Source organism: Prionailurus viverrinus, chromosome C1 (genome assembly GCF_022837055.1).
Source record: "Prionailurus viverrinus isolate Anna chromosome C1, UM_Priviv_1.0, whole genome shotgun sequence".
Taxonomy (NCBI): Eukaryota; Metazoa; Chordata; class Mammalia; order Carnivora; family Felidae; genus Prionailurus; species Prionailurus viverrinus.
The window spans coordinates 120,654,730-120,776,625 of record NC_062568.1 but is presented as its reverse complement, the minus strand read 5'-3'; the positions used below and the strand labels follow the sequence as shown (position 1 = coordinate 120,776,625).

Below are 121,896 nucleotides of genomic sequence, written 5' to 3'. Positions count from 1 at the left end.
TTTGTGAGGAAACTGAAGTTCACAAGAGTCACAGAGTTAGCAATTCCCAGACCTGAAACTGGAAACCAGATCCTGTGTCCCTTCTACTCCCCAACAGCTCCTGCCATTTGGAGAGTCAAGAAATCGGGAAATTTACATAAGCAACTTTAAAACTGGGGCACCATCCTGGAGCTCAGCGGGACCCCGGGAGAGGGAGAAAGAGGATTTAGAATCTCTGGATAACAATCCCTGAGAGGGGAGAAGGGTATGGAGAACAGAGGAAAGGAAAAGAAACAAGGAGCCCGAGACCACTCAGAAGGTGGAGTGTTGAGTGAGTGAGGCTCCAGCATCTCTCACATCTCCTGCTTCTTCGATGTCACCAAGGTGGACCAGAGCCACCACCTTCCAGAAAGGAGAGATGAGCTTCTGAGCCCTCCGTTCCCTATGCACAGTCTGACCTGGGAGGCTGGCGGTAAGAGCCTGTCCAGGAGGCTCCAGCAGGAGGCGCCCTCCCCTCCCATCCCCACACACCAAATTGGGAAGCCTGGGCCTGGGCTGGCCATCCCAGGGTCACTGGACTAGGATGGGGGATGGGCCTGTGACGGGAGGTGCCCTGGGTGTCCTCTTCCGGCCCCATGGAGTCCTCTCCCATCCCCCAGTCATCAGGGAACTCTTCTACTCTGGGGAGGGTCCCTCAAACGCCAGGTCCCTCTACTGCCAGTGGGGTCCCAGAGGTGGGGCTGCGGGACGTGGCCTCAGAATCTGTGGCCCTCTTCTTCATGCTCCTGCTGGACTTGATCGCTGTGGCTGGCAACGCCGCTGTGATGGCTGTTATCGCCAAGACACCTGCCCTCCGAAAATTCGTCTTCGTCTTCCACCTGTGCCTGGTGGACCTGTTGGCCGCCCTGACCCTCATGCCCCTGGCCATGCTCTCCAGCTCTGCCCTCTTTGACCATGACCTCTTTGGAGAGGTCGCCTGCCGCCTCTACTTGTTCCTGAGCATATGCTTCGTAAGCCTGGCCATTCTCTCGGTGTCGGCCATCAACGTGGAGCGCTACTATTACGTTGTCCACCCCATGCGCTACGAGGTGCGCATGACGCTGGGGCTGGTGGCCTCTGTGCTGGTGGGTGTGTGGGTGAAAGCCTTGGCCATGGCTTCTGTGCCAGTGTTGGGAAGGGTCTCCCGGGAGGAGGGAGCGCCCAGCACCCCCCCAGGCTGCTCACTCCAATGGAGCCACAGTGCCTACTGCCAGCTTTTCGTGGTGGTGTTTGCTGCCCTTTACTTTTTGTTGCCTCTGCTCCTTATCCTTGTGGTTTACTGCAGCATGTTCCGAGTAGCTCGAGTGGCTGCCATGCAGCACGGACCACTGCCCACGTGGATGGAGACGCCCCGGCAACGCTCCGAGTCTCTCAGCAGCCGCTCCACCATGGTCACCAGCTCGGGGGCTCCCCAGACCACTCCGCACCGGACGTTCGGGGGAGGGAAGGCTGCGGTGGTCCTCCTAGCTGTGGGGGGACAGTTCCTGCTCTGTTGGTTGCCCTACTTTTCTTTCCACCTCTACGTGGCCCTGAGTGCTCAGCCCATTTCGACTGGTCAGGTGGAGAACGTGGTGACCTGGATCGGCTACTTCTGCTTCACTTCCAACCCTTTCTTCTATGGATGTCTCAACCGGCAGATCCGGGGCGAGCTCAGCAAGCAGTTTGTCTGCTTCTTCAAGCCGGCTCCGGAGGAGGAGCTGAGGCTACCTAGCCGGGAGGGCTCCATTGAGGAGAACTTCCTGCAGTTCCTTCAGGGTACTGGCTGCCCCTCCGAGTCCTGGGTTTCCCGACCCGTGCCCAGCCCCAAGCAGGAGCCACCTGCCGTTGACTTTCGAATTCCAGGCCAGATAGCTGAGGAGACCTCGGAGTTCCTGGAGCAACAACTCACCAGCGACATCATCATGTCGGACAGCTACCTCCGGCCCGCCCCCTCACCTCGACTGGAATCCTGATGGGCTTCTGGACACTTGGAGGGAGATGGGGCTGGGGCCATTGACGACTGAAGGAACATCTTGTGGGATCACCTTTTCCCAGCTAGCAGGGGCTGGGGCTGGGGTCTTTGCACACAGCTTTTGCTTAGCTTTTTCTGGGTCAGGAACAATGCCAACAGGATGAACGTGTGGCAAAAGCCTTGGACATGGCTCTGATCCTTGACTACTGGGGGAGGGAACCTGGTGAGATGGTAATGAGAATAAACGGTCACCAAGGTGAGATAATGCCTTTCAACCAGTGAACTTTCCATGCCTCAGGAAGCAGGGAAACTCTCTAAGGGTAGGAGTTGGAGGGTATAGAGCAGCAGGCCAGGTTTGGAGTTAAACTGGGGGTCCTTTAGGATATTTCATCTTTCAGTGCAATTGTCCAGGGCAGTAACTGCACTCAGGCAAGGTAAGAAAATGATCTTTGTCTTCTCCTTTCCTTGCTAGGTTTAAGAAGAACGAAATAAAGTACAGCCAAATGTTTCCATTTGAGTTAATGGCTCTTTTTCTAGTTTTAGACCTGAGGGCCAGCTGGATTTATTCCTTTCCTGAGTTTGGCCAGAAGCAAGGGGGAAATAGCAGCCAGGGTACAGAGAGTAGAAGGCAGGAAAGCTGACTGCAGCTCTCTCCCACCCTCGAGGAAGAGCCCTTCTGTTCTATTCTTCTGTCGCTCTACTTCACATGGGAGATCAAGCTTGGGGCTTGATCTCAGCAAAGGCAAGGATATGACAGGATGGCTCTTTCTCCTCATTTTTTCAGAATGAAGAAGTGGAAAGATTGGGAGTTGGATGGCTGAAGGTGGGGGTTAGCATTTGAATGGCTAAGATGGTTGGATACAGAGAGGCCAGATAATCACCTTGACCAATAAAACTGTAAATCTTTTTTTTTTTTTTTTTCCCTTTCTAGGATTGGCCTCCCTGATCTCTCTCCTCATGGCAGTGACCCACCTCCAGCCCCCTGGACAATCGGGTACAAGAGACTAAGGTTGGGAATGGGAAGGGTGGGGTTTCCATGGTCCATTAAATGCCTCCCTTCTCCCATTCATCGCTCTCAAAATTAGCTTTAGTGACAAAAGACTTAAATCTCTCTTCTACCTGAAGCCCTGGGTTGGAGAGAGGGCACAAGAGTTGGGTTCAGCTGTTTACTGATTGAGACTATAGGAACTTGTTGGTTGGTATTGGTGGTGGTATTTTCAAGCAGGGGGAATAGTTGAAAATTGGACAGGACACTCATCTGGGACTACCTGTCCATCCACTTCCCTCTGTTGAATCAAATAACACTAAAGGATTGAGGCAGGACCAGAGGGTGGTTTGATCTGTATTTGAACAAATTCCTGACTCATTGAACATTAAGGGGTAAGATGGGCTGGTGGGAGTGGGCCCTTTGAATGGCCAATAAATAATTTTTATTATAAAAAGTTATACTGATATCAACATTTCCTATTTTAGTCCAATTCAGTACATAATAGTTGAATACCCAGTATTCTCTGGGACCCACACAGAGTCACTGCCTCTGAGGAGTTCATAGTCTAATTTGATCAGGCACCTTGTATTTTTACAGAGCGTTTATATCTGGTAAAACACTAAAGAATGTTGGAGAAATATATTAAAGAACACATTGCAGTTCAGTCCACTGCAGCAAGATACTTACATGGAAACTTCCTGTGGGCTGTGGAAAGTGTGAGGGTTGTAAATGAAACCCCAGTTGAGGAAAATAATTTACTTACTGAGACTGAGCAAATCTCCCTTTAGATCTAGGAAAATTTACAGGGTTCTGTCTTCCTACCACCAGACTTACTCTAGTCTAGGACCCATTACACTGAGGAAATCCCTTAGATAGTATATATACCAAGGAGAATCTTTTGTGACTGAAAAACAAGTTCTCCTCGCTTTCCTCCCTTTTAAGATAAACCCGTTAAGGGAGGAACCTCATTCCTAGATAACAGGAAAAAACCTCTTCAAACATCATTGATCAGCTAGTAGGCCCTAAGCATTGCCAGCAGGTGGCAGTGTGAGTCCAATGGAAACAGGAAAGGTGTGCGTTGGGGAGGGGGGCTGTGGGGAGAGGGAATGGGGAGAGGGGAGGACATTAAACATTGCCTGGCAGCCATTTTGTTAATTTATTTTTCCTTTTCCTTTGACTTTGCCCTCCAACCCTTCCTTCAAATATATCAAAAAAGAATTTTAAGTGCAAGGATATCTCTAATTCAGGCTGAAATCTCCTGACACTGTGATCTCACTGGCATTTATTACAGAATTTGACACATGCTGGTTCATTTGCCATTTATTTTTCCCTGCTGGAGTGGACCATGAAGGAAACAAATATTTCTCTTCTATTATGCTGAGAATTCTCCCAACAATTTCTGCCATGACCACCTTCCAGTTGTTTTCTAGTCACCAGGATCGCTTGGTAAAGTTGGCTATGTAATCCTTGACTGTGCAAGCTGTTCCTGGACCAAATTTGACTTCTCTAGTCAGCTCAAGAATCAACAGGTTGAGACAACTTTCCTGTCAGTTACTTTTCCTGCACCCCAGTGGTGTTGGGGTAACCCTCAAGCCTAGATGAAAACCTTGTGTCATCAGGTCTCCCCAAGTAACATCTTATAGTGGCATGGTAGAAAAGGGGTGAGTTTGGAGGCAGACATCTACTTACTCACTGTGTGACCTTGGGAAAGATGCTTAATTTCTCTGAGCCTATTTCTTCATCTGTAAAATGGGGGTAACATTACCTACCTCACAGGGTTGTTGTGAGGATTAAAAGAGATGACCATGTGGAAGCACCTAGCCATACCTGGCAAATAGGTACTCAATAAATATTGGTTTTTCTTCCCTTTCCTCTTGCCCTATTCCCCCATAAGTATTGATTATGAGAAAGCCATCCCTTTTATTCTAACAGTCATTTGGGAATGAGTAGGAGGCTTTTTAAACTTTGAAGAACCTGCATTACTAAATTATAGTGGATGAAGTTGTTTATTGTGGCTCTCAAGAAATCCCTCCAGTTAATGAATCATCACCACAGAGGGCTTTCTGTTGGGGCCTTATCTTCTAAGGTTTAAATTCTATTAAGGAAATAGTTTTTAATCCCAGGGGAAAGTTTGGGGGACTACGAGAGTTTTCCTCTCTAGAATATATGATGAGAGTATTTGTGCAGCTATTTGGTAGTAAGGGTGAGTTAGGACCACTTTCACGGTAGTACCCAGAATTAGGAGTGAAAGGGCTGAGTCTTCAGCTTTTGCAGTGGATTTATTTTCAGGTGATGAGAGAGCTGAGAAACAAATCTACTAGAACTTCCCTTTTTGTGTGATACTACAACGGGAAATTTTAGTAGGAGTTTCGCAGGATGCACTGGTTTGTTTCGGGGTGTGGGACTGAGGCTAACTGATTTTGGTAGAAGTCCGAAGCCCCTTAACGCAGGATCATTTATCGGCACTAAAACTGGCTTTTATTGGAGAAAGGCGGCATGGAAATTTTTTGGAGGAACTACACGCTTACCTTTCAGGTAACAGAGTATCTTGGCGATTTCAAGTGGCCTTTTGCCAACACAGTCGCTTGGCAACTCGTAGCTAACGGCACAAGGACCAAGGTACATTTTGAGAGCTGGAAGCGGTGGGCCAAAGGAGGGCAGAAAGGGATCGCTAAGGTCCCAGGCACGGTCAGTCTTACAGACGTCAGATTTGAAGCGTGGCCGGGCCCCAGGCTCTGCAGTTTGTTCTCATCCCGTAGATCGGGCTGAGACAACCCTGGCAGAGAAAGTTTCCTACACTTGGGAAGGGGCTCCGGGTCTCCATAGCCAGAGATCAAAGGGGCTTTCCGACCAGTGAGAAATCCCCAGCAGAAATTCCGGCGCGGGCTGTGGCCTCTTAATTTGGGACCCTCCCCCACCTCCAATGCAAAGCCTGCTGTGTGACCTCAGGAGGGTGCCACGAACGGGAGAAGCCAGTCCCTGGTTTTCCTCCATTTATTCAAATAAGGCAGCCGAAAAGGAGAAGAGGCACTAAGGTCGGGCGGCGTAACAGAAGCTCGATCAGACCTGGCTACTCCGCGGAAACGCCGCTCTGCCTCACCGGCCCTCTCCCCGTACTTCCGCTTTTCGTTGCTCCTCCTCTACCCCAGCTGGACAGGTTTGAGCAGTAACCGTCGCGGGGCGTTTCCGGAAGTGTCGTAAACGCCGGATATCCGGTTCCTTCGGGCGCTCAGGGAGCTGACGGAGAGGGCCGCCGCCCAGCAGTAGACGCTGTCTCAGCGAGCCGAGTCGCAGTTTCCGCGGTGTGAGTGAGCCCGGGCTCTGTCCCCTCTCCCGCCGCCGCCATGGGCTGCACGTTGAGCGCCGAGGACAAGGCGGCGGTGGAGCGGAGCAAGATGATCGACCGCAACTTGCGGGAGGACGGGGAGAAAGCGGCCAAAGAAGTGAAGCTGCTGCTACTCGGTGAGGGGCTGAGGGCGGAGCTGGCAGGGTGAACGGGAGGGCCTAGGCACTCGGGAGCCCTGAGGAGGGTCGGGCCCAGTCGGCGGAAAGGACCCCGAAGGGATCTGGAGGCGTGACGGCCGTGGGGCGGGGTGTTCGTTGGTGGCTGAAGCTCTGGAGGGCGTGATGAGGGGAGGGGGTGGGGTTTGGAGTTGTAGGAATTAGGCTGGAGGGAGGGTGTGACTCCGTGCTGGAATTGCGTTTACTGAAGAGAGCTTGGGAGTGTGGGGCAGTAGGACATTGAGACCCATGTTAGGAATATGGGAAAGGCTCATAAAGGAAGAGAGCTGGTATTAGGGAAGGTTTTGCAGAGGGTTAGGGTGTGTTCATAGCAAAGAAGACGGGATAGAGTTTGTTGGGGTTGTAGAATGGCTTATGAGTTTGGAGCGTGGTGATAACTTATTTTGACAGGATGTAGTTGGGATGCTTGAATGATTAATGTAAATAAAGGGGCAGGGACAGAGTGGTCACATAAGGGCCCTGTCATTTATTAGCGAGTGGACATTTTGAACTGTTGGTAGGGTGAAGGAACCCTGGATTATCCTGGAACCTGAAGATGTGTGGTTGAGATAAAATTGTAAGTTCTCAGATATAAAAGAAAAGAGCTTGGGTACAGAGGCTGTCTATACTTTTCCACCTTTTTCTATCATTTTTACTCCCTTAAGTTATTATAAAGGGGGGAGGTGGTGTGAGCTGAGGAAATTTAAGGACTGGCTTGTTTGAGGTTTGTGGCAAAAGATACAGCGGACAAAAGATTACATACTTGGGAGCTGCTGAATAGTTGCTAGGAGTGACTGCAGTGGGAATGGAGTTATTTTAGGGTAAATTATGGAATTGGACACAGTATAAAAGCTGTGACAAACTTCTGGTGAACTTCTTAATCTTTTTTGGTTTCTTTAAACTAAAAATACTGGCTTCAGAAAATTACTGTTTATTTTACCCGACATTCATTTTGAGCAGTTTTTAGGTACAGTCAGATGCATTTTGCTCCACACGATTAGTTTAAACATTTTGGAGACTGGCTTTTAGAGACTCAGTAAGTCATAGACCCTGGTATTAGCTTACTGATGAGTTAAGCCACGATTCCTTTACTATTAGTATTTTCTACAATTCTTTTAGAGAAGAGTAAGTAGGAGTATTGGTTTCTGTAAGCAAAAGAACTTTTTAAAACGATTGGTTTTTGAGGAAAATGAGTCGCTTTAGGAGAATTGCCAGATTTTCAGGGTGTAAAGCTCCAGAGGGCAGAATGCACCACCATAACCCAAGGCATATTTTGTATTCCAGGATGTGCTGGGTGCCCATGCTAGTCTCTTGATGTTAATGTATCTAGTGGTTTGTAGATTGCAGACGACTGGGAACAGCTCTTTGGATCTAGGGGGAAAGTTATGGATTGGAGCTTGAGCTTTTGGTTTCAATATCTGACCTTTCATAACATGTGAATTCGAATTGTAGTTCTAGACTGCCACTCTCTATAGAACAGGTATCTTTTGTGGATGAGCATTGTCCATGGCATATAGTAGGTGCTCCTTAAATATTTGCTATTAACTAGCATGAACCAGCTAATGTTGGACGTGGCTCTTTGGGCTTTTTTAGACACTTAATATAAACCATTATACCCAAGGCATTAATGTTGTCTGTATTGATTGATTGGTTATGAAATTAAAGGTGTCTTTATAAGTTTTGATTTACATTGGCCATCAGAGATCCCCTTAGGACATTAGCCTAGTGTAATACAGTTGTAAACTGTGAGGCTTTCTTCCAAATGGCAGGATTTGGCAGGCAGAATTTAGGCAAGCAAATGTCTGGAAAAATCTTTGTTCAGAACTTTATAAATAGTGCATTTAATTAAAAACAACATTAAATACATGATGACTTAGGGACTTCAAAAGCAGGAAGTAAAAAAATCAAAGTACTAAAACATTTGCTTTTAATTTTTATCAATTTCATTGTTTTAAGTAAGATTTTTTTTTATATTCTTGAGCAAGTTAAATCAACAAATTCAAATAGGTTGCAGACACAGATGCTCTTGCTTGAACCATATCATTATGAGCAGAAGTTAAAGTTTTCCCTTCTTTTCTGTAAGCAGAATGCACATCACAGTATGCAGATACCTTTTTGTTTTCTTGTTCTGTAGAATACCTCTTTTGATGTAGTCATTTTTACTTCATCACTGTGAAACTGTCAAACTTAATCTAAGTTGAGATATATTTACTTACTTTTGTCTCTCCTGACACGTAATATGTGTTCATTAAATATTACTGTATTTTCTATCTGGAGGAATGTAGTTTAGTGTAGTGATTAACAACCAGGGCTATTAAGTCAAACTGTTTCAAATTCTAGTTCCCATTTACTAATTGTAAGGAAGTTACTTACTCAGTTTCTCTGCCTCTGTTTCCTCATCTGTAAGATGGAGAAAATAGAGCTACTTCATACTGCTATGAGCATTAAATATGATAATAATATGAAGTGAAACACAGCCTGGCACATAGGATTAGCTCAATGAATATTAGCTATTATTTATTTAAAATTTTTTTTTTAGAGGAGTGTGAGTGCGGAAGAGGGGCAGTGGGAGAGAGAGAAAGTCTCAAGAGAGCTCCATGCTCAGCCTGGAGCCCAACGTGGGGCTGGATCCCTTAAACTGAGATCATGACCTGAGCTGAAATCAAGAGTTAGACACTTAACCAACTGAGCCACCCAGGCACCCCTAGCTATTATTGTTATTATTAAATCAAAAAGAATGTTACAGATTATAGGTACTATAGAAATTCAAATTAAGAACCTGGTGTGGGCCAAATTAGTAATACTTCAATGGAAGAATTATACTTCAATGGAAGGAATACTTGAACGTTAAAATTTTTTTATTACCTTTGATTTGAATTTCCTTTAGGTGTGTTATTGGGAAGATCTTGATAATGCCAAATTAATCATAATATTCTGTGGAAAGACAAATTATATTATGCAAAGCTTCCCAACCAGAGTGCAGTGCATAGGATGGCATATAAGTGTGCTGTTTGTAAATTTTTTTATAGTTTTGAAACTTTAAGTCATTTTCATAACTTAAAAATTTCACAACAGTTGAAATGATATTTGAACATTTTTAGTATGATTCCTTCTGTAAACTTTGGAAACACGGCACATGAAAATATTTTATTATGCCAATTAGTGTTTAATATCATCTGTAATACTTGGCATTTTATTTTTCATGTCATAAGTGTTTGATCTAAGGAAAATCTATATTATTTTCACCAAGCTCCACCAGTTTACCTTAGTAAGCCTTACAAATACAATTTTTAGTGTGTGCCATCATGTGACAAAAGTTGGGAAGCATTAGTGTAAGAATGGGTAGGAGCACTGCTTACAGAGTCACAGAGAACTGAATTCAATTCCCACTTTCATTTCCTAGTTGTGAGACCCAGAACATATAAGTTAACTATATGAATCTTATTTTTCACATGTATAAAGTGGGGATGATGATGCCTGTTTCATAATATGCACTAAGGTAATGTATGTAAAATCCTTAGCAAGCAAGTATTCGATATTGGTAACTTCTGTTTTTTATGGTAATGTCTGTGAAAGCTTATCATTTTAAAATGCTACTTTTTTCAGGGGTGTTTCAGACAGTTAATTTGATTTTTTCAAATACTATGTTTTCGGAGGTCTTCAAGGAATTTTAATAAATAACACTCTTGTGGTAAAAGAAATTAAATATTATCATTTAGCTTTGTAAGTTATTGTTTAGTTTTGTGTTATCTTTAGATTTATATTTCTTGATATAAAGAAAGATTTACATTTACATCAAGATCCCTTAGCGGATCTTGAGAAAATAGTTTTATACAAAACGAGATTAATGCTTTGTTCTTTAGGATTTTGCTGGGGGTGGTATGGCAAAAATTAAGTTGCATGCAGAGGGTTGGAATCATCTGATTCACTTAAATCTTATACAATTTATTCACATTTAAATACCTGCATTTACTGGCTGAATATGCTTATTATTGAAAGTAGTGTTTTTTGATGATTAGAGAGTTATAATACTGAACTTTTCCTTTAATTTAGCTTACACTAGCTTCTTAATTTGAGTTTCCATAGTACCTATAATCTGTAGCCTTCATTTTGCTTTAATAATAACAGTAATACTTTCATAGTTTCATTAGATTCTTATAGGATGATATTCTTTATAATGTTTGCCATTTTTTTGGCATAAGATTCATAGACCGTTATTTCATTTCTTGTGAGGATGCATCTTGTGTCAGTACAAAAAAAAAAAAAGAAGAAGAAGAAGAAACTGGCATAAAAAATAAAAAGTCCCATTTCGAAAATAAGTCAGTTTTTTATAAGCACTTTTTTGTGTCTCTTGTGTCTTTTATTTAAATGCATTTATCACTTCTTCAGCCTGAAATTATGGTCCTTTTCAGGAGTTACAATATTGTAATCTTCCCTATATATGCTAATTATGAAGTAAGTACAGAGATAACCTTAGAGTAGGGTCTTAGTACTTAATAGATTTGACAAGGCATGTAACCTTTGAATCATTGCTGCAACTGTCCATGCTGTCTTCTTATGTTTAGTTTAGTTTTATTTTATTGGAGAATGGGGCTTGTCAGGGAAAGTAGAGAGGAAAAGATATTTTAAGTACTCAGGAACTAGAAGATTAGCAGTAAAGTCCAAAAAATAGAAATATGGGTCTCATAAGAAGTGTATAGAGCAGGGGACACTAAATTGGTTCAGATAACTGAAGTTTGTTTCAAAACTTGTTTTCTAGTCAGCAGAATGTAATAGACTAGCACTAATAAAAGACAGTTCTTTGAACTGGTAACTGAGTTCATAAATAGATGATCCCATGTAGTGTAGGGTTAAAGAACAAAGATACTGAAAATTGGGGATTCATCCTAATCTTTGAGCTTCATTTTACTTTTTCTGTACAATGAGGTCCAATCTTAGGGGTTTCTTGTCTGTGATATTAATATTATCGGCCAGTGGGGCGCCTGGGTGGCGCAGTCGGTTAAGCGTCCGACTTCAGCCAGGTCACGATCTCGCGGTCCGAGAATTCGAGCCCCGCGTCGGGCTCTGGGCTGATGGCTCAGAGCCTGGAGCCTGTTTCCGATTCTGTGTCTCCCTCTCTCTCTGCCCCTCCCCCGTTCATGCTCTCTCTCTGTCCCCCCAAAAATAAATAAACGTTGAAAAAAAAAATTAAAAAAAAAATTATCGGCCAGATAAAATATTTTAGTAAGTTATAAAGAGGGCTGTTTTTGTTGTTATTTCTCTTATTCTTGAGTTTGACTGAAATTAGTTTAATGTAATAAAGCTGTTTAGGAAGACATAAATTCATAAAGTGCCCATAATGTAAATTTTCAAGAGAATATTAGGAAAAGCGTTGTAGTGATTGATTTCCCCTCCAGTTTTAATTGTCTTCATTTTGGTAAAAGTCTTTTTCAGTGTTTAGCAAGTTAGAGTTATCTTTAAGCCTTTATCTACCTGGGCTATCCTGTTACCTGCTTAGCAGTCGTCTGTATCATATCTGTAATTCAAGCTGCTTGAACTGTATAACATTGTGTTAGGATCACTGTTTAATTGTCCCAGTTTTTATACAGTGCTCTATGTAAGGGAACTATCCTATTTTTCATGTCTTACTACTATTAAGTTGTAACAGAAATGAATATATCTGATATGAACCAAACAAGAAGGACCAAAAAGACCAAATTTGTTTTGACTTGTTGTACATGACTAATGGCCTGGTTGATCTTAGAAACAAGCTTCAGAAGGATATAGTCTTTACACATGGATTTCTTTTGATTTTCAAGTTAGACTTGGAAGATACTTAAAAGTTTAATAGATTTGTTCAGGGCTAGTAGAGACGTTAGTGTGTTCATTGTTCCGTTACTAGTTTGCTGTTTTTGGGCCTCTTTTTGTCACCAAGTCTAATTCACAAATGGGTAAATATTTTTAATATTAATACAAAAAGACTGAGTTTTTTGGATGATGTTAGTGTTTTATATCTTGAAAAATTTTTGTTGCTTAACTTTGAAGTAGATATTATTCAAAAATTTTTTTAGTTGCTCATATAAATCTACAGCTATACAGTCAGGTGTCTCACCATGATTAAAATATACACTCTTACATTTAAATTGTGCTTGTAGCTCCTACTTTTATTTATGTGGCCTGCTGTTAACACTTATTACTCTTGTGATATAGGTACCATTTAAATCAGACTTTTTTTTTTTTTAATGTTTATTTTTGAGAGAGAGAGTGCAAGAGAGTGAGCAGGGGAGGGTCAGAGAGACAGAGAGGGAGACAGAGGATCTGAAGCAGGCTTTACGCTGATAGGGGGCTTGAAGTCATGAATGTGGGGCTCAAAGTCACAGACCTGGAGAATGTGATATGAACTGAAGACAGCCGCTTAAGTGACTGAGCCACCCAGGTACCCCTAAATCAGACTTCTTTAAAATTAATTAGCAAGGTAGTTTGATTCTTGTTATCTTATAATTTCCTGTATTGGTTGGATATAAAAAAATTTTTTTAATGTTTATTTATTTTTGAGAGAGAGAGAGAGAGAGAGAGAGAGAGAGAGAGAGAGCGAGTGAGCATGAGTGGGGTAGGGGCAGAGAGAGACAGAGACACAGAATCCGAAGCAGGTTCCAGGCTCTGAGCTATCAGCACAGAGCCCAACATGGGGCTCAAACCCACAAGCCATGAGATCATGACCTGAGCCAAAGTCAGATGCCTAACTAACTGAACCACCCAGGCGCCCCAGTGGTTGAATTTTAAAATTAAATAGTATTCCATTGAATTCTAAGAACTTACTATGTTACACTATGTTTGGTTTTCTGTTGTAGTCATATATTGATATCTCTAGTTTTTATATTTTTTTTATTAAATAGTGTCATATGGAAATGAATTTTGCCCAGGCTCTTGGAAATTATGTTTTACAGATTACTGTAAATTACAGAAGGATTGTTTTATTTTTTTTTCAATGTTTTTTTAATTTTATTTTTGGGACAGAGAGAGACAGAGCATGAACGGGGGAGGGGCAGAGAGAGAGGGAGACAGAATCGGAAACAGGCTCCAGGCTCTGAGCCATCAGCCCAGAGCCCGACGCGGGGCTCGAACTCACGGACCGCGAGATCGTGACCTGGCTGAAGTCGGATGCTTAACCGACTGCGCCACCCAGGCGCCCCCAGAAGGATTGTTTTAAAGTGACACACTTTTGATAGAACATTTCCCCCTCTATTTCCTGAAGTTAGAACATCAGAATCATTAACTTCAAAACAAGGTTCTGTTTGATGTAATGATATAATCACTATCATGATTTTCATAGATAATGTAGTTCTGATGTATGTGTTAGGATAGTGCAGTCTTAAACTTTCCATGGAAGTTATTTCAATGTTGAGTTATGTACTTTTGAAATTAAACACTGAATTACTTCAGTTTAAAAATTCCCATCTCTTAGACCATTTTTCATCATTACTAAATCATCACGTATTTTGGTTCATATCAGGTTGTTAAAAACTAATGTCCTTCCTCCCTCTGCTTCTGAGAAGTATATTTCTCATCCTTTTATTTTTTTTTATTGTGGTTATAACTAAAATCCACATTCACATTCTCATTAATATTTGTACTTTTTTGGATTTTTCTAGACTACTTAAAAGTTTAATAAACTTTTTATTTTGGAATAATGTCACATTTTATTTAAAAATTTTTTTTTGTTTATTTTTGAGAGAGAGAGAGGGAGAGGGAGGGACAGAGAGAGAACGAGATACAGAATCTGAAGCAGGCTCCAGGCTCTGAGCTGTCAGCACAGAGCCTGATGCAGGGCTTGAACTCACAGACTGCGAGATCATGACCTGAACTGAAGAAAAGTGCTTAACTGATTGAGCCACCCAGATGCCCCGGAATAATGTCGCATTTATAGGAAAGTTGCAGAGAAAATACCTAGAGTTCTTGTATACTCTTTACCTGGTTCCTGTTAATATTGACATCTTAGATAGCTGTGGTATGTTGGTCAACAATGTATAATATTGGTGCACAATAGTGCATAGGATTGGTGCATTAATGTTAACTAAACTACATAATTATTTAGATTACATCAGTTTTTCCACTCATGTTCTTTTTCTGCTCCAGGATCTAATCTAGGACACTGCATTGCATTTAGTCAAGGCTGCTTTTTATTGAACTTTTTGGTTTTTAGTGTTGCACTATCCAGAGGAGGCTCATTTATGAGCTTATTTATGATTAGGTATCTGAGATCATCTTTTTTTTTTTTTTATTTTTTTTTTCAACGTTTATTTATTTTTGGGACAGAGAGAGACAGAGCATGAACGGGGGAGGGGCAGAGAGAGAGGGAGACACAGAATCGGAAACTGGCTCCAGGCTCTGAGCCATCAGCCCAGAGCCTGACGCAGGGCTCGAACTCCCGGACCGCGAGATCGTGACCTGGCTGAAGTCGGACGCTTAACCGACTGCGCCACCCAGGCGCCCCCTGAGATCATCTTTTATGTGCACAGGTACTTTTTTAGCCTGGAGATAAATGAGAAATAGAACTCTTGAGCAGCTAAAGTTGTAGAGATATACAAGTAAACCACGGTAATATACGTGGAATGTGGTTACAGAGGGAGTAACCAATTTTGGGAGGAGGAGAAAGAAACATGCCAGGGAAGTCTTCCTAGAGGAGGCGACATTTGAGGTGGACCTTGAAGGATAAATAGGAACTCTTAAGACAAAGACTAGAGGGAAGTGCATCCACACAGAGGGAGTAGTATATACAAAGGCTCAGAAACATGAGTGAGCAACTAGTTAGATTTGCCTGGGATAAAGGGTTTGTATAGGAGGAATGTGGGAGAAAAAGCTGGAAAGGTGTGCAAGGGCTTTGGAGAGGTTGATTCTAAATTTTAGTAGCTGTCTTTTAAGCCATATTTTTATTTTATAGAGGTGAATATAGATATAATTTGGAGGTAAATCATCTAGGGACTTTGCATTCTCCTCCCTCTTAGCTGCCTTTTTTGCCATTCCACTGCTATTCATGCTGTAGCAAAAGGTTAGTAAAAGTAAATATGTATATGAACTCCACACTTTTGAGTTTTGGTTTTTTTTTAATTTTTTTTTTCAACATTTATTTATTTTTGGGACAGAGAGAGACAGAGCATGAACGGGAGAGGGGCAGAGAGAGAGGGAGACACAGAATCGGAAACAGGCTCCAGGCTCTGAGCCATCAGCCCAGAGCCCGACGCGGGGCTCGAACTCACGGACCGCGAGATCGTGACCTGGCTGAAGTCGGACGCTTAACCGACTGTGCCACCCAGGCGCCCCACACACTTTTGAGTTTTGACTTTCAGTATTGGTGAACGTATATGTGGTAGAGGAAATTGGAATTGTAGGCATCTTTGTGACCTGACAACTCAGTTTATAGTATCTTACTGTTTGTGAATTAAAAAAATTTTTTTAAAACATTTATTTTTGAGAGAGACAGAGCGTGAGCAGGGGAGGGGCAGAGAGAGAAGGAGACACAGAATCTGAAGCAGGCTTCAGGCTCTGAGCTGTCAGCACAGAGCCGATTGGGGCTCAAACCCATGAACCATGAGATCATGACCTGAGCTGAAGTCAGACACTTAACCAACTGAGCTACCCAGGCACCCCTCTATTTGTGAATTTTTTAGATGTGGCATTTATATTTGATTAAATAGACGTGTAGAAAAGTGCTGTATGTGCCATCAATGTTTAGGAGACTTAAGTAGGGATCTGATTCTAACGTTTTTAAATGTAAAATTTTTAAATGTAAAATGTGGGTTTTGATGAATGGATGTGATATTCCAGTTAACTTTGGAGGACATCACTATATATAAAAAATTTTTTGTATGGGTTAAAAATGAGTATTTTACATTTCTATCTCACAAGAAAAGTTTTGAGGCAGAGCTAGAAAGAAATACACCTTTGCAAAAATAGTTTTCAATCATGTCAGATATACATACCATATAATTTAGCATCAGCACTAAAATGACAATTTTTGCTCTGCTTTAAAATTTTTTTTTAATGTTTTTATTTATTTTTTTGAAGGAGAGAGAGAGACAGAGCGTGAGTGGGGGAGGAGCAGAGAGAGAGGGAGACATAGAATTTGAAGCAGGCTCCAGGCTCTAAATCGTCAGCTCAGAGCCCGATGCGGGGCTTGAACTCACGAACTGTGAGATCATGACCTGAGCTGAAGTCAGACGCCCAACCAACTGAGACACCCAGGCACCCCTGTTGCTCTGCTTTTAAAGAAATAAAAGGAAATTTACTCACCAGGTCCAAAATCAGAACATTGAGGCAGTCATGATAATCCTCCCCTCCTTGCTTACAAATAACTGCTCCCTTAAGCATTCTTTTTATATTCCACAAAAGTGTAGAAGAAACCCCACTTCTCCCTCTTGATTGGCCAGCTGCCCAAAGGGGACACATGATCTTTAGCAACACTCAAGTTACCATTTTCATATTCTAAAGTGACTGAGCTGCCTCTTTTTTTTTCCCCCCCTCATTAATCTAGGATTTTACACATTATGATCTTATAGTTTAGGATGACTTTTTCTGTATCCTCTAGTGCAGATTCCTCAGATAATCTCATTGGTCCTACTCATCTTTTGGAGCTAGGTCACACAGGGTGTAGGCCGTTTGTCAGCCTGTGACTGGGTGATTCCTGTGTCAGGTATTTACTCCTGATCCAATCACAGATTGGGAAGTGGCTTAGGTCTTGTAGGCAATTGCCCACTGAGGAAGCTAGGTGGGGATATCTCTAGGGGATATGGGCAGGTATATATTCTGAAATTATGTCTACTATGTCAGTTTAGTTTTATCAGAAACTTCTTAAATGTGCTTTAAGCCTTTTTGGTTGTGGGTACGTGATTGCTTCCTAGAAAAATCTTTTTCACAGACAAGACCCATTGTCTCTGTCCCAGTCACAACTTACTGTCATCTCTTACCTTTAAGATATTCGTTCATCCATTCACTGAACAAATATTTGAGTACTCACTATGTTTCATGCGCTCTTTTAGATGTTGGGACACAGGATGTTCAGGACATATTCATAGCAGTTTATTTCACTGAAGCGGATGGTGGGTGCAAGGGTGCTGGGGTAGAATTTGAGAGTAAGGCTTAGAGGGGAATAAAAAGAATAGAAGCCTTGTGGATGAGTCCAGATTTATTGCCAGGTATACTTGTGGGGTGAGAGTTGAAGGCCTAGCCAGGCATGGGTGTAGGGCTGAGTAAAGATAGCAAAGGAATGGAAATCTTCTGTTAACTGCCCACATTGAAAATTCCATCCATTGCAGCTGGCATTTACAAAATGTGATTAGGCAACTACTGAATCTCACAGAAACTCAAGCCATTCATCCCACAGCTATTATGTGCCTACTCTGTCCTAGATGGGGTGGGGGAGTAGAAACACAAAAAGAAGGAAGGCACTGTTTTGTGCTTTCTAGGAGTGTGCTTTTGAGTTTAGGACTAATGGAGTCCTAAACAGGTTCAAACCCAAGTCATTACAGTAGTTTGACCAAATATTAGTGTTATGGTGTTTGACACTAAGCTGTAGGGCCAGGTTGAGCGTCGTTGCGTGCCCTTAAGGGAGAAGTACACAGATGTGGAAGGGTTTTCAGATCCTACTAGAAAGAGTTTCATTACCATTTTAATCAAAACCAAGAAAACCAATTAGCAGTTTATGAAAAGCAAGGAGATTAGGAGTTGGAAAGACAAGCAAATAATTTTTTTTAGAGTAGACAGACTTGGCTAGAGATAATGAGGTGAAGTGGCTTAGAATGATAGTTTGGGACTTAGTTTTGGAAATTAACCTCTGGGACTCATGCCGAAAGGGTAGAATCTGTATCAGCCATCAGAGTGGGAGTAGTAACTCCGTGGAGGGGGAATGGAGACGGCTTCAGCAGAGAGCTGTAGTTTGAATTGAGTAGGTTTTCAAGGGTGTTCATATGTAGAGGCATGGCTTGCTTGGAGGGACAGGGGGCTGGGTGAAGTGATTATTCTAATATTTTAGACTATGGAAACTTGCTAATTTCATAAGAAAAATAGATCTAACTTTTCCATGAGACCACACATTCCTTTTTTGTATTTGAAGTCTGTGTCCACCAGTTCCAGGCACATTTGAGAGAATGTTTGTTTAAAAAAAAAAAAAAAAAAGAATGAATAACAATCTTTATTTGCTACATAATGTTTTTCCCGTCTGTAATTCTGCTAACCTTTTCTTTTACTGATTTGGGAGCAACTGGTTTTTGTATTAAGTATGGTACTTTGAAAAGCATTTTGAACGAATGTCATTTTTAACTTTAATCTGAATTTTCATTTTGTTAGTTACTTATGCCTGTTAGTAAGAAGAAATCAATGGGAGCAGTAGATAAGTTTATTATTAGAAACAGCATGGACTGCTGCTGTGATCTTTAGTTAGAGGTACTCATATTTTTTTGTTTTTGTTTTTTGTTTGTTTTTTTTTTTTTTTAAGAAAAGCAATGTAACTTGAATTGCTAACTTGAATGTTCTGTTAGTTTGAGCCTATGTAATTATAAAATACCCTGAAACACAAATATAGAAGGTTGGCTGCCAGATAACTCTTACTTCTTTACATTGCTGCACTCTTTAATTCTTTGTACTTTTTGTCCAGTCTTGAGCAGGAGTGGGTGATTGGAGAGCATGCTGATCACTGTATTATGGCAGCTATTTTGAATGGTTGGGTTAAATAGGAAGATGTGGATCTGTGGTTTGATCTGAAGCCTCTGTGTGTCAGAAGTAGAGTTTTAATCTACTTTTAGCATTATAATAATTGTAGTCATAGAATGTTAGAGTGCAGTCTAGGCCAAAGCCCTTCACATTTTATGTATAAGGAGACAGACAGGCATTGTGAAGTTAGGTGACTTGCCCAAGGTCACACAGCTAGTCGTTGTAGAGCTAGCACTAAAATCTGCTTTTCCACTGAATTTATTACGACATGGTATCATTGACTAAAAAAATCTTTTTAAGTGAAGTTAGAAAAATCAAATATATTTGCTGATCAGGCTTTCAGCCTATTGTGGGTGGGAGGCTGTCTATGCATGATCTAGTCGTATGCTCCCATGTGTCTGGAAGGGGTGGAAGGGAGGGCATGGGTGGGCTGTAGAAAGACCAAGAAGAGTATCTTGGTTTAACACTGGCTAGAAGATTGTCTAAAAATAGTGCCATATTGGGACTTAGCTATGCAGACCTCTAGAAAGGGGGCTATGCCCTACTTAAAATGCTGAACTTTTAGGAGTTCAAGATTTCTCCACAAAGGAAAAAGGAAAAGGAGATGTTTGGGTTGCTATTGGAATAACTGCTAGTACCCATGATAGTGGTACAAAAACCTTTGAGGAACGTTCAAGGAAAAGCTGTAAGAAGTGCAGATGGGTGAGAAGTGTGGGAGGAGAGGTAGTTAGGAGTATCTAAGGGCTGAAAATATATTTAAAGAAGAGAGTGTTTTTGTTCCTCATGGTAGGGTGGAGAAAATGATTAATGCTTTGACACAGTTTGCTGTGGCATTTAGGCTCTAAGTTTCGGTTGTAGTGTGAGAATCCAGCCTCCATCTAGGGTTTTATTATTGTGAAATAGCTGCTAAGTAGTTATACCATTTCTGCTGGATTTTGAACCAACACACACTATCTAGGGAGTTTTTATTAAATTAAACTTTTGGGGACTTAATATTACTTGGTAGTATTCAAAACAGTGAAAACAGCATTCACGAATAATAGCTGGTTAACATTTATTGAATGCCTACTATGTACCAGGTACTGTTCTGAACATCTCCTGTTGACCCTTGTTTTACAGATAAGGAAATTCATTGTGTCTGAAGGCACAGGAGTATAAAAAAGCATAATATACTCATGTACCTTGCTTGGACTGGCTGTAAGGTTTCTTTTAGTCAAAATGAAAGAAGAAAGAGAAGATATCGGGTGACTGTGTTTTTGAATATCAACCATCTTTTAGGGTTAATTTCTTTAAAAAATTTTTTAAGTTTATTTTGAGAGAGATTGAGAGTGGGGGAAGGACAGAGGGAGAGGGAGAGGGAGAGGGAGAGAGAGAGAGAGAGAGAGAGAGAAAGAATCCCAAGCAGGTCCTGTGCTGCCAGCGCAGAGCCTGATGTGGGGCCTGAACCCACAAACTTTGAGATCATGACCTGAGCCAAAGTCAGATACCCAACTGACTGAGCCACCCAGGTGCCCTAGGGTTAATTAATTTTTTAAAATCAGTGCGTATGTAAGTTGAATGTATTTGCTCATGATAATTATTTACTTATATTAGCACTTCACTGGCCTTTAAAAGTTTTGCAAAGACATTGTCACTGTCTCTCATTTTTCATGCCCATAATTTATGTTATGGGAAGAAATAGGGGGAACATGTGATGGTGTCTCCTCACCAGGAGCTCCTTAAGAATGAAATGTGGGATGTATTTAGGTAAATATAATGATTTTATGGTAGAGTATATACTGGTGAATTGTTTTTCATCTGACCTTGTTCTATTTGATTGTTTATAAGATTTTCTAAATTAATTCTACCCCTTTATCCTCTGCAGATTGTCTTTTATTGTAAGACCATCTAATTTGGCTCCTTTTCTCCTTTTTCTCTCAAAAATCTCCATACTTCCCTCCCCTCCCCAATCCTTTCTTCCTCTTTATAGGAGATGTTCTTTAGATACATACTGTTTTAAGGATGAGTCTTCTAAGTCGAAATGATTCCATTCCCTCCTGACTTTTCTCCCCTCTGTATCCTGTACCCTGACCATTTCCATCCCTCCTGCCTACAGAGTCTTCTTTACTTCCTCCCTCTCCAAGCTATAGGTTGTATCTTTGCAGTTCCTTTGTATCTATTCCATTCTTTGTTTCCTTAATATTTTTACTGTGGTAGATTGAAGATGGGAAAATGAATATCTGCTTAAATTTGTGAATTCTTTTTAAGTTTATTTATTTTGAGGGACAGAGAGAGAGAGAACGAGAAGGGGACAGAGGATCCAAAGTGGGCTCTGTTCTGACAGTAGAGAGCCTGATGTGGGGCTTGAACTCATGAACCATGAGATTGTGACCGAGCCGAAGTGAACTTCTTAACCGTCTGAGCCACCCAGGCGCTCCAAATTTGTGATGAGTTTTAAAGGAAGATAGATTAAAAAAAAAAAAAAAAAAAAGTGAATAAAATTAGGAAAGTTCCAAACATCATGTAATATGTATTGGGGGAGGGAGATGAGACATGGGAAGCAGTTTTGGGAAGGCCTAAGAGCAAGATGTTATTAGAGAGGAAACTTAACTACCAAAGCAATGGAACACAACAGGATTGAGGTAAAAATTAAGAGTTCAGACCTAATAAGAAAGGGTTATAGAAAATGTTAGAAGAATTTAGAGAGTTATTAGTGCCATTTGGAAATGATAAGAAAGAGGGGCTTTGAGCTAGAAGTTTGAGAAATTTCAGCAGTAACATAATAGTAACACTATCAGGCTCAGCCCTGTGAGGAGTAGAAAGGATTCATTTGAGAAATGCATAAGAAGAGAGATTCTGTTACAGCTTGATGTAAGGAGAGAAGAGTGAGTGGGTTCCAGATGATTCTTAGATTTCGTACTTGGAAGACAGGTAAGATGGTGGCACTTTTCTTGCTGATCTAGAAGCTGAATGGTCAAAGACTTTTGGTATAAAGCAATTCATTCTTTGCACAAAATGCCCTGGAACACCCAATAAAATACATCCTCTGTTTAGTTCTGTGGTCAGTAAGAGGTGCCTTTAAGAGGTGGAACTGGATGCCTAGTAAAAGCTTGGGTGAATATATGTAGTGTGATAGTAAAGAGAAGGACAAACTGACATTTTATCAGGGAACCTTGGAAACATGAGAAGCAGGGCAACATACTTTTTTAAAATCGTCACCTTCAGGGGTGCGTGGATTCAGTCGGTTAAGCGTCTCTTTGTTTCGGCTCAGGTCATGGTCTCACGGTTTGTGAGTTCAAGCCCCCCATTGGGCTCTGTGCTAGCAGTGCAGAGTTGGCTTGGGATTCTCTCTCTCCTCTCTCTCTGCCTCTCCCCTACTTGTGCTGTCTCTGTCTCTCTCAAAAATAAAATAAAGCTTTAAAAAATAAATAAAATCACCACCTTCATAGGGTGGAACTTAATGAAATGGGTAGAAATTGGTTCTGAGAATAATAGACTCATTGATTATTTCATTCAGTCCAACATAAATGATAGAAATCCTGCTTTCAGTATATTAAAAAATGTGCACGTTACTTCATTTATTTCTATTTTTCCTAGTTAATTTAGTAGCTGTTGCTAACATGGGGTCATCTAGGAATTCTGTGTTTTAAACTAGTATTTAAAATATACCTGGTATGCTTTTGTATTCTCTTCTCCAGAATTGAATCATTTAAAAAATTTTTAAAATTTTCTTAAGTTCATTTATTTATTTTGAGAGAGACAGAGTTCAGGCAGGGGAGGGGCAGGGAGAGGGACAATCCCAGGCTCTTACACAAGAGTTCGAAGTCCTGAAGCCATGAGATCATGACCTGAGCAGAAGTCAAGAGTTGGATGCTTAATTGACTGAGCCACCCAGGTGCCTCAGGTTTTTTTTAGATATCTATGGGAGAAAGCACTTTTTTTCTAACAGTGTCATTAAAGATACAGAACAGGGGCGCCTGGGTGGCACAGTCGGTTAAGCGTCTGACTTCAGCCAGGTCACAATCTCGAGGTCCGTGAGTTGGAGCCCCGCGTCAGGCTCTGGGCTGATGGCTCAGAGCCTGGAGCCTGTTTCCGATTCTGTGTCTCCCTCTCTCTGCCCCTCCCCCGTTCATGCTCTGTCTCTCTCTGTCCCAAAAAATAAATAAACGTTGAAAAAAAATTAAAAAATAAAGATACAGAACAGATGAACACAAGGGAAGGGAAGCAAAAATAATATAAAAACAAGGAGGGGGACAAAACATGAGAGACTCTTAAATATTGGAGAACAGAGGGTTACTGGAGAGGTTGTGGGAGGGGAGATGGGCTAAATGGGTAAGGGGCACTAAGGAATCTACTCCTGAAATCATTGTTGGACTGTATGCTAACTAATTTGGATGTAAATTAAAAAAATAAAATAAAAAATTCTTTGTGTTGTATGAATATTTAGTGCTACCCCTAATTATTGGTTAGATGATAAGAGCAGAGATAAAGTCGGACAGAAATGTCCTTTTTGAGTATGTAAAAATGTAGATTCCTGGAATTTTCAAATTATTTGAATTTTGTTTTAACTAACAGTTTTGGTTGGTAGAGTTGAGAAATATTTAGTAAAGGATTGTGCTTATTAAGCATTAGTAATTTATCTGTTCCAGAATATTTATTTGCTAGCCAATTTATGTCATGGCCAGTTCTAGGCCCTGGGAATACAGAGATGACTAAACCTTCATGGGGTTTATAGTCTAGTGAGATAGGAAATGAACAAATCTGCGATGTGAAGAACTGATCAGTGCTTTGAAAAAATATAACCTAGAGTAAGAGAGAGAGTGATGGGGTGGGGACTGTTTAGATGGATTAATCAGGGAAGGCTGTTCTGAAGGAAGAAGAAACTCTTGCAAAGACTTCCCAGTCAGAGGGAATAATAAATGCCAGGGAGCATGAGTCAGGATCTAGCTCACTGAGGACCAGTTTGGTATGTTGGAAGAAGAGCAAGAAAGCTGGTCTGACAAGAGCAGAGAGAACAAAGTGGAGAATGATAGGAATTGAGGGTAAAGTGGTAGGCAGGGACCAGAGCTTGTTTCACCTTCTTGCCCATGGATTTTTTTAAAATTAAAGTTATTTATTTATTTATTTATTTATTTAGACAGAGACAGTACAAATTGGGGAGGGGCAGAGAGAGAGAGAAAGAGAGAGAGAGAGAGAGAGAGAGAGAGAGAGAGAGAGAATCCCAAGCAGGCTCTGTGATGCCACAGCGTGGAGCCTGATGTGGGGCTTGAACTCACGAAACCCTGAGATCATGACCTGAGCTGAAACCAAGAGTCACATGCTCAACCGATTGAGCCACCCAGGTGCCCCTGCCCATGGATTTTAATTTGAGTGTACAGTTGACCCTTGAATGACATGGCATAGGGGTACTAATACCCCCACCCCACCCTGCATACTGAAAAACCTGTGTATAACTTTTTGACTCCCCCAAAACTTAACTACTAAAAGCCTACTATTTTTTTAAATTTATTTACTTATTTATCTTGAGAGAGAGCAAGAGCAGGGAAGGGATATGGAGAGAGGGATACAGAGAATCCCAAGCAGGCTCTGCACTGTCAGCACATAGCCTGATGTGGGACTTGAACTCCCAAACTGTGAGATCATGACCTGAGCTGAAACCAAGAGTCCCATACTCAATTGACCAAGCCACCCAGGCACTCCCTAGTAGCCTATGATTGACTGGAAGTCTTACCAGTAACAAATAATAAACACATTTTTTGTGTTATGTGTATTATTTTCTGTATTCTTACAATAAAGTAAACTAGAGAAAATGTTATTAAAATCTTACAGTACTGGGGCGCCTGGGTGGCTCAGTCGGTTAAGCGGCCGACTTCGGTTCAGGTCATGATCTCGCGGTCCATGAGTTTGAGCCCTACGTCGGGCTCTGTGCTGACAGCTCAGAGCCTGGAGCCTGTTTCAGATTCTGTGTCTCCCTCTCTCTGACCCTCTCCCATACATGCTCTCTCTCTGTCTCAAAAATAAATAAACGTTAAAATTTTTTTTAAAATATTACAGTACTGTATTGCATTTATTGAAAAAAAAATGTGTATAAATGGACCTATGTAGTCCAAACCTGTGTTATTCAAGGGTCAGCTGTAATTGGAGACCATAGGAGTTTTGGGACAGATTTGCGACATGATTTGATTTACCTTTTGAAAGTTCATTGCAGCTACTGAGTGGAAAACTGACCATAGAAAAGGCAAGGTCTCAGGCATTGGACCATTTAGGAAGCTTTTATAGTTATCCAGGCTTGTGGTTTCCAATGTGCTTATGATAATCTATGTGGTATAAGAAGAAACTGTTACAACTATATATTTATTTTTCAAAAATTAAGCTTTACTAATATTTGATATACATGTTGGTACTGGTACCTACATTCCATCTGTGTATTAGTTCCATGTGACCTACCATTTTTGGCCTGAGAAACTGGGCGAGTGCTAGTATTTACTAAGATGAGAACAGGGTGGAGCAGGGTTTGTTTGGGGGTAAGGGTAAGAAAGCAGGAACTCACTTTTGGGCATCTTAAGTTTGAGGTGCCTATTCAAAATTTAATGAGATTTATCAGGTAGGTGGTTTAGATGTATGACTCTGGAACCAAGGTTAGAGATATAAATTTGGAAATCATTAGCATAGAAGCAGTATCCAACAACTGGAGCCTAATTGTGTGAATACAGATTTCAGCTTTGCCACTTACTGGCTTTAATTGTGGACAAGTTAACTTGGCATCTCTCTGCTTCATTTACCTCATCTATGAAATGGAGAAAATAAGTGTCTGCCTCACTGGGTTATTGTGAGGATTAAACGAGTTAATAAAAGCAAAGGGCTTAGAACAGCGTCTGGCACGCAGTGTACCCCAGATATTAACTATTGCTATCAATTTATAAATGGTGTTTAAGACCAGGAGATTTGATGAAATGACCTAAAGAATGAATGTAGGTAGAGAAAAGGGCCCAAGGAAGAAGTGCTGAAACACTATAACCTTTCGGATTCAGAGACCAGAGGGAGGAGACTGAGGAGTGGGGTAGGGGTCAAACGAGGAGAATATGGGGTCTGGAAGCCTGCCTAGTGAAGAAAATATTTCAAGGGGAGAAGTCATCATTGGACAAATTCTGTGCAAGAGGTTGGGTAAGATGAGGACCTAGAATTGACCATTGGGTTTGTTAAAATGGAAGCTGTTAGACACCATGAGAAGTGGTTTCAGTAGAGTGGTAGATATGAACATCTGGTTGGGGTGGCTTAAGGAGAGAATTGGAAGTACAGAACCGGAGAACATGGGTATAGACAACTCAGGAAAAGAGAATATGGAGTAGTAGTTAGAGGAATATGTGCAGAGTCCAGGAAAGGCTGGAATGGGGGTGTGTGTTGATTTAAAATGGAAGATACTACAGCAAGTTTGTATACTGATGAGAGTGTCCCAGTGGGAAGAGAGAACTTCACATATGAGTGACGTGGGATAATTGCAGTAGCCAAGACTGTCAATAGGTAAAATCAGGTGGTTTAGGGTACAATTGGAGGGATTAGTCTTAGACATTAGCAGAGACCGTTCATCCATTGATGAAGATAGAGAATATTAGTAGGGGTACAGGTAGATTGGTGGATTTGGTTATGGGATTTGGTATGAACTAGTTTCTTGAGTGCTTTAATTTTTCCAAGAAGGGAAAGGAAAGATCATCACCAGAGAGTCAGAAGTGGGAAAGAGTTTGTAAGGTTTGAGAGAGAGAAGAGGTGGTATGATATAGGCATCTTGGAAGGTGGGAGAATTAATTAATTAATTAATTAATTAAAAATGTGGGAAATGCAGGTGAAATAACAAGTTCGGAGGACTCATCTGACATTGGTGATCATTAAAGTGATTCCAGCTTGCAGACGGGGGAAATGTGGTTTTGAGAGCATATATAGAGAAAAAAAGCAGTGGAGGCGATGGCTCCTGTGTTTCTATTTTGAACTGCAGTCACATGGCTGAGAGGATTGCTCTTGGAACATTCCTCAGATCCATGGATGTTGACAGAGGAATTAATAAAAGCGAATAGGCCAAAAACTAATCATTTCATTTTTACCTGTGTTTATTTTCTACATCATGATGTTTTATGTAGAGGATGAGTTCCTAGAGGTGTTTACGTTGCCATATCTCCTTGAGCATGCCTACTTTACACAAATGATATCAAATAGGTCCTGGGATTACTTTCAGTGATTATATTTGGTTGCTAAGTTATGCTAAGAAAGTAAAAAACTCTAATAGGAAAGTTTAGTAGTTTTCTTTTTTTTTTTTTTTAATGTTTATTTTGAGAGAGAGAGACAGCATGAACATGGGAGAGAGGGAGACACAGAATCTGAAACAGGCTCTAGGCTCCAAGCTGTCAGCTCTAATAGAGCCTGACGTGGGGTTTGAACCCTTGAGCCGGGAGATCATGGCCTGAGTGGAAGTGGCTTAACTGACTGAGCCACCCAGGCACCCCAGTTTAGTAGTTTTTCTTGATAGAAAGCCTCACCTAAGTTTGCCCTAGGACCTGTGGTTTCCATTAGTCTAGAATTATCCCTCGTGTCGATTTCATACTTTGTTCAATTACAAGTGAATTCAAAGTCTGGTTTTTGTTTCTTTCAGGTGCTGGAGAATCTGGTAAAAGCACCATCGTGAAACAGATGAAGTAAGTTGGAACATGGCCTTTTGTAAAACTACACTTCCTCATAATGCGTGGAAGTCTGTAGTATCTTTTTATTTTATGTCCGTGGTAATGATCTATGGTTTTCTTTTTAAAGAATCATTCATGAGGATGGCTATTCGGAGGAAGAATGTAAACAATATAAAGTAGTTGTCTACAGCAATACCATACAGTCCATCATTGCAATCATAAGAGCCATGGGACGGCTTAAGATTGACTTTGGGGAAGCTGCCAGAGCAGTAAGTGTTTCTCATTTCCTCTTCACTTGCTCCCTTTGAGTAGATGCAGTTAGGCAAAATTTGCTTCATGTTTTAGGGAAATGAACGTAAGCAACAAGATAAGATGTAGCAAAATACGGTTGCTCATTTGAGAAGTATTAGCAACCAGCTTTAGAAGATATTAGATTACCACCACAAAGAAGAGTCAAGGAAATGGGATTCTGTGGGTATACTGTAGGTTTCTGTGATAATTCTTTTATTCACTTCTTTTATAGCACTGTTTACTTTTATTTTATAGTAGTAAATGCTAATAAGTTGAAATAATCTAAAAGAGGTGCCTCTGACCTCTGAGGTGTAAAGATAAAAGACAAAATCAGTCTCCCAAAGTAAACTTGATAAGGACATGGACACTAAGTCAAAATTTTAGGGGCGATTTTTAGGTATTCAATGGTACTATATCCCTATACTACATTGGACTACAGCCTATAGAATTGGATGATATGACGTCCTAGGATGATAATTACACGTCAGATATTCAAAAGTTATGTTGATTAATTGTAACACTTCGTGCACTATGTAATTCTTGTTTGTCAGTTAGAATGTTTGGTGCAGTGGAGAGAGGGCTAAAATGAAGGTAGGAGATCTTTTATATAGTCCAAGTCTATATTGTCTAAGAGAAGGCTTGTAACGTATAGAATGATTTCCTAGACCTAAGGCAGACATTCGCTGTGTTCAGAGTGTTATTCCTAGGCGCTATGGACAATAAAAGGAGGCTCTTGCCTGGAAAAGCAAAGCCTCTGTGTCTGAACTAGCTTAGGAATTCTTATCTACTCTCAACTTATCAAATAATAAGTTATTAATGCAGATTAATATTCAGTAAATAAGTGGGGAAATTGTTGATGGGAGAAATTACAAAAGGATGGTCATAATTGGATGGTATTTGACTAGGAATCTTAGAAGTGGAGTAAGGGAAGAGGAGCCAGGGAAAAGGTTGTAAAATGATTGGAGACAAGAGTAGCAAAACAGGGGATGAGGAAATGTGTGAGGCACGACTTTTATGTTTTGTAAAAAGCTGCCATATCACAAAAATTGAAGACTTTGTTTCTCTAAGCGTCTGAGAGGGGAAAGTATGCTAGTGAATGCAAGAGTAAACACAGCATTTTTGTCTTAACATCTCTCCATCCCTTCTCTACCTCCTGCTTTTCATTTCTTTTCCTTTCTTTCCTCCTCCCCCCAGCTCTCCCCAGTGTTCTTATTTTTTTCCTCCCTTTTCTCATCCCTTCCGGTCACCTAACTCTCCATCTCTGTCATGTTTGCCATATACGATAACTGGTCAGTACTACTGTATTTAGTCCCTTCCCTCTCTTTGTTGGCTTTTACTCCATCTCAGTTATTTACTCCTTCTCTTTGTTTCTTCCTTTATCTATCACCATCTGTCCTTTATATCTCTTAATCATCCTTCCTCCTTTCTTTTCTTTCCATTGTCAAATTAGCTGTTATTAATGTTTGTGTCCTCACACTGCTTTGTCACCAGATACAGTTGATGATTTCTGTCTTAGTTCAATTGCGCTGCTGTAACAAAATACAGACTGAGTAGCTTATAGACAACAGATATTTATCACACACACTTCTGGAGGCTGGAGGTGTGAGATCAGAGTGCCAGCGTGGTCAGGTGAGGGCCCTCTTCAGTTGCAGACTTTTCACTGTGTCCTCACATGGCAGAAGGAGAAGGAAACTCCTTGGCATCCCTTTAATAAGGACACTAATCCCATTCGTGGGGCCTTCACCCTCATGACCAAGGTACCTCCCAAAGGCCCCAACTCCTAATACTATGACATTGGGCGTTAAGTTTTCAACACATGAATTTTGGAGGGACACAGACATTCAGACCATAGTTTAAATGACCTCCTTTCATTTCTTTCCTTTGTCAGATCTGTGTCATTAATCTTTTGGTCCTAACACTCCTGTGTCACCAGACGTAGTCGACATCTTAATGCCTGTTAAGGCTTCCTGAATCACCTAGCTTTCCAGCATCCACCCATCCTAATCTACAACCCTACATAATTTTTTTGAAGTTTCTCTTTTTCTTCCATATGTAAAGGTTTATATTTATAATTCCTCACTTATCCTTGTCCAGTTTCTTTGGTTGGTTAGAGAGTGAATGGACAAGAATAGAGCTGGATGGTGGGTAGGTTGCTTTTTCATATCTGCTTAAGGGTAGAGATATGAAGTTCATTGTAAAGAGAGGCCTCTTTTAAAAAATTTTTTTTTTGATCTTTTTATTTATTTTTGAGATAGAAAGCCTGAGCTGGGGAGGAGCAGAGAGGGAGACAGGAACCAAAGTGGGCTACATGCTGACAGCAGAGAACCTGATGTGGGGCTCGAACTCAGGAGCTGTGAGATCATGACCCGAGCTGAAGTTGGATGCCCAACCGACTGAGCCACCCAGGTGCCCCAAGAGAGGTCTCCTTAAAGGCCTGTAAAGAGGGTTTATTGTGGGAAGCAAGAGTAGGTCAGTGGAAGAGATTAAGTGGTAAGGAAAAAGTGTTGCTTCTTAAAGCAGTGTTTACAAAGTCAGGACAGCAAAAATATGTAGCTATAGTGCTCGCTCTGTCTCTGTTAATAAAGTTTCTAAAGCTAGAATTGTAGTATTTAAAAAAAAAGTAATGCTTATTGATGTTTTTGAATACCTGCATGAGTATAGTTCAAATTTCAGAATAGACTATAAAGTCTTCACATGTTAAATAAAGCACAATACTATATATACATAGAAGGACATGCTCAGTATTATGTTTGCCAATCAGTGTACTTTTTCAGCTTCCCTCAGTCATTTGTTTCTTTATTTAAATTTTTTTCCTAAGTTTATTTATTTTGAGACAGAGAGAGCACAAGCAGGGGAGGGGTAGGGGGAGAGAGAGAGGGAGAGGGAGAGAGGGAGGGAGACAGAGAGAGAGAGAGAGAGAGAGAGAGAAAGAATCCTAAGCAGGCTAATGGGGCTTGAACTCATGAACCATGAGATCCTGACCTGAGTGGAAATCAAGAGTTGGACGCTTAACTGACTGAGCCACCCAGGCTCCCCAAAAATAAAAATTTTAAATAAATGGGGTGCCTTTATTTATCTGATAGCACAGAGCCTGCTTGGGATTCTCTCTCTCCTCTCTCTGCCCCTCCCCTGCTCGCTCCCTCTCTCTCTCAAAAAGAAATCAATCAACCTAAAAAAAATAAAATTTTTATCTTTGAAAAGAGAGGAGGGTAATATACATGTTAGATGAAGTTCCTTAGGGATGGGCCTAAAGTATTACTTGAAAGAATGCAGAAAAGCATCTTATAGAGGAGGGCTGTTACTTGGCAAAAGTTTTTAAGGCTGAAGACCCCAAATTTGGCATGGTTAGTTTTGTTTTGTTTTGCTTTGGTGGGTGCATGAGTTTTAGGAACACAGAGGTCTTAGGAGTTTGGGGTTGTGATTTCACCTGTGGTCTGAAATGCTTTTTTGCTTGCTAGTTTATTTTCATAATGACTACTTACTGATACGATTGATTGCTCCTCTTCCCCCTTTATTTTTTCTTTAACCAGTATATGTGTTCTTTAGTATCTGATTTTAATAGTTATTTGGAAATCTCTTGAGGAAGATAAATGTGAGATTTGAGGTGGAAAAGCATCCCATGAGACCTGGGTTTATTTATTTAAGATTTAATTTTATTTCTTAAGTACTCTACACTCAATATGGGGCTTGAACTCAACCCCGAGATCAAGAGTTGCATGGTCTACTGATGGAGCCAGGCACTCCACAAATTCTTCTTTTTAATCTTTTTTTTTTTTTTTTTTTTTTTTTTTTTTTTTAAAGATTGAGACCTTAGTTTAGTGTTAAACTTAGTTGAGTTTTAAACAAGTAAGGGTGGGTAGAATAAAGCAAAAACAATCAAGAGTTCTCATAGCCCTTTTCTGTCTTCTCTACAGCTCACATGTTTCAGGTTTAAAAACTATAACCACTTACAAAGCTCTGTCTTTGACTCATGAGTTTTGATCAGATCTCTTTGTAACTTTTTTTTTCCTCTTTATTTTTTTTTTCCCTTTCTCTCAGGATTATTACTCCTTGGGGAATCTAGAAACTGAATTTTTCTCTGAGGGATTTATTTCCCCCACTAGGCTTCCAGACTTCTTAACTATCTCAATTTCCTCTTCTTCCTGTTCTTCTATCTGAGCCGGAGGGGAAGAGAACACTTTTTCCTTAAATACAATTAATGTTTTGCTTGCTCTGACGTGTTTAGACTTTACCTCTTACATGTTAGTTTATTCATTTCTGTTTTTATTGTAGGCTTCCTTTAACAGAATGGGAATATGTTCTATGTGCCCATCTCACAGACCAGTTTTTTCTGTTAAAAATCATGATTAACCAGGGTGATTTGTAGGGTAGTCAGAAGAGATCTTTTCAGGGGATGGTGGTATGTGGTAGAGGGACTGAAATAATTCCTCACCTTAGCTCTGCACCTCTAACTATAGTGGAGTGAATAGGGGGAATGACTTCATTGTAAATTCTCTCAAACTGCCCTGCCTGGAAAGGTCTCTTTAATACCTCTCTTGAAATAACGTAACATACAGTGTGTGTGTGTGTGTGTGTGTGTGTGTGTGTGTGTGTGTGTGTGTGTGTGTATTTTTGAGAGAGAGTGAGTAAGCAGGTAAGGGGCAGAGAGAGAGGGAGACAGAGGATCTGAAGAGGGCTTGAACTCACAGACCATGAGATCATGACCTGAGCTGAATCAGACGCTTAACCGCTGGGCCACCCAGGCAGCCCTGTGTATGTGTGTGTTTTACAGAGACTCTCGTCAGATCTTTAAGAAATGGAGAATCATTTGTCTCTCTTTCTTAATTGCTTTTTTCAGGATGATGCCCGGCAATTATTTGTTTTGGCTGGCAGTGCTGAAGAAGGAGTCATGACTCCAGAACTAGCAGGAGTGATTAAACGGTTATGGCGAGATGGTGGGGTGCAAGCTTGCTTCAGCAGATCCAGGGAGTATCAGCTTAATGATTCTGCTTCATAGTAAGTAATTTTTCCCTGTGAAACTATAACAGAAAATAATTTGGTGACCCTAACAAAGTTCATTGTCCATAAGGAAACATTTAAGTAACAGACACTCTTAGAAGTCTATAGTATCTCTTGTAAAGATGGTTTCAGTTTAGGGCTATATAGCCCGTGGTCATTTTGTATGACTTGGAGAAAAATGTTTCCTCTTGAAATGTAAATGGGAGAATTGGCATGATGAAAAGTAACTCCGTGTTAGTTTATAATAAGTAAATGAAATAGAGAAATCTTTTGCAGCTGGATCTGGGATCTCTTCCAATGCAGTTTAAGTTCCCTCTGCATAAGGACTTTGCCAGCTAGTGAGGGAAATTAGAATAGTGATATCCCTTTTTATGCACCCAGCTCTGTGACTGGGCTGCACTATGGATTTCTCTGGTACTAGTCATCACTTACAAATCTTTTGCCAGATCACAATAGTAGACTTTATACAGAAAGAGAATGTTGAGTCTTGGAAGGAAGTCAAAGCGTCTATTTGTCAAGGAAATTCTCTTAAATGTTACATATTTAGAGAATTTGTAATTGATACTTGTGCTAGGCTATTACATGCTATCCTATTTTGCTTCTTTTACAATACGTTTATTTATATGACCTGTATCCAGAATGTATTTTTTGAATGTGCCTTTTGGGGGCTTGGTGAGTTCTTGGTACCTGTATGCATTTCTGTATTAATTGAAGGCACTTCTGAGCATTAAGGTATTTTCTTCAATAATCTATTTTCATATTCTTCTAATTTGTTCTAGAAAGAAGTTAAATTAAAAATTTTTTAATGTTTATTTTTGAGAAAATGAGAGAGACACAGAGTGTGAGTTGGGGAGGGACAGAGAGAGAGGGAGACAGAATCCGAAGCAGGCTTCAGGCTGTGAGCTGTCAGCCCAGAGCCTGACACCGGGCTCGAACCCACAAACTGAGATCATGACCTGAGCTGAAGTTGGACCCTTAGCTGACTGAGTCACCCTGGCACCCTGAAAAAGTTAAATTATATTTGAAAAACTTAGTTATTATTTAAATGAAAACTTAACTTTAGAAACAAGGATCTTTTAATATGTTTTAGTTGCAAATGTTGGTAGTTTCAATAATTCTCGCAATAGTCATGAAAGGTAGATTGTAATTATTACCTTTTTTAAAAAAAAATCATACTTCATTGAGCTCTGAATCGTCTAACTACACGAGAGTACATGTGATTTATAGAGTTTTTCCCCCCTGAGTTTTGGTTGAGGCTTGACTAATTCCTTAACATTAATAGTAGTACTTAGTTTTATAGAAGCTCGTTAATGATTCACTTATAATGGTGCCACCTGTTCTTCAGTTTTCTAGCCAAAAAAAATCTTAAAATGTTTTTTCAACGTTTATTTTTATTTGAGAGACAGACAGTGTGCGAGCTGGGGAGGGGCAGAGAGAGAGGGAGAGAGAATTCCAAGCAGGCTCCAGGCTCTGTGCTGACAGCAGCAAGCCTGATGTGGGGCTTGAACTCACGAGCCATGTGTGAGATCATGACCTGAGCTGAAGTCAGATGCTTAACCAACTGAGCCACCCAGGCACCCCTAGCCAAAAAATCTTTAGAAACCCTGAAATTACCAGAATTTTAATTTAGCTTTGAAGCAGTCTTTTAATTATTTCACTGAATACTTACAATTTGTTTTTGGACTTAGATTTTTAAGAAAACCACAAGTTTTCCATTTCATGAATGAAAACAGGAAATATGGAAAAATGGAAAATAGTTCTCATTTTAATTTTAGTAATGTAGACACCATTCTGTAATGTCCTATCAAACATCAGAGCCTACAAATGACCCATTAACTGTAAATGTCTGAGGGCTTTTGTTTTGGTTTTGTTTTCATGCTGTGCAATGCGCAGTTGATTCAGTATTTAGCATTAAATTTCAGGAATCTTTCTTTAATAAGAATAACATCTCGATATTTGTTTTTAATTGGCCCTCATAGTTTAGTTTTGGTAGAATTAAAACCACTTTTGTGTGGTATGTATAGAACTTTAATTGTTCTGTGCTAGGTTCATGCTTTTTCTCATGATGATTTCTGTGATACTGCAGGTCTGATTTTGTTCTGCCACTTTAGTGACAAGTTCAGAATCTACTTTTGGTAAGGAACGAGTTTATAGTTTAGTCTGTTGACTTGCTGTGCACGTGGTTGGCTTCACCAGGTAAAAATAAATGTATCTTTTATTTAGTTACCTAAATGATTTGGATAGAATATCCCAAACCAACTACATTCCAACTCAGCAAGATGTCCTGCGGACAAGAGTGAAGACCACAGGCATCGTGGAAACGCACTTCACCTTCAAAGACTTATACTTCAAGTAAGTCCTCAATTCGCCTTTTTGCTAGATGTGCCAAAGACAGATGTCTTCCCTTTAGTTAATCTCTTAATCAGGGTAAAATTTCTCTAGGCAATATTCTTTGGTTTAAAAACCTACCGTCACGTTCGTCAGCCAGCATTTGAATGTTTTCCCTGAATGGGGGCCCAAACCTTTCGTCTTTGTCCAGATAACATCAAATATTTTTGTCCATTTGGAGGAATTGAAATTCAAAATTAAATTGTAAATATCAATAAAAGTAATCATATGGTTATCGGTTTATTTTATTTTTATTCTTTTCAGCTGCTTTTTTGTTGGAATCATCAAAACAGGTATTGAACGTTTGTTGTTTAGAAAGGTAACAACAATACTAAGGCTAGAAAACTAGTTTTTTGGCTTAGTAGTGTGGCTTTGTTCTGCCATTTTGATATTAAAATAGAAATGCTTTACTCACCCATGTCAATCCTTCCTTACTGGAGTGCATTTCCCTTTAAGTTTAATGGAATGGAGCTGATACTGTCATGGCTCTTGGACTGCATTGTGCACAGTATCATGCACAACTGAGTTTTTAATGTAGTATAGAATGGAAAATCAATCTGGAGATAGAGGTATTTTGGGGAAGTATGATGATATAGAAAAAGTGGTTGTTTTAGAGAGAGAGAATTCTAGGATATGAATACAAAGAACTTTCTCATTAGCATTAGTTATTCTAAAATAGGCTTCAGCTTATCTGTGTGTTAATGGTCTTTTGTAAATATTAGAACTGTCTTTTTGGTTCCCACTTTCTGCTTTTGTGACCTTTGAGATTAAGAGTAAGCTTTTCCCCTTCAATATATGATATTCTTTCCAGTTGCTTCATTATGCTTGTATGTAGCCTGTGATACTCAGCAGTGTCAAACGCAAATGTAACTTCTAGCTAGGAGCTTCTCAGTTTTTTTCTCTCTGAAAATATTTGCTTCGCAGGATTTGTGAAATCCACACGGAGTTTAGGTATTACTAGATTCCAGTGGAGGTCTTGAAATCTTAATAAACCAAAACAGGTTTGAAACATGGTGCAAAAAAATAGTAGTTCAGCTGAATATTGGTAGAATAGGAGAGCTACTTCTCTTTAGCACTGATGAATTTTTTTTTTTTATTTTAAAAAAAATTTTTTTTTTCAACGTTTATTCATTTTTGGGACAGAGAGAGACAGAGCATGAACGGGGGAGGGGCAGAGAGAGAGGGAGACACAGAATCGGAAACAGGCTCCAGGCTCTGAGCCATCAGCCCAGAGCCTGACGCGGGGCTCGAACTCACGAACCGCGAGATCGTGACCTGGCTGAAGTCCGAGGCTTAACCGACTGCGCCACCCAGGCGCCCCTAGCACTGATGAATTTATCTAACTAGAGTAGCAAAGACCATATGGATTTATCTATCACCCATGAAGCCATAAGAATGAGATGCCTTTTGTGTACGGTAAGATTAGTAATCCATTTATAATTAAATGCGGTGAACTTTATTTAGTGCGGGGAAACATTCTTGTTGATGTCATGGATTGATCTTTAGTTGGGTAAATCCTGTTGGTCTTCTTATGTCAGGATCAGTAGCCAGGCTTCGTTAAGGTGCTGTACCCACTTAATTGTTGGCATGTAGATATCTTGTTATGAAGTACTATCACTTCTTCCTTTTCCTCTTCTCTCTAGGCAAAACCACTATCCATTCATTCAAACATTTATTGAGCATCTGCTATATGCAAGGCATTGTGTAATTGCTTACTTGCCTCTCAGTTATGAGGTAATGTTTATAAAATGTTCATCTGTTAGTAAATTATATTGTAAATATTAATATGTGCTAAAAGCCCACCTTGGGGACATCTTAATATTCTTCCAGTTTCATGGACTTTGTAGAAGAAAATGAAGGGGTAAGCTGAAATTATTGGTGTACCAGTGTGTCTCCCCTTGAGAGACTTTTATGGTGATATATATGATGTCCGTTTTCCTCAAACCTATAATATGACCCTGTATCAAAGCCAGCTTGTGATTGTATCATTCCAGTTGTCATGACCAAAGGCTGGAAAAACAAACGAGCAAAAAAAGGTGCTAAATCAACCAAAAGAAAAGGCTGAGTCATGAAGAGATAATATGATTGTTCTTTTCAAACGTACATTGAGAAATTACTCAGTGATGTCTTATTTCTCTCAATTTCTCGGGGAAAATTCTTTGGAAATAGACCCCTCGTCACCACTGTCGATCTTGACATACTAAACCTACCTGCATACCTCCTCAGACACTGGTACCAGCTAACAGACAAAGCACTGCAGGTGTTCCCCTTACTGTAGGAAGTAGATGAGGATGCTGTTGACAGAAGAACAGCAGTTGAGCCAGGATATTAAAAGGGAGTGATGGACTGAAACTCATCTGGAGTGGAACATAAAGTTTGTCAACAGCTTAGTTAGCTTTAGATGAGACCTAAGAGTTCGGAGACACTGGCTAAATAAGTTTGGTTTTTAGATATTGGGTTCTTAGAGTCCTACCCTGAAATACAATTTACCTTCTCCATTAATCTCTAAAATATTTTTTCCTTAAAATAAGGAACCTCAGCTTTAAAAAACCTCAGCTTTAAACCTCGGCTTTAAAAAAGGAAGAATTTTTTTTTTACAAAGTAAGGGAAATAAACATTTTGGAAGCAGAATGCAAGTTGGAGATTTCTAGTTTTTCAGTGTTCTCTTTAACTAAAGAGTAAACCATTTCGAGAGGTAGAGTGGTGGTGTGGGTAAGAGCCAGGGCGCCGGAGTTAGAGTGCCTGGGTTCAGAGCCCCAGTCCCCATTTGTTAGTAGTGTGCCCTTGGGCAAATTACTTAACATATCTGTGCACTGGAGATAACAATTGTACTTACAGGAGTGTTGTGAGGGTCAAATGAGTTAATGCACTTAAGATGTTTAGGATTGTATCTGGCATCATGGTAAATGGTAAATATTAGTTATTCTTGCTGTTATCTTAAGTTATATTATTCAGCTCTTCATTTTTCCTGTCTTTTTCTCCCCGTCTTCCTTTAATCCATTTCAGTGCTTATTCTGCTGATTTTTGAGATATAATTTCATCTGATAGAAGCTTTGATAGAGAAGGCTCAGCTAGTTATTTACAATGAGAATTTTGATTATCCCTAGATTTTATTTGCTCATGTTATTCTCTTTTGACCATGGATTATTAGTTTGACTCCATTTTATCTGCTGCTTGTTTGTCTTTTCTGTTATAAATGGGGTGTTCCACATGCAATAGTGGGAGGTTCCCTAACCATTTCAGTGTAGGGAGAGGTGTGTTTGTGACCTTGCTGAATTTGTGCTTTCTTTCCCTTTACTTCAGGATGTTTGATGTAGGTGGCCAGAGATCAGAACGCAAAAAGTGGATTCACTGTTTTGAGGGAGTGACAGCAATTATCTTCTGTGTGGCCCTCAGTGATTATGACCTTGTTCTGGCTGAGGATGAGGAGATGGTATGTTGGGTCTTCTGGTAAAAAGGCAGTCTAATGCAGCCAGGAAATGGAAAATAACTTCGGAAGATTCAGTGCATACATTTGCTCGTTGGACCAAAACTTGATTCCTTAATTTTTTTCCTGTCAGTGGGTTTAGAATTTTAAAATACTGATCCATGCTCTATTAATTCTTAAGAGATATGACAGCACACTGAGTATGTGGGCAGGATTAAGTGCTCTTGGTAGCCATTCTTCTTCCCATCTCCCAACCTCCAAGAACTACAAAAATGAGGACTGGATTAACTTTTGAGTTGTCAGTCTCTGGTTTATTTCCATGAATGCCATTCCGTGCTTTTAAAACTTGTTGGTCTGCTTTTTCATTAACAGTTAATCCACTTTTGCTTTCTGTTACTGACATCCTTTTTTTCCCCCCTCAGAACCGAATGCATGAAAGCATGAAACTGTTTGACAGCATTTGTAACAACAAATGGTTTACAGACACTTCAATCATTCTCTTCCTCAACAAGAAAGATCTTTTTGAGGAAAAAATAAAGAGGAGTCCATTAACTATCTGTTATCCAGAATACACGGGTAAGAGATCATGAACGATTTTGTTCACACTTCAGTGGCATTCCTATACCTGCCTTTTTATTTTAAACAATGCATGTATAACCTTATGGAGAGTGTTCACTGGTAGTGGTATTAACATTAAGCATGTGATTAAGACCAGTTAAGTCTAAAGTGCTGTTCCTGACATAATTGAGTTTACTGTGTTTATTTTATATTTCTGTCTTCCTCACTGTTTGAGGAAAATAGAGAAGAATAAAAATCAAAATTTGGTGTAAGTATGTTAAAAAAATACGAGAAGATGCAGTCATTGCACTCAAGACACAGTAGTTGTAGAGAGAGGGGCACACATAAAGAATTTCATTATAGTATGAAATGCTCATTAACAGAAGACGTGGTTACTGCTGTGGGTTCAGTGTCCTCTTTTTGCCAGAGGAAATGACACTTGGAGTGAGATAACGAGAGGATGAATTAGAAATGATGAGGTAGACTGAGGAATAAAAGCATTTTAGGAAGACGGAATAACCTGTAGGAAAATATGGAGGTTTAAAAAAAAAAAAAAAAAGACATGATACATTTTGGAACCTAGAAGGAATTTGGTATTGTCAGAGCTTAAAGTGGTGGGAGGGAGTTGTTGAAGTGATGGGTGGGATGCTTACGGAGGGCTTTGTATTTCATACTGAGATAGGGGCAAGCTGTCCAAGGATTTTGATTCGGATACGTGATGTAGGAGAAACTGCTTTAGAAAGATGATACAGGGGAGCTTGGATGGCTCAGTTGGTTAAGCATCTGACTTCGGCTCAGGTCATGATCTCACGATTCGTGGGTTTGAGCCCCACATCGGGCTCTGTGCTGACAGCTCGGAGCCTGGAGCCTGCTTTGTATTCTGTGTCTCCCTCTCTCTCTGCCCCTGCCCACTCTCACTCTGTCTCTCAAAAGTAAACATTAAAAAAATTTTTTTTAACTTAAAAAGAATAGAGCATAAAAAATATGAAAAAGAAAAGAAAGATGATATAATAAATGGCAATAAAGATGGATAGTAGGGGAGTTGAATTAGTAAGGAGTCACTTAGGATGCAAATAAAAACTTTAGGTGAAGATACAGGGATATATCATAGAAGCCAAGGGCAAGAACGCAGATGTATCTTAAGAATGCATTTAGAACTAGGAAATGGAAAAGTGTCAGGGATCCTGGAAGTACTTCTTTCCCCATCTTTTCTCTCCCGTGTATCTTCTGCTTACCAACTTTCTGTGCTACTCAGTTTATGTGATATAAGATGGCCCTGCCATGGTCTTTCTCCTGCAGTTAGGTATGTATGTATGTATGTTTATTTTGAGAGAGAGACACACACAGAAAGAGAGAAGGAATACCAAGTAGGATCCATGCTCAGCGTGGAGCCGACATGGGCCTTGATCCCACCACCATCATAAGATCATGCCCTGAGCCAATTTCAGGAGTCGGGCACTTAACCATCTGAACTACTACCCAGGCACCCTTTTCTCCTGCATTTAAAAGGCAAGGCTCGGGCACACGGCTGGCTCATTTGGTAGAGCATGTGACTTTTGATCTCAGGGTTGTAAGTTTGACCCCATGTTGGGTGGAGAGATTACTTAGAAATAAAATCTTAAAAACAATTTTTTTTTTTTTAAATAAAAGACCAGGCTAAACTGATAATGGTTGGCCCCATGTTCAAATTTCTAGGGGACAGATTCTGGCCAAGGTTAAGCCAGGTAAAAATACTTAGCCCAGTTAATGTCAGGGATGCAAACACGAATGCCAGGGCTGCACCACTATAACCTTTAGATCAGAATTGGATATTTTCAGAGAAGGAGAACTTTTTTTTTTTTTGCTGAGCAGACACTGTAAATGCTTTCTGTAATAAAGTGAAGAGGGTAGCTAAGGTAAAGAAGCCAGAAGAGTCAAAGGTACTCCCAGAGTTCTGTCTTGATTGGCTGCTGGTGCTGTGGTCTCTAATTGATATTTAGGAATATTGATTTTGAAGTATCTGAAGAACATCCAGATGGGGGTATCTTATAGGCAGGTGTATATGTGGCCTTGGAGTTTTGGGAGAGATTGGGGGTTAGATATATTGATTTGAGATCATGTATAAATACAGCATGGAAATGGATCAGATGACATGGGGTGATGATATAGAATGAAAACAGAAAAGGACCATGGATAGAATGAGAGAGAATTTCAGACTTTTTTGGCAGGAGAGAAAGAAAGGTTTGTATTCGGTATAAAGACGAGAACCAGGAGAGCCAAGGTATCAAAAGCTAGGAGTTTAAGAAGTGAGTGAGGGGTGGTCAACAATGTTGTGTACAAAGTAAGATACACATTGAAAAATGGCCTCTGGAGTTAGCGGTCCAGGAGATCGTGAATGTTACTGAGAGCAGTGTCAGTAAGAGTAGAGCCAGGACAGTGAGTTACTGAGTGGGAAGTGGAGAAATGAAGATAGGTATAGCCTACTGTAACTTGGATTACAGGGGAAGGAAAGATTTAAGAATGTTCATAAGCTTGGAGGTAAGATTTTATAGCAAAAGAGAAGTTGTAAAAATTGGATGTAATTGATGGAGCAAGATTTGTAAGCAGGTGGGAAAGGAAGGAATCAAGGAATTCCATACAATGGAATTATTATTATTATTATTATTCAGCCATGAAAAGGAATGAAGTACTGATACATGCTACAACTTATACGAACCTCATAAACATTATGCCAAGTGAAAGGAACCAAACACAACAGGTCACATTGTTGTGTGATTGTTTTGTGTGATATTCCCCAAATAGACAAATCTATAGAGACAGCAGATTGGTTGGTGGTTACCAGGAGATGGGGGGAGGTACTGTGGGGAGAATTAGGAATGATTACTTATTGGGAATGGGTTGTTTTTCTGGGTTGGTGAAGACGTTTTGAAACTAGAGAGAGAAGGTGGTTGCATAACATTGTGAATACATTATGCCACTGTATTGTGCACTTGTATGTTATGTAAATTTCACCTCAACTTAAAAGTCTTGGTAGAGCAGTTAAATTTTGAACCAGAAGGGAGACCTCTCTAAGACCAAAGGTATAAATAAGTGGAGATACAGGTAACTTTTTAAGTGAGGTGGTGGGCTAAAAAGTTGAGATGTAGTGTAAGCCCCCTGGCCTTTCTTTTCTCTGGGAATTTGCAAATGTAGTCAGAATCAGGAGAGAGGTGAGTAGAAAAGTAGCCAGGTTTTAAGGTGGAGAGAAATCTTAAGTCGAAGGATTGACAGTGTTCTAGCTGAAAATCTTCCACATAGCAAAGAGCCCTCAATATCATAGCTTTTTTTTTTTTTTTTTGGTGAACTTGTAAGCCTGTCTTGCACTGGCTTCATTCTTCTTAAGAAGTCTCGTGGTCCTCATTTCCCAAGTGTCAGTATCTGTTCTACCAGCCAGAATTCGCTTTTCAGTCCCCCTCTCTCCTTTAATATACAGAAGTTCTGCAGATCTCATGAAACCTATTTCAAGCACCTACCAAGCTGTCTTCCTTTATTTCTTTAAATATTCTGTTTAAATAACATTCCTTTCTTGTTGGTATTTGTTGTTGTGTCTAATGTCACTTAATTTCACAAATGTTATTTGTGGAAAACAGCCTCTGGTTTACAAGAATAAAGTATTGTGTTTTTGTTGTTGAGTTTTTCCGGTTCTGTAGTCAGTTTCTAGGGCAATTCTAAAGGCTCACGGGCAGTTAAGATGGTGTAGAAGCGTGTGGGTAAGTGATAAGAGTTGAAAATAAGGTTTTCTTTTGAGCCCCCTCCCCTTTAAAAAATGACAGCTTAATTGAGATAAGTTAATAATTTATATGCCACAGAAACACATTTTAAAGGGCATAATTCAGGCCCCTTTCCCTTTCACATGTACTAGTTTACCTTTCATTAAATTATTGCCATAAGGCTCTGAAGCTAAGCTTCCTTAAAACTGGTATGATTTTGAAAAGAAGCATGACTATTTTGAATTGTTTATGTCAAGATCACTCCAAGGAGCACAGGCTCTCTGACCTTTTCAACAGTTGTGTCCTAGCAACGCATCTTCCTACTTCCCTAGTTTCCTTTTGTACATTTTTGGTTTTTTAGCTGAAAAGTCTAAATGAAAGGGGAAAAAGGAAAAGGCTCGTTTCCCTAGATCTTGTCGTGTGATGATTTTGTTTTACTTAGAGTCTGCTCTCAAGAAAGCCTAATGATTATAGAATTAAAGAAATCTGTCTATATTCATTTGGGTTATTCCCTCCATCAGTCAGTGGGGATGGCCTGACTTAGTTGAGTTCAGGCGGCTATTATAATTTAAACTGAGAATATTGAGTGTCTGCTTCAGGTTCCAATACATATGAAGAAGCAGCTGCTTATATTCAGTGCCAGTTTGAAGATCTGAACAGAAGAAAAGACACCAAGGAGATCTATACTCACTTCACCTGTGCCACAGACACCAAGAATGTGCAGTTTGTTTTTGATGCTGTTACAGATGTCATCATTAAAAACAACTTAAAGGAATGTGGACTTTACTGAAGAGGGTTGGAGATTAATGAAAGGTAAAACTTCAGACAATTTAGTTATAGTGCTCTAGTGATGTCTCTGGACTTTGTAAACTATTCTAATTAAGAATGTTCTTCTTTTCTAGTTATTACAGTGTGGAGTGTTGAGACCAGACTTCTTTTGCTGTCTCATTGGACAGCTGCAAGCATGAACGGGACCAGGGAATGGCAGCAGCATGCAGAATCTTAGCACTCTTTAGCACAATCTTCTGTATTAGGGAACTCTTAATTGACATGAGATGCTAAAGTCAGACATTGGAATTGGAACGACTGTATAAAGTATGATTCGATCATCAAGACATCACTTGGATTTCATAATCTCAAATGTTTAGGGCCGATGTGAAGTTGAGGTGCTGCATTCCAGAACTTTAATATGTAGCTTACTCTTTTTTTTCCTTAACAAACCACCACTAGTTCATTTTTAAAGTTTTTTTTTTCATCAAGAGAATAATGTTACTAGATTTTATTTCTTTGTTTGCAAGAGAATCTTTATTAAAACATAATCTTAACTATGCACATGATGTGACCAGATCATCTTGAAAATACTCCTCTTAGTAGGAGCTCTTTGTTTTTAACTTTTGGTATGGTCAGAACATCGTATTTCCATAATTACTTAATTCTTTATGGTTATTGGGGCTATGACTATAGCTTTTTTGGATGAAATTTATGTTACTCTCCTGCTCAAAGTACCATCATGGTTTTTAAGTGGTAATTACATTGGAGAGTTCTGTAATAAGATTCTCACTCTCTAACTTTTGTTTAAGTTTATGGTTTAAGGTTAACCTGGTTTATGCTGATTACCAAATTACTAGGTAAATGCTGATGTAGGATGTAAAGTTAGTTTCTTGGATACGGACACACCCAGGGCAGCTGTCAATTAGAAACGCAAATTGCAAAATTCCAAACAGAAACCGTGACTTTGCTGCTACATATTTACTAAATTGACCACTTTGGTTCTTGCTTGTTTGTCTCAGTCATAGGGAGTTCTGTAAAAGATGCCCCTTGTTTTCCATCCTCCATGGCCTTTTCTGTTGGGAAACATCTAAAGTGTATTAACAGTGCATGCTTTTACTTTGTAAATGTGGTGCCAAATCCCTGTTTGCCATTGTTTTTATTGTAGCAATGTTAATTGTAGTAATCCTTAGTCAGTACCTTCTTTTGCCGAAACTCCTGCATTTTGGGACTTTTTCCACTATGTTGTATGTACAGATTTTAATCTGTTATAGTTGGCAGCAGTATTAAAATGGTGAGTAAAGAGTCCAGGTTTGTTCCTGTTTGTAATTAGTCCTTTCTGGAAATATTTTCTTCTGTTTCTTTTTGTTCCTGCTGAATGTGCTTTGGCCTTTGTCTGAGAGTGGGTTTAGGTAGAGGGTTCCCTGAAGGTCTAGTCTTTTGGTGTAGTAGTATCGTTTTATTTTGGCCTGACTGAGGGTCTTATGTCATATCTGTGTCAGTGACATGCAGTCATAATCCATTTTCCGGGTTTACATTTTGGTTTTGTGGAGAGCTTTATTCACCTCGGCCTGTAGGTCCTTTTGTATAATGTACAGCAAATGTCTTTAAATATTGAATGGGCCTTTGGGGGAAGGCAGATGAAGAGAATGTATTGTGAGCATTCCAAATCATCAGTTTGAGCAGTGCCTTTGGGGTCCAGTCTTTTCAGATTGGATTCTATGTCATCTTTTGATGTGACCTTTTACTAGTTTAAAAAAAAAAGAAAAAGGAATGATGGTCAGCAAAGCTAATTCAGAAAGCAAGCCACAGCACTTCAGTGCCTTTATTGGAATTTTTTTTCTTACTCTTTTTGGAAAAGTATAACTATGCAGATGCTATAACGGTACTATCTAAACAATTTCTTTAGGGCTGGGAAAACTGCATCTAAAAGAAAGAAAATGATCAGCTTTGATTGGTGATTAGTTTATACCCACAATGTAGATAGGACCAATAGTTCCTGTTCATTTTGAATAATCTTTTCCTTATTGTATTTTGTGATCTAGAATCATCTGGAAATGAGAACTCGTGGAATATTGTTTTAACTGTAGTCTTTCTATAGTCAGGGCTAATGGGATGGTGTTGATGATAATCCAAAATAACAAATAATCTGAATGCGTTAATTTTACTTTGAAATGCACCTTGTATTTTCATTTGAATATGTCTATCTGATATGTTCATTTTTTAGCTTTTCTGTTAATGAAAAAATAGTAATTCTCTGATTTTTTTTGCCCCCATACCATTTACATTTTTCTTTATTTACATGAAGATCACCCCCTACCCTACCATCCCAAGTAATTTGTCTAAATGCACATTCCTGGAGGACACAGGGACACAATTCAAGTCATTGGTTTTCAGATATGCCTTAAGTCAAAATCACCTGGATCCATTTCAGAGATTGACTCTTGGCTGGTGGGCCTAATGATCTATCATTTTAAAAAGGTGATTCTTATCAGCTTTGCAAATCACTGTTGTGTTTTGAAATAAAAGATCTTTTCTAATAGCAGAGCCAGAGTGTGGGGGTGAAACATCATGTGTACTAGCCTGGAGAAAAAAGGATTGGTATTTGTAATCAAAGAAACTAAAAGATGCTTTGTGTCTTTTCTGTGGAGAATGCTGGAGGTTTGTGATGGACTGCATTTCAGTATTCATGTGGCCAGGCTTTGGACCATCTGAGAAACCAGCACATCTAAGAAAATTAAATTTTGATGAATAAAGAACAGTAAATAGATCCTAGTAGGAAGGACTGGAACAATAGCTTTATTTTGCTGTTTATTTTGTTCCATCTTCACCTGATTAAAACCTTGGGCTGTAGAAATGCCATTCATTAGGCTCTATTTAAAGAGGATATAGTCTCCTTAAAGGCCAGTCTTGCCCGACCTTACAAACTCAGCCTTGCAGCAGATTTCACCTCCTGGCACGAAAATTCCAAAAACTTTTACAGTTATTTATAAGCAGATCTTGGGATGACATTTCATCTTGGACAGTTTAAATTCTAAGTCTCTAGTTCAGTGTGTCATTTTATTATTGTTTCCAATGACGGATTGTTATTTTTTATAAAGTGCTGCATTCTAAGAATAGATGGACCAAATTTTAAAAACTATTTTCTTGCCTTGTTTCTTCTTCTTTTATGTGTTCTATTTGTGTTTTATTATATACACATTTTAGAGCATTTAAAAATAACTGCTGGTTCTTCTAATTCATTTGCCCACCTTATATTCTTATATCCTGGCCACTGTCCTATTTGTAGCTGTGACTTTCTTTGTACATTGCTTGTCTAGCCTGACTAGTTGTTTCATATATTTATACATTTGTTTAGCATAGCTCTGGAGAATCGCGTTGCACAGCTTGTTGCTGTATTGGCAGTTACATATAAGGTAGTCTTTCATTCCCATTAAAAACCTCCCTTTGGTTGATCTTTTTTACCCCTTTCAGATGTTCAAATGTTTATTTATTTTGAGAGAGAGAGCGCGAGTGTGCGTGTGTGTAAGGGGCAGAGAGAGAGACCCAAGCAGGCTCCACATGTTAGCACAGAGCCCAATGCAGGGCTCGATCTCATGAGTCATGAGATCAGGATCCGAGCCAAAATCAAGAGTAGGACGCTTAACCAACTGAGCCACCCAGGTGCCCGTCGCCTTCCAGATGTTCAAAAAAACCACAGTCCTGGGGCGCCTGGGTGGCGCAGTCGGTTGGGCGTCCGACTTCAGCCAGGTCACGATCTCGCGGTCCAGGAGTTCGAGCCCCGCGTCGGGCTCTGGGCTGATGGCTCAGAGCCTGGAGCCTGTTTCCGATTCTGTGTCTCCCTCTCTCTCTGCCCCTCCCCTGTTCATGCTCTGTCTCTCTCTGTCCCAAAATAAATAAACGTTGAAAAAAAAAACAAAAACAAAAACAAAAACCACAGTCCTTTACTCATTTAAATATAACTAAAACAGCACTAATTTTCTTCACTCTTACCACTTATGAAATCTTTCATATCTTATACTGACTTTAATTTTTTTTTAATGTTTATTTTTGAGAGAGAGAGCATGCGTGTGCATGAGTTGGGGAGGGGGCAGAGAGAGAGGGAGATACAGAACCTGGAACAGCTCCAGGCTTTGAGCTGTCAGCACAGAACCTGATGTGGGACTTGACTCCACAAACCGTGAGATCACAACCTGATCTGAAGTTGAACGCTCAACTGACTGAGCCACCCAGGTGCTCCTCTTATACTGACTTTAAGAACAAGGTTATTTCAGTTTCCTAGTACTGCCAGCTCATTCTCCAGGCTTCACAGTACAAGTCAGAGATCTGACCTGGACCAGCCACAACTCTCCACATAGCTTTATGGCTGTCTAAGCACAAGAGAAAACCAGGCTGCTTAGGGGCCTGAAATCAAAAGTTGATCTTGTTAGCAGTTAGTTAGCTTGTTAGCAGCTAGTTAGTAGGAAGTAAAAGATTTAGGTGAGGTACAAGGAATGAACTTCCTGGATGGTCAAGATCTGTGTTCCTTTACCTTTGTGTAAGTTTTAACCCCCCACCCCCATTTTCTCATAACTTATATATGAAATACTTCTGCTAGGAGAACATACTCCAGAACAAGTCGGGACAGGACAGTTTTTTCTGATACTATGTCAGGCTTACATACCTGGCTCAACTCCAGTCTTCTTAGGAGTGAGAGATAATAAAGAAGGTTATATGGTAGTAGATACCTGAGGTGCAAGATTAACATACAGATTCCCTGGCTAAACTCTACTGAATTAAGTCTACTGGTCTTGGGAACATGTATTTTTAAATTTTTTTTTTTTTAACGTTTATTTATTTTTGAGACAGAGAGAGACAGAGCATGAACGGGGGAGGGGCAGAGAGAGAGGGAGACACAGAATCGGAAGCAGGCTCCAGGCTCTGAGCCATCAGCCCAGAGCCCAACGCAGGGCTCGAACTCACAGACTCACAGACCGTGAGATCGTGACCTGAGCTGAAGTCAGACGCTTAACCTACTGAGCCACCCAGGTGCCCCAGGAACATGTATTTTTAAATACATTTCTCAGGTGGTTCTGATGAAGCTAACCTGGGCCAACATTTGGGGGATAACTGAATAGGACCCGATGTTAAAGATCAACACAAACAGTAGACAGATTTAACCTTAAAAAATCACTAGTAAACAACTGAGGCATTTTTTATTTGCCAAGGAATCAGAAGCACCTTTTGTATGTGACTTAGAGTGCCGTCCACCAAAAAAATTAGTATGAGAACTGTTAAGTCAAAGAACATTCTTACACTTTTGATACAGAGTATTTAATCTTTATACATAATTAAGACAAAACACTTGAAGTTTCCAAACATTGGTTTAATTTTTTTTTTACTGCATTTATTCAGTGAAAATGGAAAGCTACCTCAAAGTAAAGACAAAATCCTGTGACAGAGGTCTAACTATATATATGAAATAACATGAATATTCATTTACAGTTGGTGGATAAAGAGCAAAGCTAGCTAGCTCTAAATTACAGACTGGAAAGTCCTTTTGAAACAAGGCTAGGGAAAAGATAAATAAGAGGACTGTTTGAGCAGCAGCCAAATAGAAGACTCTTATGTATGTTTGCTGCTAACCCTGTGTTCTCTTCCTGAAAGCTAGTGGAAATCAACAAGGTAGCAGAAATCATCCAATATTAGCAAATAACACTGCTGGGATACACCATCTCAGTGTATTAGCATTCAGATGTAAGATCTTTGACAGCTGGAATATTAAATTTTGTACAATGTGGCTTATCTCCTATCCTCTACTACCCCCCACCCCACCAACCTCGCCTCCTGCCCCCATACTCCTTTCAGTTATCCAAACATTTTTACCTAGAGGCTTGTTTAAATATAAGAGAGATTCCCAGTAGACATAACAAATCACAAGAAATTACCTGTTTTTTCTATTCTTCCTAACTGTTCATCTGTACTCATGGAGGATAAAGGTCCTGAGATCTCTCAGAATCTTACGGAGAGTTGTTTGTCATTCTGGATTCTGGTCTTTTCCCTGCTTCCAATCATCTATGAAATCTCTGTCTTAACATCTCTCATCTGTTACTTAAAGTTGGACTAAATTATTCCTTCCAGCTATGACATTCTGTAATCCTGAGGCAATCGAAACAACATTTAAAAGTGCTTTTGTAAATATTCTTTATGATACTCAAGATTATACTATACTGCAAAACAAGTAATCTTATAAGGCAGTTCCAACAGTTGTATTCATTGTAGCTGGCCGTCTTTTCTCAGCATCACTTTTCCCATATTCATTTTGAACACCTGAAATGAAGTTCAACTGTAAATTTCTCTAAAATTTGTGCAGCTGGGTAAAAACAAAGGTCTTTGTTTTGCATTTAAATTCAGTTCTTTATTTCTGTTCATACTAGTGCTTGCCTTTTCATGGCCAGATGGCAGAAAAGTTCCCTTTTGCAGTCTGCACTATGTCTGACCTCACAGAGATGTCTTCATGCTTTTACCTAGCAGGATCACCAGAAGCTCTGGCACACTTGCAATCCCTGGGCCAACACTGAAGCCTGCTGGAATCTGTGCTCCGGGGGCTGTGCCGGGTAGAGAGGGCAGTGGGAGGTAAGAGCTCTTCACCCTTCACCACCTTCTCCACCCAGCATGGCCAGCACACTTTGGTCTACGGCACATCTCCAGTTATAGAGTGGGTTCTCAATGCTGTTATTTCTTACCTCGGGAATGGGGCTACCCTGATTTGGACTATTTGGGGTACATGTTGCGTGAATTTTTTTTTTTAATCAGAGTAGGAAGTGTTACAAGTAAATGTGTCTTTTATATTGCTTTTAAGACTGAATTTTTGTGCTGCTTTTATCCACAGAATGTAAAAGCACAGCTCCGATTCTATTGTATTCTTTCCATTATATTTTTATTGTGGTAAACTATACATAACATAAACTTTACCATCTTAATCATTTTTAAGTACATAGTTCAGTGGCACTAAGCACATTCACATTCACATTGTTGTGCAAACTGTCACCACTGCCCATCTCCAGAACTTTTTCATCTTCCCAAACTGAAACTCTGTATCCATTAAACACTAACTCCCCATTCCCTTCTCCTCCCAGCCCCTGGGAATGTAAGTGCAATCGTATAGTATTTGTCCTTTTGTGTTAATTGTACTGTATTTTTGTAAAAAAGATAAAGAAAAGCAACTGTCATCAGATCTACAAGAAGTGGAACATACTTCACATTTGGCTTACTGTCATCAGTGGCTAAATGCGCTGCAAGGGAACTACATTAAGATCTCTGCCCTTTAAGGATATGAACGGGATATTAATTACACCTTCAACGAACAAACTTAAAGTTACTTATATTTTTGTTATTTTATGCTAATTTCACATTCCACTTTGAGACTGATTTGTATTCAGTTTGGAGATGATTTTGTTAAATATGGTTTAGAGATGGCATAATTTAAAAATAACCAAGAATTTGGGAGTGGGAGGAGCTTAGGGAAATGAGAAAATTGACTGAATAGTGTGGTGTATGGTGGGCTTTCAGTAGCATGGTACATATATAGAACGCTGGCTTGGGATTCAGGAGACCTATTTTGGAGTTCTAGTTCTGCTACTTCCTAGCAGTTTGATCTTGATGAAGACACTCCTTCTCCCTGGGCCTCAGTTTCTTATCTATAAATTACTAGTGATGGGCCTGGACTATTTTAAACTTCCTTCTAGCTTTACCATTTTAAGAATTAAGATTGCAGTTCATGAAAATCAGGTCGAATTGTTTCTGACCTACCTTGTTACAAGAAAGAATTTCTGATGATAAAATTCAACGTTATAGTGTAAATTTAAAAGGAAGCAAAAGAAGACAAAGACAGCAGAGTGAGTAGAGTACCAGAAGACCAGGCCCATTGGCTATTTTCATGCTTGGACTATAGGGCCGGTTGTATATGAACATCCATAACCAAGAAGCCTAGGGTAGGCTTTTATAGTTTGGCCTCTAACCAAGTCCTGCTTAGAGCCAAAGAGCAAGGAGAAGATAATAAAAGAAGTAAACAATCTGATACAATTTGTGGGGAAGTTGGGCTACCCTATCTGAAGATCGGATAAGTGAGATAAATTAGATTTGGGGCCTGAATAGACAGGATCTTAGCCGGAGTGAGGATTCTTAACCTGGAACTTCAGGGCTCCAAAGGTAGAATTTATTCCTAGTATGTTGGTTTCCCTTATAATTTTATGCATTTTTAAATATCCTGAGAAGAGGTCTATAGGTTTCATCAGACTGTTGGAGGGATCCATCATGCAAAAAAAGGCTCGTAACCCCTGTATATGGAGTTAAAGCAAAACAGGTTAGTGATAGTTGGAATATGCCATTTAGAAACAGTCCCTGAACAGAGCTCTTGGATGCATGAAGTCTTGCCCAGGTTTTTTTATGTGGTAAAGTTTTATAATTGGCAATAGTCAGAGTACTTTCCCTTATTTCTCTGGTACTTCTCCCAAGTTGACTTCTTTTCATGGAATCAAAAAGACGATTAAATGAGTCCAATTTTAACAGCTGCAAATTTATTCTTCAGTGTATTTCAAGCTCATATGGCTCTCTAGTATCAATATTGCTAGTAACAGGCTAAGTGTGAATATGTGTTTCTGGCAAGGAACAGATTTTCATTTTAATTGACACTTTCTTTTATATACTAAATCTTGGACGCCAGGAGCTTTCCTCACTAGTAGTTGTAGATGCTAAATCTGTACTTGACTTCACCACCTCCTGTCAAGATAAATGCAAGCTTCGTTTCCCCTCAAAGGAGTTCAAAGAAATAATTTACTTGTTGTCCTGTATCGGGAGATGTTGTTTTCAGCCAGGCATCACATGGATCCAACTGCAAAGATTTTCAATGCCCAAAGCAAAATCAGCTGCTTTTTTTTTGTTCTGAAACATGTAGCAGTTGAAATGAGAATTCTAGGTTTGCTCAGTTACTCTAAATTCTGTGATTGAGAAGTGGTAGCAATAAAAATCATTAATACTCCAAGTGGGAGTGTGTTGAAGTCTTCTAAATTTATTCAGAAAGTGTCTTGTGCACCTGAGACAGTTACTTACAGAGATAAAGGAAACTCAGTTTTTACAGTAGTTGGGGGGCAGAGAGAGAGTCTGCTTAATAAAGATGATCATTTTTAGACATGTGCCTTAGAAACTAACAAACTTACATCTTCTATTCAGTGATCCAGATCTCTGAGCTAAGGCACATAGGGTCTGTTAGTAAAAAATGGTGGTAAGGTTTACTGAGATCTCATTTTTTATTTTTCAATTTTTCCAGACAGTAGGGAAAGTTGCTATTGTGCTTGGGATAGTTCATCTAAAAACTTGGTCTTGAATTTCATAAATGGCTGCTTTTACATAGGATTTCTTTCTGTGACTCTGACCACACAGCTTTTATGTTCCTTCCCTTCAGTTATGTTTGTGATCATTAAGAATAACCCTGTGAAGTAGTAGAAAAGTTACCTTCATTTTATAGATGAGGGACTCAAGGCTCAGAGAAATGAAATATTTATACTTTGTAGTAAATTGCAGAACCAGTACTGGCACCTGGGTCTTCTGACTCTTGGGTTTGTATTCTTTAAACTGCACTAGCTACCCCACTTTGAAAAGAATATATGGGACACAGTTGTGATCATGTAGAGTCTGTCTCCAAGGGAGAATCGATTCACTCTTCATGCCATGGTATATTGATCTATGATTTTTCTGCTTGAAATGAACCAGATTCCAAGCCTGTTTGTGGAATGTATACTTGAGGAGTGATGAGGATTAGAACAGCCCACAGTCCTTGAGATTTTCTTTGATGATAATATCTGTAACTGCATCAAATACAAATTTGACATTCTGTGTGTCTGTAGCACAGGTCATGTGACTGTAGATTTCTTTGACATCTTTTCGCATGTTGAGGTCAAGGAACTGACTCTTGATGTAATTCCCTGCATCTTCAAAAGAGTTGTTCCCTGGTTTCCCAGAAAAAATAGTGAAGAAATGGGATAAATTAACCCTTTTTAGCTGCTGACTTTCTTTTTTAATGTTAAAATTTATATATTTTGAGAGAGGGAGAGTGCAGGTGCACATGGTGTGCTTGCATACAAGTTGGGGGAAGGGCAGAGAGAGGAAAGAGAGAATCTCAAGCAGCCTCCACACTAATGCATGGTTTGATCCCACGAACCACGAGATCATGACCTGAGCCAAAATCAGGAGTCAGACCCTGAACCAACTGAGCCACTCAGGCATCCCTGCTCACTTACTTTTTAGGTGACCCACTCGATCCTTGAAATGTGTTGGACAGCTGCAGTTGGGAACATATTTTTAAGGGGAGGGTCCTCTTCTCTATTGTACTCCAGTGTTTATCACTTGAGTTGAGCAACAGAATTGAGGAGAGGGATCTCTTTGTCTCTGCCCTTGATTTCTGGGAGGTATCATTTAAATAGTCTGTGGCTCTCCTGCATCCTGTCTATTCTGTTCCAGGGACATTTGATTTTAAACTTACGACTGAATACCCAAGTTTCTCAGATCAGACATCCAAGTATCACTTGGATATCACAAAGCACATAAGAGGAACTGAGTATTAAGGGGATATGGTGGGGGAGGAAGGCGGCACCTGGGTGGCTCAGTCGGTCACGTGTCTGACTTCAGCTCAGGTCATGATCTCATGGTTTGTGAGTTCGGGCCCCATGTTCAGCTCTGTGCTGACAGCCTGGAGCCTGCTTTGAGTTCTGTGTCACTCTCTGACCCTCCCCCACTCATGCTGTCTCTCTCTCTCTCTCTCTCTCTCTCTCTTTCTCTCTCTCAAAAATAAATAAACATTAAAAAATTTTTTTAAGGGATAAGGGATCATCAGCCTGGCAAAGCAAAGGAGTTTCACACTTAGTACCCCTTAAAGACAGGTTCCTTTATGTCTTCTTGGTATAGGAAATGAGGCAATCACCAGTCATTACCAAGAAAGCATTACCATTATCTCCATCCCTTGACACTTACCATCATAGTCTGGAAAACAAATGCTGAGATGGACTTTCTTGATTTTTTCCTCAAAGAGGTCCTTCTTGTTGAGAAAAAGGACAATGGAAGTAGCCGCAAAGAATTTGTGGTTACATATGCTGTTGAAGAGGTGTAATGACTCATGCATGCGATTCTAGTAAGAGGAGACACCATCAGAGATATCAGACTGAGCTTATGGGCTATTGTCCACTTCCTGTTCTTGTTCCCCTTGGAGAGACTAGTGCTCCAAATGTAAGAGGAAAGTTGGGGAATAGCTTATCTCTTTTTAGTGTGGTGGGATAGGGCCAAAGAAATCTAGCTGCCTTTCTCATCCTTTTTCTGTCCTGGCTGTGTGACTTGGGGGAAATCCCTGAACTTTTCTGAGTTTTAGTTTCCCTGTCTCATAGGGTTGTTATGGAAGTTCAATGAGATCATGTATGAGTGTCTCTGATAGTGGCTGGCATATAGGTGTACAATAAATGTTAGGTCAGTCTTTGGCAGCCAGGGCACTGCGAAGGACTTTGACTCCGTAAGTGCTGCTTATACAGAGTGGAAACTAGGCCTGAGTTGTCATGTGCCCATTTGCATCCCCATGATAATTTTTCTTTTCAGGATGATTCTGATAAGCTTCTGTTACAGAGTCCTGGATCTCTGTGTGGGCAGGAACATAATAGGAATTATTGCCCCAGTGTCAAATGGTGAGGACTAGAGAATTTCTCAGCACCATACCACAAGCCCTTCTGCCTTATTTCCTCCTCTGATTGCCACTCTGAGCAGGTGAGAAGTGGTGCTGTATATCTGCAGAGTCTAGATGTTGCCAAGTGCCCCAGACCAGCCTATTTTTAGGGAGCAGGGCCTTTAGGATTTCAAGTATGCTATTATCTGACTTGGGCTCAATCTTTTCACCCAATGAAGAAAGAAAACAAATCTACTTTTTGTGGCCTTTTGTCATTGCTAATGCTCCTGTAGAACCCCTTAAGACTTCATAGACTTCAGGGTTAAAGGTGGAAGAGATCTTGAAAAATGAATGACCCCATAAGACATTTTGGCTAGAGGATATTCGTAGTGCTCTAATGTGAACTTGAACTACTAAGGAGAAGGGAGAACAACTGAGACAGGGATGGGAGTATAGGAGCTTTGTCTCCTATCAATAAGCTATGGGCCTCCATCAGCATGTTCCATGCCTTGATATTCTCTCAGACTCCAAGACTGGGCGGGCTGACGCTTGGTCTACAGAGCTCCTATCTTGTTAAATTCTGCAGGCTCAAGAGACTCACCCCTCAGGTAGTCTTCCACCTGCCAATTTAAGTGGCATGTGAGAAACCTGGTCTGCAGGTCTCCCCTTAGTCCTGTTGACAGTACATATTTAGGCTTCCAAGTGAGGTTAGTAGTCCAACCCTTCTGTTGCACAAAGATGCACATCATACATTGTTTTTCTGCTCTATCATTTTCATCTCCTATCCTTTATTTCCATAGGTGGCCTGGAAGAGTCCTAAGTGTAACCCCTGCGCTTTGCCCAGTTGTGATCCCTTGTCCCTTTAATACTCTGTTCCTCTTGTGAGCTGTGTGATATCCAGGTGATTCTTGGATGTCTAATTTGAGACCAAGCTCACCTCCAGGAAATCTAGAGCTCCAAAGTGCTAACCTGGCACCTGCAAAAGGGGAAGTTTTTCTAGAATTATTTACTGAGGCATTGATTTGTGTGCCAGAGGACTGCTAGACTGTCAATGTTAGCTGAAATCACCCAAGCTGAAGAATTGGTGACACAAAGCTTAGAGGAAGGGTCACAGGGGGACTGTCTATGAAAGCTGCTTACTGTAAGGGCCACTTACCACTTCGTCATCTTCCACTAGCACCATATCATAGGCACTGAGGGCCGCACAGAAAATGATGCAGGTGACTCCCTCAAAGCAGTGGATCCACTTCTTTCTCTCTGATCGTTGCCCTCCCACGTCAAACATCCTGAGGGAAGAAGCAGCACAGGTACTTGGTGTTTACAGAGGGGTGGCCACTTTGGGGCCAGTCGGCAATGAGATGGGAAATGGGGAGGAAAGAGGGACAAATAGGATAGTTATTCAGATTGGGCTTTAGTGAAGGCCAAGAGGCATCCCCAATCCCCTTTTTTGGTATCTGAGGTGACCCCAGGGAACCATGTGTGTATCTGTGATGCCCCCCAGAGAGCTGTGTACTCACCTGAAGTTCAAGTCTTTGACGGAAAACTTGGTCTCAATGATGCCTGTGGTTTTGACTCTGGATCGTAGCACATCTTGCTCATTAGGGAGGTAGTCGGGGGCTGTAATCCGGTCTAATTGGTTCAGGTAGCTAGAGAAAAGAGATTGGAATGGATTAAACTTTACACAGCCAGGGCCAAGAAAGGTAAAGGTCCTACCCAAAGTTATATAACTAACTTGGTGATGGAATCAGGACTAGAGTCCATATTGTTAAATCTAGGGTTCTTTCCTTCAAACCCTCATGTGTCCTTACAAAAGGGAGTGTGGGCTGAGAGGCATGCCCAGTTGTGGCAGGGGTTCTGTCACATTTAAGTCAAATCAGATAACTTTTCCTTAAGTTTTGCCTGGCTACAAAGTTTTCTAGATCCTTCAGTAAGATTTGGTGGTTTAAATGAGTGTCAAAAGTTCCAACAAGAAGCAGGAGTAGGGGCTCCTGGGTGGCTCAGTTGATTGAGCTTCCGACTCTTGATTTTGGCTCAGGTCATGATCCCAGGGTCGTGGGATCAAGCTCTGTGTCGGGCTCTGTGCTGAGCGTGGAGCCTGCTTGAGATTCATTCATTCATTCTCTCTCTCCCCCCGCCTCTCTCTTCTCCTCCCCCACTTTCCCTTTTCCTCCCCCTCCCCCACTCACGCTCTCTTTAAAATAAAAATGAGTTTAACAAGAAGCAGGAGTAGACTAAAAGAGACTTCAGAGACATAAGAGATGTGAATCGGTTTAATACATGGACCTTGTTTATATCCTGAATCAAGTTGAGGGGCAAACAGTTGAGATAACTGGGGAAACTTAAATGAGCACTGGCTTGGATATTTGATGACACCAAGGAATTATTAAATATTTAGGGGTGGTGGTTATGTTGTGATTTCTTTTTTTAAAAAGAGCCTCTCTCTCTTTTTTTTTTTTTTTTTGAGAGATACATAGTGAAATTTTTAGTATGTAATGATAGGATATTTGGGACTTTCTTCAAAATAATCCAGTGGGAGATGGAGATAAAATGGAACAAGAATGGTCATGAGCTGGTAACAGTTGAAGTCAGGTGATTCACTGTATTATCCTACTTTCATATGTGTTTGACAGTTATCATGAAAAAAACTTTTTTTTTAAAGACAAAAGGAAGGCAGATGTGAAGTGGGATGACAGAGAAGAAGGGAAGGAAAATTAACAAGTGTGTAGTATATGCCAGTATGTTCACATTTAAATTCTCATTTAACCTCATACACCTTCAAGTTTCATGTCCCATTTTACAGATGAAGGTTAATTTCAGAAGAGTTGAATAACTTGTCGAAGGTCAAGAGGCACTGTGGTATATTGTAAAAAGCATTCAACTTTGCGGTCAAATAGACCTGGAGTCAACTTCAACCTCTGCCATTTAACTATGTGACTTTGGGCAAGTTAGTTAACTTCTCTGAACCTCAGTTTTTCATCAGACTAATAAAAAGTACTATCTACCTCGAATAATCAAACAAGATGGTGCACCTCACACACCCAGCAATGCCTGGGCCTTAAGTGAGTAAGTGCTCTGTGGATGGTAAATGATAACTGTGTTACAAAATTAGATGACAGAAGAGGGATTAAATCCAGGTCTGACTACAGAGCTCATGCCCATCTATGAAACCATGCTGTTTGAGGTAGGCTTGATAAACTCTCTGTACCTTATGTTTTTGGAATCAGCTTTGCAAAGTTGGTTCTTTTAAATCCCTGACCTACTTCCTTTGGTTTGCCCTGGAAGTTTCTGTGTCCCATGCCCTGGCACCCTGATGTAAAATGCTATGTGTGAAGGAGGCATTCGTTTCTGGTTGGTGGCCTAAGTAAATACACCTAGGTTACCAGCTAGAATATTCCATCCTGAAAAGGCCATCGTTAATCACCTGTTTCCTGGGAGGGCATGTGTCAGAACTGCAGGTCTGTCTTTGTGTTGGTGGTTCTGAAAGGAGAGACTATGTGCATGAATTTAAGAGGACAGCAGTCTGAGGGCTACTAAGCAGGGCACGTTTGTTATTAATTTCGGGGTCTTCAGCTCTATAGGCTGCAGTGAGCCAGATTGAAGCAACACAGAGTGGTGGCAACTATGTCTGTGTCCCTCTCTAAAGGCATTAAGTTCAAAGCATAGTAAAACACTGCTTAAGCCTAACACAACAGGTATCCACGCTGAATCCAGTCCTTTGTGACTCCAGCTTTCATGCCTGAAATTTTAGTCTGCTTGTGATTTCTCCTAGAAGGTTGTTTATAGCTAATCCCACCCCTTCCCCAGTCAGAGTCTTACTAAGATGCTGAGTCATTGAGCTGGTACTCTGCAGCTCTCTCGAAGCAGGCTTGCACCCCACCATCCTTCCACAACTTCCTGATGACCTCAACCAGCTCGGGAGGCATGGTGCCCTCCTCAGTGGAGTCAGCCAGGTTGTTGAGCTGTCGCCCAGTATCCTGTAAGGCAGAAACCTGGCTGAGAACTACACAGGAGTAATGGCTTTCCAGGAGGCTCCTGGGAATACTACTGAAAAGAAAGCATTTTGCATTGCTACTAAAGCCTAAGATGGAGATTGCAGCCAGTGAAGATGTTAAGAAAATATATGGATTAATTTTGAGTGTGCTTCTGAGATGTAGAGGGTGGCAATTTCTCCAGTCCTAGGATGTCTAGGGGAAAATAGGTTCCAGGGGCTTCCTCTGTGGTGTTTCTGTCTCCCATCCTTAGTTCAAAAGAGTACCGCCACAAAATGTGGGCCCTCTGCTCGCAGGGAGGTTGGAAGTTTAAAGACCAGATTGACCATGACATAGATCAGATGGTAGACAACCATCACCTTTGTTCTTTCAGTGATCCAAAGCTAGGAAAAGACAAATGCCAGAACTAGGGATTTAGCTTGTAAAAGTTCCATAGCCAGGCAAGGAGCCCAGGGGAGCATTTTAGATGGTAAGGTAAAAGAAAAAGGCAGAGGAAGCTGAGAACAGGTTTTGGTAATGTATTATAAAGGTAGGGATTGCACACTTCTCCAAGACTGAAGTAAAAAGACTGGAAGCTCAGTAGGTAGGACTTAGTTCTACGAAACTCTTTTCTGGCCCATATTTCCTCATAGCTTGTCAGCTGCCTGTTTTCTGATCATTAGCCTTTCCTTCCAACCTTAACCTCATTGCTGTTAACCACATACCGCACAGCTTGGTTCAGCATAGTCAATACCCAATGTGGACATGGCCTGGATGATAGCCAAGATGGACTGCAGCATATTCCCGTAGATGATGGCCTTGTACTCCAGACACTCTTCTGGTGAATAGCCATCCTGATGAATGATCCTGCAAGACACCCGGCCCACAGTTGGACCTGAGTAACCAGCCCTAAGGGATTGGGGATCTGGAAGGATTGAAAGGGTCATAAGAACACAATCTATTCCTATGGCTGTCCCAAAGTGGAGGGTGAGGGGAAAAGGGCATGCAGATGAGGGGCATTGGGAATCAGGTTCTTTATATCCTTTACATCTGGGTGCCTTCAGGATGAAGAGCCCTTCACCTTCCATGCCTCTACTGGCTCTACTGACTTCATCACCCTACCTCAGTCCTCGGGGGGCTTTGTTCTTACTCACTTCATCTGTTTGACGATAGTGCTCTTTCCTGACTCCCCAGCACCTGCAGGGAGAAATGCTTATGCTTCAGGTTTCCACCAATTCTCCCCAACCCTCCAGTAGATGGCTTGTGAGAAGTCTAAGCCAGGGCTTGCTTGGGAGTCTTGTTAGGAGACAACCTGTAGGGATGATTGCTGCCCTCAATTTCTGCCAGCCTTGAGCTCAGGCCATTCAGTCTGGATTTAGAGCAGAGTTTCTCAGCCTCTGCACTGTTGACATTTTGGGCTGGACAATTATTTTTTTTGTGGGAGGCTGTCCTGTGCATTGTATGGTGTTCAGTGGCATTCCTGGCCTCTACTCACTAGAGGCCAGTAGCACTCTTCTCTTCCAGTTGTGACAACTAAGAATGTCTCCAGACATTCCCGAGCGTCCTGGTGAGGGGTGAGGGTGGTGGCAAAATCTCATTGAGAACCACTGATAGAGTCAGGGAATTCCTTTAACACGTTTCTCCTCTGCCCAGTTTTACTCAGGAGAGTGATCTTGGAGCAGGATTGCAGAGAGCTGGATAACTTCACTGAAACAGTTTTTTCATCATCTTGCTTTTTCCCTTATTGGCTAAAATGCCCTACTATCCTTTCATTTACACTCTGCTCTCCCTCCACATACCCTTCAACTCTCTCCCCCAGTTTGCACTGCCCTGATGCCCTAACCTCCCTCCCATTTAGTCTATGCTGGTTCCCTTTAAGCTGCTTATCCTGAATGTAGAAGAAAGCTGCTTAGGCTTAAAAGATCTCTCAGTGGCCTTGCTATCTCTTTCCCCTTCTGTAGCTTTTGGGCTTCTTGGAGTCTGAGTCCAGCTTACAGTGGTATGCTCACAGATTGGCTGGGCAAAAGGAGGTGCCACCGCCTGGGGCTCCAGTTCACAGGCTCCTCATGGGCTTGGAAACAGCCCAGCCAGCTAATCTGCTACTGCAAAGACCCCCCAGCTAGCCTATCTCTGTACTACCATTGGGTTTTTTTTCCTAAACCAGGTGTCCCAAACTCTTTATTGAACCAAGAGGTTCTGTTTGCAGCTGTGACCAATCTCTCTGACCAACAGAAGAAGGTGCTTGTCGTTTTTCCAGCACAGACCTGTGATCTGCTTAGGGCTCATCAAGTTGATGAACCTCCCATCTGGAAGGGGCTTTCAAGGCAGTTACTGAACAGAAAGCCAGGAAAGGACTGCCGTAGACATTCCTCCTCCCTCAGGGCTGGCTCCCTAGTTACAAAATGTATACAGAATGTTTACTGGAGGCAAGGAGAAGGAACCCATTATGTGGCAAGAACCAGTGGGCCTGCTCCTGGGACTACATGGCACTGATGCTATGGCAGGACTTCTGAGTCCACTGACTCAGAGCTTTCTGACTGCAGATCAGGTAACTCTAAGCCCAGGGTTCACGGCATTTACCAAGCTGTGAGGTGTGGGCTTTGGTTAGATTTGGAGATGGATGGGTCTCTCCCAGCCCTTGCACACTTCCTGGTTCAAGGAAGAGCAGAACTATTCCAAGGTAGCTTTGGTATTCTGCATCTCCTTGGGGAGCCCTGATCCCTTAGCCTGAGACCAGATGGGGAGAGGAAAATGACCGGCCATCCGTCCTCCCCATGGGGTGGGCTAGAACCCATCTACCATTCAGGATAAGCAGGAAGGAGCAGTACCTTCTTCTCTGGCTCATCCTCCCATCTCGCTCACCCAGCAGTAGCAGTTTGACGGTCTTGGCTTCCTTGTCAGCATCCTCCTGCAGCTTCTTTTCTAGCTCCTTGGACCTCTTGGCCAGTTCTTTGTCCTCAGCACTGGCTCCACTCCCCATCCTTCTGCTATCTCCTTCTCCGCTGCTTCTTCTGGCCCTTAAGCTTCTTCTCTAGGGTTTCCTATCTGTGAGATGGAAGATAAGGAAAAAGTAAATTGGGATCGAGTATCAGTTTTGTAGTCCTCCTCAAAAGCTGGTCGATAAGGGGCTTGGTGAGGGAGCAGACTCTAGGTTCTCGTCCCCTGCCTGTCTTGGGTGAGACTTTCTACCCCAGCTGGAGACCTACTTAGTCTAGGGATTGTAGCCTTTTTAGCTAGCAATGTGATGGGTCAAGCCAATTAAGAGCTCAGTATGACAAAGGGCAAAGACATGTGTTTCTGTAACTAAGAAAATGGCTGGATTTTGACACAGGAGGACAGAATGCGGGTACTGGAGCTTTCTGGAATGAGATCACAGCTGTCCCATCCTTTTGAGGGGCTGATCTCCTAAAAGTCTCTTTCTTTCTTGGATTCACTTGCATTTTAGCTCTTGAGATTAGATGTGTAAACGTAGGAAGCTCTGCCTGTCCTGAGACTCCAGATTTTAGAGTCTTGTTTTCAAGGGCTTCAAGGCATCAAAGCACCCTCTCCATCATACCAGGCTGGTCCTGGCAAGGAAATCTTGTTTAGGGTGGTGCCCTTCCTAGAAAAATTAGAAATGTTTCCTCCAGCTCCTCCAGTGGCTGCTGCACCAGGAAGCTATTAGCATTGTTCTGCTATGTTGGGTAATCTCTCTATGTGCTTCTTTATAGCACTTATCCCTTCATACTGTACTTTGCTTTATGAATGGGTTTCTCCCAGGCTGAATTCCTTCCGCTGGAGGTCAGGGACCAAATCTGATTCATATGTGAGTCCTTTAGACCGTGTGGTTTATTAGCAGACCCTCAGTAAAAGTTTGGTGAATGAATGAAAGAAAAAGTATACACAGAGAGAGCTGGCCTCCAACTCTGTAAAGCCACCTGAGGCCTACCCTCACTTGGTGAGTGAACTTTGCTGTTTAGAGTGGGAGTTTGTGCTGCCTCATACAGGAAACTGCTTCCTTGGGAAATTGGACTCTAGCCTCTGGCTTTGCAAAGGTTGGGGCAGCCCTCCCTCTGGCCCTCATTCCAGCTGCCCCTTCCTGGGAAGAAATGCCAGAGAGGAACCCAGGAGTTCTCTTTTGGACCTATGGAAGACTCTCTCCATTGGTCATATTTCTCTATGCCAGTTATTTCCGTTTAATTAAGTGGGTTGCTGGTGGAGCCTCCTCAGTACTTCGGGATTTTGCTACCCAAAATGTGGTGCAAGGCCCAGCCTAGATCACCTGGGAGCTTCTTGGAAGTGCAGGATCTCAGGCTTTAACCTAGATCTGATTTAGAGCCTGCATTTTAACTGGATCGTAGGTGACTCTAAGCATGTTAAAGTTCGGGAAGTGCTGCCCTAGGAGGTACTAGGGAATTGTTTTTTCCTCAAACCTGCCTAATCATGAGGATCACCTGAGATGCTTGTTTCTGTGTGTTATCAAATCTTAGGTCTCACTGATTGGAAGATCACTCAGATTTCAAAGATGTTAAAATATCCTATATGTTTTTATAAAGGGGTGTGCTTTAGAATCATTAAGTTCTGGCAATAGTGCTAATTCCAGATCCTGAGAAACTCTTTTAAACTAATACAAGTGATTATCATCATCTGGCAAGTTTGGAAAAACCTAATCCAGAAGAGTGGTTCTCAACTTTTATTGTACTTTGGAATTTACCCAGAGAGCTTTAAAAAATAATACTGATCTAATTGGTCTGGAATACAGTCTAGGCGTGGAGATTTCCAAATTTCCCCAGGTGATTCTAATGCGCAGCCAAGGAGTTGAGGACTTAACCTGAGCTTGAAGGGCTTAACGTGTTCTTCCCTTTTAGAGTGGAATTGCACTGTAGTGGCCTGTGCATTTGGACTGAGAAGCTGGGAGGGAGCCCCTGGGCCTCCCACCTACCAGGTACCCTGAGCCATTGCTGAGCTCCTTCCTCCTTCCACCACCTTTCAGCTGCATATCTGAGCATCTGGCTGAGAAGCCCTGGGCCTGGAGCCCAGACTCTCAGGGCTGATGGAGAAATAGGTAGCCGCCACGGTGCCTTCCCTAGTGATCATGTTTTCCCAATCAAAAATTGGCAAGTGCTTCTTGACTTAAAACAGGAGAGTGTCTTTGAAATTGTGATTGTCTTGGAATCTTGGCTATAAGGTTTCAGTAATTATACCTCCCCAGCCCAGCCCTAGCCTACCCACAATATTGGTAACCTACACCTAGGCCAGAGCTGTGCTGAAGTCTGTTGTGTTCAGAGCAGGGGACTGCCAGCCACTGTGCTGGCCGAGTTAATGTGGCTCCTATCAGTTCATTCTCACACTAACTTCAAGGTAAGTGCTCTGTCCCCAGTTTACAGACCAGAGAACTGAGACTTGAGAGGTAAGTAACCTGTTCAAGGTCCTATAGTTTAATGAGCAGACAAATCAAGTGATCCTTCTTCCCACGACCCCCACATAAGCAGCCAGTGAAAGAACACTTGGAGGAAACAGGCAACATGCATGAGCTCGAAAACAGTAGCACTTGCAATGTTAAAGGAACCACTAACTTGTTTGACGCATGGAGAAAATGTTCGAGCTTGTTCCTTTTTCAGCTACCACCTCTGCAAACTTCTGTGCTGCTCCTACTTGTTTTGTAGTTTGCTGGGCTCCCATTCCGACTACTAAGCTGAGTAAGAGAGCTCCTGACCCTTGCCTGGCCTCTAATTGTGCTGACCCATCCTGATGCCAGTGACCTCCTGCCTCCCGTCTTCAGCTCTGATGCCTTTCGAAACTGTGACTGTTCTACTTTATTATCGCATTTGGGTTCAGTGACCTGGTGGAGTAGGAAAAGCATGTACGTGCTATTCCCATTTAGAAACACAGAAATATGATCCTCCCATTAATAAACAAATTAGCATCAAAATCAGCTAGAGCTCAGGAGTCCTACTCACAGCCTGATAACCAATCATTTTGAGGGAAGCAAGACTCACCATTTCCCAACGAATTTGGTCCTGTTTCCTGAGCTAAGGGGAGACCTCAGGATCTGTCTTACCCTCAGTGATGGGGATTGTGGAGAAAGCCTTGTCTCAGCTGGAGTAGGGAGGTCATGAATGAAGAACTGCCCTCAGGACCTTCCAGTCCAAAGGAAGAGGTGGGGTAAATTCACAGAGAAGCAGCTGAATTGAAGGAACACTGTGCTAGTGCTGGAGAATTCAAAGCTGTTTAAAACCTACCCTCCACCCCTGGTAGGAAAGACCATTATAAACACATTTAACTGTCAGACTGAAAAATTCTGTAGAAGAAAGGAGGGAGCAACTAAAATGAACAGACTTGCAACAGAGAAGCAGAACAACAATAGAAACGGAGGTAAGGCATTTTGGGGAGAGGAAAGAAAGCATGAGAGAATGCATGGAGGCCCGAGGTGCAACGTGTGCTCTGGGAAGACTGGGAAATGAGATGTGACTGGTGGGGCAGAGAGGGAAAGGTGCAGGGAAAGGTGCGTAGAGAGGAGGGCTGGGAGAGGACAACAAAGGGGCATTGGGGCTAGCCAGTGAGGGCCTGGAATGACAGGGCATGGCTAGAGCCATTTGAATACTTACAAACTAGTATGGGTGGATGCAGCTGTATGGAGTTGTAAACAATGCTGGGGGACAGGTTGCTTGGACAAGCTGAGAAACCAGAACCGAGTAGCTTGGTTCCAGAAGGATCTAAGCATAGGGGATGCTTTGGGAAACTGTTCTGGCCAAGGATCTTTGTGAGGCTGGAGGTGTTCTCTCCAGAGTCCGGTGTCTGCAGAGTGGTCTGGCCTAGTGGGGAGGCTGACATCACAAGTGAGCTGCGGGCCAGGGGCTAAAAGAAGCCTTCTTCAGAGAATTAAGGAGCATACTTGAGTGGGGGCCTGGGGTTCAGGGAGGGCCATTTAAGGAACCATCTGGTGAATAGAGTAGGAGGGAGGGAGCTGTATTTAGAGCTAGGGAAGATCTCAGAGGCTCAAAGACAACATTATGGCCCCAACATGAAAGAAGCTGGAGGCCAAAGAGGATGACTCACTCCTTCACTTTCCAAACTGTTTTTGCATAGACAGTGAACCCCACTTAGATTCTTACTGGTGTTGTGTAGGTGGAGAGATCGATGCTTAGCTGTAATCAGGACACACTTCCTAGCAGGCACTGTGTACCAAATGGCCTGGAAATAGGGGAGGGTTGTGGGGTGAAGGGTGTGTTGCAGATGGGACTAGGGAGGAGCATGAAGGGACTAGTGAACCGGTTTGCCTGGGTAGGGTGGAGGGCAGGGATTGCCACCTATGGGCTGGTTAGGTAAGTAGGTCCGGATTAAGGGAGAATCTGAATGAGACCTAGCCCAATGCAAGATACCGCCCCTTAAAACTATGTCAAAATATGCATTTTATCAGAGTACAGTTGACATTCTACATGGTTACCTGCTGCTTGATTTTTAATTTTGAGATTTATTTTGTCATTCATTGTTGAGAGCCCAACAGCTTCAAGATTCCTAAAGATCCCAAGAACAATTTAGTCTGGGATTAAGACCCAGGAGGGTCTGTTGGGAGTGGGGTGTGGAGGCTGTTACAGATTTGTTTGTTGTTTCCTATTCCCTTGATTTATATAAAAGTAATGGCTATGCATGGTAGACAATTTTTTAAATGCAGTTAAGTATAAAGAAGGAAATATAATTCCCAATTCTACCACCCACAGATAATCATTTGTAAACTTTTTGGTGTGTCTGTTTTCTATGCATATATGTCATATAATTAGGGCCATACTGTATGTACAGATTTTTACATTCATTTTTTTGAAACCAAGCTTTACATTGTAAACATTTCCACCTCATTAAGAAATTCTCCAAGAACAATTTTTAATTGTTGTATTTCATTGCATGCATATGACAAAATTTAAACATTTCCCTGTTGTTGGACCTTTATGTTTCCAGCCTTTCTATATGATAAACATTGCAGTGATGAACAAATTCGTGCATATTTTTCTGGCAGCTCTTTAGAAGAACAATTTCCTGAAAGTGGAATTACTAGGTTAAATAATAGGAACTTTTGAAAGACTCTTGATTATGTATTACCAAATGGCTTTCAGAAAGATTATGTTGATGTTCGTGTCCAGTAGTGTATGTGTGTCCCATCTCACTACACCTTTGCGTGTATTAGGATTTTTTCCCCTTAATCTTTGCTAAGTTGATGGGTAAACATCGTTATTTCCTTTGTTTTATTGGTTTGATTGCTTCTTTGTGAGGTGAACTCCCCCACCGCCATGTTTATGGAGGCCATAGTTTTTTGAGTTTGCCCAGGGTAAGGAGGAGCAGCAGGCAGAGATCAATAGATGTGGCACCAGATACACACAGATAGTAGGGTCCAGGGTCCAGAATCCAGCTTGGGGAGAGGTGGGGGAGGCAGAGTTTGGGAAGGAAATTGGCTGTAGGGGAGAACTGGGAGGAGCTGGACAAACAGCATTAATACAACTGGGTGTGGGGAACAAAGGGCTCCCACAGGTGGAGAAATAGGGAAAAGATTAATTACTGCTAATACACTTGATTATGTTTAGTGAAGTCTTAGCTCCCCCCTTCCCCCCCCCCCCCCCCCCGTTCCCTTTAGGTAGGATTCTGTGTTACTTGGGAGTGGGGGTGCTGGCTGGGTGGGGTGTCTGCAGTTCTCCAAACATCCCAACTCCACTTCTTTCTAGGCCACCAAGAGAATCATCACCATAAGAGGTTGTCAACAGGGAACCAAGGACAAGGACATATAGCAATGATAAGATGCAGACAATAACTGAGTAATAACTACAGGCCAGGCACTGCTCTAAGCACTTAATTTATATTAACTCATTTATCCTAACGACCACTATACAAAGCAGGGTCTCTTACAGTCATTTTCCAGAGGAAATAGGAGCACAGAGAGTCCAGTAACTTCCCCGTCAATCACAAAGTAGGTGGAAGAGTCTGGAATTGAACCCAGGCATTCTGGCTACAGAGCCTAAGCTTTTAACAAATAAATACATAAGTAAATGTAGGAAGGAGAGCCTGGATTGCAGGACACACCCTGTTTTATCTATGCCTGCCAGAAGAAAGCAGAGGACCCGGAATGAGAATGCCCAGGAATGACTTCTAAAAGTGAATGAATGGAGGTGCCTGGCTGGCTCAGTTGGTGGAGCTTGTGGCTCTTGATCTTGGGGTTGTGAGTTCGAGCCCTACCTTTGGTGTAGAGATTACTTAAAAATAAAATCTTAAAAAACAAAATGAATGAGTCCTGAGACAATACTAGTTATCTTTTATGGGCCATCGACTTTGTGCCAGGCATCGTGCAAAGGTGCTTAACGTTTCATGCTCAGAACAGCTCCCTTGAGTGCAATTACACCGCCCCATTTCACTGATGAGGAAGCTGACGCACAACGCTTGCCCAAGACCCGCCTGGCTAACTGCGGAGTGGCGGCTGCCCACGTGGCGAGGGGAAGAGGAACACGGCGGGGGCGGGGCCTGCCCGGAGGGGGCGGGGCCTCGGGCACAGCGGGGCCTGGGGCGGCTGAGACGCCCTGAGGCGCTGGCTAGGCTTCGGTGGGGTCGCACCTGTTGCGTGACTCCACCACAGTCCAGCTACGATAGTCCGATCCTGAACACCCAGAGAGTGTTGAGAGAAGCACAGACGAGTTCCGGGTCCTGCTCTCTGGGGAGCACGTGGCCTGCTCGCCTCCTGAGCAGACAGCTGGAAGTCGGGTCTCCCCGGGGTCTTCGAGGCTAGTTCAGCGGCCGAGGTCCGCCGAGGTCCGTCTCCCGCCTGCGGGCAATTTTGAAAGACTGCCTTACTTCTTCCGTCTCGGTGCCAGAGCCAGGGATCCTTGGAGCGACTTGGCCAGGGTCTGGGTTCAGCCCTCCTCCCCTCCCTTGCGACCCCAGCTTCCCGGTTGTGCGGACCCTGGCGGACAGTCTCCCACATACCCCTCCGGGTTCCGGCAGTATGGCCTCAGGTGAGTGTCTGTGCCTGTGTCGGGGGGAGGGTCTCTGGGACAGAGAAGTACATGGCCAGGGAGACAAGAGGGTGGGGGTCTCAGCACAGTCTGCAGACCTAGAGAAGGTGGCCGTCTCCTCCTGGGCGGGCCTGGGAAAGCAGAACCTGAGTGCGGAAAAGACAGAAAAGTCAGAAGTCGCTGGGTCTCTTTCCCAGACCCTCCAGAGACGCCCCTGCTTCCTGGCCTCTCTGCCTTCCTAGAAGGTAGCGCCTGCCGACCAGTGGAATTTTCCCAAGACAGGCTCCTCCCTACTGGGTTGGGATTCTCTGTTCTACCCCATCCTCCCAGAGCTGGGCTACCCCTGGGGCTGGGAGTCTGACGGAGAAGAGAAAAGGGGACTGTGTCCCAGAGGGGCTGGGTTTTCACGGAGCATGCCTGCTCTGAGAGAAGTGTGTTCTGAGCTTGGGGGAGCTGGCGCTGGATTCCTGTTTATTATGATTTTTTTCTCCCATGCTGGCTGGACCAGCTAGCGGGGACTTTGACTCCTTTGCCCCAGATCCCTGACAAGGGGCAAGGGCTCTGAAGGGGTCAGTGGAGTGCTAAGGGCTGGCCCTTCCCCATCTTGTTTGCTCACCTCCATCCCCCCAGGCCCAGCACCCATCAGTCGCGTCACTCCGGGGTCTGAGGAGGGAAGGGAAGGGATAAGAGGCGGGGATGGAGGTCCCCCTCCCCGAGGTTGCCTAGACAACATCAGAAATCGTGGCCAGGGCCTCTTCCGCCTGCGGGGCTTCTGCTTCCTGCATCAGTCACTCCCGCTGGGGGCGGGGCGGAGGAAGGGGTTGGATGTGGCAGAGCCAGGCCCAGCTGGTGCGGCTCAGACTCCCCCCGCCATCTCCGCGGCGCGAGCCATGGCATCCAACCCATCTGGCGCCGGCAGTCCCAAGGCCAAATATCCCTTTAAGAAGCTGGCCAGCCTGCAGGCCTCCTCTGCAGTACCAGGTGAGTGTGTGCTTCCTGGCCTCAGCCACTGGCTCTACCCCACCACCGCTGGCCCTGGCTACTGGTCCCATCAGAGGGGGTACCCCTTCTCCTGCACCCTCTCTGCGGTGGTGCCCCTTGTCCTCTATCCCAGGGACGGCTGGCTTGGGAGGTGGTGCAGAGAGGGCGGTGGGGTGGAAGATGACAGGTCTCTATGTTCTATGTTGGGGGTGCTGCCCTCTGTAATGAGGAGTGGGTGCGGGTGTGGGTGCAGCAAGAGGTGTGTTTGCACACGTGTCAGCATGTGGATGTGCTAAGACCGTTTGCATGTGGAGTGTGTGTGAATGGAGAGGGAGATGTGTGGGACTGATTGGTTTGTGGGCTGGCCACACTGCTGGCAGCTGTGGCTTTACCAGGCAGTCTCAGGCTGTCCTGTGGTTAGTGCCCCTTCCTACGACCCCAGGTCCGTATTCCCCTTCCTGGGGGGTCTGATGTTAGGGCACGCTTGTTGCTACCGGGCATCCCAGGGCTGGGGGCTCAACGGTATCTGTTATTTGCTGTTTGCTCTCTCCTGGTTTGTCTTGTGAGCTTCCTCATAAGTATGGGGTGTCCTCGGGCCAGGCCTGTTTGGGGGCTCAGGCGGGGGCCACTGCCTGCCTGTGTGTGCTCCTACACCCTTTGGTTTGGCTCCTATTCTGATAGACATCTCTGCACCATTTGGAGCAGGCAGCGTGGAGTAGCTGTGCCCATCTCCCTGAGGGCTAGACTGCCTGAGTCTGTGCTTGCTGAGGGATATCTACCTGCCGTCTGCTGTCCCCAGGCTTCCTGACTAAGGAAGGACCGCACCCATTTTGGTGACCTGGTCAAGCCAGTCTTTTCACCCCCTCCCCTCAGCAGCAGTCTGTACCTATAGCCTAATCATCCACCGCCTCTGTTTTCTTATGCCATTGAAGATCCTGACCTGAGGTCAGGAGTCCTGAGGGTCTGTGTTTTCTGTGTCCAGGTCTGGGCTATCTAGACAGTGTGTACCCTGGAGCTAGATCTGTACACCTTTGGGTGGTCACTTGGTGGGAGCATCTGATATCTATGGGTCAAAGCCTTGGACACCTCTCTGCCTACTAAGGCAGTCTTGGCAGTGAGCGAGGGGGCTCCAGGGCAGAGGGTAGATGAGGTGACAAGATCTTGGAGTTGATGGGAGCAGTCCCTTCTGGCTTTTGGTGGACTCCGCTTGTATATGTGTGTGTGTGTGTGTGTGTGTGTGTGTGTGTGTGTGTGTGTTGCAGTGGCACAGACTCAGGGGATGGGACTAGCAGACAGGCAGCTGGGTCTTCTAGGCCTGGCCTCAGGGAGTATATACCTCTAGTGAACCCCAGCAGCCCTGTGCAGGGGCCTGCAGCCTGGACGAATGGCTCTGGCTGCTGGAACCTGTCCTGGTGTCCCCTGCATTTCAGTGTAGATCTTAGGCCACCCTGATAAGAGAGGAAGTTGAGATTAGGACCTTGGATTCAGCTCTTGCTGACCTGATAGAGACCAGCCCCGGAGGTCTGTGGTCAGCCTCTCCTGCAGGGGGCTAGAATGGTGAGGAGCTGTGTAGGATCAAGGTTTTGGGGCAGGCAAGAACCTTGAGCTCTGTCTTACACCCTGTGTATGGAACAAGTGCCCATCTTTCTTTCCTCTTCCTGCTCTGCCCTCTTCCAAGTATGAGAGTGTGTGTCCCCCCCCCCCCCCCCCCCCGCACCCGTCTCCACCCCATCAAGTTCTGTCCTCTTTGCTGCCATTCACTGCTTGGTTGTTTTGGTCTGAGCTGGGCCTCTCACCCTCTCTAGTAGGTGAGAAAGTGAGAGGTGTTGGAGGGCCCCCGGAGTTCATAATCACAGATTATGGTGTTTTACAGAACACTTGCAGAAACGTATCTCTTTGAGCCTTATGGCAGTTTGTGGCTAGGCAGGGCAGGACTCACTTATCACCCCATTATTATAGGACCTGAGGCCTCTGGGAGGCAGAGACATGCTATAAGTGGGAACAGTCAGACTCAAGTTCTCCAAATTCTAGTCCCTTATCTCCCACGTTTCTCCTGGATGGTTTGTCCCCAGTGATAAGCTTGAAACGGGGGTTTAGGTCTGGGCAGTGGTGAACCAGCCCCCCTGGGCAGCAGAGAAACTCAGTAACTGGTCCCTACTTGGAGTGAGTCACTTCTCTTACTGCCACCCAACTTCTCTCCCTAGAAGAGGCTTTGTTTGTCTCAAGGAACCCCATAGTCAGGGGACCCAGGGGACTGTGGGGAGCAAAACAAGGCCTCTGGGCAGATGAAGCTGGCCTGGGGCTGTTGTGTTTGGAAATGAGGGCTGCTCACCCCTACCTCTCTCCCCTCCTACCCTTTGGCCAGCAGGGCCCTACCCACTCACTATCCCCAATGGTAGTGCATTTTAAGGAGGCTTGGCCTCTCCCAGCCAGACTGCCCAGCCCTTATCAGCCTACCCTGGTCCACCCCCTTGGGGGCTCCACTTTAGGCTGGGCCCTGGTACTGTAGAGGTTAAGGCCCTGTTCACTTCTCCAGTTCCTCTCATTTCCCAACTCTGATGCTCCTTTCCTTGATTTCTGGCTCCCCTGGCCTTCCCTAGCCCCTTGCTTGCTGTCATCCTAGGGTCTCCCCTGCATGTTGCTGCACTTGGTACAGCCCGTGCCGGCCCCTTGAGCTGTCCTGGGGGACTGGCTACAGCTCCACTCAGCAAACAAGCGGGCCAGGGGCACAGGGCTTTGGCTGGAGCTGCCTGAACTCTGCAGGTAGGACCCAGGCAGGCACCCGGGAGAGCAGGGGCTGGGTCCTGGATCTGGTGCAGGCACCTCCTCTTCCCTTTGTCCAGCCTTGGGACCCAACTCTGGGGGATCTTGAAGTGGGTCCACAGACTTTAAAGCATGCTACCTGGGTAGAGCCTCCAATCTGTCCCTGAGACGCGGTAGAGAGGGGAAAGGAGGCTGCTGGAAGGGAATATCCTTCAGAGCTGGCTGGGAAAGCCCAGTTGGGTGTGGAGAGCTTCCTGGTGGGGAGGGTGGGGCTGGTGAGCCCAAGGAGGGTCCTTCAGGGTTGGCTGGGAGCTCAGGCAGCCCCTGTAGACCAGCAGCTTCAAGGCCTTTAGTGGCAGCCTCCTGGTGGTACAGCTGAGGAGTTCTGTCCTCCATGTGGAGAGGCCCTGGCTTCTGACACTCCCTTCCCCAGGCCCTCCCTGGGGCCTCCGGCCCAGATCCTGGGGCCTCCGAGTGGCGCAGACTGTTTGTGGCAGCTCCCTTTGGAGGGGCAGCCAGCAGTGGGAGGGGCGGGCCGGGGCCAGGCCACATCTTGGCAGCCTTGGGGTCCTGGGGGAGAAGGCAGGCCACTGGGGAGGAGGTAGGGTTACTGCTGCCAACCAGGTCCTCTACTTCCTCTCCTCCTCTTCCCTTAGGGTCTGGTCTCCAGTTCAGAGCTAAGTGGCAGCTGTGACTTGCCTGTGCTGTGTAGGTCTGGGTTATCAGGTGCAGGCCCTGGTTTCTTGAGGAGGATTCCTGAGGCCAGGGGCAGGTCTGCTCCTGGCCTGGCCGGCCTGGAAGCTGTGGGCTGGGGATTGCTAGCGTGACCACCGGGTCCTTAATGAGCACTGTGTGTGTGTGTGTGTGTGTGTGTGTGTGTGTGTGTGTGTGTGTGTACGTGTGCCTGCCTGCACGGGGTCTCCTGCTTACTGAGGCAGCGGTTTCTAGTCCAGGATTTAGAGTCTTGTTCCTGGAGTGAGGGAATCCACTTGCTCTAGGGGCAGACTCAGGACCCCCACTCCTGAGCCTGGAATGCTTGAGGGGCCCTGTGCTAGATTGTGAGGGTGAGGTCATTTAGGAGCCACACGCAGGCCCATTCCTCAGTCTCTGAGGGGGGACTGCCCACTTTCCAAGCCCTGGCCTCTCTCTGGGGCAGACCTGGGGCCTGTGGGGACCCAGCGCTTCTAGTGCGCACAGGCCCTGCCCTCCACCCTTTGACCCTGACATCACTGTCTCCACAGAGGCTCGGGGTGGGCTGGGGGCCCCTCCGCTGCAGTCTGCCCGATCCCTGCCAGGCCCTGCCCCCTGCCTCAAGCACTTCCCACTCGACCTACGCACGTCTATGGATGGCAAATGCAAGGAGATCGCCGAGGTATCGCCTGGCACCTCACCCTGTGTCCCTCCACCGCTGTCCCCATGCCCTGTCTCTGCTCCCCACACCCCTCCATCTCAGCTGTCCCCTTACTTCACGCTTGGCTGTGCCCTGATCCCTAGCCTTTCCCAGGTACCTCCAGCTCCTGCTGCCCTTACCCCATCCCTAGACTCGGCAAGTGAGGGCCCGGCGGCTGAGGGCTAGGCCACACTGACCCTTCCTTCCCTCTCACCAGGAGCTGTTCAGCCGCTCCCTGGCTGAGAGCGAGCTCCGTAGTGCCCCGTACGAGTTCCCTGAGGAGAGCCCCATTGAGCAGCTGGAGGAGCGGAGGCAGCGCCTGGAGAGGCAGATCAGCCAGGATGTCAAGTAAGCCCCCAGCCCCAGCTATGGCAGCTATGGGTTGGACCAGGCACAGTCAGCTGCAGGGGTGGGGGGGTGGGGCACAGCCCGGCAGCCACTGTTGTAGGGGGCACAGCCAGGTAGCAGTAGGAGAGGGCACAGCCTGACAGCTGTAGGGTTGGGAGTAGGGGGCACAGGGTAATCTGCCCAGTGTCCCTCTGTCTCTACTGGGACACTTTCAGAGCCCTGTCTCTGTCCCTCTCCCATCCTGTCCCTCTCTCTGGGGCCCACTAGGGAGCAGCATAGAGCAGCGGTCTGAAGCACAGGCTTTGGAGTTAGGCTGTTGAATTCTGGTTCTGTCTGCTACCCACCAGAGTGGCCTAGAACATGCTGCTCAACTTCTGGGTGTACTTTCTCATATCTAATGCGGGCAAGCCAGCACCCACAGTGCAGGGTTCTACAGCCCCACGAGGCCACGAGGAACAACAATGTGCACGGCAGCCAGCACGGTTCGCGGACCTGGGAACAAGGGCCGTCTCTTGTCATCTGCCTGACCTCTTGCCCTTCTCACTTCTAGGCTGGAGCCAGATATCCTGCTTCGGGCCAAGCAAGATTTCCTGAAGACAGACAGTGAATCAGACTTCCAGTGAGGAGGGCAGAGGGGCACGGGGGATGTGGGGGTGTGGGGCTGGGGCCTGTCCCGCCGCTGGCTCCAGCCCCCTCCCTTCTACTCTCCCCCTGTAGGCTCTTCAAGGAGCAGAGCGAGGGGCAAGGTGACCGGGGCCTGCGGGACCGAGACGTGGTGCTAGAGCGGGAATTTCAGCGGGTCACCATCTCTGGCGAGGAGAAGTGTGGGGTCAGTGTGGTCAGGGCCTTGGGTCTCACTCCCCTCAATTCTACGGTGTTCCATTGGCCGGCTCCCCCAGCTTGGGAACTGGGTGGGCCTAGCGTGGGCATTTCTTGTTTCAAAAGCTGGAGGGGCAGAGGGTCTGGCTGTTAGCTAGTTGATGTGCTGTTTCTAGGGTCAAGGCCTTGGGGAAGAGGCGAGGGTGGGCCTGGTGTGGGTCTGAGACCAAGGAGAGTGACCCCATGTCCTTGTCTCCAGGTGCCATTCACAGACCTGCTGGATGCAGCCAAGAGTGTGGTGCGGGCACTTTTTATCCGGGAGAAGTACATGGCCCTGTCACTGCAGAGTTTTTGCCCTACCACCCGGCGGTATCTGCAGCAGCTGGCTGAGAAGCCTCTGGAGACACGGACCTATGAGCAGGGCCCTGACACCCCTGTGTCTGCTGGTGGGACCCCCATTCGTGCCCTACTCTAAGTGCCCTGGCGTCCCAGGCTCCCTGAGCCTGGTGCCTAGAAACCTCCACCCTGCCTGCTTCTTCCCACCCGGGCTCATTCCAGCCTCTCGGTACATGGTGGGTGGAGGCAGGGGCAGGAGCTCTCGCCCTCTCTGGAGCCCCTGGGCTGGGCAGTGGGTGGCCAGGAGGAGCCCTGGCCCTGACTCCACCCTCCCTACCCCTGTAGATGCCCCGGTGCACCCCCCTGCGCTGGAGCAGCACCCATATGAGCACTGTGAGCCGAGCACCATGCCTGGGGACCTGGGTTTGGGTCTGCGCATGGTGCAGGGCGTGGTGCACGTCTACACCCGCAGGGAAACTGATGATCAGTAAGCCGGTGTGGGGAGTGCTGGGGTGGGGGGAGCTGTATGGGGGCTGCATTGGCTTAGGGGGTTCCATGGGGCACGACGTGCTCTTCTCACCTAAGCTCTCACTATGTATCAGTTGCTCAGAGATGGAGCTGCCGTACCCTGACCTGCAGGAATTTGTGGCAGATGTCAATGTGCTCATGGCCCTGATTATCAATGGCCCCATGTGAGTCCCTGCCTGTCCCGGTCATTTGGCTCCCTTCCCAGCCTGGACTCTCCAGCCTCAGCCCTGCCCCAGTCACCTGCCACCATCTCTCACCCCTTCTCAGTTACTGAGTCCTAGACTTTCCCTCTGTCTTTTGCCCCCTGGGCAGTCTCAGTCCTGCACCCTCCCACCCCCTCCCTCTCTGCCTCCTTACCCAGGCCCTCCCCAGGTGCCTCTTTGTGTCCTAGAGTCCCTGCCGTGTTCTCTTCCTGCCCAGAAAGTCCTTCTGCTACCGTCGGCTACAGTACCTGAGCTCCAAGTTCCAGATGCACGTGCTGCTCAACGAGATGAAGGAGCTGGCCGCCCAGAAGAAGGTTCCACACCGAGACTTCTACAACATCCGCAAGGTGGGCCCCCACACCATGCCCGGTCCTGCACCCCTGCCTGGCCTCCCTTGCAGGGCCTGGACCCCCTGCCCAGCATTCCTTGTGCAGAGTCCTCTCCTAGCCCAAGCCCCAGGCTCTCTTGGCCTCCAGGGAACCCAGCAGCCCCGTTCCACCCCAGGTGGACACGCACATCCACGCCTCGTCCTGCATGAACCAGAAGCACCTGCTGCGCTTTATCAAACGGGCGATGAAGCGGCACCTGGAGGAGATCGTGCACGTGGAGCAGGGCCGCGAGCAGACGCTGCGGGAGGTCTTTGAGAGCATGAATCTCACTGCCTATGACCTGAGTGTGGACACGCTGGACATGCACGCGGTCTGTCCTGGTGGCACGGGGGCGGAGGGGCTGGGTCAGTATGTGAACCAGGGGCAGGGGTGACCTGGGCCTGCCTGTTTTCCCCAGGACAGAAACACCTTCCATCGCTTTGACAAGTTCAATGCCAAATACAACCCCATTGGGGAGTCTGTCCTCCGAGAGATCTTCATCAAAACCGACAACAGGGTCTCTGGAAAGTACTTTGCCCACATTATCAAGGTGAGGAGGAGTGGCTGCCAGGGCCCATGTGCAGGGGCAGCAGCCTTGAGCAGCCCTTCCCCAGACTGCGGGAGTCTGGTGTCGGGGAGGCAGGTGAGGAAGGTGGGTAAGAGGCATGAAGACGTGTGACGGAGCACACACGGTGGGTGCAGAGACAGGGACGGTGGGAGCCTGAGTGTGATGGTTGCCCCATGTGTGTCTCTCAGGAGGTGATGTCAGACCTGGAGGAGAGCAAATACCAGAACGCGGAGCTGCGACTCTCCATCTACGGGCGCTCAAGGGACGAGTGGGACAAGCTGGCCTGTTGGGCCGTGAAGCACAAAGTACACTCCCCCAACGTGCGCTGGCTCGTGCAAGTGCCCCGCCTCTTGTGAGTGGCCCTTGGAGTGGGAGGGAGCGTGGGGGCCAGAGTTCCAGGGGCCAGGGCCTACCTCCTGCCCGCCGGGGATGGCTGACCACCACCCCCCCTGCCCCGTCCCAGCCAAGCCCTCTGAGTAGAAGAGGAACTGCCCGGTTCCACTCATGGTCTGTCCAGCCTGGCCCACCCAGTGTGGTTCAGAAGTGCTTCTTTGATTTCGGGCCAAGCTCTGGTGCCTACTGACCTGCACGTCCTGTGTGCGTACGTCCCGCCTGTAGTGACGTGTACCGTACCAAGGGCCAGCTGGCCAACTTCCAAGAGATGCTGGAGAACATCTTCCTGCCACTGTTTGAGGCCACTGTGCACCCTGCCAGCCACCCCGAGCTGCACCTCTTCTTGGAGCACGTGAGGGGGCGGCACAGGGCGGGGTGTGGGGAGGGTGGCTGGCCTCAGGTGCGGCTGTAGCTCTGGGCCTGATCCTGGGGTCCTGTGCCAGGTGGACGGCTTTGACAGTGTGGATGATGAGTCTAAGCCCGAGAATCACGTCTTCAACCTGGAGAGCCCTCTCCCCGAGGCTTGGGTGGAGGAGGACAATCCACCCTATGCCTACTACCTGTACTACACCTTTGCCAACATGGCCATGCTGAACCACCTGCGCAGGTGTGTGCTCCACCAGGGTAGGGTCTCTACTCCCCCCACTGTCTCTCCCGCTGCCCTGGCCTGGGGCCACCAGAGCCCTGACCCTCCTCCTGCCCCAACTCCTGGACCCAGTGCATTCTTTCTGTGCCCTCAGGGCTCCATGGCTCAGCTCTCAGAGCCAAGAATCTGCCCCTGGCCCCTTGTCCCAGACCCACACGGTCACTGGGTGGGGGCTCAGGGGCCCAGGCTCGGGAGCTGACACTGTCTTCATGCCCCCAGGCAGAGGGGCTTCCACACATTTGTGCTGAGGCCGCACTGTGGGGAAGCCGGGCCCATCCACCACCTGGTGTCGGCCTTCATGCTGGCGGAGAACATCTCTCACGGGCTGCTTCTGCGTAAGGTCAGGGTGTGCACCTGCAGCCACCCCTCCCAATTGCTCACCTTCCTTTCAACCCTTTGGCCTCATCAGCAGCTTATCTTCCTTCCCACCAAACCCTCAGTTTGGACTCTGCCTCACCCCAGCCTCCACAGGGAGGCCCCAGCTTGGATTTTGGCCATAAATGACTCTTTGTACGTGAGGCTGAGCCCGGACTCCCCCATCTCCTCTTCTTGTGGCCTGTGCCCTCCAGAACCGGGTATCCTCCCCAGCCCTGAGGCCTTCTGACAGGTCCTCCCTCCCTGTTGCCTGCCCAGGCCCCAGTCCTGCAGTACCTGTATTACCTGGCCCAGATTGGCATCGCCATGTCCCCACTCAGCAATAACAGCCTCTTCCTCAGCTATCACCGGAACCCGCTACCTGAGTACCTGTCTCGTGGTCTCATGGTCTCGCTGTCCACTGACGATCCCCTGCAGTTCCACTTCACCAAGGTCAGAATCTGGAGGGCATCCAGGCCAGCCGTGGTTCTAGGCTGCAAAGGTCCCCCCATCCTTCCCCGCCCCCAACCTGGGCCTCAGGGCTGGTGCTGCCCCCTGCTGGTGGAGTGTGCAGCATGTCATGGCAAATTCCGGGGAGAGAGGGGCGCGGGTACAGGATGAGGGTAGGGGTGGGCAGGGACTGGGTGGCAGGCCCGGGTGCACCTGTCTGAGGGAAACTGTCCTGTGCAGGAGCCACTGATGGAGGAATATAGCATCGCTACCCAGGTGTGGAAGCTCAGCTCCTGCGACATGTGTGAGCTGGCACGCAACAGTGTGCTCATGAGCGGCTTCTCCCACAAGGTACCACAGCCACCCGCCCAGAACCTGGCAGACACCCTCTCCTCTCCTTCTCTGCATTTGGGGAGGTCCCAGGGGTGCTGGCCCTGGGATGGTTCAGGGCTGGGGCGTGGCCCCTGAAGGCCCTGCCTGATAACCGTGCCCACCGCAGGTGAAGAGCCACTGGCTGGGACCCAACTATACCAAGGAAGGCCCTGAGGGCAATGATATCCGCCGTACGAATGTGCCGGACATCCGTGTGGGCTACCGCTATGAGACCTTGTGCCAGGAGCTGGCGCTCATCACGCAGGCTGTCCAGAGTGAGACGCTGGAGACCATCCCGGAGGAGGCTGGTGTCACCACAAGCCCGGGGCCTCAGTGAGCTTGGCCCACACGGGGCCCCCTGCATCTCAGCACCTCGACCACGTTTCATTCTCAGACCCCTCCCACCCTGTTGTGTCTGCATGTGTCTGTTCTTCTTTGTTCTGTCCCGCATGTCTCCAGCCTGGATCTGTCCCTGTGCCACCTCTGTGAAAGTGGTGCCCAGAATCTGCTTTGCCCTTGTCTGGGCCCGAAGGCCCGGCTTTGCTGGCTGCCCTGCCAATGGCCCTGTCCCAGGACCCTCTGAAACCTGGCTGTCCTGTGGGCATCTAAGTGTCCACAGGGGCTAGGGATGGTTGAGGGGGCTGGCCCCTCTAGCCCTTGGGGTCCTGCCTGGGCAGATCTTGTCGTGTGTGTGTGTCCGGGGAGCAGTCAGGTGGGGCCCGTGCATACCTGCTGGGGGTCTGTGGAGCTCCAGCAGCTCTGTGGTGAGCACAGTTGGGCTGAACTCGGTCACAGCCCTCGCTGCCTGGACTCGGGCCTCGGAGGTGCTGGACCACCGCCTCCACCAAGTCACTGCCTAGCAGCCTTCTCCGTCCTTCCTCCGGTCTACATGCTCCTCTGGTGTCAGCTACCTGTGCTTCTGTGGGAGGGGGCAGCTGCCCTGTGTTGTATCTGGAGCCATTGCAGCTGGAGGGTCCTGAATCTGTCACCAGCCCTGGAGGTGGTATCCCCACTGTGATCCCCAGAGTTTTGACCACACCTGAATCCACTTGGTCCCCTGTGTTGTGTTCTGGACTGAGGTCTTTGCTGTGAAATGCAGTGTTTCATACAATCCCATCTTTCCTAGTGCATGAGAAATAAAGGTTATTTAAGTAACGAGGCGGGTGGGATGTCTATTGGGAGAGGGAGAGTCATGGTGGGGGTGGCTGAGGGTAGATCCAGGAGCATTGTGGGTAGAGGTACACAGCGAATCCTAAAGTGAGTGACTGGGCTTGGCCGATGTGTATTTGCGCACGTGGAAACTGATGAAGGAAGCTGGGTGGGAGGAGAGGTCCACCAGGGACCCATCTGCTGCCCCAGGCTCTCACCCAGCCTGCCCCCCCTGAAGTAGACACTTGACCCCAGGTCTAGGGCACACCCCTGTTGTACCACTTTGAGGGGGCCAGCATCCCCTTCCACCTCCTGCTTCCTCACTTCCAGCCTTTTGGGACAGCCGGGTACATGTGGGAACATGTTATTTCCAACCAGACCTGAGGCCAGTGGTTCTCGAACTTGGGACATCAGCTTGTTTAAAATGCCATGTCCAGGGACACCTGGGTGGCTCAGTCAGTTAGGCGTCCAACTTCGGCTCAAGTCATGATCTCATAGCTCGTGAGTTCGAGCCCTGCATCGGGCTCTGTGCTGACAGCTCAGAGCCTGGAGCCTGCTTCGGATTCTGTCTCTCCCTCTCTCTCTACCCCTCCCCCATTCACGCCCTGTCTCTCTCTTTCAAAGATAAATATTAAACATTTTTTAAAAAAATAAATAAAATGCCATTTCCAGGTCCTACCCTCAGAGGTTCTGCCCGTGGGTGGGAGGTGTGGCACAGACATATGCAAGCTCCCTGGCACATTTTCTTAGAAGGGTTGGAGCAAGCCTGTGCCTTCAGAATCCAGGCTTAACCAACTTGGCTTCAGTCCATGTTCAATGCACAATCTCTGGACCACCTTCCAAGGCATAGAGGTTGCTGGAGTGTGTTGCCCAAGTAAAGGAGAAAAGTGGAATGTGCCCTGTGCTGCTCTGGGTCTTGGGTGAGTGACAGAGAAGCCTATGGATGCTGTTGCTGCCGAGTGGGGAGTGGATGGGCTTGCACTTCAGAAACAATTAGCCCTGGAACAGCGAGAGTGTGTGTAATTGAGGGCCTGGTGAGGGAGCAGGAGGCTGGCTTCCTCCCCTCCTGTTAGCTGGCTCTGCCCCAGCCCTGCCTCTCCTTTGGCAGACAGCGCATTTCTGGTTCAGGAAACAGGCTCAGGAGGTGCAAGTGGCCTGTGGCAGAACCTGGATTGGAAGCTAGGGAGCTCATGGTCTAGGGCTCCCCAACCCCACACTGGGCCTCATCTACCCAAGGAACGATGCTTTTCCATATAACAGAATCCATTCCGTTTTCTCACTGCTGGTACATTCTGAGTGTGTGCTGAGGCCTAGCCCTAAGAATACTACCAATTTATTTAAAAAAAAAATTTTTTTTTTAAATGTTTACTTACTATTTTGAGAGAGAGAGACAGACATGGAGTGCAAGCAGGGGAGGGTCAGAGAGAGAGAGGGAGACATAGAATCCAAAGCAGGCTCTAGGATCGGAGCTGTCAGCACAGAGCCCAACGTGGGGCTCAACCCCACGATGGTGAGATCATGACCTGAAGTGACATCAGACGCTTAACCGACTGAGCCACTCAAGTGCCCCAAGAATACTACCAATTTAAAGAATTTCTTAGCAACCTGTCCACTTTTTTAAAAAAATGACTTGTTTCTGGTTTTTTAGTTTCTCAGAAATTTCTCTTTTTAAACATTTACTGAGAGCAAGTAATTTTAAGACAGTAAGGCCTTAATAGTTTTTCCTATCTGAAAAAAATTTCATTTAGAGAAATTTGGAAAATCTAGAAAAATGGGAAGAAGAAAATCCATTCACAATCTACCAATTTCAACATACAGATCATCTGTCTGTGATCTATTTATGTATTTTGAATATATATATATATATATATATATATATACACATATATTCCTTTAGGTTCTTTTCTAAAAAGGAATTTTTAAGTGGAGATCATAATATGTATAATTTTGTGTTCCTAAAATATTTTAATGTAAGTCCACATTTTATTAAAATATTCTTTATAAATACAGGCATACCTCAGGGATTTGGCGGGCTGGGTTCCAGACAACTATGAGGACTCGAATATCACAAAGTGAGTTGAATTAATTTTTGGTTTCCAAGTGCATATAGAAGTTACGTTTACACTATACTACAGTCTACTAAGTGTGCAATAGCATTATATCTAAGAAACAGACTACACACCTTAATTTAAAAATACTGCTAAAAAATGTTAACCATCATCTGAGCTTTCAGCAAGGCATCACCTTTTTGCTGGTGTAGGTTCTCACCTGGATGTTGATGGCTGCTGGCTGATGAGGGTGGTGGTTGCCGAAGGCTAGGCTGGCTGTGGCAATTTCTTAAAATAAGACAACAGTGAAGGTTGCCCCGTTGACTGACTCTTCCTTTCACAAATGATTTCTCTGTACAAGTGCTGCTCTTTGATAGCATTTTACCTACAGTGGAACTTTCAAAATTAGTCAATGCTCTCAAACGCTTCTACCGCTCTATCAATTAAGTTTGTGTGATATTCCAAATGCTTTATTGTCATTTCAACAATCTTCACCAGAAGCAGATTCTATCTCAAGAAACCACTGTCCTGGGATGCCTGGGTGGCTCAGTCAGTTAAGCGTCCGATTTTGGCTCAGGTCATGATTTCATTGTTCCCAAGTTCGAGCACCGCATCAGGCTCTGTGCTGAGGGCTCAGAACCTGGAGCCTGTTTCACATTCTGTCTCTCCCTCTGTCTCTTCCCCTCCCCCACTTTCTTTCTCTCTCTCTCTCTCAAAAATAAATAAGCATAAAAAAAATGAAAAAAAGAAGAAACCACTGTCTTTGCTCATTCATCAGAACAGCTCCTCATCTGTTCAAGTTTGATCATGAGATTGCAGCCATTCAGTCCCTTCTTCAGGCTCCACTTATAGTTCTAGTTCATTTGCTGTTTCCATCTCATCTGCCACTACTTCCTCCACTGAAGTCTTGAGCCCCTCAAAGTCATCCATGGGGACTAGATTCAACTTCTTCCAAATGCTTGTTAATGTTGCTGTTTTGACCTCTTCCTATGAATCATAAATGTTCTTAATGGCATTTAGAATAGTGAATCCTTTCCAGAAGTTTTTCAATTTACTTTGCCCAAATCCATTAGAGGAATCACTATGTACAGTAGCTACAGCCTTACGAAGTGCATTTCTTAAATAATAAGACCTGAAAGTTGAAATGACTTGATCCATGGGTTGCAAAATGGAAGTTGTGTTAGGAGGCATGAAAACAACGTGAATCTCATTGTTCGTCTCCATCAGAACTCTTGGGCGACCGGGCACATTGTCAGTGAGCAGTAATATTTTGAAAGGAATCTTTTTTGTTCTGAGCAGTAGGTTTCAACAGTGGGCTGAAGATACGCAGTAAACCGTCTTGTAAACAGATGTGCTGTCATTTAGGCTTCGCTGTTGCATTGATAGAGTACAGGCAGAGTAGATTTAGCCTAATTCTTAAGGGCCTGAGGACCTCTGGAATGTTAGATGAGCGCTGGCTTCCACTCAAAGTCACCAGCTGCAGTAGCCCCTAACAGGAGACTTTGGCTTTAGGGAATATTGTGGCTGGTTTGATCTTCTATCCAGACCACTCAAACTTTCTCCATGTATAAGGCTGTTTTGCTTTCTTACCATTCATGTGTTCACTGTAGGAGCACTTTTAATTTCCTTCAAGAACTTTTCTTTGCATGCACAACTTCCTAATAAGAAGCCTTGCTTTCAGACAATCTTGGCTTTCGACGCTAAGTTTAATCATTTCTAGCTTTTGATTGAAGATGGGAGACGGGCGACTCTTTCACATGAACACTTACGGGGCCATCGTAGGGTTGTCACTTGGCCTGATTTCAATATGGCTGTGTCTCAGGGAGTAGGGAGGCCCGAGGAGAGGGAGAGAGATGGGAATGGCTGGATGGTGGAGAGGTCAGAACGCACACATTTATCAAGTCTGCTGTCTTATATGGGCATGGTTTGTGCTGCTCCAGACAATTACAATAGTAACATAAAAGATCATTGGTCACAGATCACCATGATCTATATTAATGAAGATAATATTATAATATATTTTTTTTTATTTAAAAAAAATTTTTTTTTTCAACGTTTATTTATTTTTGGGACAGAGAGAGACAGAGCATGAACGGGGGAGGGGCAGAGAGAGAGGGAGACACAGAATCAGAAACAGGCTCCAGGCTCTGAGCCATCAGCCCAGAGCCCGACGCGGGGCTCGAACTCACGGACCGCGAGATCGTGACCTGGCTGAAGTCGGACGCTTAACCGACTGCGCCACCCAGGCGCCCCAATATTACAATATTAAAACAATATTAATGAAGAAGTTTGAAAAATTGTAAGAGGTACCAAACTGTGACACAGAGATACAAGTGAGCAAAACTTTTGGAAAAGTGGCCCCAATAGACTTGTTCTAGGCAGAGTCACCACAGACCTTCAGTTTGTAAAAAAATGCAGTATCTGGAAAGTGCAATAAAGCAAGACACAATAAAAGGAGATACACCTGTATAAATTTTAATGACAGCACGCTGTCCTATGGTAAGCCTCACCAAAATTTACCATCACGGCTCTTCTCTATTTAAGAATGGCTATGGCCTGGGGCGCCTGGGTGGCTCAGTCGGTTAGGTGGCCGACTTCGGCTCAGGTCATGATCTTGTGGTCTGTGAGTTCTAGCCCCGCGTCGGGCTCTGTGCTGACAGCTCAGAGCCTGGAGCCTGCTTCATATTCTGTGTCTCCCTCTCTCTGACCCTCCCCTGTTCATGCTCTGTCTCTCCCTGTCTCAAAAATAAATAAATGTTAAAAAAATTTTTTTTAAGAATGGCTATGGCCTAATGTCATGACTAACAGTGTTCGCTCTGGAGTCAGATGACCAGGGTTTGAATTTTGCTCCACTGCTGTCTGGCTGTGTGACCTAAGGCAAACTACTTCTCCTCTCTGTGCCTCCAAGTCCTCACCTATTTCACGGGAATAATAATAGCACTGTCCTCATGTGTTGATTTTGGATTCGTTCAGTCAATCCCATCTCTGGATAGAAAACATTAAGTGCTCAGTAAATACGAATCGTTATTATCCTTACATGCCTTACAGATACTTCCCCAGTCTTGATGCCTGTGAGTGAAATGACCAGGTCCAAGATGTGATTTTTAAATTTTTTACTGCTTTTCGGTAGAAATGAGTGAAAGTGTGTAAACCAAGCTTAAAGTCCTTTCCTTGCCCTTTGCCTCCCTGACGCCTCTCATGTCGTCCTGCCACCTTCTTCCCTTTTCTTGGAATCATCTCACGCCCCTCCTTGTGCCCTGCGTGGCAGGGGTGTGCGGACGTCTCTGTGAGGGAGGCAGCCATTCCTCCTCTGCTCCTGGCTCCGGAGTAACCTAGTAGTGGTAGGAGTCAGGAGCCAGGGTGCCTGCCCCTTGTGTGGAGAGAGATGGGGAATGAGGCTGGGCAGCGGAGGTGATTTAAAACACAGGTCTGCTCTAGGGGCGCCTGGCTGGCCCAGTTGATAGAGCATGTGACTCTTGATCTTGGGGGTCATGAATTTGAGCCCGACACTGGGCACAGAGCTTACTTCATAAAAAACAAAAACAAACAGACAAAGCTGGTCTATTTTAAAAGGCCCCAGAGTGCAATACCCACCTCATCCAGTCTGACCTGCCAATCACAAAGCATTCACCTTCCCAGTGCCCCCTCCTAGAGGAGTTATGGAGAGGAGGGTGGATCCTGGCTGTGCCCCCACACTGGGGATGGTGGTAGTGTTTGGTTAGGGTGACAGTCCTCCTAATTTATAAACCCTATGTCAGAACATTTGCCCCATCAAGGTATTGCCTCATTTATAAATTCATTCTATGAAACTCCAATAAAAGCTTAAGTGTTAAATCACATTTAATCCAATGTTTGGCAAGTCATTTTGTTTTGGGGCTGAGGATAAACGTGCCCAGATCAGGTAGCCCTGGACGGGCAGATATTATTATTATTACTATTTTTTAAAGTAGGCTCCACACCCAGCATGGAGCCCAACAGGGAGCTTGAACTCACAACCCTGAGATCAAGACCTGATCTGAGATCAAGAGTCAGATGCTTCACTGGCTGAGCCACCCAGGCGCCCTGGGGATCTTGTAGCAGTCTGTGGGTATGGAGCCTGGGTGCACTCGAGTGACCTTCTGCGAGCAAACCCTCTCACCCTGCCCAGGGGCCGGGGTGGGCTCTCAGGGGCCCGGGAGATGTCAAAGCCCTGAAAGAAAAGCTTTGGGGGGCTGCAAAAATATGAAATAGACCGCATCAAAATGGGTAAATGTTTAATCAAGCGCTTTCAGAAAGTAGCATGTCAACTTTAATATCTGTTCAGTTTGGTATCCGTACAAATGTCATTATATTTGAAAACAATTTGTAAGTTGGATTCTTGGCAAGAGTTCCAGGATATGCAGAATGATGGAAGAGAAATCATAGCCAATAGTAAATTCAATGACTTACCCGTAATTAAGTAATGTCAAAAGCAAATTTGTCAAAGCCCTGTTACATTTAAAGCAAAGCAGTGTTATCTTTGATGAGGGATGTGATGAGTTTTAGTTGGTGGTGAAGAGGGTGGGGCATCCAAGAATCAGAGGCAGGGTCTGGAAGGGGCTGGAAATGGCCCTGCCCTGTACCTGTTCCCGTCCAGGGATCAGCCCAACCTCTGCTGCAGGCTGGCCCTCTGGCCCTCCTGCCTCCCTAACTAGGCTGTGCAGATTTGGGGCGCCTGCTCCTGCCACAGGCAAGTGACTCCTGCCACAGTCTTCTCTAGATCCATGCAAGACCACAGGTAGCTGGAGTTTCCGTCTCTGTTTTGCCGATGAGAGACTGCCCTGGGTTTGAAACCTGAGTGTTCCATTTATTAATGGGGCAAGTCCCCAGTCACCCCTGATTTCCAAGATTTGGGGGTGACATACAAAGGGGAGAGGGTACCGCCCCCTTCCCAGCTTTGTGTGTCCACCACATGTTTCCCACAGTGGGGCCGGCACTGGGCTGAACTCTTCATGATCGTGAATACATCTAGTGCGGCTAAAAACTCCTGCTGGTTATCATCATGATGCTCCTCTTAGGGAAAATTGAAGGCCAAGGAGGTTAAGTAACTTATCCAAGGTGACCCAGCTAGCAAGTAGCAGAGCTGAGATTTGAACCCAGAACCTCCTGGTTGTTAAGTCCTTGTTCCTTCTGCTCTCTGATGGTCCCTGGAGGTGGGTTGTGAGTGCCGAGTGTCTGCGGGGGTGGGTCTCTGGAGGATTGGGTGCTCAGGGAAAGGATGGTGTCTGGCTCTGGGGAGCAGAGGCAGGACCAGAGAGGCCACGGAGGAGGCTCCTGCAACATCCCAGGTGTGGGTGACAAGGACCTGGGTGGTGGCAGTGGGGATGGAGAGCAGCTTTTGAGGGGAGGCAGTTAGGACCAGTGGTTAATACAAGCGTGGCAGAATGGCCGGATGAAAGACTGAGATTGTGAATGCCCTGAGGCAGGTGTGTGCTCCGATTGCCACAGGCCACCCCCAATCCCTGTTGCCTTACACATGACCCAGTCCACACACTGCCAGGGAGGTACCCGAGTTTGTGTTCCCCGGGATAAAAATCACCATTTCATGGTACAGCTCTTTCACTTCTTCCCTGTGAGATCTTGGGTAAATTATATGAGTTCTGAGCTTCAGTTCTCTTATAAAATGGGGATAGGAGGGTCTACTGAGTTGGTATTGAATGCTAAATACACAGCTCTCAGCAGAGTGGCCAGCGCACAGAAAACTCTCAGTGCATCCATGAAACTCACGAAGCCTCAGTGGAAACTAATGCTCCACTCTGGGGAAGGAGAAAATCATATATGGTGCCTGAGTTCAGCCCAGAGGACTTGGAAAATTATGGAGTTACCACTGGCAACTCCACTGGGACAGGGGGTGGTCAGAGAAGGGTGGGCTAATTCCTTTTCGGAGAAAATAGCAACAACATCACACTTGTATTGTGCTTTGTAATTTTCCTCATTTAATTTTTGCAACAGCCTTATGAGTTGGACAGGGGTGTGCTTACTCCTACCGGGAGACTAAAACTGTTTTTGAAATAAGGTGGGATCCAAACAGGAATTTAAAGATGTTCTATATCCATGGTGGATAATGGATACTCACATCCCAGAGTCTGGAAAGACATTTGCCTGGGAGGGAGGCTGGTGCTGAGGCAGGAGGAGGAAGAGGGGAGGAGGAAGGAGGGGAGACTGCGTTGTAGTTCTCACTGAGGGCCTCCGGCAGGGAAGTGTATTAGCAGAGGTCAAGATGGAGATGGAGACGGGGTTTAAGAGGCTGCTGGGGGAGGCGGTCCTGTAGGTCCCATGCTCAGTCTGTCCCAGCCCCCCGAGATGACCAGTCCACAGGAACTGACTCCCACTAACTCAGCTCACAGGAAATGTGCACCAGATCAGGCAAGCTACTTTTCAGCTTGTAACAGGGGAATCAAAGTACCAAGCATGTTGTTTTTTTTTTTTTCTTTTTTTCCCAGAAGTCAGCAAGCGGTGGCTTGGTGAAGAGTGAGTTGGAAGCAGGGTTTTGAACCGCCTCACTGGCCCTAGGCCTCCTCTTCTGCACCCACGTGCCCCCGGGCAGAGCATGTTAGCTTATAGAGTGCCTTTGTGCATTTAGAAAAAGATGCCCCTCCCTTGGGTCAACACAGCCTCGTGCTGGGGAGAACAGCTTGGTGAGCAGAGAACAGTCTGCTTTGGCTCCCTGATCACTCAGGGGCTCTTATCAGTGCAAAGCCTCCCTAACTTAGGTGGCAACCTGACCCCGAGCCTGCAGCCTGAGGGTGTATGAGCGGCTGTATTATCAGCTCTTGCACCTGCTCTTGGAGGATGCCCCCCAGCTGGGTCAAGGAGTTCCCAGCAGCATCCTGCAGAAGCTTATAAATCACATGAAGATACAGTCACCTCTGTTCCACCCCAATCCTGCCCCGTAGCTGAACAAGGCTCAGCGCCCACAGAGTTGTCCGGGTGCCTCAATGCTGCTATGGGAGTGCACATATCACACCGAGGTTTCCCTGGGGCAGTCTGTCTGGGGCGTTGGAGTCCGCACTGTGAATAATCCGGGTGCGTGGCTCTTATCCCTCCCCCTCTGGCATATCCTGTCCCAGTGCACCAGCTACCTTGTGTAGCTGCTCGGGCACCTGGGTCCTGCACAAACCCAGGGCTGATGCTCACCGGAATGTCACCTTCGTGTGAGTCAGGAAAAGGTGGGCCCTCTGGGCAGATGTGACCCTGATCGCTCACAGAACTGCTGGTATCTTAGGATAGGGAAAAGAGTGTCCCTCCCTCCAGGGGGTTGTAGCCCTTCCAGCTTCTTGCTGAAATTGCTCCTGGACTGGTGGCCCGCTGCAGTGTCCAACTGCAATGTCCACAGGGTGACGGTACTGAGACCTTCGTGAGACCAGCTTTGGCTTCCCCCTGCAGGTTCTGGGTCTGGGGCTGGGCTGGAGCACCCTCTCTGGGCACCCATATCCGCTAATGCAGTGGGCACCTGTGGGGCCCCACCCCACCAATCCCGTAGGCAGGCTGGCTCACATAGGAATTCCCCCAGTGAGAGTTTTGGCTTAGGCTAAGCCAGGACTCCCATAGAAGGATTGCTGCCCAGGGGCCAACTGATGTGGACATGGTTTCTCCTGGACAAGGCTGGAGATGCATATTCTGGCCCTTTGGTTGTGCTGTTCTAGATCCTGCTCCATTTTGCTCCACATGGGTGCTCGGGAAATAGTACTGGCAGGGAGTTTGGGGGCCCGAATTTAGCTCTCAAGGAAAGTAACAATGGCTAACATTTATTGGGCACTTACCATATGCCAGGTGTGATCTGACTTAATCCTCAGATCAGCCCCATGAAGTAGGCACTATTATTATTGCCATGTACAGGGAAAGAAACAAACGCACAGAGAGGTTTAGTAACCTTCCCACGGTCACACAGCTAGTAAGTGGTGGATCCAGGATGTGGCGCAATGCTCTCCCCGTTGTGCCCACCCTCCTTCCTTTGGGTTCTGCGAGCGAGGTGGCCAAGGGGCCCAACATGGCTGGGCAGGATGGGGACTGATCCCTCAGACGGTGAGGGAAGGCTGGCTTGTGTCCTGGGCCTTACCAGCTCCACTCAGATTTCCACATGTGGGACATCCTGATTGTGCTTGCAGCTCTGGGCCCTGGTCACCACCCCTGCTCTCTGGGGCAGCCCTGGCTCTGTGACCCAAAGTTAGTTAATTCTTGGTCCCCATTTTCTGTCTCACACCTGGCAAGCCCAAACCCCATCCCCTGAACTCCCTGTGAATGTCCCACCTATATGTCTCTATCGGTTCCCGGTGTTTTCCCTTCACTTCCTTACAGCCTCCTGGCTCCTGGGCAGGGTTATTTTCTCCTAGGGACTATTTGTTACTCATGTGGCTATGACAGACATAGTCCCAAGTACAATCCTCTTCCCAGACTTAGAGAAAGAAGAATGCCTTCCACCCACTCCTGCCTTCACTCAGAGAGAAACGGCTATCGTCACTTACCCCAAAACGGGGTCAGGAAAGGATGGCCTTTTCAATAACTGGTGCTGGGTCAACTGGGTATGCATATGGAAATAATGCCAGGTCCAACCTCACACCATATACAAAAGTCAATTCCATATGTCTTAAAGGTCTGCTTCTAGATGAAAATATAAAAGAACATCTTGATGACCATGGAATACAAAGCTTTCTTAAACAAGATACAAAAAGCACTAAGCATGATGGGGAAAGATGATCATTTAGATTCTATTAAGATTAAGAAATTCTATTTATCAAAACCCACAGAATGAGAGCGGATAATAAAGGGCTTGTATGCAGAATAAAGAACTCCAAATCAGTAAGGAAAAGACAGCGAACACAAACAGAAGCGGGGCGCCTGGGTGGCTCAGTCGGTTAAGCAGCTGACTTCAGATCAGATCAGAGGTTCGAGCTCTTGTCAGGCTCTGTGCTGACAGCTGAGAGCCTGGAGCCTGCTTCAGATTCTGTGTCTCCTTCTCTCTGCCCCTCCCCTGCTCGTGCTCTGTCTCTCTCTCTCTCAAAAAAAAAAAATAAACATTAAAAAATTTTTGATAAAAAAAATAAACAGAAAGCTTGGTTAGGCATTTCACAGAAGAGGATATCTAAATGACCAATACATACACGAAGAGGGGATCGTTTTTATTTGGCATCGGGAAAATGTAAATTAAGACCTCAAACAGCTACTCCCCCACACCCACCAAAATGGCCAAAAGGAAAAAGCTTGACAACACCAAGTGGTGGTAAGGACAGGCAGTAGGAATGCTCATGCATTCAGGGGAGGGCGTAAATCGGTGAGGCTACGGAAAACTGGTTGCATCTGTCAAAGCAGAGCACAGGCGGACCGGAGCCCTGCAAACCCCGCCCCAGGTAGGATGTCACGGTAGCCCCAGTCATGTAGCTCAAAGCTGCAGACCGCTCAATGCCTGTCACCTGCACAGCCACACAATGGAATGCCGGACAGCAATGAAAATGAACAAGCCACAGTTACACAAAACAGCATTGAAGGATCACGACATAAACACTGCTGATGGAGGAAGCCAGACACAAAAGAGTATGTGCTACGTAGTCCCATCTATGCAAGCCTCAAGGCAAACCTCATCCATGAAAGACCAGTAGGGCGCCTGGGTGGCTCAGTCGGTTGAGCATCTGACTTAGGCTCTGGTCATGGTCTCCCAGTCCGTGAGTTCCAGCCCCCTACTGGGCTCTCTGCTGTCAGTGCAGAGCCAGCTTCGGATCCTCTGTCTCCTTCTCTCTCTGCTGCTCCCCTGCTCATGCTTTCTCTCTCAAAAACAAATAAAACATTAAAAAAAAAACGCTTTTTAAAAAAAGTCAAATTAGTGCTTACACTTGGGTTGGCACAAATTTGGGGGGATGTTTAGGGGGTATCGATAATGTACTGTTTTTATCTGAGTGCGTGAAAATACATCAGACTATATAGACTTACAGTTTCTCTACATTATACTTGGATAAGAAGTTAAAAACCAAAATCACGGGGAGAGGTCAGGGTGGGACTAGCCCACAGATCTGACTGGGGAGCGCTGGTGAGAACCACATCCGGGCATTCTTGCGCACAGGCCCACCACAGGGCCTGCAGAGGTGGTGTGGGCTTTCTCTGCAGTATTAAGATGGGAGACACAATGAAGGCCCTTTGAACTCAAGAGTTTTGCCTCAGCCTGGAACTTACCTTCATGCAGGGGATAGAGGAGATTTGCCATCCTCTTGCAGAGTCAGGGTTGGGTTTGGCTTGGGTTGCTGGGGGGGAGGCAGGATGGGCCAGAGGAGTGTGACCCACAGGCGAACATCTGTTTCTCTGCTTCCAAACTACAGGCTTTGGGTTTGCCAGTCTTACCTGCCCTATCCACACACTGCCATGCTGTTATTTTCTTAACAGTATTTTTTATTAAAAAAAATTTTTTTAATGTTTTTATTTTATTTTTGAGGGAAAGAGAATGCGAACAGGGGAGGGGCGGAGAGAGAGAGACACACACACAGAATCTGAAGCAGGCTTCAGGCTCTGAACTGTCAGCACAGAGCCCGACGAGGGCTCGAACCCACGGACCGAGAGATCATGACCTGAGCTGAAGTCGGACACTTAACTGACTGAGCCACCCAGGCACCCCAGTTTTCTTTAAATATGTAGTTAATTCACTTTAAAAAATCAACCTCAGTACAACTTCACAACCACTAGGATGGCTATAATTAAAAAAAAAAAAAACAGATACGGGGTGGGAGGGAATAACAAGCATTGGCAAGGACATGGACACATTGAAACCCTCATACAGTGCTGGTGGGAATGTAAAATGGTGTAGCCACCGTGGAAAATGGTTTGACGCATCTTCAAAGAGTGAAACATAAAACTACCATCTGACCCAGCAATTCCACTCCTAGGATCTGTGCCAAAGAATTGAGGATTGTTACTCAAGTAAATATATGCACTCGCATGCTCAGAGCAGCACTGTTTACAATAGCCTAAAAGTGAAAATAGCCTAAGTGCCCACCAACAGAGGAATGAAGAAACAAAATGCCTTCTATCCCTCCAATGGAATATGATTCCGCCACAAAAAGGAATGGAGTACTGACCCAGGCCACAACAAGGGTGAACTTCAAAAGCACTATGCTAAGCGCAAGGATCCAGACACAAAGGTGGGAAGTGACTGCATTTACATGAAATACCCAGGACACTGCAGATGGCTGGTTGTCAGGGGTTGAGGAAGAGGGATAATGGGGAAGGACTCACGGTTTAATGGCTGTCGGGGTCCTTTTGGGGTGATGGAGATGTTGTGGAACTAGTTAGAGGTCGTGGTGGAGCAACACTGTGCGTGTCCGGACTGCCGCTGAAGCCCCCACTTTAAATTTTTTTTTTTCAACGTTTATTTATTTTTGGGACAGAGAGAGACAGAGCATGAACGGGCGAGGGGCAGAGAGAGAGGGAGACACAGAATCGGAAACAGGCCCCAGGCTCTGAGCCATCAGCCCAGAGCCCGACGCGGGGCTCGAACTCACGGACCGCGAGATCGTGACCTGGCTGAAGTCGGACGCTTAACCGACTGCGCCACCCAGGCGCCCCTGAAGCCCCCACTTTAAAACGTTTACTTGTATGTTATGTGAATTTCACTTTGGTAGAAAAAGGAAGTGAGGAGAAACACGCAGACTCAGTTTTCTGACTGGTGCAAAGAGGCCAATAATACTGTTCACCGCATGGGAGGAGGTAGGGAGTAACAGTATGTGCAAAGTGGCTGGCCTTCACGTCTTCATTCAGTAAAGGGCAGCCATGGTCCCCTGAGAGCCACTTACTAAGGATGCACCAGGGACGCCTCAGTCTCCCTGCAACGCCGGGGGTTGGGGGAGAGGCTTACCTACCTGGGCAAAGAACCCGAAAGAACCCAAAGAGCTGCAGTTTAAAGGTGGCGCCCAAATGGGCTGTCCCGGTAGAACGGACACGGGCGTGCCCCTCCCTGGATCAGAGTGACGTGGAGAACGGAGCCGCCCAGGGCTCTGTGAGAAGCCTGGAGGGTTCTGGGGCCTCAGGGCGAAGCGTGGCCTTTCCACGCCCTGGAGGGTGGGGGGAGGATAGGGCTGGTGCACGTCCTGCCACAAGGGGGCGCTTCTGGAGCTGTCCTGCCCAGGAATGGGGCGAGGACACTTAGGCCTTACAGAGTATCAACACTTAAGCTTGCACCCTCCTGGTAACCGAGCAGCCTAACTAAACATGCGATATGTCGGGGTTCCCCAGCCTTCTCACGTCGCTTACCAGAAGCCAGATGATCCCTCTAGGTTCCTCTTCTGTGCTTCTCTAGCCTGCGCTCCCTCCAGAGTAAAGGGGTTACTGCACCTTCTGTTGTACAGGCAGTGAGCTCAGAGGGGAGAGCAGACAGTTCACCCCCAACAGCTACACTAACGGCCTTCCCTCTGCCTTCAGGGCCGGGCCAGTGTGAGAAGGCTCCCACCCAGCAGCTGGTGGGTGGGGCCTGGTCTCCTAGCTGAAGGTTCAGAGACCTGGGGATCCAAAGTGTGTCCTGATCCCTCCATACTACTAAGCCACAGCCTCCCCTTCCCTCCCGGCCCCTTCTGCATGAGCTCACACAACCTCTGCTTCATGTTTCATCAGGCAGTTTTCAGCCAGGCTGCAATCTGCCTGGAATCTCAGATGGCCCAACGAGGCCCCGGCTCTCATGGCCTCTCCTCTGATCAGGTCCCCAACCCCTGATGCTCCACCAGGGACAGAGCGTCCTGAACCACACCACCAACTCCACCACCACCACCACCACCTGTACCGCCTGGAGATCCCTGCTCCTCCCCTGCTCCAGGTCACATCTCCTGACTGTAGGTGAGGCCATCTTCAGTCTCCCGGGGCCAAGCCTATAACCTGGTTTGTGCTCCTGCCAGTTCTGGCTCACTGCCTTCGGCACCTGGCCCCACCCTTTCTCTACATACTTTCTTTGTATTTCTTTGTATTTAGTACTCCGCTAATCTCACATTATCCACAAGCCCTGAGGTTTAATACGAGGGGCCTCTTGGCAACTCAATGATGCTTTTGACCCCGGGTGCACTGTTCTGAAGTTTGCAGCACATTCTTTCTGGCTTATAGTCTCTATCTGGCCTATCTGTTGCCGTGTTTACACCACTTGGAGTGTTTATAAGCTCTATGTTACATTGAAATATTCTGGCCTTGTGAAGTTGAGTTTGTTGCAGATAATGAATGCAAAGGACACAAAGCCATCTAAGAAACATCCACTGTGTTTGGCATGTGAGGGCCTTTTGCTTACTTGCCAAGTTTATCTAATGTCAGCTCCCACGGGGTTTGGAAACAGTCTTGGATTGTTGCTGCATCCTCCAGTCTTGTGGGTTCACTCCGCAGCCTTTTGTAGGCAGTGTGGTGCCCTGTGTAGAGCCAGACCTTGGGGTTGACCGAGTCCAATGTACCTCAGTGACTGTGTGCCCTTGGGCAGGTTACTTAATTTCTCTGAGCCTCAGTTTCCTCACCTGTAAAATGGGGGAAGAAATATGTAGTTAAAAGAGATGTTGTGAAAATTCAGTGAGAAAGTATATGCAGTAGGCATGTAATAGGCACTCAATAAATATAGCTGGGATTATTAGTAAATACAAACATGACCCTTCTTTATTTTTTAAAAATATTTATTTATTTTACTTTTTAAAAAATTTAGTTAAATCCAAGTTAGTTAGCATATAATGTAATAATGATTTCAGAAGTAGCATCCAGTGATTCATCCCCTACATAGAACACCTAGTGCTCATCCCAACAAGTGTCCTCCTTAATGCCCCTTGCCCATTTAGCCCATCCCTCCTCCCACAACCCCTCTAGCAACCCTCGGTTTGTTCTCTGTATTTAAGAGTCTGTTAGGTTTTTTCCCTCTCCCTATTTTTATATTATTTTTGCTTCCCTTCCCTTATGTTCATCTGTTTTGTATCTTAAACTCCTCATATGAGTGAAGTCATATGATATTTCTCTTTCTCTGACTAATTTCACTTAGCATAATACCCTCTATCTAGTTTCATCCAAGTTGTTGCAAATGGCAAGATTTCATTCTTTTTGATTGATTGCTATATATATATATATATATATATATATATATATATATATATATATTACATCTTCTTTATCCACTCATCTGTCGATGGACATTTGGGATCTTTCCATACTTTGGCTATTGTTGATAGTGCTGCTATAAACATTGGGGTGTGTGCACCCCTTTGAAACAGCATACCTGCATCCTTTGGATGAACAGCTAGTAGTGCAATTGCTGGCTCATAGAGTAGTTCTATTTTTAATTTTTTGAGGAAACTCCATCCCGTTTTCCAGAGTGGCTGCACCAATTGGCATTCCCACCAGCAGTACAAAAGGGTTCCACTTTCTCTGCATCCTTGCCAACATCTGTCGTTGCCTGAGTTGTTAATGTTAGCCATTCTGACAGATGTGAGATGGCATCACATTGTGGTTTTGATTTGTGTTTTCCTGATGATGAGTGATGTTGAGCATTTTTTTCACGTGTCTATTAGCTATTTGGATGTCTTCTTTGGAAAAGTTTCTATTCATGTCTTTTGCCTGTTTCTTCACTGGATTCTTTGTTTTTTGGGTGTTGACTTTGGTAAGTTCTTTATAGATTTTGGATACTAACCCTTTTTGTGATATGTCATTTGCAAATATCTTCTCCCATTCTGTCGGTTGTCTTTTAGTGTTACTGATTGTTTCCTTCACCGTGCAGAAGATTTTTATCTTGATGAGGTCCCAATAATTAATTTTTGCTTTTGTTTCCCTTGCGTCCGGAGTTGTATTAAGAAGTTGCTGCGGCCAAGGTCAAAGAGTTTTTTTGCCTGCTTTCTTTTTTTTTTTAAAGGTTTTTTTTTTTTAATTTTTTTTAACGTTTATTTATTTTTGAGACAGAGAGAGACAGAGCATGAACAGGGGAGGGCCAGAGAGAGAGGGAGACACAGAATCTGAAGCAGGCTCCAGGCTCCAAGCTGTCAGCACAGAGCCTGACTCGGGGCTCGAACCCACAGACTGCAAGATCATGACCTGAGCCGAAGTCGGATGCTTAACCAACTGAGCCACCCAGGCGCCCCGCCTGCTTTCTTATCTAGGATTTTGATGGCTTCTTGTTTTACATTTAGGTCCTTCATCCATTTTGAGTTTATTTTTGTGTAAGGTGTAAGAAGGTGGTACAGATTCATTCTTCTGCATGTTGCTGTCCAGTTTTCCCAACACCATTTGCTGAAGAGACTCTCTTTATTCCATTGGATATTCTTTCTTGCTTTGTCAAAGATTAGTTGGCCATACGTTTGTGGGTCCATTTCTGGGTTCTGTATTCTGTTCCATTGATCTAAGTGTCTGATTTTGTGCCAGTACCGTACTGTCTTGATGATTACAGCTTTGTAATACATCTTGAAGTCCGGAATTGTGATGCCTCCAGCTTTGGTTTTCTTTTTCAACAATACTTTGTTTATTTGGGTTCTCTTCTGGTTCCATATACATTTTAGGATTGTTTGTTCTAGCTCTGTGAAGAATGCTCATGTTATCTTGATAGGGATTGCATTGAATATGTAGACTGCTTTGGGTAATATTGACATTTTAACAATATTTGTTCTTCCAATTCATGAGCATAGAATATTTTTTCCACTTTTTTGTGTCTTCTTCAATTTCTTTCATAAGCTTTCTATCGTTTTCAGTGTATAGATTTTTCACCTTTTTGGTTAGGTTTATTCCTAGGTATTTTATGGTTCTTGGTGCAGTTGTAAATGGGATAGATTCCTTGATTTCTCTTTCTGCTTCATTATTGGTGTATAGAAATGCAACCGATTTGTATGCATTGATTTTGTATCCTGCGACTTTGCAATTCATGGATCAGTTCTAGCAGTTTTTTATGGGATCTTTTGGGTTTTCCATATAGAGTATCATGCCAACTGCGAAGAGTGAAAGTTTGACTTCCTTCTTGCTGATTTGAATGCTTTTTATTTCTTTGTGTTATCTGACTGCTGAGACTAAGACTTCCAATACTATGTTGAATAACAGAGGCGAGAGTGGACATCCTTGTCTTGTTCCTGACCTTAGGGGGAAAGCTCTCAGCTTTTCCCCATTGAGGGTGATATTAGCTGTGGGTCTTTTGTATATGGTTTTATGATCTTGAGGCATGATCCTTCTATCCCTACGTTCTTGATTGTTTTTATCAAGAAAGGATGCTGGATTTTGTCAAATGCTCTCTCTGCATCTATTGAGAGTATCATGTGGTTCTTGTCCTTTCTTTTATTAATATGATAATATGATGTATCACATTGATTGATTTGCAGTTATTGAAGCAGCCCTGCATCCCAGGTATAAATCTCACGTGATTATGGTGAATAATTCTTTTAATGTATTGTCGGATCTGTTTGGCTATTATCTTGTTGAGGAATTTTGTATCCATGTTCACCAGGGAAATTGGTCTGTAGTTCTTTTTAGTGAGGTTTTGGTCTGGTTTTGGAATCAAAATGCTGGCTTCATAGAAAGAGTTTGAAAGTTTTCCTTCCATTTCTATTTTTTGGAGCAACTTCAAAAGAATAGGTGTTAACTCTTCTTTAAGTGTTTGGTAGAATTCCCCCGGAAAGCCATCCAACTTTTTGATTATTAAATCGATGTCTTTACTGGTTATGGATCTGTTCAAATTTTCTATTTCTTTCTGTTTCAGTTTTGGTAGTTTATACGTTTCTAGGAATTTGTCCATTTCTTCCAGATTGCCCAATTTACTGGCATTTAATTTCTCTTAATATTCTCTTATTATTGGTTGTTATTTCTGCAGTGTTGGTTGTGATCTCTCCTCTTTCATTCTTTTTTTTTAATGTTTATTTATTTTTGAGAGAGAGAGAGAGAAAGACAGAACATGAGCAGGAGAGTGGCAGAGAGAGAGGAAGACACAGAATCTGAAGCAGTCTCCAGGTTCTGAGCTGTCAGCACAGAGCCCGACATGGGGGTTGAACTCATGAGCCGTGAGATCATGACCTGAGCTGAAGTCGGATGCTTCACCAACTGAGCCACCCAGGGGCCCCTCTCCTCTTTAATTCTTGATTTTATTTATTTGGGTCCTTTACTTTTCCTTTTTGATCAGACTGGATAGGGGTTTATCAATTTCTTTAATTCTTTCAAAGAACCAGTTCCTGGTTTCACTGATCAGTTCTACTCTTTTTTTGGTTTCGAAAGCATTGATTTCTGCTCTAATCTTTTTATTTCCCGTCTTCTGCTGGTTTAGGGTTTTATTTGCTATTCGTTTTCCAGCTCTGTAAGTTGTAAGGATAGGTTGTGTATCTGAGACCTTTCTTCCTTCCTTAGGAAGGCCTGGATTGCTATATACTTCCCTCTTATGATTGCCTTTGCTGCTTCCCAGAGATTTTGGGCTGCGGTGTTATCATTTTCATGGGCTTCCATGTACTTTTTAATTTCCTCTTTAACTTCTTGGTTAACCCATTTATTCTTTAGAGGGATGTTCTTTAATCTCCAAATATCCATTGTCTTTCCAAATTTTTTCTTGTGGTTGATTTCAAGTTTCATAGCATTGTGGACTGAAAATATGCATGGTATGATCTCAATCTTTTGCACTTGTTGAGGCCTGATTTGTGTCCCAGTGTATGATCTATTCTGGAGAATGTACCATGTGCACTTGAGAAGTGTATTCTGCTGCTTTAGGATGAAATGTTGTGAATATATCTGTCAAGTCCATCCGGACCAGTGTGTCATTCAAAGTTATTGTTTCCTCGTTGATTTCCTGCTTAGAAAATCTGTCCATTGTGGGGCGCCTGGGTGGCGCAGTCAGTTAAGCGTCCGACTTCAGCCAGGTCACGATCTCGCGGTCCGGGAGTTCGAGCCCCGCGTCAGGCTCTGGGCTGATGGCTCAGAGCCTGGAGCCTGGTTCCGATTCTGTGTCTCCCTCTCTCTCTGCCCCTCCCCCGTTCATGCTCTGTCTCTCTCTGTCCCAAAAATAAATAAACGTTGAAAAAAAAATTAAAAAAAAAAAGAAAATCTGTCCATTGCTATAAGTGGGGTGCTGTTGAAGTCCCCTACTGTTATGGTATTATTATCAATGCATTTCTTTATGTTTGTGATTCATTGATTTATATAATCAATGATATATTTGGGTGCTTCACATCGGGGGAATAAATGTTTACAATTGTTAGATCTTCTTGATGGATAGACCCCTTAATTATGATATAATGCCCTTCTTCCTCTTTTATTACAGTCTTTATTTTAAAATCTAGTTTTTCTGATATAAGTATGGTTACTCTGGTTGCCAAAAGAAAGCCAGAGTAGCCATACTGACATCAAACTACACCAGTTTTCTTTTGTTGACCATTAGCATGATAGATAGGTTCTCCATCCCCTCACTTTCAATTTGAAGGTGTCTTTAGCTCTAAAATGGGTCTCTTGTAAACAGCATATAGATGGATCTCGCTTTCTTATCCATTTTATTACCCTGTGTCTTTTGATTGGAGCATTGAGTCCATTGACGTTTAGAGTGAGTACTGAAAGATATGGATTTATTGCCATTATGTTGCTTGTAGAGTTGGAGTTTCCGGTGGTGTTCTCTGGTCCTTTCTAGTCTTTGTTGCTTTTGATCTTTTTGTTTGTTTGTTTGATCTTTTCTCCGCCCACAGAGCCCCCCTTACAATTTCTTGCAGAGCTGGTTTAGTGGTCACAAACTCCTTTAGTTTTTGTTTGTCTGGGAAACTCTTTTTTTTGAATGACAGCCTTGCTGGATAAAGAATTCTTGGCTGCATATTTTTCTGATTCAGCACGTTGAATATATCCTGCCACTCCTTTCTGGCCTGCCAGTTTTCTGTGGATAAGTCTGCTACAAACCGGATCTGTCTTCCCTTATAGGTTAAGGACTTTTTTCCCTTGCTGCTTTCATAATTCTTTACTTGTCTGTGAATCTTGTGAATTTGACTATGATATGCCTTGTTGATAGTTGGTTTTTGTTGAATCTCATGGGAGTTCTTTGTGCTTCCTGGATTTTGATGTCTGTGTCTTTCCCCAGGTTAGGAAAGTTTTCCACTATGATTTGTTCACATAAGCTTTCTTTTTCTCTCTAAAAAACTAAACTTTTTCTCTCTCTTCATCTTCTGGGACTCCTATGGTTTGGATGTTATTCCTTTTTAACGAGTCACTGAGTTCTCTAATTCTTATATCATGCTCTTTTACCTTAGTTTCTCTCTTTTCTTCTGCTTCATTATTCTCCGTAATTTTGCCTTCTATATCACTGATTTGCTGCTCTGTTTCATCCATCTTTGCCATGGCATCCTTTCGAGATTGCATCTCAGTTATAGTATTTTAAATTTCATCCTGGCTAGATCTTACTTCTTTTATCTCCACAGAAAGGGATTCTATGCTTTTTATCTCCACAGGAAGGGATTCTATGCTTTTTTTAACCCCAGCCAGTATTCTTATTATCATGATTCTAAATTCTAGTTCAGACATCTTGTTTATATCTGCATTGATCAAGTCCCTACTGTCATTTCTTCCTGTTCTATCTTTTGGGTGAATTCCTTTGTTTTGTCATTTTGGAGGAAGAAAAGGAATTAATAAAATAAAAAATTAAAATTAAAAAATTAAAAACAACACAAAAAATCAAATGAAGGAAGCTATATCCTAGGTGTGTGTTTTGGTCTTGTTGTTTGAAAGAAGCTTTATAGAATAGAGGAAAAAAGGGAAAGAAAAGAAAAGTAAGAAAAATGTTAAAAATAAAAAAGTATACAATAAGATAGAATAAAATGAAGTGAAGAAAGTAAAATGGAATAACAAATTTACAAAAAATAAAAAATTTAATAAAAAAATTTAAAAATTTCAAAGGGAAAATAAAAACAATTAAAATTTTTTGAATGTTTATTTATTTTTGAGAGAGAGAGAGAGGAAGACAGAGCATGAGCAGGGGAGGGGCAGAAAGAGGGGGAGACACAGAATCCGAAGCAGGCCCCAGGCTCTGAGATGTCAGCACAGAGCCCGACACGGGGCTCAAACTCACAAACTGTCAGATCATGACCTGAGCTGAAGTTGGTCACTCAACCGACTGAGCCACCCAGGCACCCCATAAAAACAATTTTTGTCTCTTTTTGTATCCAAGATAAGAAAAGAAAAAGAGAAAACAAAAGAAACGAGTAGATGGACCAGTGAACAGATGAAATCCGAAAGAAATTAGTTTCCCCTAGAAGTATAACCATGAAGCCCTTTAAATTTTTTTTTTTTAACATTTATTTATTTTTGAGACAGAGAGAGATAGAGCATGAACGGGGGAGGGGCAGAGAGAGAGGGAGACACAGAATCGGAAGCAGGCTCCAGGCTCTGAGCCATCAGCCCAGAGCCCGACGCGGGGCTCGAACTCACGGACCGCGAGATCGTGACCTGAGCTGAAGTCAGACGCTTAACCGACTGAGCCACCCAGGCGCCCCATGAAGCCCTTTATAGTCTGTACACGAGGCAGGAGGGGAGACTTGTAGTGGTCCTCTAAGTCCTGAACTTGGTTGACTCAGTTGGACCCGGCTTGGTGTAATGGCTTTGTTCTCCACTAGGTGGCACTACTTAGCTTATTGGGGTGGATCAGTGTGGTACGCATGCCCATGTATGTGCATGTGCAGGAGAGGTGAAAGTGGCTTCACCCACCTTCCCAGTCTCTGGTATCAGAACTCTGTGCTCTCACAGACCAGCAATCAAGCACTCCTCCTTTGACGCCAGCTTCTGTCCACTCACCGCTTCTACACTGTCCAGGTGCAAGCTGTCAGCCTGCCAGGCAGCACCTCCCTCTTGAATTCTATCTCATTTGGGGCTGTGTTTCCAAACCCCTCACCTCTGAGAGCCTTGTGGCTCGGGCCCACCCTGACCCTCTGGGGGACGATGTCGCCAAGCAATGGCCAGGTGCCGGCTTGCCCCCCGGGAACGTTTGTGCAGTTGTGCTGTTGCAGAGGCTCCTCAGCGACTGTGGCCGGGTGCCTGCCTGCCCCAGGGAAATTTCACGGGATCATGAGGCGGCGGAAGTTCAGAGCTTATGGCAAAACACAACACACAGCCGGGCGGTTTCACCACATCTTTGTTCCAATACCAGCAAACGTGGCTGTTCTCCGGGGTCTGCTGGGACCTTTGCCTGTGGGAGGCCTTACGGCCTCTACCGGATGCCTTCCTAGCGGGGGAACCGCTTCTCCCGTGTGGCCCGTGGACGCCTCAGACCTCGCTGCCTGCTCCTGGGGATTCGCCCTTCCCACCAGAGCTCCACCAGGTATCGAGCTGTGGAGTTTTAGACTCTGCGCTCCCCTGTTTATAGAGTCCTGATGGTACTGAAACCCTCTCCTCCTTTCTCCCTTTCTTGTTCAGTCGCTTGTGGGCGTTTCCACTCTCTCTCTTTCTCTGTGGGGGGAGTGCTTTTCCTGCACTCTCCCCCCTTTCTCTCTTCTCTCTCCACAAAAACAGCTCTCTACCCTCCACGGCTTCTCTCTCCCCCAGTTCACCTCTCTGCACCACGTACCTGTCGAGTTCTGTGGCTCAAGTGATGCAGATTGTGTGTAAATCCTCAGATCAATTTTCTAAGTGTGCAAATGTCTTGGTGCTGATCTAGCTGCATTTCAGGGACGAGAGAAGGCCAGAACTTCCATGCTCTCTGCCATCTTAGCCAAACAGGCCCCTTTTATAAAGAGGAACAGTGCTCTTTCCTAAACACCTTTGTCACACTTAAATTGGTTGCCAGGAAGTTATCGTTCCTGGTTCCTGGAGGCATCCAGGAGCAGAGGCCAGGGGAAGGGGGCTACCACCTGGTGCTACGGACCTGCACCCTCAGGCAAAAAGCACGAGAAAGACCATTCCCAGCCTCTGCTGGTTTGCGGAGCAGAGCCCTCTGGGCAGAGGCAGTATTGTTCCCAGAAATATTAGCTGTAAGGCCCACAGCCAAATGTGAGGTCAAATGTCAGAGAACAACAGAGCCTCAAGGGACATTGGAAGAGAACCCCTCCGCCCAAATATGCTGACAGCTGTGGGAGGGCAGCAGAGCCAGACATGGAGGGAAGATGGTGCACATTTACTGAGCATTTACTATGTGCAAGGCGTGGCTCTTAACTGTTTCTCACGTCTTAGCAGATTTAATCCCCAAAACAACTCCCACCGAATGAAAGCTCTGTAAAGTCTGAACTTTGTCTATTTTGGTCACTGCTGAATTTCACAGGAGTGCCTGGCACATTAATTAGGTGCCTGGTAAAAATGTGAATAAACAAACCCTACGAGGCAGGTATGTACTACTGTAAACGGAGGAGGAGATTCAGGTGCACAGGGATTCAGTAACATGCCCCAGATCCCCTGGCTGCTAAAGGGCAGGGCTAGGATTTGAACCCATGCCACCATGAGAAGCTGCCTCCAGATTCCGAGTCTTTCTCCTGCCTGATTTCACTGAATGTCTGACCAGTTTCTTTTCCTTCTCGTTGATCAGCTTGTTTGGAGTTTTCCTATCTTGGCTGTCTGTAGACATTTGCATAACCCAGACAAAATACCTCTGGGGCTCTTAGCTCCACCCGCTATTGATTTCCCAGCCTCAGGGCCTCATTTATTAGTATTTCAGACTCTGGTTTTTCAAGACAAAGAGGGTGTTGAAGGGAACTCAATTTCCATGGTTGAAGCCCTTACACAAAGTGAGAAGTCCTGGACTGTCCAGGCATGTTCTGCATGTTTAGGGAGGGTGTGAGAAATGAATGTGATGGTGTCTGAACATGCTCTTCCCACCCCCCACCCCCTGAAGCCTGGGAGGGGTCACCCGTTTGAGAACAAACTTGGAAAGAAATAAAGAAGGACAAGCCAGGAGTCGAGCAGCCACCGGTGTGGCTGGGTCCCTGCCTCAGCTCAGGTCCTCTTTTCTCTGCTTCTGCCCCTCCTCCCCCTCCACCTACTTCTCACTATTTCCCCTCCCACCTCACCTCCAGAGGCTCACTCTCTGGTTCTGGATCCTGGAGGACTCAGTCAATTGAGCATCCGACTCTTGATTTAGGCTCAGGTCATGATCTTGCCGTCGTGGGATCTAGCGCCGTGTGGGGGCTCCATGCCGAGCATGGAGCCTACTTAGGATTCTCTCTCCTTCTTTCTCTTTCTCTCTTTCTCTCTCCCTCTGCCCTACTCCCCTGCTCACATGCTGTCTCTCTAAAAAAAAAAAAAGAGGGGGTGCCAGTGTTGTTCAATCAGTTGAGCCTCCCACTCTTGGTTTCGGATCAAATCATGATCTCGTGGTTCATGAGTGTGAGCCCCGCATCAGGCTCTGTGCTGACAGTGTGGAGCCTGCTTGGGATTCTCTTTCTCCCTTTCTCTCTGTCCCTCCTCTGCTCACTCTCTCTCTGTCTCTCAAAAATTAAACTAAAAAAAAAAAAAAGATCCTGGAGGACTTCAGGTAGTACCCCACCCAGCCCAGGGATGCTTTCTCCAGTCTGAGGCTCTCAACCCTCGCTGCCCAACGGCAGTGCTTATGGGGCTAAAAAATATATATGCAAGTGCCCTGTACCACCATCCACCCAATATTCAAATGCAGCAGGTCTGGGCAGAGCCCAGGAACCTACAATAATAGCTTCTCTTCCGCCACTGGTTCTGATGCACAGCCTTGATTAACAGGCTGCTCTTCCTGTTGCTAGGTTTCCTTAACTCGGGGTTATATGAAAAAGAAACAAGATGTGTCTAGAATTACGGTGCTGATTCTGTGAAAAGAACTAAGGCACTGAGGAGGCCCACTTGGCCTCCTCCAGCTTTACTGAGATATAACTGACATATAACATTGTGTACGTTTAAGGTGCCCGGTTAGAGACTGCGAAATGGTTACCGCAATAAGGTTAGTTAACACATCCATCATCTCACACAGTTACCATTTTTTTCTGGGTGTAGAGAGACCATTTCAGATCCACTTGGCAATGTTCAGGTGCCCAATGCAGTTTTGTTAACTATGGTCTCCATGCTGTACATTAATCCCTAGAACTTTTTCATCTTAGAGCTATAGGTTTGTCCCCTGTGACCAACATCTCATTTCCCCCACCTCTCAGCCCCTAACAACCTCCAATCTGTTCTCTGATTTTGTGAGTGTGGTGGTTTCAGATACGAGTGAGATCATACGTATTTGTCTGACTTATGTCATTTTGCATAATGGCATAACATAATCCAAGTTGTTGCAAATGGCAGAAGTTGCTTCTTTTTCATGGCTGAGTAATAGTCCATTGTATAAATACACCACATTTTCTTTATGTCTTCATCTGTTGATAGAGATTTAGGTTGTTTCCATTTCTTGGCTATTGTGAATAATGCTTCAGCGAGCAGGGGGTTGTAGACATCTCTTTGACACAGTTATTTCATTTCTGTCAGATATATGGGATTGCTGAATCATACAGTACCTCTATACTTAACTTTTCTTTCCTTCTTTTCATTTTTAGGGAGAGAGAGTGCGAGCAGGAGAAGAGGCAGAGGGAGGGAATCGTAAGCAGGCTCCATGCTCAGCCCAGAGCCCAATCCTGGGTTCGATCCTATGAGCCTGAGATCATGACCTGAGCTGAAGTCAAGAGTCAGACGCTTGGGGAGCCTGGGTGGCGCAGTCGGTTGGGCGTCCGACTTCAGCCAGGTCACGATCTCGCGGTCCGTGAGTTCGAGCCCCGCGTCGGGCTCTGGGCTGATGGCTCAGAGCCTGGAGCCTCTTTCCGATTCTGTGTCTCCCTCTCTCTCTGCCCCTCCCCTGTTCATGCTCTGTCTCTCTCTGTCCCCCCAAAAATAAATAAACGTTGAAAAAAAAAATTAAAAAAAAAAAAAAAGAGTCAGACGCTCAACCGACTAAGTCACCCAGGCACCTGAGCTTTCTGGGGAACCTCCATACCGTTGCCCATAATGGTTACACCAATTTACGTTCCCACCAACAGTGCACGAGGGTTCTCTTTTCTCCACATCCTTTCCAACACTTGTTACTTTTTGTCTTTTTGATACTACTCATTCGGACAGCTGTGAGGTGCTATCTCATTGTGGTTTTGATTTGCTTTTCCCTGATGATGAGTGATGTGGAGCATCTTTTCACTTACCTGTTGGCCATCCGTATATTTTCTTTGGAAAAAGGTGTATTCAGGTCCTCTGCCCATTTAAAAATCAGATTATTGGGGCATTTCCCCACCTCGAATTGTATGAATTCCCTATATATTTTGGATATTATTGTCTTATCAGGTATATGATTTGCACATATTATCTCCCATTCCATAGGCTGCCTTTTCATTTTGTTGTTTCTTCTGTTGGGTAGAACTACTTGGGATCTTGGAGCCTGTGCTGACCGCCTGGAGCCTACTTCTGATTCTGTGTCTCCCTCTCTCTCTGCCCCTTCCCTGCTCATTCTCTCTCTCTCTCTCTCTCTCTCTCTCTCTCTCTCAAAAAATAAATAAACATTAAAAAGAATTAAAAAAAACAAGAATGACGTACCGTAGGAGTAAAATTAGTATTGGGGTCCTTTATGTAAAATGCTTAGGTTCTGTTACACGCAGATAAGTAGAGGTTCCTTTTCTTCACCAAATGATTCTCATAACCTTCAAAGTTTTTCCCACACTCTTAAATCATTTTATTAGAAATTCCCTTGGATAGCCCCGAACGCATTGTATTTGTTCATATTTTAAAATGCTATCATAGGACCTAAATTCACACTTAAAATATAGACCATTCCAGAAATCAAATCAGTTCCAAAGGCTAAGATAATTGCCCTTACCTGGGCCTGCCAGCTGGTGAAAAGTAAAAGAGCAAAAGCACATCTGCTGTTAGTAGATGTGCTTTTGCTCTAGTCTGCAAGTTTGGAATACTTTAGAAAGGAAGAGCTTTCTAACTTTGACAAAACCTGTACAAATTGGACAAGTTAAAAAAAAAGGTTTTAGCTGATTTGCTGTTACCTAAGGAAATAGCTATAATAAGAGCGGGACAGCATTCAAAACACCAAGACTGGGAATCTCACAGTAATGAGAGTCAGCTGTGGCTGACCTCCCTGCTCCACAAGCAGCATTCCCCAAGACGGTGCTCCAGTGATGACATTTGAAAAGAGAAGCCTTGGGACTCCCGGGTGGCCCAGTCGGTTGGGTGTCCAACTTTGGCTCAGGTCGTGATCTCACGATCCTTGAGTTCGAGCCCTGCCTTGCGCTCTGTGCTGACAGCTCAGAGTCTGGAGCCTGCTTGGGATTCTGGGTCTCCCCCTCTCTCTCTGCCCCTCCCCTGCTTGCACTCTGTCTCTCTCAAAACTAAATAAACATTAAAAAAAATTTAAACTTGATTTTATTTTTTTATCTGAGAGAGAGAGAGAGAGAGAGAGAGAGAGCCTGAGTGGGGTAGAGGAGTAGAGAGAGAGGGAAAATCTTAAGCAGGCTTCATGCTCAGCATGTCGAGGGGCTCAATCTCAAGTCTGTGAGATCATGACCTGAGCTGAAATCAAGAGTCAGACACTCAACTGACTTAGCCACCCAGGTGCCCCAAAGCTATTTTTCACCATTATAGACAAATCCCTGATTTGGAAAACTGGAAAGTGGAAAAACTCAGAAGTGGGAAAAATTGCATAAGGATAGTTTTTGTGCTTTCAGAATGACTGATGTATCACATCAGCTGACATATAAAATGTATAGATAATTTTAAACGGAGTTTAGCAAAAATGCTTCATGACATTACTCATAATAGAGATACACTGGCAACAATATTAAACCAACATCAGTGGGGTCCTTTAGAAGCGTTGCCAAGGATGTTTCAAGAACATGTCACACTGTTGACAATGTGACCCTGATGAAATGTAAAGGTGGCATATGGACGAGAACTGAAGTGTTGAGAGCCCTTCATGCCTGGAGATGGACTTTATACAATGGCCCCTTGCAATGGATTAGAAGTATGTTTTGGTTATTTTCTGTTTTCTTCTCAGAGAAGATTAAAGATTTTCCTTGCCAGGGAGCTATGGCCCTAACTGTAGCAAAAAAACATTTCTTTTTTTTTTTTTTTTTTTTTTTGATTGATTTCCTTTCCTGTCCTGGGAAATTTCCACTTGTCTTTCTAATAATGACAGACACTCATTTTACTGGTACTGTTATTAAAAACACTATAAAGTTTGCCTTTTACCCAAAAACCTTTACTATTTATTCTTGTCATCCGTAGTCCTTAAGAAAAACAAAACTAATGGAATTCTAAAAACAAATTAGCAAAGCCTCCTTAAACTTCCATGGCCTAAAATATGACCACTAGCATTAATGTGTATAAGAGCAACCCCCTCTGGGACTCACAGGTTATATTCTCATAAATTAAGAAGAGGCTGGTCCATGTGTTTGAAAATCCCGCCTCCAATCTTAGATTCTATTCTATTACAGGATATCATTGAGATATGATTACATTCTGGAAGGGACTCATAACGTAACTCTAGCTTTATCATCAACAGGCCTGAGCTGCCTTTCCCAACCGCTCACTTATGATCAACAACAGATTTTGTGTTCTGGAAAAGACCCCTGAGGTAAACAGCCCTAGAGAGCTTCAACGAAAAGAATCTTATATATTCTGTTAATAACTGATCCGGCACCAAAATTTTCAAGTATTCATCCTTAGGTTAATATTTACCAGCTCAAAAGATACACAATACTTCCTCCTGACTGCTGGATGTCGATTCTATTGGAACTCTGAAACTGAGATTCTTAGGAATCTTCTAGAAAATGCTACTTCAGAAGTAGACAGCTTCCGCTCAAGACTTTGGATTGAAATTAACAATCTGATTTGATTTAGGTCAATTTAAAAACTAAGTGCATCAATCCTATTTAAAAATGGGTAACTTCATTACTTTGTTTTCATGAAAAGGAAATCAGTCCTTTACCTTCTGGCATGGAGACCGGTTACAAGGATGCATCGTCATTTGTTTCTGATAATTGCCTATTTTACAGTTGGCAAATGTATCATGCCCTTAAATGTTACTGCATGGCCACTGTCATGTCGGATATTTCAACGACTCATCCTATAATCGAGGGAGAAGGAAGGATGAGTTCTGGTTTAGTTATAACACTACACTACCTGCACACTCTTCTGATCTTGGTTAGGAAAGTCTCAGCATTGGGAGAAATCTGGATTTCATGAATTAGTGCCCCATGGTCTGACTCTGTCATTGGCCCAAAGGTGGGGTGGGGCCTGAGAAAGAAATAAAGTGGCTCCTGATTTCTGACTTTCAGAGGTGTGCTGATACAGCAGAACTCTGTTCTCCTCTTGTTTGTTTAGTGGTAAAACTTATAGTCAACATACAAGATGACATTAGTTTCAGGTATACGACATAGTGATTGGACACATTATATACATCACAAAATGCTCACCATGGTAAGCGTAGTTACCAACTGTCACCATACAACATGATTAAAATTTTACTGACTCGGGGCGCCTGGGTGGCTCAGTCGGTTGAGCGTCCGACTTCGCTCAGGTCACGATCTCACGGTCCGTGAGTTCGAGCCCCGCATCAGGCTCTGTGCTGACAGCTCAGAGCCTGGAGCCTGCTTCAGATTCTGTGTCTCCCTCTCACTCTGGCCCTCCCCCCGTTCATGCTCTGTCTCTCTCTGTCTCAAAAATAAATAAATGTTAAAAAAAATTTAAAAAAAAATTTTACTGACTGTATTCCCTATGCTGTACTTTTCATTCCCAGGACATACTTATTTTATAACTGGAAGTTTGTGCCTCTTCATTCTGTTCACCTCTTGGACAAGTAATCCCACAGAATAACAACCTCCCAGTTACTCTGGGACCATGATAAAATGACACAAGATCACTTTATGATTTTACTTACAAACAAAAGGTCACTGTGACAAAATACCCAACCACAGAACTCCCCCCCTCCCTGTAATTTTCTGACAGCATCCAATCTAGAGTGAGCCCCCGCTTCCTGGGATTCTCCCCCAAATCACCCAACCAGAACCTGAATCCTCTAACAGGGTGTTTCTCACACTCTCTTCGTGAGACACTCTGGTTTTCTGTGAGGTCTCCCTGGCCTGCAAGAACCAATAAACCCAGCTTGTTATTCCTCTGTGTTCCTGGTGGTCTTTGGCTGGAGGGCAGTGACAGTGTCCATCACGCTCATTTAAAATTCTTGGCCCAGGGGCGCCTGGGTGGCTCAATCGGTTGAGTGTTGGACTCACCTCAGGTCATGATCCCAGTGTCATAAGATCGAGCCCCGTGTCAGGCTCCGTGCTGTGCATGGAGCCTGCTTCAGATCCTCTCTCTCTCTCTCTCTCTCCCTCTGCCCCTCTTCCCAGCTTGTGTGCTCTCTCTTTCAAATAAAAAAATAAAAATAACAACATTGTTGGCCCATATATTAAAGCAATGCTGTGTCTGACGGTGAATATTGTTCAGGTTGTTGCTTTCTTTCATAGTAAGTGTATTTCTCAGTTAAGCGTCTGACTTCGGCTCAGGTCATGATCTCACAGCTCGTGAATTTGAGCCCCACGTCGGGCTCTGCGCTGACAGCTCAGAGCCTGGAGCCTGTTTTGGATTCTGTGTCTCCCTTGCTCTCTGCCCCTCCCCCGCTTGCACTCAGTCTCTCTCTCCTTCAAAAATAAATAGACATTAAAAAAAGTTTAAGGGCGCCTGGGTGGCTCAGTCGGTTGAGCGTCTGACTTCGGCTCAGGTCATGATCTCACAGTTTGTGAGTTCGAGCCCCCACATCAGGCTCTGCAGCCTGCTTCAGATTCTGTGTCTCCTCCTCTCTCTGCCCCTTCCCTGCTCATGCTCTGTCTCTCTCTGTCTCTCAAAGATAAATAAATGTTAACAAAAATTTTTTTTTAATTTAAAAATAATTGTACTTCTCAGATGTCCATGACTGTCTCTCTCCTATGTTGGTCTTTTTTTCCAAGAGGCATTTCAAGAGTCTTAAAAAAAGACAAAATTATAAAAAGTGAGTTAATCAGAGGAAAAGTGAAATAAAAAGATAAGAAATAGCATTGAGTCAGAGGCCGGATTTACACAGATTGAACATCATGAGATCCTGTGTTCTTTCCAGATGACACAATTTGGCTGTGGCATGCCTAGAACTCAAGACAAGAATGAAGTACCATGTGTTATGCAATTCTGTGCTATGAAATAAGAAAGTGAACCAGTGGCTTGGGGAAAGTCACCCTGTTCCAGGAATGATCCCTGGAAGAATGTTTCCTGCAGGATCCCACTAAACGTAGTGCATACCAACTATATTATCCATGAGGGAAAATCCAATGACAGGTTTCAAGGCACTCTCTTTTGCAACATCCTTCTAAGGAAGTGTTTTAGGATCCACCACAATAAGGACTCTCTGATGTTCTTTCTTTGTCAAGGATCTACAGGGTCTGGGAAGAGACACAGAGTACCTTTTGTAAGAGCAATAAACAATAGCCAGAGGCTATCAATCCCTTCTGCTTGAGTGTTTTGTGGAGATGTCAGGAGGGCTCAAGTCCCTAAAAGGGATTTTTCCCCAGGGTCTCCCCAAAAAGCAGGCAGGTGTCAAAATGCCACAGCTCTGTTCTATTAAAGCCATTCTGTGAGGGGCCCCAAATGTGTGGTCTAGGTTGAGATGGAGAATTTTATGTTATGTGTCTTTCCACAATTTTTTTTAAAGTGTGGTCTAAAGACTCACTTTCTCAAAGTCTAGTTTTTTTTTAATTGTATTTTATTAAAAAATTTTTTTAATGCTTACTTATTTTTGAGGAGGGGGGAGGGGCAGAGAGGGAGACACAGAATCTGAAGCAGCTGCAGGCTCTGAGCTGTGTCAGCACAGAGCCCCACGTGGGGCTCGAACCCATGAACCGTGAGATCGTGACCTGAGCGGAAGTCGGATGTTCAACCCACTGGGGCACCCAGGCGCCCCTCTCGAAGTCTGTTTTAACCCGAGGTTACAACTTAATGTGTCTAAAGGAATGAACAGATGGCAGAAATAAAATATGGAATATTATTTCTTGCAGCAGAGCGTTTGACAAGTATCAAGTAGCAGGGTTTAGGTTTCCATCTTCTGACAAAATCCTGGAGTGCAGATATTCTCTTTCTGCTAAGGAGACAGCAAGTACTGTAAAACAGCTGTTCAACCTGGCCCATGAAAGAATCGTCTGGTGAGCTTTTAAAACTACAGAGGCCACTGCCTTCATTGGGGTTCTGACTTTGTTGGCTCGTGATGGGACTTGGCCATCAGTACTGTTGAAACAATTCTCCAGGTGATTCTAATGAGCAGACAAGGTTGAAAATTACTACTTTTAAGTCAACAGAGCTGGGGAAAGGCTGATTTTTTTTAAATTTTATTTTAGAGACAGCACGAGCAGGGGAGAGGGGCAGAGGGACAGAGAGAGAATCTCAAGCAGGCACCACACTGAGCATGAGCCCCACGATGCAGGGCTTGATCCCACAGCCCTGGGATCACGACCTGCACCAAAATCAAGAGGTGGAAGCTCAACTAACTGAGCCACTCAGGAGCCCCAGACTTTCTTTTTTTTTTTTAAATAAAAGTTAAGCAACCCAACCACAGCCCATGCCTGAAGAGCCAGCCAGGGATTGCCTGTGTCTTTCTTACATAGTTTCTATCTTCTTGTTCTTAGTCTAACCCATGTAAACAACAGCTTTCTGTCTTTGTTATGTACATTGTAATTGGGCATAACCCTTTAAGGCTTGAAGATATGTCACTTGATCTGAAAATAGGTATTATAATCCTTATTTTCCAGATGAAGGAAGTCTTCTTTATTCAGTGTGAAGGGATTGAGCAACTAGCTGCCTAGTACCGTCAAGGGACAGGGTAGAGGTGCCTCACTGATGGTACATGTGACACAACTGACTGTCACTACCTTGGATTGGTGTTCCTGAGACCATTGTGGCCCTGAGGTCCACTAAAGGAACATGTGCTGTTCTGCGGCTGCACTGGAATGTTGTTCTAGACCTCCCACACACTTTGCATCACAAAATATTAATGTACAACAAGTCTGCTCTGAGAAACAGACTATGACAAAAAAGCCGTATCAGGGGAAGAAAGCATACGGACTCTAGCCCATCAATTGCAAGATGCGCTAATTATTTTATGGATAAATAAGAAATCGGAATAATGCTGCCGTGTAAACTACAACGTACTGTTGATTGTAAGACATCCTGATTCTGAAATCACTCGATTTGATGACGTTAGAGTGTTAGATGATAGAATGCGGGGGGAGAGAGTCATCATAGAATCGATAAAATAAGGTATTTGTAGCCACATGTCCTCCTTTTATGCTCCATAAAGAAGGTGAGCCGTAGTTTCCCAGGGCCCACTAGCCAAAGTGGGGTTGCTGGAACTCCAAGTACCCGCCTTTTATGAGCCCTGTTCCTCTCCCTCTCTGTGATGTCCAGAGGCTCCACAACCCCCCTGGGCTCCCTCCCAGCACTGCCACACCAGGTGGCTCTTTGTTGATCTTCTTATGCTCTAGACCAGCACTCTGCAATGGAAATATGCTGGCCACCTGCCTAATATTCTTGTAGCCACATTACTGGGTACAAAGGAAAAAAAAAAAAAAAGAAAGTAACTTTAGTAATATATCTTATTTAACCCTGATATATACAAAATAGTATCATTTCCACATGTAAATCAATTTAAAAATTATTAATGAAATATTTTACAAGCTTTCCCCCCACTCTCTGTTAAGTCTTTGAAATGTGATGTCTATTTTATATCTGGAGCATATCTCCCTTTGGACCCTACATTTTCATGGGAAATAGTTGACCTGTATCTAGATTTCAAAACATTTATAGTTAAAAAAATTGATTCACATACCCAGCACGTCCCAAACATACCTAAAAGCTTTCCAATACCAAATTGAGTATCAGTTTTAAAAATTAAACTAATTGAAATGAAATCAAATGAAGACTTGTGTTCCTCTGTTGCTGCATCTCAAGCTCTGAATTGTCATATGTGGCCGGCCGGTGGATTCCACATTGTATAGCACAACTCTTTTTACTTCTTCTTATTTTAGAGAAAGATAGAGCCTGAGTAGGGGAGAGGGGCAGAGGGAGAAAGAGAGAATCTCAAGCAGGCTCAATATGGGGCTTGATCCCACGACACTGGGATCATGACCTGAGCTGAAATCAAGAGTTGGAAGCTCAAGTGACTGGCCTCCCTGGGCTTTCCATGCCTTCACTGCTGGAAGTCTGATGGGCTCCACATCTTGAGTCAGGCTCTTCCCCGTCCCCAATCTCAGAGCCTAAAGAAGAATTTTTGCCTGCAGAAAGCCCGCTGCTCCTTCCAGCCCAGAACATAGCTGACCCTGGAGCCCTGGAGAGTTCTAGGAGTGCTTTGAGGCCTCAGCTGCCCACTGCCTTCAATACATTTCTCTGCACTTGTCCCATTTGGATGTTCTCTTCTGCTGTCAGGGTTATTGAGGTGAGGTGAAGGGTAGAGACCTTGTCCTAGGAATAGGTCCCTGACTTAGGAGAGGGGCTGGGGCAAATCCTGTGGTTGACTCTGCTTTGAAGAACTCAAATAGACCTCTCACCTGTTATACTTAGCTCTGAGGCCCCTCTCCATTGCCCTGCCAGGACAGTGCCAACCTACTGTGGAGGCCTCATGGCCAAGTGGGCTCTTCACTACTGTGTGCTGTAGCAGCTGGCTTGGTCCCAGCTCTAGACATGTCTGATCCCCAGGTACAGGCTGAGCCACATCTATTGGGTCTTGTCTTTTGCCTCCTGGCTACCCAGACCCACCAACTGGCCTTGCTGCTTCTGGGAGATTTAAAGGGCCATTGCCATGGCTTTCCCCACTTCATTTTTCACTTTTTCTCCTTTTGGAAGCCAGTCATTTAAGGTTTAGGACATTGAAAGGCAACCACATATATGGAGGGATTTAGAAAGGTACCACATAGACCTTCAGTGTCTGCCTCAGAATGATCTCTGGCAAAGGGACACAATATAACAATGAAAACATGTGTGCGCACACGCGTGCGCCCCCCCCGCCCCCCCCCATACAAACATACCAGAAAACCCTGGAGAAGGGGGAAAATCTGATTTCCAGAGCTACCACATTATAAGATTCAAATGTCCAGGTCTTTTTTTTTTTTTTTTTTTTTTTGGAACACAAGGCATAAACCACAAGAAAGTATGGTCCATTCAAAGGAAAAAAAAATAGAAACTATTCTTGAGAAGATGAAATGGTGGACATACTATATAAAGACTTTATTTTTTATTATTAAAAAAACGTTAATGTTTATTTTTGAGAGAGAGACAGAGCACAAGTGGGGGAGAGGCAGAGACAGAGAGGCAGACGCAGAATCTTCGCTCCAGGCTCTGAGCTGTCAGCACAGAGCCCAGTGTGGGGCTCAAACCCATGAACCATGAGATCATGACTTGAGCCGAAGTCGGATGCTTAACCAACTGAGCCATCTAGGCCCCCTTAGACAAAGACTTTAAATCAACAGTCTTAAAGATGCTCAAAAAGCTCAAAGAAGATCTGGACAAAGTCAAGAAAATGATGTACGAATGAAGTGGAAATATCAACAAAAACATAAAAAGGAACCCAAAACAAATTCTAAAGCTGAATAGAAAACCCAAATCAAAAATTCACTAGAGGCATTCAAAACAAGATTGAAGCAGGAAGAACAAACAATCAGGAAACTTGAAGAAGCGACAACTGAAATGATCAAATCTGAGAAAAAGAAAGAAAAAAAAATAGAAGAAAAGTGAACAGAACCTAAGAGACCTGTAGGATACCACTGAGCAGACTGTGGGAGTCCCAGAGGGGATGACAGAGAGAAGAGGGTGTAAAGATTTTTTAAAGAAATAATGACTGAAAAACCTCCCAAAGACATGAATATAAATGTCCAAGGAGCTCACCAAACTCCAACAAGGATAAATTCAGACCCTCCCACCAAGACACTTATAATCAAACTCCCAAAAGATGATGACAAAGATAAAAATCTTAAAAGGAAGGTGAACGAAGCAACTGGTCACATACAAGAGATCCCCCAAAATATTATCAGAAGATTTATCTCAGAAACCTTTAACATCAGGAGGTAGTGGATTGATATATTCAAAGTGTTTTTTTTTTTTTTAATTTTTTTTTAACGTTTATTTATTTTTGAGACAGAGAGAGACAGAGCATGAACAGGGGAGGGTCAGAGAGAGGGAGACACAGAATCGGAAACAGGCTCCAGGCTCTGAGCTGTCAGCACAGAGCCCGACGCAGGGCTTGAACTCACAAACCGCGAGATCATGACCTGAGCCGAAGTCGGCCGCCCAACCGACTGAGCCACCCAGGCGCCCCCAAAGTGGTTTTTAAAAAATCGTCAACCAAGTATCCTACATCTGGCAAAACTATCCTTCAAAAAATCAGGTAGAAATGAAGATATTCTCAGATTAATGAAAGGCGAGGGAGTTTGCTACCACTAGACCTCTCCGCAAGAAATGCTAAACAGAGTCCTGCAGATTGTGATGACAGGACACTAGAGTTATTTGAAACCATATGAAGAAATAAAGACTTCTGGTAAAAGTAAGTACCTGGATAATGATAAAAAGATGGTACTATTACCTTGGTTTGCAACTCTCTTTTTGTTTTCTACATAATTTAAGAAACTAGTTCATTAAAAAAAATTATTACTATATGTTCTGGGACCCATGCATAAAGATGCATAAAGATGTAATTTTGTGACATTGATAATCAAAGAGAGGGGATAGAGATGTGTAAGAGCTGAGTTTCTGAGTGTCATTCAAATTGATCTCATGTAAGTTCGAATGAGAGTGTTATATTTTAGGGTGTTGAATGCAATCCCCATGGGAACTACAAAGAAAAGTAGCTACAGAATATACACAAATAGAAATGAGAAGGGAAATAAACACTGTAATGACAAGAAATCAACTACACACAAAAGAAGACAGTAATGCAGGAGATGGGGGGGGGGAACTATAAGGCAAATAGAAAACAAATAGTAAAATGATAAAAGTAAGTTATACCTTATCAATAAATTATTTGAATGTAAATGAATTAAACTCTCCAATCAAAAGACACAGGTTGACAGAATGCATAAAAGAAAACCATGATCTAACTGTATGCCAGCTGTAAGAGACACACTTTGGATCAAAGACACAAATAGGTTGAAAATGAAAGGATGGAGAAAGATATTTCATGCAAATAGTAACCAAAAGAGACCAAAAATGTGTATACTAATATCAAACAAAATAGACTTTAAGTCAAAAAATATTATAAGAGACAAAGAAGAGACAGTACATATATATAGACACATATAATATATACATGTACATATAATATGTATATAATATATGTATATATTCTATATATTATATATGGACATTATATATATTATCTTATATATAAGGACATTATATATTAAAAAGTATTCAATATTTTGGCCCAGGTCATGATCTCGTGGTTTGTGAGTTCGAACCCACACTGTCAGCGCAGAGCCTGCTTGGGATTCTCTCTTCCTCTCTCTCTGCCCCTCCCCCTTCAAAATAAATAATAAATAAACTTTTAAAAACATATTCAATAAAGCAAGAAGACATAAAATATAAAAATTATAAACACCGTGCACCTAATAATAACAGACATATATAGAGAGAGTACATATATGTATATATGCCAAAACTGATAGAATTGAAAAGAGAAATAGTTCTACAACAGTTGGAAACTTAAATACCACACACACAATATTGGATAGGACGACCAGATGGAAGATGAGTAAGGAAACAGAGGGCTTGAGCAACATAACATATCTAACAGACGTATTAGAACACTCAAGCTAGCAACAAAAGTATACAGATTCTTCTCAAGTGCACATGGGGCAATCTCCAGCATATGTCAGGCCACAAATTAAGTCCCAAGAATTAAAAAAAAAAAAAAAAAAGATATAGACATCATACCAACATTCCACTTCAAACACACTGGGATGAAGTCAGAAATCAGTAACAGAAGGAAACTGGAAAATTTGAAAATTGGTGAAAATTAAGCAACATATTTGAAACCATTGATAGTTAAAGAAGAAATCACATGGGGAAATTAGAAAATCCTGAGAGATGAATGAAAATCAAAGTGCCACATACCAACACTTATGGGATGCAGCAAAAGCCGTGCTAAGGGGAAAATTATGGCTGTAAATGTTTACATAAAAACAAGGATCTCAAATCAATAGCCTGACTTCACAACTTAAGGAACTAGAAAGAGAACAAAATAAACCCAATTTAGGAGAAGAGGGGAAATAAAGATTAGAGCAGAAATAAATAGAATAGAAAAACAATAGAGAAAATCAACAAAAAGGTTAACAAAACTTCTTTGAAGAGCTTAACAAAAGTGACAAACCTTAGCTGGATTGACTAAGAAAAAAAAAAGAGAAGCTGCAAAATACTAGACTCAGTAATGAAAAATGGGACAGGACTACAGATACTACAGAAGTACAATTATAGGAGAATATGATGAAAAACTGTATGCCAACAAATTGGATAACCTAGATACAGGGACACATTCCTAGAAACACCAAATGTACCAAGATTGAAACATGAATAAATAGAATTCCACATTTTATTTTGAACTTTAATCCTTCCTAAATTCTTGAAGCCTTAGCTCGTTTCTCTTCATTCGTAGCACAGTAGGCGTCTAGAAAATTTATTTTCTAAATTCCACTATTGCAGCGTCTTCTGAAACATGATTGACATTTTCCTTTCTAGATTAAAAAATGGTTTTTATATCTTGAAATCTGAAGTTTATTCAGACAATATTTAAAAGACTTTAAAAAATTACCATGAAGCAAGTTATTTTTTTTATTTTTTATTTTTGGGACAGAGAGAGACAGAGCATGAATGGGGGAGGGGCAGAGAGAGAGGGAGACACAGAATCGGAAACAGGCTCCAGGCTCCGAGCCATCAGCCCAGAGCCTGACGCGGGGCTCGAACTCCCGGACCGCGAGATCGTGACCTGGCTGAAGTCGGACGCTTAACTGACTGCGCCACCCAGGCGCCCTGAAGCAAGTTATTTTAAAACCACTGTTGGTATTTAATTCTAATGTGTCATTTTATATTTTTGAGGCTATATTTTATTGAATTTTTAAAATTTACTTTGAGAGCTTAGCATATTAGCAATAGAGCTGGAAGCAACTATGGAATGAAATCCAGAAGTCAGATTAGAGTCCCTTAGGCCAAATTTGACACAATTTGAATTTAAAACTGAACTTGTCAATATTTTAAAATCAGGAGAGAACACATACAAATCCAGAGGATGTGGCAATACCGGGACTGAATTTCTGCCTGGCAACAACTGGCTACACTCACTCCCTTCAGGCCACTCTCCAGCTTCCCTGCTCCCATGGCTCCCTATTGCCTTGCACCAACCCACTGCATCCATTGGCATGATCCTCTGGGCCCTGTGCACCCAGGCCAGCCCTCCTCCTCCTCCTTCTGCAGAATTGTTCTTTTTCTTCTGAAGGGGCCATGCAAGCTCTGGACCCATCTCCTGTCTCCTCAGTGTCCTTTTCTGCCAGGCAATGCCTCTTTCTCCTGTGTTCCACCTCTCTCTCTCTTACTGTCTCTCAGTTTACACAGGGAAGATGTCCCATAGCTCAAAACATCTTTCCCTTCCCAGTTGCCCAGGACTTCCAGTTTTACAGCCAGGATTGTCTCATTCACAGGGTCTACTATTTG

The 121,896-nt window shown here is 44.1% G+C and overlaps 4 protein-coding genes and 1 long non-coding RNA gene across 10 annotated transcripts; 4 read left to right on the top strand and 1 right to left on the bottom strand.

Annotated features, from left to right (window-relative positions):
- Positions 1-599: 599 nt before the first annotated feature.
- On the top strand, positions 600-1,970 carry GPR61 (G protein-coupled receptor 61). The gene has a single exon (XM_047868737.1). The coding sequence runs from the start codon at positions 615-617 to the stop codon at positions 1,968-1,970; it is 1,356 nt and encodes a 451-aa protein (XP_047724693.1). The 5' UTR covers positions 600-614.
- Positions 1,971-6,166: 4,196 nt separating this feature from the next.
- GNAI3 (G protein subunit alpha i3) lies at positions 6,167-45,256 on the top strand. Its single transcript, XM_047868738.1, has 9 exons — positions 6,167-6,419; positions 27,763-27,805; positions 27,918-28,059; positions 32,919-33,076; positions 35,303-35,431; positions 38,771-38,900; positions 39,317-39,470; positions 43,780-43,993; positions 44,083-45,256. Exons 1-8 carry the CDS (start codon positions 6,302-6,304, stop codon positions 43,968-43,970), a joined length of 1,065 nt encoding a protein of 354 aa, XP_047724694.1. The 5' UTR covers positions 6,167-6,301; the 3' UTR covers positions 43,971-43,993; positions 44,083-45,256.
- Positions 45,257-53,743: 8,487 nt separating this feature from the next.
- On the bottom strand, positions 53,744-62,579 carry GNAT2 (G protein subunit alpha transducin 2). 3 transcript variants are annotated; one of them, XM_047868736.1, is made up of 8 exons: positions 62,462-62,579; positions 60,754-60,796; positions 60,325-60,466; positions 59,448-59,605; positions 57,149-57,277; positions 56,788-56,917; positions 54,956-55,109; positions 53,744-53,934 (listed from the first exon to the last, which is right to left on the bottom strand). In XM_047868736.1, exons 1-8 carry the CDS (start codon positions 62,577-62,579, stop codon positions 53,744-53,746), a joined length of 1,065 nt encoding a protein of 354 aa, XP_047724692.1. The 3 variants fall into 3 exon arrangements, with proteins under 3 accessions (XP_047724692.1, XP_047724691.1, XP_047724690.1); XM_047868735.1 differs by lacking the exon at positions 62,462-62,579 and adding an exon at positions 61,864-61,948; XM_047868734.1 differs by lacking the exons at positions 60,754-60,796; positions 62,462-62,579 and having other exon boundaries at positions 60,325-60,687.
- Positions 62,074-65,513, top strand: LOC125171554 (uncharacterized). Its single transcript, XR_007154393.1, has 2 exons — positions 62,074-62,147; positions 65,245-65,513. It is a non-coding gene; the product is annotated as an uncharacterized LOC125171554 (long non-coding RNA).
- A 3,586-nt stretch (positions 65,514-69,099) lies between these two features.
- Positions 69,100-81,244, top strand: AMPD2 (adenosine monophosphate deaminase 2). Of its 4 annotated transcripts, none has more exons than XM_047868730.1 (18): positions 69,100-69,570; positions 74,556-74,686; positions 74,922-75,052; positions 75,603-75,671; positions 75,770-75,881; positions 76,131-76,317; positions 76,553-76,694; positions 76,810-76,899; positions 77,156-77,285; positions 77,443-77,637; positions 77,725-77,856; positions 78,063-78,226; positions 78,493-78,619; positions 78,711-78,874; positions 79,133-79,253; positions 79,547-79,720; positions 79,958-80,068; positions 80,217-81,244. In XM_047868730.1, exons 1-18 carry the CDS (start codon positions 69,561-69,563, stop codon positions 80,424-80,426), a joined length of 2,400 nt encoding a protein of 799 aa, XP_047724686.1. In that variant the 5' UTR covers positions 69,100-69,560; the 3' UTR covers positions 80,427-81,244. The 4 variants fall into 4 exon arrangements, 3 of the variants coding, with proteins under 3 accessions (XP_047724686.1, XP_047724687.1, XP_047724688.1); XM_047868731.1 differs by lacking the exon at positions 69,100-69,570 and adding an exon at positions 70,247-70,551; XR_007154392.1 differs by lacking the exons at positions 69,100-69,570; positions 79,133-79,253 and adding an exon at positions 70,329-70,551 and having other exon boundaries at positions 80,217-80,254.
- The last annotated feature ends 40,652 nt before the right edge of the window (positions 81,245-121,896 follow it).

Bases quoted from the DNA above. Each gene is read 5' to 3' on its own strand.
- GPR61 (XM_047868737.1), top strand. From the start codon at position 615: ATGGAGTCCTCTCCCATCCCCCAGTCATCAGGGAACTCTTCTACTCTG.
- GNAI3 (XM_047868738.1), top strand. From the start codon at position 6,302: ATGGGCTGCACGTTGAGCGCCGAGGACAAGGCGGCGGTGGAGCGGAGC. The intron at 6,420-27,762 runs GTGAGGGGCTGA...TGTTTCTTTCAG, and splicing joins AGTGAAGCTGCTGCTACTCG to GTGCTGGAGAATCTGGTAAA. The intron at 39,471-43,779 runs GTAAGAGATCAT...TGTCTGCTTCAG, and splicing joins CTGTTATCCAGAATACACGG to GTTCCAATACATATGAAGAA.
- GNAT2 (XM_047868734.1), bottom strand. From the start codon at position 60,687: ATGGAAGGTGAAGGGCTCTTCATCCTGAAGGCACCCAGATGTAAAGGA. The intron at 59,606-60,324 runs GTATGTGGTTAA...TCTGCCTTACAG, and splicing joins ATGCTGAACCAAGCTGTGCG to GATACTGGGCGACAGCTCAA. The intron at 56,918-57,148 runs GTGAGTACACAG...TTCTTCCCTCAG, and splicing joins GTCAAAGACTTGAACTTCAG to GATGTTTGACGTGGGAGGGC.
- AMPD2 (XM_047868731.1), top strand. From the start codon at position 70,461: ATGGCATCCAACCCATCTGGCGCCGGCAGTCCCAAGGCCAAATATCCC. The intron at 77,638-77,724 runs GTCTGTCCTGGT...TGTTTTCCCCAG, and splicing joins ACACGCTGGACATGCACGCG to GACAGAAACACCTTCCATCG. The intron at 78,227-78,492 runs GTGAGTGGCCCT...TCCCGCCTGTAG, and splicing joins GTGCAAGTGCCCCGCCTCTT to TGACGTGTACCGTACCAAGG.